General features: G+C 37.4%; 3 protein-coding genes, 1 long non-coding RNA gene and 1 pseudogene across 7 annotated transcripts; 3 read left to right on the top strand and 2 right to left on the bottom strand.

Moving 5' to 3' along the window:
- Positions 1 to 15,732: 15,732 nt before the first annotated feature.
- LOC117431496 (macrophage colony-stimulating factor 1 receptor 1) lies at positions 15,733 to 56,851 on the bottom strand. Of its 4 annotated transcripts, none has more exons than XM_058996076.1 (25): positions 56,766 to 56,851; positions 53,463 to 53,560; positions 50,944 to 51,165; positions 43,177 to 43,431; positions 39,127 to 39,414; positions 33,159 to 33,413; positions 32,293 to 32,580; positions 31,883 to 32,019; positions 30,889 to 31,051; positions 30,215 to 30,395; positions 29,377 to 29,492; positions 29,086 to 29,200; positions 28,748 to 28,941; positions 27,349 to 27,461; positions 26,937 to 27,063; positions 26,058 to 26,162; positions 25,847 to 25,957; positions 25,517 to 25,676; positions 24,865 to 24,944; positions 24,263 to 24,357; positions 23,727 to 23,849; positions 23,245 to 23,356; positions 22,649 to 22,748; positions 21,605 to 21,710; positions 15,733 to 19,518 (listed from the first exon to the last, which is right to left on the bottom strand). In XM_058996076.1, exons 3-25 carry the CDS (start codon positions 50,993 to 50,995, stop codon positions 19,402 to 19,404), a joined length of 3,393 nt encoding a protein of 1,130 aa, XP_058852059.1. In that variant the 5' UTR covers positions 50,996 to 51,165; positions 53,463 to 53,560; positions 56,766 to 56,851; the 3' UTR covers positions 15,733 to 19,401. The 4 variants fall into 4 exon arrangements, with proteins under 4 accessions (XP_058852059.1, XP_058852062.1, XP_058852063.1 ...); XM_058996079.1 differs by having other exon boundaries at positions 33,213 to 33,413; positions 56,766 to 56,839; XM_058996080.1 differs by lacking the exon at positions 43,177 to 43,431 and having other exon boundaries at positions 56,766 to 56,839.
- A 2,900-nt stretch (positions 56,852 to 59,751) lies between these two features.
- On the bottom strand, positions 59,752 to 101,586 carry LOC131696521 (platelet-derived growth factor receptor beta-like). Its single transcript, XM_034051780.3, has 23 exons — positions 100,845 to 101,586; positions 83,198 to 83,264; positions 81,887 to 82,162; positions 81,124 to 81,387; positions 80,646 to 80,776; positions 79,783 to 79,957; positions 78,579 to 78,768; positions 78,191 to 78,306; positions 77,741 to 77,864; positions 76,721 to 76,932; positions 75,693 to 75,787; positions 75,325 to 75,457; positions 74,355 to 74,459; positions 73,438 to 73,548; positions 72,646 to 72,799; positions 72,328 to 72,494; positions 71,562 to 71,680; positions 71,105 to 71,227; positions 70,540 to 70,651; positions 66,836 to 66,935; positions 65,808 to 65,913; positions 64,784 to 64,995; positions 59,752 to 64,401 (listed from the first exon to the last, which is right to left on the bottom strand). The coding sequence occupies exons 2-23, from the start codon at positions 83,247 to 83,249 to the stop codon at positions 64,266 to 64,268; spliced, it is 3,213 nt and encodes a 1,070-aa protein (XP_033907671.3). The 5' UTR covers positions 83,250 to 83,264; positions 100,845 to 101,586; the 3' UTR covers positions 59,752 to 64,265.
- Positions 67,705 to 68,844, top strand: LOC131699434 (uncharacterized; annotated as a pseudogene).
- LOC131699435 (uncharacterized) lies at positions 95,794 to 96,932 on the top strand. Its single transcript, XR_009308144.1, has 3 exons — positions 95,794 to 95,843; positions 95,973 to 96,072; positions 96,585 to 96,932. It is a non-coding gene; the product is annotated as an uncharacterized LOC131699435 (long non-coding RNA).
- Positions 101,587 to 126,192: 24,606 nt separating the features above from the next.
- On the top strand, positions 126,193 to 134,236 carry LOC117431137 (homeobox protein CDX-1-like). The gene is made up of 3 exons (XM_034051781.3): positions 126,193 to 126,738; positions 132,096 to 132,244; positions 132,996 to 134,236. Exons 1-3 carry the CDS (start codon positions 126,315 to 126,317, stop codon positions 133,191 to 133,193), a joined length of 771 nt encoding a protein of 256 aa, XP_033907672.1. The 5' UTR covers positions 126,193 to 126,314; the 3' UTR covers positions 133,194 to 134,236.
- Positions 134,237 to 136,492: the final 2,256 nt, after the last annotated feature.

Here is a 136,492-nt window from a genome sequence, read left to right as displayed (position 1 = left end):
CATGTATACGTACATGTCTATTGCACTGTATATGTGCAGCAGGACTCTTACGCTATGTAGGTATATGCTAGTCTTCGATGGTGCAATATATCTTTAGTTAAAGGATGTGCGATAAACAATCAATGGTGTAACTATAAATGTATTATAAGGATGTAACAATGTAATACAGTTATTATTAATAATAAGACTATATCAATATAATGCCATAAGAGCATGTAACTAAGGCATTTATAAATAACGAATCACTTAACAGGACATGAGGCTTGATATTAGTATAATGTGTCTTACAAATATTACTGTAATAAACTGTTATGTCAGTGCAGCAGGGCAGAGGCCCTCATGAATTAAGAATGCTTTTGTGTATTTTGTTCGTTTTTCTTTTCTTTTTTTTTGTATAAATAATTTGAGAGCCAGACACTCAGCCTGAGACACGGTTCCAGACAAGTTTGTTTACTGGGAATCGCAACTGATGATTGGACGGCTGCGCTTCCTTGACCAGCTGGAGGGCGTGTCCCGGTGGCATCTCAGACACACCTCCATACTGTAGCCAAGGGCAGGATCGTCCACGCTACCCGAACAACAAAACCGTCAAGCAAACATATGATCCAAAGCCTCTGAGGACTGTGTGTGAATCAGGGGGCAGGGTTTTAATTATTATACAGAGCAGGAATTTGTTTAGATATAAAATAAATATAGCGAGGTGTGTCAGCAGGACCTCCTTGAATAGCAAAGCCTTCATGGCAAACTGTGTTTTTGTTTTGCCTGTCTGTATTTTCACCATTGTAATGGTGACCATTGTAGCATCATGCAGTCTTGTTGTCATTGTTCATAAATCTGAATGCCTGCCTGCATGGCATCTTCCACGACAACTTCCGGTGTCTCTACCCACTATCACATAATGTTACTGAACGTCTAACCCAAAAACGACATGTTTATACATTGTTTCAAAAATAGATATTTAAGACGACCTATCCTTTTTCCCAATTCTTTGTATTTTTAAATAATAATAATAATGATAAATCCTTAATTTCCTGCCTACAGGGTAGCAGCAATGCTATCAGCAGGTAATGAAGCATGATATATATCAGTGGTTTTGGCTCTGGATGTATGCAGCTTAACATCACTGATATGCTACAGGTGCCAGCCGGTTTGTGTGAGGAGATCCTCTGGCTAAGGAAGCCCTAACTCATTACCTGTCTAGAGCCAAGCCTGGTCTCCATGGAGATAGAACCCTATACATTGTAAACGATACAGCACAAGCTTAAACTACAAAGCAAGTTATCCAATTAGAGACACTCCAATAAGTATGATTTACTTTGCACTACTTTGTTCTTCTTTAAGAGTAAGATATAGCAGAAAATATTAAACAGTAATATCAGTTTTTTTTAATGTGTTTACTGTTTTTTTTTCCTCTGGAAAGGCAAAAATATATATACATAGTGCATAAAAAACATCTGTGCAGAATAAGCCTTTCAGTGGTATTAAATACAATAACAATAATTTCAAGTTTCCACAATCGCTCGCTTCCAACCAACTCTCAGGACCCACTTGTTCTCTTTTGCTTTTAATGCTCTCTAAGCCTGGTATCTGTTATTAGCTGTTGTCTAAATTGTTATTTCAGGTTTTCACTTCATCTTATTATTTTAATTCTGCTTGACACACACATCCACAATGTTTAGAATTCACATCCTAGCCGTTTATTTAATGTATTATGCCTATATTTAATGTATTTGCATTTTTTTCGCTGCTGTATTTAATGTACTATGCCCTGTATTTAATGTATTATGCATTGTTCCTCACTATCTTGTAAAGCGCTTTGTGATGGTGGTCCACTATATAAAATAAATATTGATTGATTGATTGATTAAAGAGATATATTAAGTGAAAAAATTAAAAAAGGGAAATAATGTTTAAAACTGTAAAGGAAGAACTGTACTAGCTTGTTTTAATAATAGATACAACACAAAAGTATTAAATAAATACACACAGAAAAAAATAAATAAATAAATAAACAAAAAATAAAAAAGGCGTTGCTGAGCCATGAAAAGACTATGGGATAGAGTTCAGTCAGAGGTTATTAACGTAAGAAAGAAAAGGTTGCCATGCTTTGTTAAATTTCTCCTGTATTACCTGTAAATACAATACTCTGTATAAAGTAAATTATCAATATTTCAGCATTATAAAACAAAGGAATCTCACTTGCAAATAATTACATTTTAAATTAGTATATCTTCACTGTGTTATGCCCCTAATCTAATATAAATGGAATAGCTGGTATAACCTAAGTGAGAAGATGAAAACATAACAATAATAGCCCTAATAATAATCCTCAGTGGGCACCACAGATATACAAGACAAAACACATTTGATAGGTTTGTTTCAATCTAAAAAAATAAAGTATCCTTCCGCAATGTTATATATACTAACAAAGGGAAGAGGAGGTCGAGGGAGAAAAAATAAATAAATAAATAATAATAATGATGATGATAATAATGATTATATATATATATATATACACACACACACACACACACACACACATACACACACACATACAAGAGAGTAAATCATTCGTTTCTTGTGCAGCATAGAGGACATGTCAGGGAAAATCCTAATCTTTGAATTACCATACCATAGATCTCCTTTCTTTCGAGCAGCCATAAGAATGCTGACTTTGCTCTCTTCATTCCTATGGGATTGCCTTCGGGAAGGCCAAGAATTGTAGGGAACCATTCCCACCCTCGACCCCTCGGGAATCCCACAAGTATTTTTATGCCTGGCACGGTTCTCAAAGTCGTCCATTTTGTCTTGAAGTTCCAAAATAGCTATGTCCCTGCTCTTCTTACATTAGGCTATTTCCTGGCGCAGGGCCAGCATTGCAGCCTCGTGGTCCCCATGTCTTGACTCCCACTCTGATACCCTCTTATTCGTAGATTGTAATTCATGAATTACCTTCAATTGAATTGAACTGTCAGTTTTATGAAGACGGGTGTAGATGGTATCTGGTATTTTGGAGATGCCATTATCCATTTCAGAAATGAACCCCGAAGGGGGCGAAGGCGAGTCTGTCAGTGCATCTGCGGCTGAGGAAGGTGTCTCTCTGGGAGGGCCGCATCTTTCTTGCTGTCCGGGTTCTTTTTTGAACAATGTAATATATATTGTTGTCTCTATCAGATTATCAGAATATCTATCAGAATCAGATTAAAAAGGATTTAGTTGAGATTCATAAAGAGCTGATGTGGACACTTCCTTTCAGCACGATGCCATCACATCATCCTTACCAGCATTTTTAGACCCAATTTGAAATGCACGATTTGGATGCCGATCAACAACAGACACCTCATGGTACCAAGCTACTGAACCGCCTGCATTCATGGTGCCTGACCAGTAGGGGCCACTGAAGTGCAATGGGGTGAAATATCCCCTGTCGATATTCCTCTCCTTTATGTGACTGCATATGCAATGCACCCAGTGGGCCCCCAGTCAAGATTGGTGCTGAGTTTTAACCAAGCAATATCTTCACTGGATGCTCCATTGGGCACTAATCCATTTGGAACCTTCTTGATGTTACAGCTTGAACAATGTTGATCCCCCTTCAGTATTCAACATACCAATAGAGTAGCATCCTGGATATACCAGTCGCCCTTTTACGGTCCCCTTATTTACAGCAAGACCCTCAACTTGAATCACATTCAAAAATGGATCTGATTGTGGGTTTACCAGAACCGTCTTCAGAGCTGAGAACAGTCGTACAAAGGTCCAGGATCCCTAACCTAATGGCAATATGTACGATTAAGCTTTTTGCTTGTTTTGTTTTGTTTCAGTGCCCAAACAAAGACTGGCTATAGTCTGTGTGGTGAGACTTTTCAATAAGTGGGGGTTCCTATTAACTTCCAAGAGTCCTTTTATAGGTATTCTGCAAAGCAAATCTGAACTTTGAGTTGATCCAGAATGAATTCATTTTCAGCTGCTTCAATTTGCTTTACTACTTTTTAGGCGGTCTTAGCATTTTTATGTTTTATCGAAATATTGACATTTTACCCTTTAAATATGATTGAACATTGACAGCAAGACAAGACATATTGTTTGAGGGCCTAACCGGAACCAGCACTGTTGTACAGTATTTAGAAAAAGGTTGTTATCCATTGCATATAACAAATGTATTGATCTGCACGGAACTTTTCAGCTGAAACTGAAATACTCTATATAAGCAAAGGGCTATCACTGCCCAAGGACTCAGTCAAGGAGCATGGCTGAGGAGAATCCGAGACTGTAGGGCTATAAAGAAAGCCAAGGCTGAGGATGAAACATTTTCACTTTTCAACAGACCTTGTTTTATGATAACCGTATCTGGATTAATGTCATTAAAACAGATGGGGTTTGAGACTCACAGCATGAGCAAGGGGAAATACACAGTTACATCAGTTTTATTTCCAAATAATCCTTGTGTGAATGTGTGAGGTTTGAATGTTGCAAGAGCAGTCGCTCTGTAAGGTACAACACAATTTTCTGTTGACCAGGAGCATTCTTGAGCTGACAGGTCATGCATCGTTGGCCAATAGTCAGACTGTGGTTCTCCCTACGCGATTGAAATAACACATCTCTTTTTGGTGGCTCACACTTGTAAGTGTGTGTCGGCCAACACATGTCTGCTGGTGGTTAGGAGTTCAGTTCTTCAGCCTTTGTCTAACAAAACAACGTGCACAACGGGAGTAGATACAGATGAAGTAAAGTTAGACCAGTTAAGAGCATTGACTAAGCCATTTTATTCATTGTGACAGAATAAGTTTAAAGTATTGCAATATGTCAAAGTCATTATTGCAGGTATATTTAATAAAATACATGGGAATTTTATAACCACAAAATATTTTTTTGGATATAAGGCAATTAAAAAAATTAACAAATTATGCATTTTATAAACCACCCCATTCAAATGTCTAATGGTGTGTACTGGTGGATATTAAACTTGGGATGTTTAAAGATATTCCAGTCCTGCCAGCTCTCAGCCTCTGCCACTTTAGGAAATTGTGTGGTGTAGAATAGCTTTAAATACAACAAGCAAAGTATTCACTGGATTAAGATAGAAGCTAGGAAAGTTCCCAGCATAGTCCTCTGTTGTGTCAGGGCTGAAAACCAGGGTTTCAGAGTTTGCAGCTCTGTTTAGCCTGAAGAGGTAAATCCACGGTCAGAAACAGCAATACTTAAATGAATCTAAACTTGTGTCCAGTGAAAGGGAGTATAATATGCCAGCTGGAACAGTGGTAAGTGCGGTTACACAGAAGACGTGAAGCTGGAATGTTACATCCCGTGTGTGGTAGTGTAGGAGGAAGACAAGCCACTAAATGAAAACACGTCAAGCCTCGTCTTTGAAGGAAGTCGCTGGATATTTGAGTGTGGTTTAATGAGTTTGAATTACAGCATGTACTATAGGAGGATGGCAACCATAACATGCATCCTTCAGTGAGAAATCACAGCATCAAACTCTATGAGACATAACTCTATTGTATCATGGCTGCCTTGGAATGGCTTCAGATATTTTTTATTTATTTATTCATTTATACAGAAGATTTACCCATTTAGACCGAGGCCTTATTTACAAGGGGGTCCTATTAGACAATAAAACAATTACAAATACAAGCAACACAATAAATACGTGTGTGGTTCAAACTGAGTCAGCAGCCTACAAAAAAGAACAACATATATATTCACAAAAATATACAGCTGGCGCTACAAAAGTGTTTGAAAGGCTGTTGCATTATAAGCCCATTCTGGACACACTGCATCAGCTGTGTAGGGTTTTAGAGATGAAGGGTGTGCTAACAAGGGACAAGCCTTGATGGGTTGAACAGGCTTTTTGCAATCCTTATAGTTAGGGAGCCCATTGATGTTTAAAGCTACGTGAGAGGTAGCGATGTAGTCTTTACTAACAAGTAACAGCATTTTTTCTGTTCATTTTCTTTTTTTTGTGGTTATTTAAATAATAAATCAGAAGTTTTACATACAACCTGTATCCAAACTTCACAGCATGAGGCTGTATTTAGGAAATGTGAGACAGAGGTAAAGATGGGAAGTTTGCTATTTTTCAAAAGCTATTAATTAGCAGTTAGTTTTGATGTTTCTGTGTGAAATCAAAGTACCTTTTCAGTAAAATACTATTGCTAAATTGAATCTCCTACACTGTGGTTTCTTATTGAGTGTGTTTTGGGGTCAATCAATGGCTGCACTGGTGTCTAAAAGTCTAAAAAATAGTTTCACTATATTGCAACTGAATGTGAGTGATTGAGTCAATTACAGTGCAGTGTAATCATGTAAAATTACATTGTCTAGCTTAACCCTAATTTGCACCACAATAGCCTTGTTGTTAAAACATCCCCTTCAATCACTGCATGCATAATTTTATCACATTACATTTCATATATATATATATGTATTGAGATTTTGGTGTGTGTCTGTGTCACAAAGACGGCCGGAGTGGGTGGCGTCAGACCAGAAGCAGGAAATAAACAGACAGAGAGGTGTGGTTTGGTGGAGCTGAGCGAATGGTTTCGCTCAGCATTTAATAAACAGCACAGAAAATAAAAGGTTTTAACACAAAACACGGGACACGGCACTATACGCCAAAATAAAAAGACAAACAAAACGTACTACACTTAAACAGACAGACGAACAAACACGGTGAGTGAAAACACTTATATTCACTTTACTTTGTAATATTTTCTCCTTCTCTCTCTCCCGTTCTCCACTCACCGAACACCCAACCCCGAGTGAAAGAAATGTGCATCTATATATACTGTTGTGCTGGGATTCAATTACTAATTAATTATTCACTTGAATCCCAGCACATGAATTAATTCTGTGCAACCCCGTGCTCACATATTACATTTAACCAGCACGTGAAGTGATTTGTGCCCTCCTCGTGCCTAAATACAAATCTACATTTTTAAATACACGTGAAACACAGACCCGTTTATATCCCGTGTACCAATGCCTATACACCAACATTTACACACGCACCATACAACACATAATATGCACACAGGGGCGGGGCACATTGCCACAGTCTGGAAATTACTTGTGTGGCGCCTCTCCAAATTATCTCAATTACCAAATAAATCAATTTACAGTACTGTAAAACAGAAAGTTAAAAAATGAAATGCCTTATAACTATATAAAGCACAGTATTTACTGTACACACCCAAACATGTATTATAGAATAGTGAGACAGAAACACTGTGCAACAATGCAACAAAAACATCTATCCTATGGTCTCCAAAATGACGGATACATCTGAATTACAGTGGTGCTATGATTTGAACAGTGAAGTACCAAAGTACCGCCACCCTAACATTTATAAATCTGATTTATCTTGCTTATTCCAAGTCTGATTCATATGGGCGTTAATAAAAAACATTTCCCAGTGTCATTGTGATCATCCCTAATGATCAATTTCCAAAACTGGTATTGCTGATGTGACTGGTGAATAGATTTTTCCTCTTCTCATTATTGTGTTGAACATGCTCCTTCATTTAAGTTGTCTCAGTTTAAGGGACATGTAATTTAAAAATGTATGTTTTTTAATTAAATAAATCGAATAATTTTAACCCTACTAAAATAAACTCATGGCTTTTCATTACAGCTAAAATAGATCCAGAGTTATTATGACGGTAACCCCCCCCCCCATGAATCATGAATGCAGTGAAATATTGCTCTTGCTATTTTGTGGGATCTGTGTTCTTGAAGGGAAATTTTAACTGACTGCTGCTCATGATCCATAATGACTGTCACTGACCACTCATGACAAGGCTGTCACCAAACGAGACGGAGCACAAGGCTACAAGTACTGCTGTCTGACTGTTGATAAGAAGCGTTTCATGATAAAATGCATGAGTGCACGAGGCGGGGTCCTACAGGAACCATCTGCCCCTGATATTCATGAACTTTTCTCACATTTGACATGGGTAGATATGTAGATTACCACTGGGGAGCTAGAGTGAAGTGTAGAGTGAGAATATCTCGAGCTACTGTAACATTGTTTTGTAGAAACGCATTCCGGATTGCCCACGCTATCTAGACTGCTTTTTGAGTTACCAGTTTCATGCAACATTCATGGATGGGTTACACGTGCAAGGGCAAATTGTCCAGACTAGTTTCTTGATAGTTTTATATAATTTAAATGATTTGATTTTTATTGCACTGCAAAATATGACAAGAATGTTTTCAACAGATATAATTATGTAAAATAATTGTTTCCATATTTACAGTACTGCACATGTGGGTTATAGTAGGGAAAAGTGTAATCAAAACTGATTATAGTATAAATATTATGTTGTACCAGTATACAGTTTGATAGATTGATACTTGTCTTGTATACTTGTTCGTTGTCAGAAGGCAAATATTGCTATATGCCTCATTTCACTTAATGGCTGTGGTGATTTCATCCACCATTTGCCAAAATACCTTATAAATCCCTTTACAATTTGTTAAATTACAGAAAATTTTATTTGCCTACTACATATACAAGGCAATATAATTTCTATGCTATAATCCAAAGGGGACTAAAGTAGAAAAGTGGATTTGTCTCCTTAAATAGTTGCTTCCTTCTCTTCTCCCTTCTCTGGTTTGTTATTTTAACAACACACTTGTTTATATTATAGTTTCCTCTAAAGGCTTCAGGCACAGATCTGAGGGTTTTCTGGTTTTTTTTTGATGTTTTTAAGAAGCAAGGCAGACACACGCACATTTGATGACTGCCAGATTACTCATCCCGGGGGCCCTTGTTTTTGGTCTGGGTTTATCATAAAGCCTCACTCTTTAATTGCATAAGCACATTGCTGTTGACACTATACTCCTCCCTTCATTAAAATCCTCAGAATCTTGCTTACAGTGTGGGGTATACAGCAGGTATTTAAATGAAATAGGAAAACAGAATGTCTTTAAGAAAAACAAAAAAAAAATCAGTGTATTAAAGTGACTCGGCAAGTACTGGTTAATTCAAGTTCTTTCTTAATGGAAATCTGCATTACTAAGATTTCAAAAAGACACAGCACATTGGAAAAGACACAAAACCTTCTATTAAACTTAGATTTAATGTATTTTTACACTATAGAGGAAGTAGGTCTCATATTGCAGGGTTTAAGGGGAACATAGAGGATACACTGTGAATAAGTGGGTTGTTTACGGCCATCCTCATAAATGAAATAAACACAGCACTTCAGAAACGTTCACGGATCATTCTGTTTATACTGTACAATGTACAGAAAAGAAAAGTATGCCTACATCGAAATGAAAGCGCTGAATTAGATCCAGCTTTGCATATACTGTACTTATCAAAGCAGCATCATTTGGACTAGTGCAATTCACCTGGTCACCCTGTCATTTAATATAAAACAAATTCCATATAGATTCCAAAAAGAGAAGATCACTCAGCAGTGTTGATTCAAAGTTATTCAATGCTAGATCTTTCAACACTTTGTGTATAAACTTATGTCACTGTGTTTAAGTTTGTCTTTCAAGTTTGGTTTTCAAGTACAGTACAGCATTTTACAAGATATATCTTCGGGCTCGTAGTTTATGACGTCACAGAAACCCTAGATGGAACTATTTTCCTGTAACTCACTGAAGCCTATCTATTATATATACATATAACATGTTAGTAAGTTGGAAAGTTAATTAAAAAAGTAATGCCCTTTTAAATACAACTTATAAAACACACATATGGGAAACAACATGTTTTAACATTGTTTGTTTTCAACACAAGTTTGAAACATTTTTTTGAAAGCTTTCCATTGGCACCTTCCCACTAGTCCTAAGGCCAACTCCATCGTCAATGTCTCCAAGTGAGCCAGCATACAGTCAGTATCCAAACAGCTATTTCCCATAAAAAGTGACCTCATCAGGAACCAATCATTGAGCTCTTTCACCATTCAGTAGAACTAACCCATATCAGTAATCCTTGTCATGGTGCACACTGCTATCGTGCAATGACACTGAACTAGGAAAATGTTACCACTGTGGACATTATTAAAGTATTGTAGCTGTCCCTGTGCTATCACTGCTATGTAAATAAATTGTTTTGCCACGTAGTTCCACAAACGACAAGCTTTTTTCTTGGGGTTAGTTCTTCTGAATTTTTTTAAAATGAATCTCCATCATATATTGAGATGCATTCATTTATTTTTCAAGTACATTTAATAATATATATATCTGTTCCCCCAACCTCCAAACATGTCGTATTCCCTATGCTAAGAAAAACACATACAAACTGACATTTTGTCAACATGACGATGGGCAATGATTTTCTATAAAAAATGGACAAACCAAAACATAGGTATTATTTATTCTGAAGAATAAATAACACATCTAATATATCTAACAATCAGGAATCATTCTTACTTTTCTGCCATTTATTCCCTTTTCAAGCATTGGAGCTTCCAGAAGCCTCACACTTTGGATCTCTTTCCAAGAACCAAATGCTGACTGACAGGGTTCCAAGTATAATGTTTACATGCACAAGGAAATGATCCTTTTGTAATTGATTCTTTCAAATCTGCAAACAAAGCCAATGCTGTTTGGAGGAATCAATGCTTCTCAGCCTAGTTACTTGAATCCAATTAAAAATGTCAGTGGGTTTCCATGCTGAACAGGGAGCTTGAATCTGATTAGGTTGTGCACAGCAGCAAGGTGAACGTCAAATGCATTCTTTCATGTGTCTTCTTAAATGCAGTTAAACCAGAGCTGTTCGGAAAATGGAAATAATGCATTTTCTTTTTCTTGTTTTCTTGTCTAGAGTAATGCTGTGGTTTAACCCTTTTCCCCCATGACAAGATGTCACATCTAATGGGTTTAACCCAAGAGAAACAGTTTAAAACAGAAAAGGTTTCATGAACAGGGACAAAAGGTAGCCCAGCATATTACACCACTGCCACCTAATGTTTTTCAAGAGTAAAAGGAATGAATGAATATACATGGTTTTGCGTGTAGTCTGTTGATAATAGATTGCAGTCTGTCCATGTCTGTGATGATATCCTTCACTGTTATCCAAATTCCCTGAATCATAGGTATAACACTAGATTTCATGTATTTCTTATGATCATGACCAAGAGAAATAAACTGAGCTAAAGGTAGCATATTGAAAAAGCTAGCTAGGATAACCCCCCCCCACCAAGATACCATATTGCTTACAAATATATAGGTATCCTTAAATAGGTCCCCTCTTTCAAATGTATGCAGAATGCAGTGATACCCTAGATATAGTTAATTTGCTTACAGGATAGTATCAGTGATTGTTTTTCATTCACAAAACAAGACAAGTTGGAGCTAATAGGGTCTGGGAATTTGGGGAGGTCTTTAAACAGAACTTGCAGGTTTTCAGGTCAATTTCGTACTGCTGCTTTATCACACAAAAACCACTAGGGGCCAGGCCACTACAAATGGAAAGTTTAAAGATCTTAAATCATCAAGTCAAAAAATCAGTAGATTACAAAGACCTAAAGGTTAAACGAAAAGTGTGTGTAACTCCAGTGATTCAAAACATGGGCGCTAGATGTTGGTAACTTATAAATTTGAACCTGTGTGCTGCCAAGCTAAATAGCATGATACTTCTGCTGCATGATGTCAGTTTCACATTGTTCTGTTAAAATGTTACAACCGCAAAACATTAAAGAAATAATCAGCTTCAATTTACATTTCTTAGTTTGTACGTTTCTTTGACAATACTGTAGCGTTTGCAGGAAATGAAGACTGACTCACAAAGCTATTTCAGGTTCTCGAATGCAGCGGTTTATTAAGCCGGGACTCTACACTTTACAGTGGTACAACTACAGCTGAGCAGTGTAGTGCTACTCAGACTGTGACAAATAAGAAAAGAAAAGAAAAGAAAAGTCCAAAGCACAATGTTTTGGCTGTGTGCAGTCAGTGCAGTCTCTAGTTTCTTCCTTGGTTCTCTTTAGTCCCGTTTCTCTCTGGCTCTCCTTGGCTGTTTCTCTCCAATCTCTGTGTTCTTCAGCTCTCTTTAGTCTCTGCAGCCCCAGCTCTCTTTTGTCTCACACACTATTCATCTCAGAAGCCTGCTACTTATCCCCCCCTCCCCCCGTTTAGGCCACACCCACGGTGCACCAGCCACCAATCCCAAGAGTGCACGGCTTCCCGCTTTCGATCCCTTGATTGTTGCAACATCTTATCCCCTGATTTGTGATAACAATGTTGCAACCGGTTCCCGCTCGCGTGGCATGCTGCTTCTGATTGGTGCCGATTCTCCCTTCTCTGACGTCCCTGAGCACCTGCTGCAGTTGAACCTTTGACTCTGGGTTACAGAACCTTCCAGGAGCTGATCTTCTATTCTAGTTGCCTGCCAACCACATAATGAAGGCTTTCAAGGCTGGATTAGTAAGCACCAGTACCATCAAGTGCCCAGAAGTGCATGGAAAGCAAAACAGACGAAAATGTTCAAAGCGGCGGAACACTAGATGGTGCTGTTTCTTACTCGTAATAAAGCTCCTTAAAATAAAGCAAGACCAAAAACTGCATTTGAATTTATACAAATGTATGTGTGACAGTGTTTCTACATGACAAACCGCCGTTTCAGTTGGTCCTTAAAACCAAATGCAATAGCCCATTATATATTATTTATTTGTATTATTATTTGTATTTATGTACGGACGGACGAAAGCCGTCCGATATTATTATGTATTATTCGCGAATGGCGAAAAGCCGGTCTTATAAAAGCCTGTGGGAATGTGGCTGGAGCCTTAATAAGGTCATTGTTTAAATGGGTAATTAAGGCTCCAACCACTATATAAAAGACCCACTCCAGGCTGAGAGTGGCGGAGAGAGTTGTGAGGAGAATTAAAAAAATATTACGAATAAATGCTATCGCAGCAAACAAGGTACTCGTTATTCTATAAACTACTTATAGTTTTGTGTTTGTTTCGTTTGCCTTCTTTTGTGTTTTGTTTGTTTGTTTCTTTGGTTTATAATTTGATAAATGTACTGCTTTGGCAGTTTCAGCCCAGTGCCTGTTTGTGTTGCCCTTCTTCCTGGTCCGTGACATCACCACACTCACCACAGCAAGCCCTCACTGTCACATCAGTCACCCTTGTTTCACAACTATAGGGAAAAACAGCCCCTAAAATACATTCAGAGTAGTTTTCCTTTATTTTTGCTAGTCTAGCATTCATATTCTACAGTATAACAATTTGAAAGAGACTTCTTAAAGGGAAAACGATTCCTATTATTAAAATAGTTTTTAATAACATTGTTAGTAAACAAGGGCTGACAGCTTAACTACTTACTGCAAGCAAGCATCTTACTAAAAGAGACAGGCTTGTCTGCATCCATAGTTTTAACCTCACCTCATTTCATCAGGGGTCACAGTCTGTGGCTGCATTGCATCAAACAACTCTGCCTGTAACAACTGCAATGGAAAGCATTGTCTTTTCAAACTAGCTGACAATTAAAATAAATACATGTTTACTATAATGTGTGGTAACACGCCACATAACAGATCCGCACACCGAGGATAAAAAGCGTACCGACGCCAAATTCAATGAAAAACAACAGGCTGTATTATTAATGACAGGCTAAAACACAATGGGCATACTGTGCAAAAAGGACAAAGTGCAGATGTTTCGGTCAAACACTGACCATCATCAGTGCTACCAGAAACAAAGAACAAACACGTTTATAAATAGTTGTTTCAATTAGCTTAATTGATGTGATACTAATTATGTGCAAAACAGTCAATTGAAAACAATTAAAAACAGGTGTTCGAGTGTCGACATATACGGACCATATATACTATGCATGATGTGCATAAACACAAATAAGTAGTAAGCAGTACAAGGATAGACAGCATGTTCACAGCTAGCAGCACAAGTCCATCGCAGATATTCTGTACCTCAAATTCAAAATCTCTGTTTTGAACAGATCGGCTTAAGCCTTAAGAACTAACTGTAGGACGTCCCCGTTTAAGGGGTAAATGAGACCATCAAAGACAGTTATAAGTATTAGTTCAGATTTATTGGAATTATTTTGTTAGCTCTATGTATTTTTGATGGTCCTAATGCACTGTACCACATTTGGCTATTCTGTAAATAGATGGATGGTTTATTTCTCTGTAAAGAAGAGGAATTCTTCTAATAGTTCTTTTGACTAAGATCAGTTCTGTTTCTCCCAAGATTCAGAACTTGCTTTTTCTCAGAATGCATTACAACACTGATACCGCATTGTTTAGGGTGCAATGCTCCAGGTATTCAAGTTATCCATGCAGTCACAGGGAAAAGCCTGCAGGACTTGAATTATTCCTGTTTTTGTGTCAGTGGCATAGCTTGAGCATTGTTGTATGCCGTGCATTGTACATTCATATGGTAATGAGATGACTAACAAGCAGATGCATGGATGACACGACTGATGTTTGTGGTTTCAGGGTGAATTAGAATAGTTTGTTCCTTTAAAGTATTGAGCAACTTCTTCAAACTGTTTCAGAAGAGAAGTGCCCAGAATACCCTGTACGCCATTTCCGTTGCAATGACTTTTACCATGTCACTGGCAAGCTGGTCTTTTTTTCCATTTTTCAACTGCTTTTAGAATTTTAAAAAACTTCAGTCAAATTCCCTGTAACCTTTCTCAAAATCAAACTAATTGATATACAAAGATATAACCCCTATAATTTATTTAGGAGCTCCTATTATTATTATTATTATTATTTATTTCTTAGCTGACGCTCTTATCCAGGGTGACTTACAATTGTTGCAAGATATCACATTATTTTTACATACAATTACCCATTTATACAGTTGGTTTTTACTGGAGCAATCTAGGTAAAGTACCTTGCTCAAGGGTACAGCAGCAGTGTCCCCACTGCGGATCGAACCCACAACCTGCCGGTCAAGAGTCCAGAGCCCTAACCACTACTCCACACTGCTACCCATTGTGCACCATAGTGGTTGCATGGTGGTTCTGTAACTTAAAAAAAAAACAGAAACTTAGTAACAGGGTCAATTCTTTCAATAGCTTTACCAGCAATGGCAACGCAATGGATTTTGCAAACCAACACTACAATGATAAATACTAGTATAGGATTACCAGTATAACTGGTTCATCCCATTGTAATCACTCTCAATCTCTCAACCTAAATCACTCTAAACCTAAATATGACCTAATATTTCTATTAAAATGCTTCTTCGTATGTTGTGCTTTTATTTTATTTTAGAAACCAAAAAAAAAAAAAAAGCATCACGTCGATCTTTTTTACAGATTGAAAGCTCAACACATTGGGCAACATAAAGGACATCTGAAACCTATCTTTCAATGTCTGTCTTTAAATTCAGTTTAAGTCAGTTACAATTGTACAAAAACCACAACTGTATGAAATTACAGGAAACAACTGAAAATAGACTCCAGGAGGAAATTTAAAAACACAGAACAAAAAACTCATGTCTAACATGTTAAAGCAGACATAAAAATCAAGTTAATAAGTTGTATGGTATATTAGGAAGTAAAGCAGCATATTTAGCTCCTTGTATCCCCAAATATAAACTAAACAAGGCTATTTGTGGATGTAGTTGGATTTGCTCTCTTAATACAAAAACACCTTTATTCACATTATTATTATATTCATACTATATTTGTATAATCATTTTAAAGGGACAATTACACACTGGATACGATTCATGCAGAATGCACCAAGATAATAACACAACATGCCAAGATTCAAAAAAAGAAAGAAACAAGCTATTAAATGTGGTTAGTTTATTTTAGTACCAGTGACAAAAATAAAAGAATGGTACATCACCAATAAGTTAGCATTTTACAATATTAAAATATATTTTAGGCAAGTACTAAATACAGTTAAAGAGCAGTACATTCAAAAGGTTTTGAAACATACTACAAATTGTGTTAGATTAATTAGGGAGCTTACTGTATAGGCTGAAGTATAGGCTTGTACAGAATCTGAGCTTCAGAAAGCATCTGAAATTTTGGAAATTGGGATTTGGTTAAAAAAAAAAAAAAGCTTCCACACAGGTTTCAAAGCCACTCCAGGTTTTGGTACTGTACTGCCCACCCAATTTGAAAACTTACAACCCCAGCCTTGACCCTGAATTATTATTACTGCAAATTTGACACATCGTTTGACATTTTCACACAGGGAGCACAAAAAGTGACACCTTATGCATGTGTTAAATGTTGTCTATCGTTCACATGTAGACAGTACGTTTGCTCTTTATTGATGACAGTCGTACAATTCAGAAAAGTCTCAAAATGATTTATTTAAAAAACACAATAACAACAACACAGAAGAACGTTGTGTTACATTTTAACATACTTAATTTTGTTAGCTGTTTAAAAAAATCTTCCCATTCCTTGAGTCTTCAGAAATCTGGGGCCTCTTTCTCACAAATAATCTTTGCTGAAATAAACAAACACAGAGAGACCAAAATGGCAGTGTATATCCCAGGCTGGGGCCTGTTTAAAACAAATGAATCCCAGCCTGTTTAAAAACAGGCCCCGGCCTGGGGTACCAGTCATAATGACTCCACAAGTTTCTTAAGATCAATACTCATCAATATCATATCTCAATGCTCAAATCATCAATAATACTGGCAGTAGATGTGCTGTATGCTACACAGATAATATACCACAGAAAATAAAAAATATATATATTATTGTCACAAAAATGAAGTACCCCGTGCTCACTTATATTAGAATAAAACAGGAAACATCACTGAATAGGGCACTGTGTCATTTTAAAATAATCAAAAGTATTAATGGGTACATAATTACCTTTTTATTGTATTGTGTTACATGTTACCATGTGTTGCTACACATGTTTACGTAAGGTGTGTGTATTGTTTTTTTGGTTTTTTTTTTTTACATTTTGACCGCTTTTTTAAACTTTTAAATTGCATTCCCTGCCTCAAGATGGCTTCCCATGTAGCTGCATGGATCTCTCAGAACATTTAAAGTCATCTTTCACCTGAACCTACCATTGGCAGCAATGTGGAGTAGTGGTGAGGGCTCTGGACTCTTGACTGGAGGGTCGTGGGTTCAATCCCCAGTGGGGAACACTGCTGCTGTACCCTTGGGCAAGGTACTTTACCTAGATTGCTCCAGTTAAAACCCAACTGTATAAATGGGTGATTGTATGTAAAAATAATATGATATCTGTATAATGTGAAATAATGTATAATGTGATATCTTGTAACAATTGTAAGTCGCCCTGGATAAGGGCGTCTGCTAAGAAATAAATAATAATAATAATTGAAACCAGATTATCTGAAAGTTTGTTTGGTCCATGTCTTGTACATGTATTTGAAAACTGAACTGTTTTTATATACAGTAGATACACATGGAAATGACTTGAGCTCACAAACACCCAACAGAAATTGGGAATGCTTAAGTTTAAGTTTCATTAGTAACAATGTAATTACACATGAACAACTACTGATTTCGTATGAACTAAGCAGTAATTAAAAGGATTGCAACCTCGCGTCTCTCCATGATAATGCAAACCCCATTTCTGATATTTAGGCTTGGTTTAAACTGACTACTCCAAGTTTTTTTTAATAAAGCATTGCATTTATTTGGCCTTGAGCTTGTCTGGAGAATTCCATGTACTGGGACTAACAGCATTCCTCATTTCATTCAAATCATGTGGCAGTGTAACCTTTTATCTGTCTAATATATCTGTATGTGGGGCTGAGAAACAGTTTAAGCCAGTGCTATGAATTTAAATAAATAGTCTCTGAACAGCTCAAGAGATTTAATTAATCAAAATAGTCCTTAAAATATTTAATATTCATCTGAACAAATTTTAATTTGGCAAGATCATTAATTTGGAAACAAGCAATCAAAAAGGCTTAAGTAGGTGTTTAAGAACCACTTACATTAAATGCAGCATTTTATCAGATGTTATACAGGTTTTCTTATGATCAATTAAAAAGAGAGAATATCTCTTTAACAGGAATTTATTCTTGTTAGATTGGTCCATTTTTTTGTCAGCTGGAAAGACAAATCCAAACTATGAGGCAATGAGCTGTTACCCACTTATTTTACGGTTAAAACAGTTTGACCATTATATTAAATATTTATATAGTATTTTAAAACAAATTCCAAGTCAGCAATTCCATGATCTGTCATTTAAAAAAAATAAAATAAAAAAAAAGATATGTGTCAGTTTTAAACAATTTTGGGTTGAAACAGGCATGCCCAGTGAGTTTGATATTTCAGCGGACTGAAATGAGGGCTTCGAAAGTAAACCAAGGGCCTTCACCTCAAGATACAAACAGGTCACATTGGGTGTGTTCACACTACAGGAAAGTGACTCAGTAACACTTTAACTACACTGCAATAACAGTCTTTACATATATGGTTGTGCGGTTACAATGCAGCAACATACTTATTACAAAATGAAAATTATTGAGAGCTGCTAGCATATTTTGCAATTATTGAAAGTTGCTAACATATTTTGTAATTATAATTACATTCACTATGTTACTACATTGTAACTACACATGGACTTGAATAACAGAATCAATACCGCTGACTTCTGTTTGAATTAGCGCAGTAACAGAAGGGGTGACAACAGCTAAAGTTGCATCATGTTCAATATTCTCCTGCCAACTTCCCGTTAAAGAAAGGGAAGCGATGGTTATGTCAATACGCATTTCCGTCATCAGATGTTAACATGCAAGACACATTTTTTTGTACTGTTTCACCAAAAAGCTTAACGTATTCCAGTTGTGATTAGTGGCCGTCTTTCCCCCACCCAAGTGTAAACACACCTGTATTCTAAAATGTATTGAGATTCTTGTTGCATGTAAGGAAGTTGCTTTAGCTCTCTGACTTTTAGGTCTATCAAATTTCTTAGAGGCCTATATAAGCCAAAAACCACTTTGTGGATCATTTGGCTTCTGATCTTAAAGTAACCTGAGAAAGTGGTTTGCCAGACCATAGTAAACAATGAAAAATGCAACAATCCGAATTTTCGTTTCCTCTGAAAATTGCTGACTTGGTGTTTTGATTTTGCAGAGAGGGACCCTGTGCTGCTCTGAGGTGAGTTAAAGCACGCTGGCTTACGTGATAGTGCTTGAAAAAAAGAGGATCTCACACTCTGTTTCTGTTAGTTTCAGAATCGTCCACCTGAATAACAAACGTGTGTGATAAAAATAAACACAGTGCCCCATGAGAACAGTTAATGGCTATGTAAAAAAGTTTCATTCTTCGAAAGGGTAGTTTTTTTTTTCTATTAATAATTTATAACATAGAAAGGTGCCTTTAAAAACAGAAGGCTATACTGGAGTAATATCAAGTCAGAGCTTCACTCGTACCACCTCCAAAACACCCCTTTGCCTCTTGAAAAGTGACCCACTGTACAGTAGGTCCATGAAGATGGCGGTGGCTAGTTTAGCAGAACTGATAGTTATTTGTCTTCAGCTGGTCCTCCTCTCCTTGGTCACATGACTTTGGGTCATTGCAGGGTTCAGTTTCTTCAGTGGTGGCACACTGGATGTTTTCATAGTCCTGTCAATAACAGCAAGAAAATATCAATCACACACTACTGTTCTAGAAGCAGAAAACTGGGTGAATGTTTGAACTTTATATAAAGGATTTTAGCATTAATAGAACACCACAAAACGGTTTTAGTTAGAATCTCTAGTGCCCCTTTTTAGACTAGGAGAGTGAATACAGTACAGCAATATTTAAGAAAGAAGTGTTTCTTGAAAGCAGCTGCTTCCTGGTTACACCATTGTTTAAATATACATTCTGGTGTTAGTTTGATATATACAGACGTGCTCAAATTTGTTGGTACCCTTACAGCTCATTGAAATAATGCTTCATTCCTCCTGAAAAGTGATGAAATTAAAAGCTATTTTATCATGTATACTTGCATGCCTTTGGTATGTCATAGAATAAAGCAAAGAAGCTGTGAAAAGAGATGAATTATTGCTTATTCTACAAAGATATTCTAAAATGGCCTGGACACATTTGTTGGTACCCCTTAGAAAAGATAATAAATAATTGGATTATAGTGATATTTCAAACTAATTAGTTTCTTTAATTAGTATCACACATGTCTCCAATCTTGTAATCAGTCATTCAGCCTATTTAAATGGAGAAAAGTAGTCACTGTGCTGTTTGGTATCATTGTGTGCACCACACTGAACATGGACCAGAGAAAGCAAAGGAGAGAGTTGTCTGAGGAGATCAGAAAGAAAATAATAGACAAGCATGGTAAAGGTAAAGGCTACAAGACCATCTCCAAGCAGCTTGATGTTCCTGTGACAACAGTTGCAAATATTATTAAGAAGTTTAAGGTCCATGGAACTGTAGCCAACCTCCCTGGGCGCGGCCGCAAGAGGAAAATCGACCCCAGATTGAACAGAAGGATAGTGCGAATGGCAGAAAAAGAACCAAGGATAACTGCCAAAGAGATACAAGCTGAACTCCAAGGTGAAGGTACATCAGTTTCTGATCGCACCATCCGTCGCTTTTTGAGCGAAAGTGGGCTCCATGGAAGAAGACCCAGGAGGACTCCACTTTTGACAGAAAAACATAAAAAAGCCAGACTAGAATTTGCTAAAATGCATATTGACAAGCCACAATCCTTCTGGGAGAATGTTCTTTGGACAGATGAGTCAAAACTGGAGCTTTTTGGCAAGTCACATCAGCTCTATGTTCACAGACGAAAAAATGAAGCTTTCAAAGAAAAGAACACCATACCTACAGTGAAACATGGAAGCGGCTCGGTTATGTTTTGGGGCTGCTTTGCTGCGCCTGGCACAGGGTGCCTTGAATCTGTGCAGGGCACAATGAAATCTCAAGACTATCAAGGCATTCTGGAGCGAAACGTACTGCCCAGTGTCAGAAAGCTTTGTCTCAGTCTCAGGTCATGGGTCCTCCAACAGGATAATGAGCCAAAACACACAGCTAAAAGCACCCAAGAATGGATAAGAACAAAACATTGGACTATTCTGAAGTGGCCTTCTATGAGTCCTGATCTGAATCCTATCGAACATCTATGGAAAGAGCTGAAACTTGCAGTCTGGAGAAGGCACCCATCAAACCTGAGACAGCTGGAGCAGTTTGCTCAGGAAGTGTGGGCCAAACTACCTGTTAACAGGTGCAGAAGTCTCATTGAGAGCTACAGAAAACGTTTGATTACAGTGATTGCCTCTAAAGGTTGTGCAACAAAATATTAGGTTAGGGGTCCCATCATTTTTGTACATGCCATTTTCATTTGTTTTATTATTTACAATATTATGTTGAATAAAAAATCAAAAGCAAAGTCTGATTTCTATTAAATATGGAATAAACAATGGTGGATGCCAATTACTTTTGTCAGTTTCAAGTTATTTCAGAGAAAATTGTGCATTCTTCGTTTTTTGTGGAGGGGTACCAACAAATTTGAGCACGTCTGTATATATATATATATATACTTCTGCATATCATTTTTATATGTATGTTTAACCAGAAAAACCCACTAAAATGGAAGGTTAATACTAGTATGATTTATGTAGACCACTGAGATATCTGTCAAATGAAACCTTGACTAATCATAGTGAATTTTCAGAACACATTTTATTATTTGTTGTATCTCTTACTATACCTGCTTGGTTTCATCTCCCAGCAGTCTTTCAATGAGCTGCCCGATCTTGTTGAAAGTTGGTCGTTTGGTTGGCTCCAAGTTCCAGCACATTTTCATGATGGTGTATCTAAAGCAATGGAATGCAGGGTACAAGCATGTTTTCATAAATGGCTAGCTAACCCCATACTACACAAATCCTTGCATGCACTATATTTTAAATATATAGGCAAAGTTTATATTATACATATATGGCATATATATATATATATATATATATATATATATATATATATATATATATATATATATATATATTCTTTGTATTAGTGATTTGGCAGTCTGAACTTGTTACTAGTCCATTTGATACATTTCAATGTAATATTATAGGATTTCATTGGAGTGACAGAATCTGTTTTGTAGATATTTTGTAATGACCACAGATTTGTAATTTAAGTGGAACACCATAGAAGTAACAGCTATTCCTTTGGAATGAAAATGCATTTCCAAACATTATTTTAAAGTGTAATGGATTCATTCATTTAAAAAGAAAAACTTGAACTATTAGTTAACTGTGAAGTACAAGTGACAGCATTTTTATTTGCAACTTAAAACATGCAGAAATTCTCAAGTATCTGTAAATGGCTGAGTGTTATATTTGCAGAAATACGGTGCACAGTTATGGGAGATGTCTTTTGTTGTTCTTCACTTGATCATTTCTTCTGGATAATGGATAATGTAGCTATGCAACCACAAAGCCTGACGTTTCCATCCCTGTGTCAAAACACTTAATCAAAATGTATGTTTGAATGTAGGCTTCTCAGGGCTGTATTCAAACAAATGGGGAAGCTCAGCATACTGATCTTCCTATGTAAAATACTTCTTTAAAGCTGTATTATTTTACAGTAAAACATAATTGCTTCATGTCTGTTTCTGTTGACCACATTCCTGTGTATCTTTTTTATAAAATATAAAAGAGGGACATACTGGATCTCTCATGCTTCATGCATGATTAGAAATATTAATTATTTTTTTAACAACTTGTTTAACTCTGTCGATTAGACTTACATTTCAGGAGGCGCATAATCAGGTCTGGACATCTGATATCCATCTTTCACCTTTTTGTAAAACTTGCTGTCTACAAGCATGCTGGGATATGGGCCCTTGCCTGGAAAAGAATACGTTTCTCTTATACAAAATCCATGCAAGTCAGTAATATGTCTGAAGGCCATTTTAGTTGTTAGGGGGTAATAATATTTACAGAATGATACATCACGTGACTATTGTCCCTAACATAATAATCATAATGATATTACTTTCCAATCCCAGTTCCTGATTCCCACTTGCTTTTTAAATATGGTTTCTATGCAACAGCTGTAATATAACCGTCATGCATATTTAGCCCTATGTGTAATCCTGGCTTCAGCTGAATCACTCTATTTCAACATTATGGGTTTCCCCCCCAAACAATCTATCAAATATGTGGAACAGCTTTCATAGCTGAGGAGAAGAGTGTCTCCACTGTTTTTGCCATTCATATTTAAACTCATAAACACAGTTCTAAAAAGAAATGTACATTGCATAATACATGCATCACTTGTAAGCCTTCTAGTAAGCACTACTTTACCCAATGTCTCAGAACATAATACACAGTATGCCATTACCCAATGAGAAGATCTCCCAGAGTAGAATGCCGTAGGACCAGACGTCGCTCTGAGAAGTGTACACGCAGTCAAAGATACTCTCTGGGGCCATCCACTTCACTGGGAGACGTGCCTGCAGAGCCATGGAACCAGCAATAGAGTTAATTACAAACAGCAGTACCTGGTAAACATCCCAACTACATTACAGTCAACCAAATACATTTTATACAGTGCCAGCCCTTCTAGACCTCTTACCCTCAGCTCACCTGTCAAACCTTTTCCCCAACATTTCCACAATCGTAAAACTGCCAAGTAACCTAGGGTAAAGATTATTTCCACAATGTACAGTGCGCCTCATTTCAAAACTGTAAATGACAGTTTGGTATAGCTACTCTCTTTGAAGGAAGTATTGCATTGGTAATTTCGAGATGTACAGGTTCTGCTGTAAATAACCATACTATAGAGGGTTGACTGTGTAAATGCACACGTGTTTTCTCACTCACGTTTCCTTTCACCACATAGCTGGAGTCGTTCATGATGTCTCTCGCCAGCCCGAAGTCACAGATCTTAGCAACTCGTCCTTCAGTTAGCAAGACGTTTCTCGCGGCCACATCCCTGTGAATACACTGAACACAAAACATACAAATTTTAGATCACTACGGCAACCTGGCAAAAGGGTCCCATTTTATAAACATAGCTTGCCCATCACTGGCTGTCGAGGCCTAAGCATTTATGAAAACAGTAAACAAGACTTGATGGAAACGTCAATATTTCAATTACATTCCTGCTGCAAACAGATGTGTACATTATATTTTTTAAAAGACCTATAATACATTAATGCCTGAACTGTACTTATTATTCTAAGAATAGCATTGAAAACGAACACAGGGATCCAGCTGGAGTGAAGATAGTAATCTCCCAGGAAAAGTCCCTGAAATAATCCTTTTCAGACTGGAATTGAAGCTGAAACTGACAACATGGCATACAATACCAGCTTCAGTTTGAATCAGACTAGAACAAAATGAATGCTGATCCTTACATTCTTCTCAGCAAGGAAGTCCAGACCTTGAGCAACTTGATAGGAGAACCTGAGCAGGTCATCCATGTCCAGGGACCAGTCATCCTCCTGTATACCTGTGTGGTCAAGTGGTTAAAGAAAAGGGCTTGTAACCAGAAGGTCCCCAGTTCAAATCCCACCTCTGCCACTGACTCATTGTGTGACCCTGAGCAAGTCACTTAACCTCCTTGTGCTCCGTCTTTCGGGTGAGACGTAATTGTAAGTGACTCTGCAGCTGATGCGTAGTTCACACACCCTAGTCTCTGTAAGTCGCCTTGGATAAAGGCGTCTGCTAAATAAATAAACAAATAATACCATCACACATGGATCCTGAAATCACCCAAGTGCCAAACACTGGTCACACTAAAAGCCAGAGTATTACAGAGTTTTACTAGGGAATACAGGGATCTTTTTAATTTATCTAAACTGTGGGGGAACTAAGTAGGCTGTCATTTAAATAATTAAAATAAGAAAACTAACAGTGAATAGGTTGCACAGTGTTAAACTATTGTAGAAGCCATTGTTACTGAACTCTCACTGTTCAAATGCTGGCGTACATATTTTAACGTGGTTCTGTTATTTACCTTGAGCAGATCTGGAACCATTAAAACTTGACTTCATTTGCAAGTAACCATCCGAAGAGGAGCTTGAAATACCACTGTCGCTGTAATAATATAAAAATGTGGAATCAGTGGCCATTTGAAATGGCTACCCTTTAAAGGTTTGACATGGTGCTTATTTGTTTTTATGCAATTGTCCTCTCAATAAACAAGAAGCAGTGATACCCAAGAGTAGAAAAATATACAATTTTCATCTTCAATGTATACTGAAGTGGTAAAAAGCGTTGCAAATTGACGGCACTCAATAAAAAAAGTGTAATAAAAAAAGCATTAGAAGTAAAAAAATTAAAAAATAAATTCTCACTTTTAAAACCATGGAGTCTATGCAATCGATCTGTACAGCGGTGGATGTATTGGTTTTCAGCTCTTAAACAGCTGCAGAGTTCAAGTTACTTATACAATGTTATAAGCTAACTTGAAATGTGCAACTGTTAACAGCTGAAAAAAATTAAAAAGGTCTAATTAAGCAAATTATCAGTTCAATGAAGGGTCTAGTTAAGTAATCGAGAGCTCAACTGGAATGTAAACCAGCAGACACAATGAGTCCTCAGGACCGGTTTGGGAACCACTGATCTAGACAGATTGTATAGACACCCTTATCTTTTACTAAAAGTACCTTCTTATGTACTTCTTGTCGATGCTCAAGTTTTTGTAGTCACTGGTCTCTTCCAGGATGGGCTCACTCACTGCATTGGCTAGAAAACTCTCTGTCTTTTTCCTGAGGAGATTCAGTAGGTCTCCATAGCTACAGTATTCAGTGATAACAAGGACTGGGCCTAAACAATTGGAAAACATGTTTATTTGTAGGGGGAAAAAATACTTAAAGACTTAAGAGTTATTTAAATACTGAAGTCTGTTTTGATTATTTAACTTATAACAGACCAGCTAACTAATCTCCAATGGGTAACAAGTGCACGCACACACACACACACACACACACCCCTACCTCCATGTGTACAGGCTCCCAACAGATTTACTATGTTCTTATGATGTCCCAGGTGACTCAGGATCTTCAGTTCTGACATCAGGGCTTCCCTCTCATCACAATGGGCACTTGCTATAAATATATAGTAATTAACAGGTCTAATAGTGCTTACACTGGTACCTGGCTCTTGTCCAGTTTTATCTTTCAAGCTACAGTTTGCAAATGCACTTACGTTTAAGCATCTTCACTGCTACTCGAAGTACAGTGTCTTCCTTCCCAAGACCATAGGCTGTTGCTTCAACAACCTTTCCAAATGCACCGGCACCCAGGATCTTTCCTGAAACAAATGAAGCACGGCCACATCTTTCAGTTCCATTCATTTAAACATCTACAATGGCATGGCTGCTCACAATGGACACATGTATGTGAAACATTACACAAATGGATCTTAATGAGTAACTCCCAAGAAATGATTGCTAGTTTATTTGTCCATTTTGTTTTCCTATGACAAGAATTGTAAATTCTACATATTATATATTTTACTGAATATGTGAAAAAGTTCCCATGGAAAAAAATAAAATAAAAAAATAATTGCTAACATGATAAACAACTGAAGCCTGTAATTACTAGACACCTTAGTTGTTGCTAATTTGGTAGACTAGACAGATGCAAATGTTCCACTGGAAAAAAAGAGCTGTTTATACAATCGTTCTCACATGCATTGCTCAACATCATGACTACACTGCCTTTCTGTTTTCATTAAGAACCTCGGGAATACTTTACATAAACTGTCTCTAATTACTGTGCATTTACACAGTAGTTATTTAGTAAATACATGTCTACGTACACATAATTACAATGCTATTATTCATAGTTACAATGTACTTGATGTGTACATTTTTTGCATGATATAACCCTAACCTTAACTCTAAACCTAACCCTAACTCTTTTCTGATACAATTATGTACTTACAAATATTGTGCAAAAAGCACGTTAAGTGCATTGTAACAATGCATAATAGCGTTGTAATTATGTGTAAGTACACATGTATTTACTATGTAAGTACACAGTAACTAGAGACGCTTCATGTAAAGTGTTTTGAAAGCCCTACCTAGGCATAGCTTGTCCCTGGGGAACTCCCATTTGACATTGTAGGGAAGCTGGGTTGGGTCAATGAATGTGTAGTTGTTCCCATCATTTGCTTCAACGATCTTCCAACGGATTTCATACCTGGGTTTCTGAAATCCGAGACATTACAGTACATCCATTAAGGGAACTTTGCTGTGACAGGTTTGAGCAACATTAAAATGAACAACAAATAGCTTTATTTTATTTTTTTGTCATTATTTTTTAATTACATTTTTGGAAATTTTTTAAACTGTTTATGGTGTATGAGACGAGGACATTCCAAGTACAACACCGTGCACCTTTCAAAACAACATATTTCATAAATGTATAGCAAATGGCAGTGCACGACAAGTATTCTTTATGTTGATTTGTTAGCTATAACATAAGGCTCTGACCTGTTTGTACTTGTACAAAAGGATCATGAGAAGAATCAGGAAGAGCGTTGCCACGGCTATGGAAGCTGTGAGAGTTGGCTTGAACAGCTCATCATTGACCAAGTAGGACCTTTCTGTAAAACAGACGGTTATGTACAGTTAAAACAGCACGCCAACAAAACCAAAAAAAAAAACATTGTACAACTCCCTGTAACTGGCTTGGAGCTTGCTTTCAGCTTTACTCCAAATCCAAAGAACCTGCACTGAACAGCTTTAATCATTTCATTCCTAATGTGTAAAACGTATTCACAATGCAGTATATCCACAGCAAGGAAATGTGATGGATAATGCGTGGATCGTTTGGCTATACTGGACCCTAGTCACTATTGTGATTATTCATATGTTTTTCCTCATTCCTCATTGTTCGCTACACTCACTGTAAGTTGTTCTTTAGTCATTTAAGAATTGTGATTGGTGATTTTTTTTTTTTTTTTATTTCATACTAATCACAATTTGACATTCCACAGTCTTTCAATAAAATGTGAGCTAAAAGTTATGAATACTGTGCCTTACTGTACAGTATGTGTGGCCGATACTGTGCACTCCCTTTGGGCTGAAGGATTATATCCTTAAATACTTGTTTTAGAATTCAAGTTATGCCAACTGATGGGAACGTTTTCTGTCTGTGGTTCCCAAGACTTGCTTATTTTGGTACTCTATATTTAACTCTTACGCTAGTATTTTAATAGGATGCAATAAATACTTCACATTTCTCATAAACAATTGTTACTAATGGACACATTTAAAATTGAGCAATAAAAAAGGAAGGTACATGATTTTTTATTTTTATATAACCACACGTTTCTAAAATTACTGGACATAAAAACATGATGTTTTCAATGCACTGTTATTGACCTGCTAAGCAGTGCTGCATTAATACATGCTATCATGTTCATGCTGTAAACCTTTAGAAGCATTTACAAAGCTCTACCACTGCAGTTATAATACAGTGCTGCTGAAATGAAGTTTATTTAGACTACAAACTCTGAAAACAATTGGACCAGAGATGTTGCTAATTTGTTTTAAAGCATCAGTTATCATTCTTTAATGTTGTGTTCTGTAGGATAAATCTAAAACAATTCTTAATTTTCCTTTGCTGGTCATCTTTTACTAAGTTAATTAACCCATTGGAAAATGTACAGGTCTTATGAGATTTATCTAACTCACACATTTTAATGTGTACAGATACAGATTGTGAAGACATGATCTTCAGTTATAAAACTGCAGTAATGGCTAAAATATATATATACAGCATATGTGTGTGTGTGCTATTATTTAGGAATACTGTTAAGATCATTTGAATATATGTTACATTGGTGAGGGACAATCGGAAATTAAGATATCGTCACCTATGACTCACCTATGACTTCTGTCAGAATTGCTGCATGATCTTCTCCTGCAAAGTTTGATGCCAGACATTCCACAGTCATCCTCTCATTGAATGTCCCCACGGTAACAGAGCTCTCAACCTCAATATGTCCATAGGGGGTTGTCTGCAAGATGATAGTATTTCCTCTTAGCTGCTCAATCTTTCCTGAGTCGTTCTCTGTGCAGCTACAGGGCCAAGAATTAAAAAAAAAAAATCAGTATGTCTGGCATAGTAATGTTTTAAATTTCCAGTCCTAAATGTGTATGCTATAAAAGTGCAGCTGCATTTAGATAATCTATTGTGAGGATCAATAAAATACATTTCCATACCGGTCTTGGATTCCAGGACATTGGTACCACTGAATGGTGGGGGCTGGGTAACCAGAAGCTTTGCAGAGCAGCTGGTTTGTGGTATTCTGAAAGCCTACAGAAGCAACAGGCTTCTCTGCCAGAGGGATAGGAACACAAACGCCAAATCAATAACCATCCACATAGTTAGCACACAAACATCAAGTCTGCCAGTTGGATTGTTAGAATGTGATTTTGCATTTTGTCAATTGTCTTAAGCTTGTTTCATGATTTACAATGTAATTAAAATATGAAAAGGGGCTCTAAACTCACGGTGTATTTGAATGTGAAAGGTAACTGACGAGTCTGAGTTTGCATTTCTTGCGTAGAACATGTACTGGCCTCTCTCTGTTGTTTTCATCCTGTTCAGCTTCAGAACAGACTCATACCTGCATGAAACACACAACACTGGGATTACAACCCCTTCCTTACTCTGCAATGACCAAGAAATAACCAAAAGAGGAACATGTCATCTTTTAGGGGCTGATGCCAGGCACTTGTTTTGCCTGATCAGGGGCCAAGTTCTACTGCCTCCAGTTAGTTTAGAGTAGCTGACTAGTGCAAGACACCAGCAGTTTAAGAAGTGGCTATACATTCCCCCATTTCACACAACTGCAGTGTTTTAGATAATAAAGATGTAGTAGGTTCCAGTTGATTGGGTTGATGAAACACTACTGATGTCAACTATTTGCTTCAGCAGTTACCAGAAAAAGCTGCCAGAAAGTTGACCTTTGTTGGATGGGCTTTATTATCACAAAAAGACTCTGGAACAAAAAGCAAAGAACGTTTGTTTAATGATATAAAGGAGGTGGTCAAAACCAGAAGGGACCATACCATTTATTCGCCCTTTCAAATTCAAACATATTATTTTTTTGGCATTACATATGTACTGCGTTTTAATGGACTTAATTTATGACCAACTCTTGACGTCTTGCTGTTAAACAAAAGCAGTCCCTTTTGACCCACATTTTTTAACCAGCTTATTTAAACTCCAGTAATTTGCTCATGGTTTACCACAGAAGGACACAACACAATCCTGAAATATGACAACCAATCTAAACTCAATTTGCAAGCATTCCTTTAAACAAAATCTAAATTTAAAATAAAATACCTGTTATTAAATCTGTGAAACTCTTCTTTATGTCCTGAAACATTCTGCGACCTTGGTGTATCCCATCTTGATTCCAATATTGCAGGATAGGCTTCAATCAGCACCTTGAGCTCCAGATCTTCTCCCTCGGGAACCTCCAGCATGGTGTCCTGCTGGGCTGAGAGCCTCACGTAGCCTTCCTCTGCAAGGAACACATTGATAGACACTTACTGCTGAAATATCTGCACACGAACACACTGATAGACACTTACTGCTGAAACATCTGCACAGGAACACATTGATAGACACTTACTGCTGAAACATCTGCACAGGAACACAATGATAGACACTTAATATTGAAATGTTTGCCTTTGAAGTTTTTTTGGTACAACTTTTCTGTCCCTTAACTGCACTTTAATTGCATTGTGTGGTTGCATAGTAACTGCATTGTAAAAGCATATACAGTGCCATTTAAAAACACGCTAGCAACTGTCTACATTTCTCATTTTGTAATTAAGCATGTTGCCGCATTATACCCACACAACCAGCTGCATAATTACTGTGTTATTCCAGTGTAATTACAGTGCAGTTAGAGAGACGGTGTATGTGAAGTGATACCTTCTTGAGCATCATGGGTAAATAGAGAATGGAGTTACACTGCAGAAACAAGAGAGCACTATTGTCTTTAGTCTTACCTACAACTTGCAAATATGTGGTGGAGCTGTTGACGCCTGCCTCATTCATGCCTATGCAAGTTATATTCCCTGTGTCCGACGTCTTCACAGCAGAGATTTCAAAGATGCTCATTATAGACAGCTGGCTTCCATCGTATTTTACTTCTTCTGACACTTCAAAATTCTGCAAAATAGATGCTCGTATAGTAAACCTCATCTTTGTTTAATGCTTGTATGGGCTTTAATAACATCAGGGGTGCTAAATGACAATTAATTCATATATTGTAGAATATTAGAAGATTTGTTTTACAAATTTGCGTGCATCCTGATGGGGTTATATGTAATTGGGTAAATGTTTAGTGGTATTAAACGATGCAGGACCTAGTTAGGCCATTTGAATGTATTTCTATACAGAATGTTAGTCATGACCTTGTAACTTTCACAAGAGGCTGGGCCACGAGGAATCCAATATCAGTTGGTCATGGCATGTTGCATTTTACAATGCTACCATTATTTAAGCAAGAGGGAAGACAGTTGAGAGAAGGAAGTAGTTTTTAAGGTCTGACTACGTCACGTGAGTGCAGCAGGAAAACAAATACAGGTGTTCAATGATGTTGCCTCACAGTGTGAGCGTTTCAATAATGGAGTGACCCAAAGACTATTTTAACATTTAAATTGGATTGCTTGTAAGTTTTTTAAAGACATGAGTGCCTCTTTGAAACCTCCCAAATATTTTTGACGCTACAATAAAAAATAAAAAAAACGCACACAAAAAACACAATTTGTCTAGTAAAATGTCTACTATTTATGCTACAAAATACAGGTGAATGAAATGTCAGTACCAGTGAATACAAAACAAAGTGAAATGCATATTCAACATAAATTCAATAATATATACTACTAGATCAAGGATTTGCCACGTGTTAGTTATCAGGTGGATCTGAAATACAGTAACACTGAGCACTGCCATGAATCCTACAGTACAGTATATGCAGTATTTACAATAGTCACACACCTTGCCTGCTGAATGTTTCCAGGTTACATTGTAATTAAAGTTTGGGTTACTTGTGGAACAGCTGATTCCAAACTTCTCTCCGACAATGCGCACGTGCTCCTGACGTTCAACCAATACGTACGGTGGGAAACGTAACTCTGGAAACAAGATAACAAGTCGTCAGCATATGAATTCCCTTCTAATGCATACTCTGCACCTGTATATCAGGTAGTCTCACTGATATCCAGCTATAGCTACTGTATATCCACACTGAGAACTGGCCAAGGCCTGTGTTAAATAAAAATAAGGGTAGCATCATAACCATTATCATTGTATCTATTTATTTCAGATCCAAGTTTAGACGAAGTCGAATGACATTGCAGGTATTGCTTTTTAAATTTTACACGAAAAAAGGTAAAAGGAAGACTTACTCTGATAGACATTGAGGGAGAATGACTTTGAGACTTTCTCAACTCCATTCTTCATAGCTACGCAGACATAATCACCACTGAAACGGGGCTCAACATTTTGGATGGTTATTCCTCTCTGCCGATCCCCAGTGTACACCATTCCACTTGGGACTGAACTGCCATTTTTCATCCTGAGGGACAACTCCGTGACTCCCGGATCAGTCAATAGACAAGGCAGGAGAACATCCACTCCTTCAGGCTTCATAATATAATTACTGTACGTCCCTGCTACAAAGAAGATCTTGGGATCTGCAAAAAAGTTAATGAACTATTTATTGTTATTGCATTTTCATTTGCATTTGTCTACTTAGGGAAGTTTCTTCCCCTGTTTTCCATGTCATACTACAGCATTTTACTGACAGATTATAAGGGATTTTAATATCATAGACAGTCATTTTGTGGGATTAGGTCTGCCATCCATCTTGTGATCAATAAGGATTTGCTGTAGACTAAAGCGACAGCTACCGAGCGAGGGTCGTAGAAGCGACAGCTACCGAGTGAGGGTCGTAGGAACATCTCCAGGGGCACCTACACACAAACCCTTCAGTACTTAAAGAGGTATTGGAGTTGATATGAAGTAAGCAGTACATGTAGAAACACTATAGGTGCTCCCGGAGCAGGTGATGTAAAGTTTGTGTGTCCTATAGATGCTCCAGGAGACGTAGAAGTTTCCAGGGTATTTGTCACAGGACGAATCGACAATCTGCTAATGGCAATCTGCTAACCTCAGGTTATGCCTTTGGTTTCGCTACTTATTCAGGACAAGGTATTGAAAGTAAGTCTTTATTAAGGAACCATTAAGATTTATTTCACATTAGTTATGGTACCTTTCACATAAACATGCACAGAGGTAAACAGATCAGTGTGGTTCTGATATGCACATTTGTAGATGCCTGTAAATTCTGCTGTAGCTCTGGTTGTGAAGTTGCTGTATTTTCCATACTTCCTCTCCAGTTTCTGGTGTTTTGCCAGCCTTGTGATCCAGGTCACATCCTCATTCCCCTCACAGTAAAGGCTCAGCTGCTGCCCCACATTCAGGACTAATTCTGAGACATTTGGGTTAATAACTGGCAGGTTCAAACCTATAAAGAAACAAAATACGTTATGTATTTACTGGTTTGCAATGTGTTATGATACTATAGATTATGAAAGCGTTGGAAAACATCTTTATGACATGCAATGCAATCTTAAATAAGATATACAGGGTTGGGGGAAGACTACGACTTTTCTGGATATATTTCAAAATATGGGTTTATAACCTAGAGAGTCCAGCAGTTATACTGTAGTTTGCCTTTACTACAGATATGTGGCATACATTTCTGTGATTGTGGATGGAACATACATTAACAAAAGTATTTAACAACTTTCTTGTCCTGATATAACTGTGTGATTAAATGTAAGTACAATGTAACTACACTGTTTTAAATGTACCTGTATTCTGTATTCTCCCTACTTTATAGTTAAAGTGTAGGAGAAGGGAGGATGGTTAAGTACTGAGGTACAGCAGTTTTTCTCTAAAGGAGCAGGAGAGCTCCCTGAACACAGCAGCGGCCGCAGAAACATTAGGAAACACATTGCAAAGGCGCAGCTCAATTCAGATTTCAATTCCTGTTTACCTCTCGCTTCTGCTTTTACCCTTCATCATGAAAGATTCAAGCACTTGTCAAGGCTCTCTTTTTACTTGGTTAGAGTTATCAAGCCATGCTGTTCTTTTCCATCTACTCGACGGCACATTTACTCCCAGTGTTTTACCTTCTGATAATAATACATATTTTTTATTATACTTTTAATAAAATATGCCAATCTGAAGGTAAGCATCCCAACTGCATATCCTGTACGTTAGGGTGTGGGTATCCCATTGTTTAAAAGATGTGCAGTTTGAGAGAGATGATTTCCAATAGTGGGGTGATAATGGACTGCATTTCCAAGTGAAATATATCATTTGATGTCCATCACAGATGGGCTGAACCACTACCCGAATGTTCTATCTAAGGGCCATTAAAAGTTATCAGTCCAATTTACAACAAAATGTTACTAACAGTACAGGAACAAATCCCTCTTCCCAATGCTGATTACTGACATAATAGTGGTGCACATCAGTCTTCATTCATGTAGTAAATCTGAACACCACATTGTAGCTTTAATGAACAGACTATAGCATGTCTTTAAGAGGGTTAAGAAGATTTCATCTTTATTTTGCAATGTGTGTGACTAAGAAGTGAAGACTAATGCAATCCAGTAGTAGACTAGAGGTCAATAGCTTTACTTTGTCAATTACCCTTCAATCAGAATCTTCTGAAGAAATGCACTCTTTGAGCCCTCAAGTCATCTCATAAATATGTCCTGATTTACTATGCAGTCCAACCCTGCTGACTTTGGACAATACTAATCCCAACAAGATTAACAAATTAGGAACCAATCCCCCATATAGCTCAGAGTCCCAGTTGTTTTGACTTCCAAGTTGTGTTTCATGTTTTCAGGTTACAAAATTGGGTGGAATGAAAAAATAGAAGTGTTAAATTGGGTCTCTGCATATGCACAGAGATCAAGTAAAATCAGGTCTTAAAAACAAAACAAAAACAGCTGCTTTACTTCTTAATGTACTGCCATTTGATACGCTTATTAACAAGGAACTACCTTTATTGTTTTTACACAAATAAACAAATAATTCTAATGTTTTAAGAAAGTGTCCTTGATTTATAATACATGCACAACATTAATGAAAGGATCTGTCAGGTTAATAACAGCATTTCAGGTTCAACCTTAGTTTTAGAAATTCCATTCGGAAGGTTAGAATCCCAGCTTTACTCTAAAATCAGAACCCCTAATCATCAATCTCTTCTAATTACTAATTAGATGTAACTAAACCTCAGTAAATAAAAGGATAGTACAGTACACCACTCAGACATACCACTATAGAAAATAGAAATACACACATGCATTTAAGCATAATATATTGTATAGCAATATTTGAACTTTTTACTTTCATCGACAAATAGGCATTGTAAATGTATTATGAAATATATATTGCACAAATGAGGTCATGCGCTTTTTTTTTAATTGCCTAACTGAATTGTGACACTATCCTAGTGATTGTAATTACCAGTTACAATTCAGGAATTCCACATTTTGTGCAAAACTGACGTTTAAAAAGTTTTGTATGAGTTGTAAAAGATTGGTTGCCGAATGCATAAAACCCAGAAAACGTGGGCAGATTAATGTTCCTGTGTATTGAATTTTCACATTTTACATTTCCTCAAGGGACTCGCAAAACAAAGACGTTTAAACAGCCTGCTGATGCCATCCTCCCTTTGCCTTAAAACACTGCTGATGATTATTACAGTATCCGATTATCCGATCCGGCTATATTAATGTCATGTGTTTCATGATAATGTTGTACCACATCATTCTAGAATAGAACATCCCTTCCTACACTTACAGGTACTGTAGAATATTGCTAATCAGACATCAGGTTGCCATACAAGTTACTGTAAAAACAGCAGTGTTTACAGGGACTGAGAGGCACTGGCATTGATGGACTTTCTAGGATCTAATGGGTTAACAGGGTTCTTTTTATTCAAATTCAGCAACCTTTACTGAGAACAACCCTGATGGTTGTCCTTGCCGATATCCCGTTTGTTCTGGTTAAAAAAGTCAATTTAAAATGTGAGTTGGATGTCATCTGACTTTGACTGCAGGGACCAGAGATAATACACTAATTGTTGGACTGTTAACCCGTTTCTTTTAAAGCCATTATGAAATAACACTGATGTTGCCAGATCTCATGACAGCTTTTAAACTATATGAAAAACAAATGTGTTTCTATCTATCTATCTATCTAGTTTTAAAATAACCTTTATTATCACATTACATTTCACATTTCTATCCCCCACACCTCCTGGGTAAGTTTATATTCAAGCTCCATCTTGAGTCTGGATGCCACGATCACTTTAAATACAGCAATCACATCCCCTGTCAGAACATCAGTTACTTTATTTTTCCTGCTTTTAATGATTGCTAGTTTGTCTCGCCTCACTAAAAAATGTGCCAGGCACTTATTCTTTGCCCTTTTGAAGGACCTCACCCCAAAAATAAACAGTGTTTCACAAAAAAGTACCTCAAGACCCCTAAACATATCTACCAAAAGCCCAAACAGTGGCTGCAGTCTGGGGCAGTACATAAAACAATGAAACACATTCTCTCTCTGCAAACAGTAGGGGCACTTGTCTTCAACTCCTGGCTTAATAATCGCCATAAAGGAGTTTGGCTAAGATAGTGTGTAGCACTCTCCATTGTAAATCCCTGACATTTTTCTTAAGTGGTGACTTATACAGTCCCCTGTACAACAACCACAAGTGCAAAATTCAGCAACTTATGTCATCCAGGGACAGTAGAAGGGAGACATTCTGCTAATTCCGGGGTACAGAAGCTTGTACCTCTGATGTGCACCGACAGTATTTTGGACAGTGCAGACTTCTTTAGGAGATAGAGCTTTTGTGGTTTAGACTACTGACGCTTCATGGTCCCTTGGCTTGAAGAGTGCTCATGAGAAACCAGTATTATTCCTTAGTACAGGGAAAGCTGTACGTAATAACTTATGAATAAAGCTAAGAGTCTCTATAGAGAGACCAAATCTTGTTGTTATTATTTTATTATTATTTGTTTATTTAGCATACGCCTTTATCCAAGGCGACTTACAGAGACTAGGGTGTGTGAACTATGCATCAGCTGCAGAGTCACTTACAATTACGTCTCACCTGAAAGACGGAGCACAAGGAGGTTAAGTGACTTGCTCAGGGTCACACAATGAGTAAGTGGCTGAGGTGGGATTTGAACTGAGGACCTCCTGGTTACAAGCCCTTTTCTTTAACCACTGGACCACTGGACCACCTTGTTACAGGATAGCGCTGTGGCCCAAGATGTTACAGGCAAGAATTAGAGACTCAGACAGAAGCTGCAGTTCAAGGGTTAAAGCACACATTTATAACACAAACTGAAACCAAATAAACAGGCATGGGGGTCAAATTAAAAGGGTTAACAAAAGACGAATCAGGAGGATGGGCATTGGCCTTCACTACCTTCAACAAACCAACAAACCAACAAACCAACACACAACACACAACACACAACACACAACACACAACACACAACACACAACACACAACACACAACACACAACACACAACACACAACAAAGGCTTTCTGGCTCTTTTTATACATGTGGCCACTCCCCAATTATCTCTCAATTATCTAATTGGGGAATGGCCACACCTGTGATTGTTGGCAGGGACAGATTTAACCCCATCCCTGCCAACCTTACATTCCTGCACACACACACTATTTACATTTGTAAGGCTTTCACTCTGCCACACTGATACTTATAAGGTGCTTTGATCTTCTTATACACCACTCCACCCTTATATGTACCAGACTGTAACACCACTGGTTTTTCAGAAAACAACAGCACATTAAGATTCAACGCTGTAATGAGAACTTTCAAAGATCAGTAAACTAAAAAAAGCAGAGAGAGACTAAAGCTGAATAAATCACAGTAGAAGTCTATTGACTTCCCCCTAAAATGGAGCTACTATCAATATAGAAGTACATTTTAAGGGTCAATCAGCACTTTTTTTTACATCCATATATTATAATGCAGAAGTTAGACATGCAATACTGTGCAAAAAAAACATGAATTCCAGTATTTACTATCTTATGTAGCCTTTTCACCTTCAAGACACCAAGGGTTATCTTAACAAATGTGACCCAGCCCAGTGCACTATAATACCTTCTTGGGTCACTTCTGGGTCAGTTGTTTGTCTATGACGCGACCTTCAAGTGTGTACTGTTGTACAGTTATCTTTATACCATAGAATTACTATTTGGTGATTGCCAGACTGACACTGAGCTATGGCATTGAGAATCATTTTGTATATGATGCATATAATGTGCATTAAAAGATAATGTACCACAAAGTACTAAAGTAACCTTTACTCCTTCACTGCTTCTTTGTTTCGAATTCTTTCAGTCAAAGGAATTATTGTTTTTACTTTAACGTCGCATTTTGGATGAAAAAAAAGCATATTAAATGATTTTCCATCAAATGTATCATTGGAGAATCATAAGAGGTATGTCTTTCCTATTCAATCCCCCCTTGTTCTCTCAAGACAATGTTTTGGTGTTGTTTTGTTGTTTTTTGTCCATCACAAGCTGTCAATACTGATACGGCTGCGTGGGACAAATTGTCTGAATGCACCACATTCGGTAGTGTCAGGAATTCTCCTTCATGCACACCCTGTTCTACATAATACATAGCTATTGTATAAAGAATCATTGAAGGCAGGTTAGATTGTGGGTTGCAAAAGTAGATACAGAAGCCACTGTGAAGGTATTATGTTACCACACTGCAACAGCACTTGGAAAATACAGATTTTTTTTCATATTATACAGTTGTCCCACATTCCAAGAGCTCATTTTTTTGTAAATAAAAGTGATACAACCAATACGTACGGTGGGAAACGTAACTGGAAACAAGATAACAAGTCGTCAGCATATGAATTCCCTTCTAATGCATACTCTGCACCTGTATATCAGGTAGTCTCACTGATATCCAGCTATAGCTACTGTATATCCACATTGAGAACTGGCCAAGGCCTGTGTTAAATAAAAATAAGGGTAGCATCATAACCATTATCATTATATTTATTTATTTCAGATCCAAGTTTAGACGAAGTCGAATGACATTGCAGGTATTGCTTTTTAAATTTTACACGAAAAAAAGGTAAAAGGAAGACTTACTCTGATAGACATTGAGGGAGAATGACTTTGAGACTTTCTCAACTCCATTCTTCATAGCTACGCAGACATAATCACCACTGAAACGGGGCTCAACATTTTGGATGGTTATTCCTCTCTGCCGATCCCCAGTGTACACCATTCCACTTGGGACTGAACTGCCATTTTTCATCCTGAGGGACAACTCTGTGACTCCCGGATCAGTCAATAGACAAGGCAGGAGAACATCCACTCCTTCAGGCTTCATAATATAATTACTGTACGTCCCTGCTACAAAGAAGATCTTGGGATCTGCAAAAAAGTTAATGAACTATTTATTGTTATTGCATTTTCATTTGCATTTGTCTACTTAGGGAAGTTTCTTCCCCTGTTTTCCATGTCATACTACAGCATTTTACTGACAGATTATAAGGGATTTTAATATCATAGACAGTCATTTTGTGGGATTAGGTCTGCCATCCATCTTGTGATCAATAAGGATTTGCTGTAGACTAAAGCGACAGCTACCGAGCGAGGGTCGTAGAAGCGACAGCTACCGAGTGAGGGTCGTAGGAACATCTCCAGGGGCACCTACACACAAACCCTTCAGTACTTAAAGAGGTATTGGAGTTGATATGAAGTAAGCAGTACATGTAGAAACACTATAGGTGCTCCCGGAGCAGGTGATGTAAAGTTTGTGTGTCCTTGTCACAAAGACGGCCGGAGTGGGTGGCGTCAGACCAGAAGCAGGAAATAAACAGACAGAGAGGTGTGGTTTGGTGGAGCTGAGCGAAACCATTCGCTCAGCATTTAATAAACAGCACAGAAAATGAAAGGTTTTAACACAAAACACGGGACACGGCACTATTTGCCAAAATAAAAAGACAAACAAAACGTACTACACTTAAACAGACAGACGAACAAACACGGTGAGTAAAAACACTTCTAATTACTTTACTTTGTTTTATTTTCTCCTTCTCTCTCTCCCGTTCTCCACTCACGAACACCCAACCCCGAGTGAACGAAATGTGCATCTATATATACTGTTGTGCTGGGATTCAATTACTAATTAATTATTCACTTGAATCCCAGCACGTGAATTAATTCTGAGCAACCCCGTGCTCACATATTACATTTAACCAGCACGTGAAGTGATTTGTGCCCTCCTCGTGCCTAAATATAAATCTACATTTTTAAATACATGTGAAACACAGACCCGTTTATATCCCGTGTACCAATGACTATACACCAACATTTACACACGCACGCACCATACAACACATAATATGCACACAGGGGCGGGGCACATTGCCACATATACCCCCCCCCTGTGCAAAGCACACATGGCCTCAACGGCCACCTCCCCCCTTAAAAATCCATCAGTCCAGGACAATGTCTCGGGCTGGGAAGGGAGGCTTCAGTGGGCCCATGGCTGGCCATGCTGTCAGCACCCCTGCCGGTAGTGGCACGGCTGACAGCCTGCTGGTCCACGCCTGCAGCAAAATTGCTGCGGGGGATGCTGGTCTCCTGACCTCTCCCCCTTTCTTCGTAGCCGGTAGCTCCCCTTGGTGGGGCTCCGACCACAGTACTTCCGGCAGCGCAAGTGCTGCAGTGGGAGCAGGTCTCCGGACCTCCCCCACGATCTCCGGCAGCGAAACTGCTGCAGTGGGAGCAGGTCTCCGGACCTCCCCCACGATCTCCGGCAGCGAAACTGCTGCAGTGGGAGCAGGTCTCCGGACCTCCCCCACGATCTCCGGCAGCGAAACTGCTGCAGTGGGAGCAGGTCTCCGGACCTCCCCCACGATCTTCGTGGCCGGCAGCTCCCCTTAGTGGGGTTCCGGCCACAGTACTTCCTGCTGCGATTCGGAGCACCTGGCAACCCCAGGCGATGCGGAGCGGCTGGCAACCCCAGGTGATGCGGAGCGGCTGGCAACCCCAGGCGATGCGGGGCGGCTGGCAACCCCAGGCGATGCGGAGCGGCTGGCAACCCCAGGCGATGCCAGACAGGCATCCTTGGGCGAAGCATGGCAAGCATCCTTGGGCGAAGCGTGGCAAGCATCCTTGGGCGAAGCGTCGCAGGCATCCTTGGGCGAAGCGAGCCCGGCATCCTTGGGCGAAGCGAGGCAGGGAATCAGGACAAGCTGGGGTGCGGGTGTTGGCCCTCTTCTCGGCCTCTGCGGCCGGGCGGTTCTTCCCCATGCTTCCCTCAGCAGCCTATGCAAGGGCTGCTGAGGGCCGCCAGCTTCACGTCCTGGTCTTTCTGGTGAAAGGAGAGGCAGCTCCTGCTTCTCTCCCCCTGATGGTGATGGAGGCAGAGGCAGCTCCTGCTGCTCTGCTCCTGGCGGTGGAGGTGGCGGAGGTAGAGGCAGCTCCTGCTGCTCTGCTCCTGCCGGTGTAGGTGGCGGAGGTAGTGGCAGCTCCTGCTGCTCTGCTCCTGCCAGTGAAGGTGGCGGAGGCAGAGGCAGCTCCGACTGCTCTGCTCCTGCCGGTGAAGGTGGGAGCAGCGTGTAGTCTCCTGCCGATGGAGGTGGGAGCAGCGTGTAGTCTCCCCCTTTTTCAGGGGACTGGTGCTGCTCTGCCTCTCTTGCAGGGAACTGGTGTGGCTCCGCCTTTCTTGCAGGGAACTGGTGCGGCTCTGCCTCTGAAAGGGAAACCAGCAGGCATTCTTCCTCTGCTGGTTGTGATGGGGAAACCAGCAGGCATTCTCCCTCTGCTGGTGGAGGTGGAACCAGCAGGCATTCTTCCTCTGCTGGTGGAGGTGGAACCAGCAGGCATTCTCCCTCTGCTGGCAGCTTGGGTTCTAGGGCTGTGGAAGCCCCGACTTCCCTCTCTTCGGGCTGTGGATGCACCGACTCCTCCCTTTCGGGCTGTGGACGCACCGACTCCTCCCCTTTGGGCTGTGGACGCACCGACTCCTCCCTTTTGGGCTGTGGATGCACCGACTCCTCCCTTTTGGGCTGTGGACGCACCGACTCCCCCCTCTTGGGCTGTGGACGTTCGGGCTCCCCCCACTCAGGCGTAGGACATTCGGGCTCCTCCCACTCAGGCGTAGGACGTTCAGGCTCCTCCCACTCAGGCGTAGGACGTTCGGGCTCCTCCCGCTTGGGCTGTGGACACTCAGGCTCCTCCCACTTGGGCTGTGGAGGCAAAACCAACAGGCCTTCTTCCTCTGCTGGTGGAGACGGGGACAGCAGGTACTCCACTGCTGGTGGACCTGCTACCTGGGCTGTTGTTGTGGTTATGACCGCCTCCAGGTAGCTGAGGACCAACTCCACACCTTCCTCCCAGGTGCTTAGGGTGTGTTCCCTCTTGTAAGCCTCCCATCGCTCCCTGTCCATCAACCACAGGAACCGGATGGCTACTGGCATCGCTCAGCATTTAATAAACAGCACAGAAAATGAAAGGTTTTAACACAAAACATGGGACAGGGCACTATACGCCAAAATAAAAAGACAAACAAAACGTACTACACTTAAACAGACAGACGAACAAACACGGTGAGTGAAAACACTTCTAATTACTTTACTTTGTTTTATTTTCTCCTTCTCTCTCTCCCGTTCTCCACTCACCGAACACCCAACCCTGAGTGAAAGAAATGTGCATCTATATATACTGTTGTGCTGGGATTCAATTACTAATTAATTATTCACTTGAATCCCAGCACGTGAATTAATTCTGTGCAACCCTGTGCTCACATATTACATTAAACCAGCACGTGAAGTGATTTGTGCCCTCCTCGTGCCTAAATATAAATCTACATTTTTAAATACACGTGAAACACAGACCCGTTTATATCCCGTGTACCAATGACTATAGACCAACATTTACACACGCACGCACCATACAACACATAATATGCACACAGGGGCGGGGCACATTGCCACAGTCCTATAGATGCACCAGGAGACGTAGAAGTTTCCAGGGTATTTGTCACAGGACGAATCGACAATCTGCTAATGGCAATCTGCTAACCTCAGGTTATGCCTTTGGTTTTGCTACTTATTCAGGACAAGGTATTGAAAGTAAGTCTTTATTAAGGAACCATTAAGATTTATTTCACATTAGTTATGGTACCTTTCACATAAACATGCACAGAGGTAAACAGATCAGTGTGGTTCTGATATGCACACTTGTAGGTGCCTGTAAATTCTGCTGTAGCTCTGGTTGTGAAGTGGCTGTATTTTCCATACTTCCTCTCCAGTTTCTGGTGTTTTGCCAGCCTTGTGATCCAGGTCACATCCTCATTCCCCTCACAGTAAAGGCTCAGCTGCTGCCCCACATTCAGGACTAATTCTGAGACATTTGGGTTAATAACTGGCAGGTTCAAACCTATAAAGAAACAAAATATGTTATGTATTTACTGGTTTACAATGTGTTATGATACTATAGATTATGAAAGCGTTGGAAAACATCTTTATGACATGCAATGCAATCTTAAATAAGAAAAATAGTCAATGAGCTCTTATGTCTAACATACTGCATATCATGTGCTCTTTTCCTCTTTTAGCAACCCCCCTGACACTGTAGGGTTGGGGGAAGACTACCACTTTTCTGGATATATTTAAAAATACGGGTTCATAACCTAGAGTCCAGCAGTTATACTGTAGTTTGCCTTTACTACAGATACGTGGCATACATTTCTGTGATTGTGGATGGAACATACATTAATAAAAGTATTTAACAACGTTCTTGTCCTGATATGTCCTTGTCCTTGTACTTATGTGAAATGTAAGTACAATGTAACTACACAGTTTTAAATGTACCTGTATTCTGTATTCTCCCTACTTCATAGTTAAAGTGTAGGAGAAGGGAGGATGGTTAAGTACTGAGGCACAGCAGTTTTTCTCTAAAGGAGCAGGAGAGCTCCCTGAACACAGCAGCGGCCGCAGAAACATTAGGAAACACATTGCAAAGGCGCAGCTCAATTCAGATTTCAATTCCTGTTTACCTCTCGCTTCTGCTTTTACCCTTCATCATGAAAGATTCAAGCACTCGTCAAAGCTCTCTTTTTACTTGGTTAGAGTTATCAAGACATGCTGTTCTTTTCCATCTACTCGACGGCACATTTACTCCCAGTGTTTTACCTTTTGATAATAATACATATTTTTTATTATACTTTTAATAAAATATGCCAATCTGAAGGTAAGCATCCCAACTGCATATCCTGTACGTTAGGGTGTGGGTATCCCATTGTTTAAAAGATGTGCAGTTTGAGAGAGATGATTTCCAATAGTGGGGTGATAATGGACTGCATTTCCAAGTGAAATATATCATTTGATGTCCATCACAGATGGGCTGAATCACTACCCGAATGTTCTATCTAAGGGCCATTAAAAGTTATCAGTCCAATTTACAACAAAATGTTACTAACAGTACAGGAACAAATCCCTCTTCCCAATGCTGATTACTGACATAATAGTGGTGCTCATCAGTCTTCATTCATGTAGTAAATCTGAACACCACATTGTAGCTTTAATGAACAGACTATAGCATGTCTTTAAGAGGGTTAAGAAGATTTCATCTTTATTTTGCAATGTGTGTGACTAAGAAGTGAAGACTAATGCAATCCAGTAGTAGACTAGAGGTCAATAGCTTTACTTTGTCAATTACCCTTCAATCAGAATCTTCTGAAGAAATGCACTCTTTGAGCCCTCAAGTCATCTCATAAATATGTCCTGAATTACTATGCAGTCCAACCCTGCTGACTTTGGACAATACTAATCCCAACAAGATTAACAAATTAGGAACCAATCCCCCATATAGCTCAGAGTCCCAGTTGTTTTGACTTTCAAGTTGTGTTTCATGTTTTCAGGTTACAAAATTGGGTGGAATGAAAAAATAGAAGTGTTAAATTGGGTCTCTGCATATGCACAGAGATCAAGTAAAATCAGGTCTTAAAAACAAAACAAAAACAGCTGCTTTACTTCTTAATGTACTGCCATTTGATACGCTTATTAACAAGGAACTACCTTTATTGTTTTTACACAAATAAACAAATAATTCTAATGTTTTAAGAAAGTGTCCTTGATTTATAATACATGCACAACATTAATGAAAGGATCTGTCAGGTTAATAACAGCATTTCAGGTTCAACCTTAGTTTTAGAAATTCCATTCGGAAGGTTAGAATCCCAGCTTTACTCTAAAATCAGAACCCCTAATCATCAATCTCTTCTAATTACTAATTAGATGTAACTAAACCTCAGTAAATAAAAGGATAGTACAGTACACCACTCAGACATACCACTATAGAAAATAGAAATACACACATGCATTTAAGCATAATATATTGTATAACATTGTGCTGGCCACATTCTTCATGCGCATGTAAATAAGTTGTGGTGCACTTTGTTATGTTGCTGTGATTCCTGAAGATCCTGTGGATGAATATGGCATGTCTCGCTGCTAATTGTGAGCCTCTGGTCTGAAAGCTCAACAGGGAGCCTTTCTGGGTGAATCTGTGTTTATTAATGTGAAATACAGAGGGGCCAGCTTACTAGGTTTGCGCATCAATGACAAGTTTGTGCCAATATCTATGAGGGAAAATATGTAGTGTGATCCTGTATACACCCTTAATTGACCTTGTATATTCGCAGTTTTACATTTTAAATGTTTTATTTTTTTTAAAAAAAGTTTTGTTTACTATATTTTCTGACTAACCTTGAAGCAATGTAAAGACGAATTAAATTATTAATTAAATCTTTATTTTTGTTGTGGTCAGAAAATAAAAAATGCTGTAAGAAATGGAAACTATAAAAACCTAATTTAAGTTCTACATGCATGTAAACATAATGCAATTAAGATTTTTTTTTTACAATGTTTTAACAAAAAAAACTCCAAAATGAATCAATTCACAAAACCTCTGTACCTCAGGAATTGCTGATTTTTCAATTGCCTAACTGAATTGTGACACTATCCTAGTGATTGTAATTACCAGTTACAATTCAGGAATTCCACATTTTGTGCAAAACTGACGTTTAAAAAGTTTTGTATGAGTTGTAAAAGATTGGTTGCCGAATGCATAAAACCCAGAAAACGTGGGCAGATTAATGCTCCTGTGTATTGAATTTTCACATTTTACATTTCCTCAAGGGACTCGCAAAACAAAGACGTTTAAACAGCTTGCTGATGCCATCCTCCCTTTGCCTTAAAACACTGCTGATGATTATTACAGTATCCGATTTGCAATGTTACAGTGCTGGCATGCACTATTCAGTACAGTTTGGGTTTCTGCTTCAGGCACCCTGGTCTGTTTAAGAGTGGGACGGTGTGACAGCTCTTCCTTAGAGCAGCGATACAGTTACAAAGGGATGACCTTCAAACAAGAGGCAATTCCCACAAACAAGTTCAAAACATCAAGCAACAAAATACACCTCGGCTACAGAAGTGACTGAAGGCTATATTAATGTCATGTTGTTCATGATAATGTTGTACCACATCATTCTATCCCCCACTCCTCCTGGGTAAGTTTATATTCAAGCTCCATCTTGAGTCTGGATGCCACGATCACTTTAAATGCAGCAATCACATCCCCTGTCAGAACATCAGTTACTTTATTTTTCCTGCTTTTAATGATTGCTAGTTTGTCTTGCCTCACTAAAAAATGTGCCAGGCACTTATTCTTTGCCCTTTTGAAGGACCTCACCCCAAAAATAAACAGTGTTTCACAAAAAAGTACCTCAAGACCCCTAAACATATCTACCAAAAGCCCAAACAGTGGCTGCAGTCTGGGGCAGTACATAAAACAATGAAACACATTCTCTCTCTGCAAACAGTAGGGGCACTTGTCTTCAACTCCTGGCTTAATAATCGCCATAAAGGAGTTTGGCTAAGATAGTGTGTAGCACTCTCCATTGTAAATCCCTGACATTTTTCTTAAGTGGTGACTTATACAGTCCCCTGTACAACAACCACAAGTGCAAAATTCAGCAACTTATGTCATCCAGGGACAGTAGAAGGGAGACATTCTGCTAATTCCGGGGTACAGAAGCTTGTACCTCTGATGTGCACCGACAGTATTTTGGACAGTGCAGACTTCTTTAGGAGATAGAGCTTTTGTGGTTTAGACTACTGACGCTTCATGGTCCCTTGGCTTGAAGAGTGCTCATGAGAAACCAGTATTATTCCTTAGTACAGGGAAAGCTGTACGTAATAACTTATGAATAAAGCTAAGAGTCTCTATAGAGAGACCAAATCTTGTTGTTATTATTTTATTATTATTTGTTTATTTAGCATACGCCTTTATCCAAGGCGACTTACAGAGACTAGGGTGTGTGAACTATGCATCAGCTGCAGAGTCACTTACAATTACGTCTCACCCGAAAGACGGAGCACAAGGAGGTTAAGTGACTTGCTCAGGGTCACACAATGAGTAAGTGGCTGAGGTGGGATTTGAACTGAGGACCTCCTGGTTACAAGCCCTTTTCTTTAACCACTGGACCACTGGACCACCTTGTTACAGGATAGCGCTGTGGCCCAAGATGTTACAGGCAAGAATTAGAGACTCAGACAGAAGCTGCAGTTCAAGGGTTAAAGCACACATTTATAACACAAACTGAAACCAAATAAACAGGCATGGGGGTCAAATTAAAAGGGTTAACAAAAGACGAATCAGGAGGATGGGCATTGGCCTTCACTACCTTCAACAAACCAACAAACCAACACACAACACACAACACACAACACACAACACACAACACACAACACACAACACACAACACACAACACACAACAAAGGCTTTCTGGCTCTTTTTATACATGTGGCCACTCCCCAATTATCTCTCAATTATCTAATTGGGGAATGGCCACACCTGTGATTGTTGGCAGGGACAGATTTAACCCCATCCCTGCCAACCTTACATTCCTGCACACACACACTATTTACATTTGTAAGGCTTTCACTCTGCCACACTGATACTTATAAGGTGCTTTGATCTTCTTATACACCACTCCACCCTTATATGTACCAGACTGTAACACCACTGGTTTTTCAGAAAACAACAGCACATTAAGATTCAACGCTGTAATGAGAACTTTCAAAGATCAGTAAACTAAAAAAAGCAGAGAGAGACTAAAGCTGAATAAATCACAGTAAGAAGTCTATTGACTTCCCCCTAAAATGGAGCTACTATCAATATAGAAGTACATTTTAAGGGTCAATCAGCACTTTTTTTTACATCCATATATTATAATGCAGAAGTTAGACATGCAATACTGTGCAAAAAAAACATGAATTCCAGTATTTACTATCTTATGTAGCCTTTTCACCTTCAAGACACCAAGGGTTATCTTAACAAATGTGACCCAGCCCAGTGCACTATAATACCTTCTTGGGTCACTTCTGGGTCAGTTGTTTGTCTATGACGCGACCTTCAAGTGTGTACTGTTGTACAGTTATCTTTATACCATAGAATTACTATTTGGTGATTGCCAGACTGACACTGAGCTATGGCATTGAGAATCATTTTGTATATGATGCATATAATGTGCATTAAAAGATAATGTACCACAAAGTACTAAAGTAACCTTTACTCCTTCACTGCTTCTTTGTTTCGAATTCTTTCAGTCAAAGGAATTATTGTTTTTACTTTAACGTCGCATTTTGGATGAAAAAAAAGCATATTAAATGATTTTCCATCAAATGTATCATTGGAGAATCATAAGAGGTATGTCTTTCCTATTCAATCCCCCCTTGTTCTCTCAAGACAATGTTTTGGTGTTGTTTTGTTGTTTTTTGTCCATCACAAGCTGTCAATACTGATATGGCTGCGTGGGACAAATTGTCTGAATGCACCACATTCGGTAGTGTCAGGAATTCTCCTTCATGCACACCCTGTTCTACATAATACATAGCTATTGTATAAAGAATCATTGAAGGCAGGTTAGATTGTGGGTTGCAAAAGTAGATACAGAAGCCACTGTGAAGGTATTATGTTACCACACTGCAGCAGCACTTGGAAAATACAGATTTTTTTTCATATTGTACAGTTGTCCCACATTCCAAGAGCTCATTTTTTTGTAAATAAAAGTGATACATTACCCTCTAATAGACTGTAACCAGAACTTCCCAAAGGGCAGTAATACACAAAAAACAGTAGCTTAGAGTAACCTGTGCTCTTGTTCTCTGCTTGTTTGTGACTGAGGTTTTTGTTCAACCTCAACCCATTAATTTGGAACCTTAACATACATAGCTGGTTTCACACAACCCCCATTAGCACTAAATAGCAGTCTAAGATTCGTATTGATCAGCATCTTTGAAACCAGCCGACATGCAACTAATTTGAATCTTTTTTCTGGTGTTTCTGTTGAAAAAGGCTAAATTATAATTAGAATTATAATTACAATTGCAATTACAGCTTCATTATGTCTATTTTTACTGTCATGATGGTCGTGTCGTGTTGAGTTGGGGGGGGGGGGGTACGTCTATTATATGATAGAGTGTTTTTTGCGTATGACTCCTCCCATGTGTGTGATGCGTATGACCCCCCACCGAGACGAGCGACCCGCTGAACAGTTTCCAAATGCTGACAAGTATGCAAAAAAGTTACATAAATAGCTATACACATTAACATGTTTACTCTATTTATTATACCAAGCAGTAATCACAGACACAAATACAGAAACATACTATATAAAATGTTTTTCAAACAAACAGGGTCACTAAAAGTGGTTGAAAGTATGAGAAGAATGTTCACTCAATGATTCAGCTTGGCAAGGTGTGTTTATTGAGCTGTAATTGATCAATTACAGTATATGGTCATTACACAATTACAAATACTATTAGGCAGGTGAGGTTCAACTACAATTAGAATTACAATTACATTGTAATTCCAATTACACAATTACAATTGGAATGGGCCCAGGTCTGATCTAGATAGATCCATAAGTGAAACCGTACCGTCGGTCATACAGGAGATTTGGTGTGTTAGCAAGAGGAACAGCCTCTTCTCGTTTCCAGCACTTTCTATATTCTCATGAGAAAATCAATGCTTAGTCTTAGTTAAAGATTCACGCCGTAACTGGACTTTGAAAAATTCACAGCCCTTTTAATCTGCTGTGCTTGCTTACAATGACAATCCTTTTTTTTCAGAGTCACTTTTCTAGTTTACAAAGGAAAAAGACCACATAATCTAATTGAACTTTAGCACTATTCACAATTCAGAAAACTAAATGAACCTTTGTAGTCAGTCCTGTCACGCAACAGGCTGTAAACAGAAGCTTGCAGCTATTTCAAAGCTCGGTGAATAGTGTGGGCTAACTCATGGGCCACTAATTGATTTTACACATTAAAGCATCTGCTTAAACTGCTAATGTGGTTTCACTTGGGGAGTGGGGGGTGCAGGGGGATGTTGACTGATAGACTGGAGATTTTTCTCCTCAAGGTTGAACACCTATCCTTCACAAACTTGAAGAACATTGTTCTGTATGACACTCCCTCCCACCCTCTCCCCACCAGTAGCTACTATCCTCTGCAATGCTAGTTCACCATATCTTAAGCCCTCTGGTGTCAGGATTTTAAACATTGCAATACAATATAGTGCTAACAAGGCAAACAAACAAGCAATACATCCATACTCACAAAATACACTCATCAAACCTAACATTTTTGGGAACAGGGGCTCTTGAAATCACTCTTAAAAATAATGGCTTTAAATTCATGTTGAATATAGCAATGATTTAGCAGGCCATTGGGCCATTGACAGAAGCTGTATCAAACACCAACATTGCCCCATTCTGAAATATCCATGCTGGGGTGCAGTACTCCATTAACTTATTATTTGTATGAAGGGAAAATCAAAAACTGTCACCACTTGCTTTTCAGATCAAATAATGTTTTTCTTACCTTGGGCTGCAGTGCAATGCAGAATCGCTAAGGTTAAAACCCACCGATGCATCCTGTCGCCAAAGCAGAAGTACACTCAGGATCTTTCCAGTCGCAGAATGGACAACTATCTCTTCAGACACTTGATGAAAATGATGACTCTGAGGATTCGGTTCTCAACTCTTAGCCAACTTCTCCTTTTTTTCCACAACGGTTAGGAAATCAGCATCAAAAATAGGATTCCTTAAAAAAAAAAAAAAAAAAAAAAAAAGATTACAAATGCATTATGGATGTGTCTAGTTGAGGCTTCTAGAATGGAATAGAAGCTTTGTTTCCAGTTGATAAAAGTTCAAAAATGTCACTGGGAAATGTTCAGGTTACCCTGAAAACTGTATTAGAACCTGAACCAGACCACATTATTATTAGCAATGGAAACACAGGCATGTCAACCCCTAAGTGTTCATACCAGTGAGACCCCTGTTGAAAAACCTTGGGGGGGTGGGGGTGCTGGTAACAGATCAAGATATTTGCACATGGCTGACAGCTACGCCACTAACATAGACTTAAGGGCTATGCACACTGGGAGTGAAGCAAACGACACAAACACAGCAGGAGTACAAAAAAAACCCCACAACTGTAGCTAGTCATGAAAAGAAAATACTGTACTGTTTGCTTTTGCTCCTTTTGTGGAGACTAAATAAAATAAATAAAACACATAAATAGTCTGGGTGCACCACACACTAAAAAAATGACATTTAACAGTGAATGTTTATATGTGATCTGGTTTAACGTGTAAATGATTAAAAAAAGAATACATCTACACATATTTCTTTGTAAATACTGAGTACAAGTTTAATTTTTTTTTAATTGATTTTCATTTTTAATAAAATCTTCAGTTAGTATGTGAAAGTGATTATTATTATTGGTCAACATTATTAAAACAAAGAAGCATCATTTTACAGAAATACAAAACCAGTGTGTGGCGCTCCCCTTTGACTAAAATTAAGGTGAAATAAAGCGAGATAGACATACCATCAATTTCCAATTGTTCTGTTATTTCTTACCATATGCTGTCTTTCTTTTTATTGTGTTTATAACCACTGACACTGGCACCATAAAGAACATTATATTTTTCGACTTTAATAATTAAATTATCATTGATGTCCATTTCTCTTTTATTTCTGTGGTAATTTCTGCGTGAACAAGACAGTGACAGTCTGACAACCTCTCCTTCGACTCTGTCGAGTAATGATGTGTTGTACAGAAACAGAGAAGGCTTGCGCAGACAAACCATCACTTTGAGAGAAGACAATTCTATCTTTGGAGTAAGGGTGGAGTTTGCGTAGCAGCTACAGGAATATAGAATGGTAATGAAATAATATACTTGGACATACTTGGATTTACCGCTGTATCATGTATAAAGGGTTTCGCAGCCTCGCAAACAATAACAAACTTATACACAAACGTGAGAATCCATTGTCGTGAGACTCTGAAAATTGTCAAAAACCGGGTAAACCTTGAAACTTGACATCCATGGAAACACAATGGATTAGAAACAAATATTGCTCCATGGTTTGGATACGGAGCACACAATTCAATATTATAAGGTTGAAATTATAATTAATACTTTTGTTTAATGAATCTTTTTGACTTCCTGCTAGACCACTTGGCAATCTGTAATTAATGACAATGGCTGTTGTTACTTTATTAATAAAGCAAACCCCGTCACAGTACCTTAAAAAACAATCTTTAGTGGACAATGTGTTCTACCTGTGGCATGGGACTGCTTCACTCTGACCTGACAGAGAGGAACTCAAACTCAAACTCGTTAATTGATTGCCACTTGTATATAAAGGGAATGGTGCATCTCCTAATCACAGTGCTCAAGGGAGGCAGGGGCCTGTGCACTGTGGTATTTTTTGCTGAGAGCTTGAGTGAAAATATCTGGCCCAGCTATAGGACCGATATCTTGTGTTTTTAATGAAAGTGTGCCACCTGATGATGAACAGAATTTCCTGTGTGTGACTTCTGCCTGACCTTCGGCTAACCTGACATGCTGCCAAATTTTTAATTGAAAATGAACTATAGTTAAAAATGAAAAGCTATTGTTGATGCTACCTGTAATTTCTTAGTCAACTTTTGGTAATTAATGAAGTTTGAAAAACATTTTTTAAAGACTTTAGTAAATGGGTTTGAATCCTGCTTGCGCCAAGTTTCTGATCTTCATATCAGTGTTAATTATAGGAACGATGCATATATCTAAAATGTATAGTTTGTGTTCCTGCTTCTAATCATACTTTGAAAGGGTGTGATTTGCCCTTTAGTGGGTTTGAATTGATGCAACATAGATTCCAAAAGGAGATCCTGTAAAACAAAAGTATTCACTCAAGACTGTGGAATATGAAAAACGTATTTGATGCTACATCCCTCAATGCTTGCTGTATAATAGAAAGTAAATTAGTTTAGCACCAAAACAACTGTTATTATTTGTAATGAAAAACTGACAGAATGAAACTGTACAAAATGAAACTGAGACTTACCTTAAAATAGCCAGGTACTTCTTGTTTCAGAGTAGCACGTTTCAGTTGTCTGTGTAATGTAAGATCATAGGGTTCCTGTCTCTTCCTTGCTAAAGATTCTGTTAAAATAGTTGAGGCAGACTGTTGTTCTGTACTATATGGCATACACTTTATAACTGCACAGTGTACAGAACAATTGGAGCGAGTCAAAGAAATTGACACAGCTAAGCTTAACATGTGGTTTGTTGATTGCCTATGACCCATAAAAAGCTCAAGCGTGTTGAGAAAACGAATTAATTTATGTTCTGTTTAGAAAAAAAAAAAACTGTTAAAAAGACCTCATGACATGGTTTGTCAAGATCTTTTTTAAGATTGTGTGGCATATGATATTATTTGTCAGCACAATTGCCTGCACGTTAAAACTGCTTTAGGTATGGTTGTTATCTGAAGACTCTGAATGTGATGCCTAACATCTACGATAATAAATCATTACGGGGTCTATTTTAATAGTCTAAACCACGGGTCTCCAATCCTGGTCCTGGAGGGCCGGTATCCCTAAATTATTAATTGGACCAATTAAGTTTCTAATAAGCACTTAGTTGGTCCAATTAAGTAATTCAGAGTACTGTTGGAACAAAAAACAGGAGGGACCGGCCCTCCAGGACCAAGATTGGAGACCCCTGGTCTAAACAGTGGAAGATCTTAATACTGTCACTCTTTTATATATTAATCTGCTGGTGTTTCTCCTTGGGCTGATATATTGACTCACTAACATTACCACTGTACAGCCATTTATTGTATTGCCAAAAGTTTTGCATCACCCTATAAAATTAACAAATTTTGCTTCATAAAGTCAAATGAAACCTGATAAATAATATTACATTAACACATTGAATTACATACCGCTTTGTGTTCTTCCATATACTTAACAGAAAACTGACAAAAATTGAAAAAATATGACATTTCGAAATCTAACATAAAATACTGTACTACTAGTATGGCTTCCGGTAGACTTTTCCAATATCATTTTGTAGTTTCTTTGATTACATGATGTTAAATAAAATAATTAAATTATGTTCATATGTTTTTTTTTTATTATGTATCAATCCTAAAATTCTAGGCAATGCAAAATATTTGGCCATAGCTGTATATACAATAAGGCCCACAAAACAAAAATCATATTTATAAAATGTAGGATGGCTGTATTTAGTTATACTATGGTTTAGATAATTAAAATAGACCACAACGTCACTTTCAGGGGATTAGATACACATTCCATAATACTCTAGTGTTAGGGGTGTCCAATCACAGTCCTGGAGGGCCATTAAAAGGTACAATGTTAGGGTTGTCTGGGTGGAGGGGTTACTATGACCGATTGAACAATTTCGAAAAGGGCTAGACAAAGACCAGAACTGGAACAGCCCATTTTGGCCACCCTTGTTCCAGTACTTATTTTGCAATGGACAAGAGGACATGATCTACAGAAACCTCATTTTTAAATGAGGAATGCCAGTATTAGTTTACATTAAAACTATACAAATATATCTGACTCTTCCTTGAACCAAAAATAATTCATAACAATTTTAATATGTACAGATTCCCTGATCTTCTGATAAGCAGAAAGTATCTGCATAATTCACACATTGTCGGTTATTCGTGAATACTGTAGACGCAAAGTTTGGCCACCAGTGGGTTGTTCAATAATGTCAACATTTAAGTAGAATGGAAAGCAATGCAAAACAACAATGTTGCATGAATCACCTTGTAAATATTCGTCATTCAGTATCTTCACTTACAGCACATTATTTTTCAATAAACCTGTAAAGCTTCAAGTTCTTTTTTACTTGTTAATTATTTATTAGTTGCTGCATGATTGGTGATGATGTTATTTATTTCCCTGAATGGTTCTTTCATTGCACCATATCAGAAGCATTTCCCTTTGCATTCATGTTCAACCATTTACTGCACAGGAGATTGCAAAATAGCAGTGGTCTCGCTTCTGTTTTGTGGAGCTTTTAATTCGCTCTGTATCCTTCCTATGCCATTTGGTATTTCACAACCACTCATGACATAATGTGAGGTTTCCATTAAATGTACATGTCTATTTTTTCTGTTTACAAAGATGGGCAAAGTAGGCCCTTCCTGACAAGTCTTTGTCCCAGCTGTGTTCTTAATTGTTGACTTGCACCAATTAAACCTTCACCCAGGTCCTAAAGCAATTAACTACACTGGATATATATATAGAGAGCGAGAGAGAGCGAGAGTACACCTTGAACATTCACTGAGTGTTGATTAACACTATAGAACAGGTTGCTTGCTCCAGTTGGGACCCCACAGATTACCTGCTGTGGGTATGGGTTGGATTTCACAATGTGCACTCATTTCACAGTCTTTCACTAATTTGTTCATCTTGACTTGAGTTTCTGGAGATCATGTAACTTCCAAGTAACCTCTAATCCATACAGTAGCAGGAATCCTCTATAGAAACATTTAAAGAGCTTCAGATTTAGTCCTCAATTATTATTTTTTTACTGTCTACCTTTTTCTGATGAAATCATACAGTGCTGGCACTTACTGTACTAATATAAAGCCACTTTCCATTAATTATTATTATTATTATTATTATGATATATGTCTTCTAGTTGTTCTTTCAATTCTCACAGGGTAGTGTGTATAAATATCAGTCTGGCTCTGAATTGTGCAATTATTTTTTGTGTTGACAATAATCATATTTATATACACACAAAAAAAAGCTTGTCTGTTTTTATCTTCTTTTTTAAAGACAGATTAATCTTGACAACAGGTGATTTTTAATTTTCAAGAAAAGGCTCCAAATGCACAAAGGTCAAAAGTGTTTATTTTTGACGTTACTTGACCTTTGCGCTAAAGTCTTGGTCATCTGTATGGAGGATTATAAGGGTCAAAATTATTTAGTTAATGTGTTAATTAATTTGTCAATTCATAATAATTCTTAAATTAATTGGCCAATTCATTGGTTAATTCAAAACCCAATATTTAATGATAATCTTATTCCTATATTGCGTTGACGGTACTCCTCGTTACCTACCTACACATAATCGGCATAATAAGTTTCCCAATCATGCGCACGGTGAACCAAATATATAATAAAGAACTCCATAGTAATTACCTATCAATTTACATTATATATATATATATATATATATATATATATATATATATATATATATATATATATTCAGCTATTAGAATATGTTTGTACTACTAACTTTGCTGCTCTGTTACAGCCTAAGGGTACATATGTGCATGCGGTTGGTTTACAAATTAATATAGGCCTATACTTACCTTATTTTTAATCCAGTTGACGCCACAGGTGCTCTCGACCTTCAGCTGGCTGTACCGTTTCCTGAGCCTCCGCTCTGTAGATACACAGTATTACACAACGACATCACTAAGGCACTAAACAACCTTTGGCAGCACTTTCGATTGTAGACGCCCCCTCGTGTGATTGACAAAGCTCAAACATAGGCTCTAAAAAGTTCAACTGCCAAATTATTATTATTATTATTATTATTATTATTATTATTATTATTATTATTATTATTATTATTATTATTATTTCTTAGCAGGCGCCCTTATCCAGGGCGACTTACAATCGTAAGCAAAAACATTTCAAGCGTTACAATACAAGTAATACAATAAGAGCAAGAAATACAATAACTTTTGTTCAAGTAAAGTACAAGTTTGACAAACCACAATTCAATAATACAGCAGGTAATAGTGATAGTTACATCAGGATATGATTAAATAGTGATAGTTACATCAGGATGTGATTAAATACAAAGTACTACAGGTTAAAAACTTGGCAGATTACAGTATTCTGAAGTACAGGATTAAATGCAGTAAAATAGGGGCTGATAAGAGCAAAATAAAGCACATTTACATGAAGGGTGATAGTGTCCCAGGATACAAACAGAGGAGTTCTACAGGTGCTCTTTGAAGAGGTGAGTCTTAAGGAGTCTTCAAATTAAATTGAACGTTCAATTTCCAAATTAAATTGAAAGTTCAGCTCGTTTACGATTTAATTAAAGAATTTACAAATTAATTTATAAATGTACGAATTAACCTATGAATTGACAAATTACTTTATGAATAAACTTATGAATTGGCAAATTAATGAACGAATTAACTATTTCATTTGGACCCTTACAGTGCTCCATACCATGTGAATGAATGGGTTGTTTGTCCTCCCTCCTCCTCTGATAGTGACCGGACTGCCTCGCTCCATTCTGAAAGCATGTACCCAGAAGGGAAAAGGAACCTAAATAAACATGGAGAGCTCAAAATTAAAACTGAAAAATCCACAATACTTAAAAAACAAACTTTTTCCAATGCCAAGCATTGCAACCGATCTGACTATTCCATAGGTGTGGTGTCTGTTGCATGTATGGTGACCAGACGTCCCGATAAAATCGGGATCATCACAATATTAAGGCGGGAGTGTGGAGTGTGGAGTAGTGGTTAAGGCTCTGGACTCTTGCCCGGAGGATCGTGGGTTCAATCCCAGGTGGGGGACATTGCGGCTGTACCCATGAGCAAGTTACTTTACCTAGATTGCTCTAGTAAAAACCCAACTGTATAAATGGGTAGTTGTATGTAAATAATGTGATATCTTGTAACAATTGTAAGTCGCCCTGGATAAAGTCGTCTGTCTGCTAAGAAATAAATAATAATAATTAGGTTTATTGGCATACACTTAATAAATACTATTTATAAGGTGCATTGTCCCGATCGAGGTTCTGTCGGGACGCCATTTTTCCCGATTTTTAGAGTTAACGTTGAAAACCCAGGCGTAAAATGTGACACTTTTATTTCCTCGTTAACAAATCTCGTATATGTGGCTGCTGTACTGTCTCGCGGTGCAACAGCATACTTGTTAGGGCGTGTTGTTTGAGTGAGTTGTTTGCATTGCATCTATGCGGCTATCCAATCACATTAACCTACAGTTATATAATGCAGGATGCGTAATGTGTTTTTCTTGATGCGTGCGCCTGTGCGTCCGGTTTTACTGGCGAAGTGTCACGATGGCTGGTGTTGTAGACGAACCTGTCATTAAAGTGCAAGTACCGAACAGTGGGGAAAAATGGATTCAATCATATGCCCATGGTCAAGTCATCCAATTAGGATTAGGGTTATAATTTGATTTAACTGACATTTTCCGGACCTGTTTAAACATTAAATACACCTCATATTTCAGAGCACTATAAAAGTACCGAGTTAAAACAAAGAAAACGTGCCTATTTGGGTCTAAAATCCTTACAGCAGGTTGTTTGAACCGAGGAAGCTGTGTTTTATGAAAGCTGTTTGTTTTACGTTCTGTTCAGCAGCTTTTAGCCTTTTGTTTAATGTGTGATTCTGTAGTTATAGCGATCGATCGTATTTTCTTTAAGTCACATTACAAGATCTGCAAAACAATTCCCTCCATCTGCATGTACAGTTTATTTGGGAAATGTCTTTACACGATCCTCAGCCGAAATATACTTTGCTTGTTTTGCTTTGTCGACCATTTTTGGTATTTTACGTCTAATGCTGAAAACTAGATTTTAGCAACCTAAATAAAAACAATGCAGCAATGACTTTGTCCCACCTGCTACGACAGTACAGCTGGTCACAGAAAAGCGAGTACAGACGCACTGGTAGGCTGATTAAAACATCGTAGTCATCTAGGCTGATTAAAACATCGTTTTCATCTGAACCGTAAACAAGGGAGTTAGCCGCTTTGGAGTATTTTTAAAAAAATTATATTTCTCTAAGTTTTTTGTTTTTGCCTAAGTGCAATGCACACAGGAAGGCAAAGGAATAAAAAAGGCTATCTACAAAAGAAAGATACGTAGTTTGCGTCGCTTTCGTTGTGTAGTAGTTCATGAGGTTTCTTTCCTCCCCTCACCAACTGAGTGTGTCCCGATTTTTCACTCTTGCTATCTAATCACCCTAGTTGCATGTAGAGCAGTGGCCCACAAGGTGCATTCGATTTGCACAAATAAAAGTAACATGTAGTTTGACTGCACGTATAATAGCCACGTTCTTACCTCGTATTAGCTTTATTAACATTATTACTGGTCTCTCTTGTATTGTACTGAGAATGATTTGGTTCTCTTTTGGCACTCATTACATCACCTTCCTGTTAAATTTCATAACTGTGGCAGATCTGAATATGCTTTAAATCACAAAATAGTACGCTACAGATGACTTTTCCCTTCATGCATTTTTGTTTTCCTTTGCTTATTCTGCCTTCCGTATAAAAGATTAAATAATAATAATAGTACCGAACCAGGTTTGAAAAAAAACTTTATTTGTAATGTACTTTATGTTATACAGAGCATATACAAAAACGTTATGTTTTACAACATTTTAAAATACATGTTTCCAAATCTTTGGTACCAGAGTGTACAATCATGGTATTCTAGATTATTAGTCTGCACTGTGTGCTGTGTCTGCAGGCTGTCGATTTGTTCTAAAAGGAATATCCACACTGAATAGCATCTGTTGTACAGTTTTTACTGGCAGGCTTTATTTTAATGAGCAAATAGAAGTTTCTGATAGTTAATATACAGTAACCTATTTATGAACTAATTAAAAGACAGCTAAAACTTTTCAGCAAGCATCAGATACTGCTTTATTATCAACTCCAAATCGATCATATCATTGAAATGTTTATTAGTTTATAAATAGGTTCAGAAATATTAACAATTAACGCAACATGAACAACCCGTTAGTAAGTAAGTTGTCAACTAAATAACGAATTTGCAATCTAATGCCAAATCTAGCCTAAAGTTGTGATTGACGGTCAGGATTAGATTTATGTGTAGATGCTGGAAGCTTGGATGATCCCGGAGCATTTGAATGAATCGACAGCTTGTAACCGATTCACAAGCTCTGTAAAATACCCAGAATGATTTATAATACTGTAAAAACAACTTGGATAGAAGTATACATGGAAATATACACAGCAACTGCATGTAACGTTTAACAGAATAGAAAAGGCTAACACTTGTATGCATGTATTGTTTGTCTAGCAATGCAGAGAGAATCTAAGATTCCTGACTGGCAGTATATTTTTCATCCCTGTGGCGACACAGCCACGTGAGTCACTGATGGATGCCACTGCCCTGTCTGAGCAATCAGTTTAGCTTTCAAGCACATACACTGAGCTGTGGTGATCAGTTTTGAATACTGTACAACAGAGTCATTGGCTACCTGCCTTTCAGTCACTAGACATTTTGAGAGAAACTTCCCTTCACATGTATACTGTATGTCTTAACCCTGAACAGCCCAGTACCCTAGCACTAAATTTGCACCCTCTATTTCTAAAATCAAAAGGGCAATATTTACTATGTGCTTACTCCAGTGAATTAACTCCTATTTTTTGGATGGAGAAATACTGACGTTAAAGGTAATAAACTGAAAAACAAAGAAGGTATCTTGAATTATAAAACTTAGTAGTTTGGTTCTTGTAAAACGTAATTGGAGGACTGGAGGATACGTGGTAATGTGAAAGGAGTTTCAAGAAATAAATATCTTGTATGTAGGAATTTAGAGATATACCTTCAGAGTTGTATAACAACTTAAAACAAAGTATAATATTGAATGTTGACTGTTCTGGAGAATGTGCACAGAATGGTCCAGAATGTTTAAATAATGTTGACCTGATAGTTTGCTCTTAACAGTATCCTATCTAAAAAACATATGGAAATACTAAGGAGAGTGCTTTAATATTTTTACTGAGCCATACAGTCTATTAAACATATGACTAAATACAGCCACATACTGTAGTATATATTATAAAAATCAAACAAACAAGCAAAACAATATTCATAATCTAAATTTTTTAAAAAAATGCTTACTTTCCATAGTGCTGGAAAAGAAGAATAACAGTGCAAAATGTAATGTTTTTTTTATAGATATATTTCAGATATACTATACTTTACATAGTTGATAATATGAATGGTATTATGAAGTTGCAAAATGTAGAGTCCAGATTTTGTGATTTTTCTGGTTCATATAAGGCTTGGATTTCATAAAAAAAGGAGCCCCTTCTTATATAAAATAAACTAGTGTATCTAAAAGTAAATGTAATACAGCTTAATAAAATCTCACTCTGGTGTGCTGGCACTGCTCTAGGATATACTCTTATATACTAAATGAACAAGATGAGTGAATCTTGGCAATTCAAGAACATCTGGCAGTGATATAACATTGTACAATGCAAACATTTCCCTTTTAAAAAATCCTACAACACATAACAACATTAGGAAACATTGTAAGTAGTGGAAAGCCCTTTTCTTATGCATAGCTACTCAAGAGGGACAGTTGCAGGATCTACCCACGTCAGAGCACATGTGCAGCTCAGTTTTTGTTGAACAGCCTATAGAATATAACAGTAGGCTAGGTTTTGAAAAAAAAAACAAGCAACTCAAATCTAACTGCCAAATGATAGTTCATAACTGCAATATTGTTTTTGTTCAACTACAGCTATGGCCAAAGGTTTTGCATCACCTACAATTTTAGGATTGAGACATGATAGAGATAGAGATAGAGATAGAGATAGAGATAGAGATAGAGAGAGATAGAGAGACAGAGAGAGAGAGAGAGAGAGAGAGAGAGAGACCGGTATATATGTGTGTGAACATCATTTAGATATTTTATCTAACATCATGTAATCAAAGAAACTACAAAATGATATCACAAAAGTCTACCGGAGGCCATAATAGTGGTACAGTATTTCATGTTAGATTCTGAAAGGTCATATTTTTCAATTTTTGTCAGTTTTTTGTTAAGTATATGGAAACTACAAAGCGGTATGCAACAATATGTTAACGTAACATTATTCAGCAGGTTTCATTCCACTTTATGAAGCTAAATTGGTGATTTCTATAGGATGATGCAAAACATTTCATTTTATTTCCCAATGTGGGGGATGAAGTCTAAATCCAATATCCTTAAATATATATACTTTTTTTTTGTTCATTTAGTACCCTCAAGTTTAGGTTACATATTTCAGGTACCATAAATCATATCTATTTTATACAACATACTGTTGAATCACAATCGTACCATCTAACTATACAATGAAAAGGAATGTATTGAATGTATTGCACAAGATTCATATTTGTTATTAAGAATAATACTTTGGTGTGATTTAAAGTGCAGTTCGTTTGTATTTGAAAAGCTTTGAGAAAAAACACAAACAAACCTGGAAACAAAACCCTCAGCTAGCCGGGCCAGTGATATTGAGTGCTATGAGCATCAGTCTTACTTTAATTAGTGGGAATCCTTTTGAACACACATTACAATAACAAGCCAGCATCACTAACTTCCACAATGTTCAAAACTCAATACAAAATACTGCTGAACAAATGTACAGACACATTTGTCCTGACAAGCAGTATATGTGCATTGTAGAAACTATTTCTGAGGTTGTTTATTTGTGGGAAACTGTGGCAATGTGCCCCACCCCTGTGTGCATTTGTGTGTTTTATGTTGCGTGTGGTGTGTTAATGTTAGTGTATAGATATTGGTGCACGGGATATAAATGGGTCTGTGTAGCACGAGTGATTTAAAATATATAGTTGTATTTAGGAACGGGGATTGCACTTTACGTGCATTTAAAGTATTTAATAGTATGTGAGCACGGGGTTGCACATAATTAATTCACGTGATGGGATTCAAGTGAATAATTAATTAGTAATTGAATCCCGGCACAACAGTATATATAGATGCACGTTTCACTCACTCGGGGTTGTGTGTTCGGTGAGTGGAGAATGGGTGTGGAGAGGAGAGAATTAAAAAAACTAAATGAAGGAAAAAGTAAATATAAGTTGCTTTGATTTACCGTGTTTGTTTGTCTGTTCGTCCACTGTCTGTTTACTGTTTTATCATTTTGTTCGTCTATTTATTTTGGCCCAAAGTGCTGTGTTCTGTTTTGTTCAACCTTTTATTTTTGTTTGTTTAATAAACATACTGAGCGCAGCCATTGAGTCTCAGTTTCAACCCCAGTACTGCCTGCTTGTGTGATTCTTTCTGGCCTGTCACCCTACAGCCAGTCTGTTCACAGGAACATGTCATTGTAAATACATCTAATTGTCCAAAACTTCCCTTTGATTTGGTGTTCACTGCTTAGCTGGTACAAAGGGCACCAGTTCTAATTGCTAATGATAATAAAGTAAGATAATTGATTGTGAAGCCTTGATTATCACTGGGGTCTGTTTACTGATCAGCAGTGGATCATAATACTGTAGCCCTAAAATAAGATAAACCTGATCCTTCCAAACCAGATCTCTCCACAGAGTGGACAGGGTATGGAATGGGCTACCTTGTCATGTTGTTGAGGAAGAATCACTTGACAAAGGTCTGAGATCAATCAAACTACTTGGAACCAGATGAACGGAGTTTCTTATGTACAGCATTTTTGTTGTGTTTAGTGATTAATAAGGCAGTCAATGAGAAGCACCACCAGATTCTACAGTACCAGTAGGCTTTCTCCACAAAACATTGCCACCGTGTAGATTGTAGTGTTTATATAGTAATTACTGGATATAATAGGATATATTTTATGAGGCTACTAAATGAAGTACAGCAGATGTGTCCCTTCTTGTGGTGACCCTGCTTGCTAAAGAATAAAAACATGAGGTAAGAGTTTTGAAACCAGGTTGTCAGCGTCAAGCTCAAGTCCATACTGACTCCGCACTCCCACCTTAAATCACACGGGCTGTGAACCTGTCATAGCCATGTTGACTTTTTTTTGGTCAGGGTTTACTCAAGTGTCCCTGAAGAACCACAGCCAGGTCACAGGAAGCTGTCCTCCTCTTCTGGCTCAGATTGATCTAGCTCTGGGCCTGAACCTGGACCTGATTCCTCTGGCTCTGCATGTGGCATCTCCATGGAATCAGTACCTGAATCCTGTTCTTCAGTTGGTTGCAAGCTTGAGAAAGAAAACAAAGGAAGCCTTTTGTTACAACCGATGAAGCCTAAGTGGTCATAACAGAAAAAAAACACGTTTCTGTCTGCGTTTTTAATTTAACATTTTGGAGAAGCGAGATTCAGTGGTGGAAAAACCCTTGAACCAAACTATTTTGGAACAGATTTTGGCTTTTGTCCAAAACCATTTTATTTTGGAGTGGCATACTTCAATTAGATATCTGTGCTTCAGGAGATTCATGACAAATCAAACAATTAAAGTTTTGATTGGAAAAGATTATTAAGTGGTGAACCGTAAAAGCTGCATGTATAAAAGGCTGGAGGGACAGATTCACTTGGTTGGGCTAGGAATCTCTGCTTTAGGCTAAGAAAATGATGTGTGTTACCTTGTTTTTTTCTCAGTCTTCATATCGTTGACCTCTTCCTCTTCCTCTGGTCTGGGGTCTGGTATGGGGATGATGTATTCATTATGAGGGCTTGGTTCGTTGTCAGTATCCTGCCTCACCTCTGCAGCAATGTTCCCTGACATCCTTGGCTTTGTGCGTACAACTGCAGGGTGGTCACTTTTAAAGAATTCCTCATTCACCTGGTTATATCTCTGCATGATACAAAAAACATTTTGGATTGGATGAACAACTCCAACCAAAGGTAATCAATAGGCAGTTTTAACAGATTCAGACACATTCCCACAATATGGGGCATGAGTTACACAGCTCTTCTTTGGTATGTACACACCTATCCTGGAACTATGACATGGTGCATGTGTCATCAACCACAACCCTCAGCTGGAATGATACATATGTAATACGAATAGGCACGTTATTTCCCCTCAATAGCGTTACACATCTAAAGGTTATGTGCCTCACTTGTCCCTTTGTATGTGTACTGTCTGCATCCATGTTGTAATTCCATATGAAATCTTTATTTTCACAGTTTATACAGCACTTCGTATTGTTATGGTTTGTCAGCCTCTTTTCACTGATTTAATTTAGCCTAAAGCAAGTTGCCAGGGACAAGGGACAAAGCCTCTGCAAATCAGCAACCTCATTCGTTGCTAGGGAACCTTCCTTGGTCACGCCTGCACTCCATGTTTTTCTTTTATAGTGGGAAAATACTGAAGGGCAATGGGAACTTGTAAAGATAAACGCTAAAGGATTCTGTAGACAGGTGGTGGTAAATTTAATTTGATACACAGGACATAATAAACCAGTAGAGCTATCAAATCTTTAGCAAGAGTCACATACTTCTTGTGGCTCATGCCAAAGATCTGACAACCGAAGAGAATCTATAGGGTGTCATTTAATCAAATAATAAACATAGTTGCAATCTAATATATTGATATAATAACTATAACAAGTAGACAATCTAATACTCACTGTACAGAAGGAAAGTCAAGAAAATCCAACTTACCTTTGTGTAGCTGTCAGCAAGCAAGTTTCCAACTGTATGAACCAGCTCACTAAACTCTGGCCTTTTCTCATACTTTTCATTCCAGCATTTCTGCATAATCTCATAACTAAAGAAAAAAAAATGAGCAAGGAGATTAGCTAGCAAGTGCGATACTGTATATGCGTCTCAAATTACAGACACACTGAGCTGAATATGGTTTTACTAGGAAAGGATTTTTCTTTTGTAGATCAATGACCTGAGAACTAACAATCTTGTGCGATAAAAGCTGTTAATCCCTTGTAAGCTGCACAACCCCCATTGTCAGAAGTTAGAAGTAATATTACTATACACAATGAGGAGAACAAAGAAGGACCCCCCCCCCCCCCCCAAAAAAAAACACATAAAAAGCCCTAACGCTCTACACTTCATTACTAATGAAACTGTACAGTCTTCGTCGAGTCTCTGGCACCAACTACATGGATACTTCCCAGAATTCTATGCATGCTACTGCCCTAGGTGTAGGGGAAGCCAAATCTGTTGCGGCACACTGGTGAGCCAATGGGCAGCAAAGCAGGTGTGGCATTGCCTGTAAGGCTCTGCAAACACACTCCTCTCTCACACAATCCCCAGGTTTTCATTTGGGATTTACATCTCCCAACCTGTACTCAAAGTTTGTTTAGGCATCTCCAGTTCAACCAGTGATAGAATCCTCCAAATGCCATCTCTTCCACTGGTAGAATACCTCTGTCACTCCATTCTACTGATCTGTCCCCAAGTTCGTTCAACTCCATCCACCAGAGGCTCTCTCTGGCAGATTTCTCTGAAGTTATTAGTGCTTCTCAGCAGTTTAAATAATTAGCTGCGTGGTTCCTCTTGCTGTGTTTCCGTGACTGATATTAAGAATGCTCTTGGAATCTCTCTCAGAAAGATTTGAGGTAGATGGCGAAGAAACAGACAGAATAAAGGAAATGAAAAAAAGGCAAAGAAGAAAATGAAAAATGTGGAGAGATAAAAAAAGAAAAGAAAGTGAGGTAGAGTGAAAGACTCACATTTCATCAGAGGCGTGGGCAGGCTTTGACATCCTGTACCCTGTCTTGAGAGCGTTGTAGAACAGTTCATTCATGGGGAGGTCTGGGTAAGGAGTCCCACCTGCATTGCAATGTGATCCAATAGTGCTTATCAAGATATTCATATCTTACTACTGTAACAGAGGCTTAAATGCAAAGATCAATTCATGATATTTTAATAATAAATTCATTCACATGGTTTCAAAGTTAGATAAATATTATACAGATATATACACATTATCTATATACAGTTTTAGAACTGAAGACAATTTCATATGTAATATACTACATTGAAGAAAGATGCTCTTCAAATAATCTATCCATAACTTCAAACAGTTAATCATAAATTCAGAGGTAAACTATACAAAACTTAATATAAGTATTGTCTAATGAACAACATAATGTAATTTTCATTCAAAGAAAACCAGAAAAAGAACATTTGGAATAGACAAGACAACAACTTTGAGTCGTCCTTCCAATTGTTAAGGGCCATTTTAGCGCCATGAGTGAAACTATGTTTACAAGAAAGGGGAAAGAAAACTGCAGGAAACCGAAACAAACTGAAATAAAGAAACTTGGGCATTAAACCACAAGTGAGAAAACATGAAGAGATTGCCAAGCACATGTGGTGTACCTGAGATATTCCCCTAGAAGAAAAGAGGGATTACCTGAATGGTGCAGTGTTTAAATTGAGTTTGGCATTTTAGGGTGGTCGGTAAAGCTAGGAGACTCATGTCAAAGAAAACTAAGAAATTCTGCAAAACATCATTGCTCGTATTTAATTCCTCATATGTTGTGAAGGCAATCACCTTATTTACACATTTTATGTCACATTTCAATGATGTCAGGCTATATGTACTTGTAAAACTGTCTAAATTGAAACATCATTCTGATTTCTACAGTGAGCGATATGTAGTGGAATAAATGTGGAATAAATACTTTGAGCAGCATTTGATTTTTTCAGTGTCCCGATGACAATAACAAATTTAGTGAAAGCCTACTTTGGAGATTTGCAATTCAGTTTTTCAACTTCAGAATTCAGCACTACATGGCAATGCCTAGAGGTTGGAATAATGGCAGGATGCACCATTTCTCCACTGGCTTTTACCATGGCAATGGAAGTAATCATTAGGGCATCAAAATGGGTAGTAGGAGGAGAGCGTTTGGCTTCTGGAATGCGACTACCACCAATTCGAGCATACATGGATGACATGACAACCATGACTACAACAGTAGCCTGCACTAATCGATTATTGGGCAAATTAACCAATAACATTGAATGGGCACGAATGCAATTCAAGCCCACTAAATCAAGGAGCATCTCTATAATTAAAAGGCAAAGTAGTAGATAAAACATTCTTCATTAATGGTGAGGCAATACCAACAGTGTCTGAGAAGCCAGTGAAGAGTCTTGGGAGATGGTACGATGGGGATCTAAAGGACACAGTTCGTGTGGGAGAAGTTAGACAACAAGCAGTGGAAGGGTTGAAGAGCATAGACAGCTGCGCTCTACCAGGTAAACTAAAACTCTGGTGCTTTCAGTTTGGTCTACTGCCGAGGTTGCTGTGGCCACTGACTGTGTACGAGGTTTCTTTGACAACAGTAGAGAAGCTGGAAGCTTTAATCAGTTCATACATCAGGAAATGGTTGGGAGTTCCACGCTGCCTCAGCAGAGTGGGACTTTATGGTAAAGGAATCCTGCAGCTACCAGTCTCTGCTCTAACTGAGAAGTTTAAGTGCGCCAAGGTCAGACTGGAAATGACATTAGTAGAGTCACGCGACAAATGCGTAAGGGAGGCAGCACCTGTGTTGAAAACTGGAAGTGGGCGGCAAAGAAAGCTGTGGAAGATGCAAAGGCTGCCCTTCGAATTGGTGATATCATGGGGCAAGTTCAGCATAGAAGAGGGGGTCTTGGTTTCAGTTCAGCTCCTCCTACATGGCACAAGGCAGCCCCAGCTCAAAGGAGGAAGCTGGTAGTCAACGAGGTGCAAAAGCAGGAGGAGAGGATGAGGTGTATAAAGGCCATTTCCCAGGCCAAGCAGGGAGAATGGATGAGATGGGAGAGTGTGGAACAACGCAAGATTGGCTGGCAAGACCTATGGTCAGTGGAACAGAGCAGGATCAGTTTCCTCATCAGGTCAACATATGATGTTCTCCCATCACCACAGAACCTAAACCTCTGGGTAGGAGAGGATCCCTCATGTCCTTTGTGTTCATCACCTGCAACATTAAGGCACATTTTGACAGGATGTAAGGTGGCTCTTAGCCAAGGACGGTTTACTTGGCGCCATGACCAGGTGCTGCGATGTTTGGCCTTAGCATTGGAAGACAAGCGTAACATGACCAATAAGTTGCCACCTGTTCCATCAAAACATTACACACAAAAGACAACATTCCTCCGCCCATGAGAGCAACCACCAAGAAAAGGTGTTAAAACCAATCCTCGTCTAGGACAACTGGAAGCTGCTAGACTGGAAAATGCTGGCAGATGTTGGTCAACGGCTTATTTTTCCACCTGAGATTGCCACCACTAACCTTCGACCAGATATTGTCTTGTGGTCTGGATCAGCACGCCTTGTTCACCTGGTAGAGTTAACAGTGCCATGGGAGGATGCTGTAGATGAGGCGTATGAGAGGAAGAAACTGCGGTATGCTCAACTAGCCACTGAAGCGGAACAGCGAGGATGGAGAGTCCGGGTTTACCCAGTGGAAGTGGGTTGTCGAGGATTTGTGGCACACTCTACAACCCGGTTTCTCAGAGACGTCGGATTCAGTGGCCAAGAGTTGCGTCGCACAGTGAAGAACTTATCTGAAGCAGCAGAGAGGAGCAGCAACTGGCTGTGGTTGAGACGGAAAGATTCTGGCTGGGGATCTCAAGCACAATAGAAAGAAAGAAATGCTGATGTACAGGTAAGTAAGCTGGGCTCAGTTGAGTGGGGGACGGAGGGGGGTGATGCTGGGACGCCAGAATCACCGTCGAGCCCTCTTGAGGTGTGGTGGGCTAGTCGACGAAACACTGAGGATGGAAGGTGCCCACTTGAAAACCCCAGAGATGTACCCTACTTAGCTCAATCCAGACAGTTGTCATGCTGATGCGCTGGGGAGGCCGCACTATGGTTGATCCCCGGAGCCAGCATGGCAGCCGTTGTGTGTGCTGATGCACCAGGGAGGCAAAATAAGCTGATCCCTGGAGCCAGCATTACACTTCAGCCATTAACACCAGACAGAAGGATATCTACATCATCATATGGAAGGAAACGTAAATGGATGGAGACACATATGGATCACATTAGTTTACTGTAAAGCTACGTCTTAGTTGGTGCTTATCTTGGCGAGAGCCAAGTTCAAATCAGCATGAAGTTTTAATATCTACTCTCGTGTAATGGAAATCATGTCTGTCTGAGGACTGAAACAGATGCCACCTAGTGGTGACTAAAACAGGTACAAAGATTTTTGACACAAAGAGGCCCGATCAAGATATTCCTCATTTTGCTGTATATGGTATAAAACACCATTTGAAAAAGGAAAAGAATACAGCCTTCTTAATACTCATAATAGTGTTTCTGGGACGTGTTGGCTGAAAGAACATCTATCAAGGATTAATTGTGTGTCTGGAACAAAGAGCATGACTGGGTCCATGGGGGTAGCCATGTCATTATAGTTCTTGACTAAGACTAGGTACCTACCCATAGTGAAGATCTCCCACAGCAGAATGCCAAAAGACCAGGAGTCACTCAGTGTCGTGTACAGGTTGTGGAAGATACTCTCTGGTGCCATCCATTTCAGGGGCAGGAATGTCTGTGGTGATGTGATATTGAGATAAGTGACCTGCTCTTAAACTAATTGCCATTGACGAAAAAAAGTCATCATAAGCATACATGCAGATGAGCTTACCAACTGCTGGTTTTTTGATATCCCTTTTTTCATATGGATTGTATTGGCATTGCGCTCACTTTAGACCTTTAGAGGTTCTTTATTTAGTGCCAGATGACGGGCGTCAGAAAAGTAAATTAATTGAGGTTCCATCACAATTTATCTGATGATTTTGGGATGGCTTTTTTGCACTTAAAATATGAATACAAAATAGAGTTAAGAAGGTTGAAATGGTCTGTGTCCCTTTGTGTGGAAAACAGGTTATGAATTTGTGTCACAAACCAAACGACCGGTAACATTTCTTAAGGATCTTATGAAACACCATTTGTCTGCCGCCCACCCCCTCCAAGAGCCCAGTTTTTTCAAGTCGTAACTCACGCTGCCTTTGGAGATGTAGTTAGAATCGTGCATGATATCTCGTGCGAGCCCGAAGTCACAGATCTTCACCAGCTTTCCTTCACAAATCAAGACGTTTCTCGCTGCTAGGTCACGATGTACACACTGCAGTTTAAAAAAAAAAAAAAACACAAAAAACGTATTGCTGAGCTCTAAGAGATTACTGTGGAGGTCTGCTAGGAGGTTCTGAATGGGAGTTCACACTTGCAGAATAATACAGCAGATGGAATCCTTGTAACTTTGTCCAGTAATTGTAAATATTAATAATTATGTTTTTATTGGATCAGCAACAAAAAGAAACACGCTTATTACTTATTCTGACAGCTTTAAGTCAATTACTTCTGTTGTGTTTTTGCAGTGGTTTTGTAACTAAGTTTCCTGACTGTGAACAGACAGCAGAACAATACATAATGATGTACATTCCTATGATGGCACTCACGTTTTTGGAAGCCAGGAACTCCATTCCTTTAGCCACCTGGTAACTGAATCCCACCAGGTCTGTGTAGCTCAGAATTGAAGACTCGTTAATCACCAGAGCATTGTCAACTCTCTCTGGAGCTACAACCGGAACAAGCAGGGCCATTATCCACACACTCAAACCAAATTGATATGCACACAGTGCAGTCGTGTCTAGTTATTGCCAGGTGTTCTGGGTAATTCTAACAAACTCGGCAAACACCTGTCTTTCAGTTATAATCTGTACAATTGCAGCCAGAATGCCCTCTAGCATGCAAAAGACCCCAATTCCAACCTGTACTCAGTAATAATAGATTATACCGATTATTATATAGATTATATGGATTATTTTCTACCTCTGAGGCAGAGTGGTGCTGTATATCTCTCCTCTGCAAACTCTTTTGTCTAGTCAAGTTAGAGGAACAATCCCCCTGTGGTCACATTTTGACATACAAGTTGTTTCATAAGGATGAACCAACAAATACTGATAATCCATTGCAGTGCCATGATACCATATCTGCAGTACTGTGCTAAGATATCAGAGCCACTGTGGAATATTTGATTCAAATATGTTGCGATTGATTGTGCTTTGCACTGGTATTATAGCAATATCCCAGTGGTATTTTTCTAACTTTTCTGGAACAGTAGTTGATTATTATATTAGTATATTATTATTTGAGCCTGTGTTAGCAAAGGTTGAGAAGCCTTTAATGTTAAAATGAAATCCTTCCTGTTTTCCAGTCTCTTACCTTGCCCTTGGTAATTGTCCTGTTGGTATGGTGTTTCATACACGGATGGCTCAATATCTGCATACTTGATGTTGTCTGACAGTTCCAGCATGGGAACATATTCAGTGGTGTCATCCTTGCTCATGTCCATGTATCCACCGTCACTCTCACTGAACAGGGTCACGTAACTGGAAAAAAAAGAGAAAAAAACATTGCTTGTTTCTAAAGCAAAAGCTCTGATACATTTCTGTATTTCAAAATAATTCGGTATGGGATGTCATTGTGTGTGTTGTGTTGTGGTGATGTGTGGTGGCTGACAAAACAATTTCTCAAGGGTACCTTTTCCCCTGGCTTTCAGAGGTGTTGTTTCCACACATATCGCTGTCTCTCCTGGTTTTATCAGCGTAGTACTGCAGAAAGGTGTGCTTGTTTCTGTGGAGGTAGTCTACCAGGTCTCCATGGCGACAATACTCCGTTATAAGAAAGATAGGGCCTAAAAGGTAAAAAAAGGTGAAACAATTTACACAATGCAAATAAAAAAGGTGTACGAGCTCTTAATAAATTTACAACAGTAAATTTGCATGGTAATTTGGCAGTCTCTCCATGCTTTTCCCATGGTTATACTATGCATTTACCATGTATTACCATGATTTGCCAGGTTTTTAAAATATGCTTTTGTATATCTCGCTGGGCTTTATAATGCTTACCTATGCTTTACCACTATGCTTTATTACACTTGTTTTTACTGTAGAAAACTTTTATAAGGGAATCACCCAGTGATGAGGTATCTCAATCCTCTTATAGTGACCTTTGGTATTAATCCACTTTTATTAAAAGAAATTCAGTATGGTTTTATCTGGCACATATTAAATACACTTTTATCGGTTAGACATTACGTAAGGGGTGCATCTTGGGTGTATGTGTAAAAGATGCCCTCTTATTCAGTTGAGGGCAAGGGAACTGCAAAACAAGCAACTGGAGATAGTAAGGAGGCAGCAAATATCCTCTTATAAGTGTATTTAAGAAATAAGACAACATGAACATTAGAAAAGATAGGAACAAGAGGAGGCCATTCTGCTTATTGATGCTTCTCCGGAGAAAAACAAAAGTGCTTTGAACCCTGGTTTGTACCTCGTTTAGTGCAGGCTCCCAGCAGGTTAACAATGTTAAGATGAGGTCCCAAATGGCTCATGATCTTCAACTCTGACATCAGAGCCTGAGTCTCGCTCCTCTTAGCTGTGGCTGTGAGTCACAAAGGAGGAAGAAATGGATATGGAGCAGTGTGTCAAAAGGAAAGAGCTGGATCAAATCCAAGGCTTCCAAATGCTATTATATTTCTGTACTTGCTCCTCACATACTGTTTTTATATATCTTCTTGTAGGGATGCTTGGATGTTGCTATATTTGAATATTTGTTTATTTCTATGAAAGCGGGTGACTATTATTGCACAATATTACAGATGCTAGTGTGACAGAAGGGTCAATTATTTTGGCAGTTGGTGTCTAGACATTCTCTGTTTACTTTTTGGAAAGTAAACAGAGTTTAAGAAGGCATCATTGTGACACACTGAAACCTGATTAAGCTTGTTTAAGAGGAATATAGTGTATATAGTGTGTGTGTGTGTGTGTGTAAGATGAAAATGTATTGGCAATATCTTTTGAGTGTAACATTTATTGGTAATGTTAAACCAGTTTACTGGAAGTGATTTGGCATAAGTAGAACAGGTTTAAATTGATTGAAGAGACAAAGCATGTGCAGAAATGTATGGAACGAAATAGGGTAAACAATTAACCAGGGCTAAATTCTATTGATAATAAGTAAGATAACAAAAACAGACTGAAGTTACGTATGTCCTAAGCCCATGTGGTATAAATAATAAACGTTCTAAACAATAACGTTCATAGACTGTAATGTGGGTATTTGGAACTAATAAATGGTAAACATTGTTAATATTTGAAACATGGCCTGGTCTCATCCTTATAGCAAAGTAGTTAATACCATGTTTACCGTAATACATAAACCTTACATATGCATCATAGGAAACCTACATTTGAGCATTTTCACAGCCACTTTAGTGGTTGACTGGGAATGACTGAGGCCATGAGCGGATGCTTCCACAACCCGTCCAAAGGCTCCTGAACCCAAAGTCCGACCTGAAGCAAAAAGAACTCAGAATAAATACAATGGCAAGAAAGAAATAGATACATGTGGGTGATGCTTTATACAGCAAAACCACTGATCACAAGATCATTATCATAATACATTGGACTGCTAACAAGACATACCTGGACTTTATAATAAATTCATTTCAAGGAATGTAGTCTGTAAAGTTCAAATAACAAAAATGTGATCCAAAAAACTTTTTAAAGCAGCCGGCTGAATTCCAGGTTTGGTAGTGTTTGAGATTCAGGCTTCGGCTTCGTGCAAGTGGCTAATTTTTGGTAAGGCTAATTCAGTCACTTTCCTTGAAAATCTTGATGTTTGTGATGCACCTTGCATATGAAGGATGACACCTCTAAGGTTGTGTTTACACTAGGAAACACTGATCACAACTAAAAAGCATTTTTAATGCAAACAACCAATCATAGAAATGTGTGATTACTGGAGACTGACGTCTGACCCCACGTCCCAATGAAGGACAATGCATTGTGAGGCTAGAGTTAGTAAAGCCCTATTGCTGGTAATTAGTTTTTGCAGAAATAACAATAAGTTATAATACAATCTGAATGTATTTCACAGCTGGCACTAAATATGAGATGGTAACCTCTAAACGTATTGTGCTACACAACGGGTTGCTGTAACTGACTCTGTGGCTTGTGCAAATGAACTGGCTAATGCAATATGTGATGTAAATAAACTGCCCAAGGAGTCTGGACTTCTTATTCAGTTAAATATTATTCTGCTCAACGTAACTCTGGCAAGGAATCTCACAATGTCCAATGTGAACTACCTCCCTCAATGGTGGAACTGGTGGTTTTGTAAGCAATTGCCTTGGTAATGACCGTATTCCCTTCTTACCCAACACCAAGCAGTCTCTTGGGAATTCCCAGCTGGAGTCATAAGGCAGGTGCATGGGGTCCACGTAAATGTACTCATGACCGTCGGAGCTGACTGACTCGATCACCTTCCAGCGGATCTCATAGCGAGGTTTCTGAATACAGACAAACACTGGAATTATTAGTGACCAACATAGTAAAGACAAACTGAGCACTCAAGAAACCAACAGCAACAACAATCAAACAAGATATAACACTGCTATATTCAGTCAACACAATTAACACATTCTCTGATCAAGGATTGAGCCCACAGTGTTATCATATATACAGTGTGTCTTGCTTCCCTTGGGATAAAAGGAGGTTAAAATGTTTAGGAATGCCGTATCTTACCTTTCTCCACAGTATGATGAGCACAACAACTGCAATTACAGCAATAACCAGCAAGGCTACGATGGCGGCTGTTATTGCCACCTGGGAGTTTAACACTGCAAGAGAGAAAAATAAAGGACTACATAAGAATTATTGTGTACCGGTATAGCAAAACACTAGAGGAACGATTCCATTACAAGAATAACCCCTATGAAGAGGTTGAATAACCTCTCAAAGCTCTTAGCAGTCATATTCTATCATTATCAGTTGAGTACCACCAATCACTTAACTGGCAGTGTAGCACAGCAAGGATGGGGGTTAAATATCCTCCCTGCTTAAAAAAAGTGTGTATTGCATTATTATTTGTTAATTTAATTATTGTTTAATTATCACCTGCACCTGGCTATTGTTGTAAATTAGAGCCAAGTGCAGGGTATTTAAAAAAGCGTCTCTTCAGGGCTGCTGATGAAGGCAGAGCCTGGTCGTGAACCGTAGAGAGAAAGGTATTCAAAAGGGAATCACGCTTTGCAAACGTAGTGCTGCAAAGTGTTTTTTTGTGTATTGTTTTTTGTGTTTTATGGCAGGTAAACAGCTTAGCTGTCCTGCGAGTCAGTCAGGGACCCGCTGTATGTGTAGTAAGTGCTTGTAAGAGCTAGGCTTTTGTTTGTTCATTTTATGTTTCTCTGTATTAAGTGCGCAGAAGTGCTAAACTTCAAGTTCCTGTGTGGGTCAATTATTAAAGGGGCAACGAACGACCGTGAGTGACGGCGTGTGTTACAGCAGTTAAGCAGGAACAGTGGCTCTCTGCCTTTCGAATCTACTAAGTGCTTTTGTTATAGTATTATTTAAAGCAAACTGGGAACATTGCTGAGTATTCTAGCTTTAAAAACGTATTGGAGTCCATCCAGTTCTTATAAACAGTCTGACACACACACAAAAAGAAAAGAAAAAAAAACTAAAAAAACACAGTTGGAGCCAACAGGAAACAGTTTGGAAATGTATTTAGCGAGCACTTGTGTGCTACTTGTTCCAACAAAAGCAATACCTACAGTGTGAAACCAGTTTGACGTCTTGTGTTTTTCTCCCAAGCTTGTTCCTGGCCTCACAGCGGATGGAAAGCATCGTCTGCACATTCTGAAAGACGATAACGCTCCGTGCCAGATAAACTTTCCGACTCTCATTGAAGCTCACATTGGTCTGAATGCTGATATTATCAGGGTCTGTGGCTAGAGGGTTCCAGAGAACAGTTCTGTTGCTGCATCTGTGGACATTTAGTAAAACAGAAAGTTAGACTGTTGGTCTTTTGTACGTACTGGACAGAAACTTAGAAGCACTTTCCATAACACTGTCAATATGGACGTACGAATTTGCAGTTTTGGATATGGAACCGCCCACCCTCTGAGCCCTACAATCAGCCCTATATTAAAGTCTGTCTCCTCTTGTCTTTAGGGGGCAAGGAGATGCAGTTTTTATGAAGTTAATGAAACAGTATACAGTAGGGCTACTCAACCCTGGTCCTGGAGGGCTGCTGTCCCTCCTGGTTTTTGTTCCAACTGTACCCTAAATTACTTAATTGGATCAATTAAGTGCTTATTAGAAGCTTAGTTGCTCCAATTAATTTAGTGTATAGTTAGAACAAAAACCAGGAGGGACAGTGGCCCACCAGGACCAGGGTTGAGTAGCCCTAGTATACAGTCTTCGTGGTGGACCAAAACAAAGATTCACTTGTTAAATATGTAGTACTTTCTAATCTACGAGGGGTGTGTAAAAATATCTAAATGTTTTAATATACACTAGCACCACCTAGTGAATTAATATTGTAATGATTCTGTAAACAGTAAAGCTCAGAATGAAGCCTCCTAGGCAATTGTCTAGAATTAAATGCACCCACATCTAAATACTGCCTTTTTCCTCTAAGAAAACTATCAAGTGTATGATGGAGTCAGTTCTAAAAACACCTAAAAATGGTGACCCGCTACACTCTGGTGGAGAAAGTGAAGGTTTACAACAAATCTCAAGTCTGGTAAAGCATTCTTTCGAGCTGTGTTAACAGGGCCCGTCAGACTCACTTTTTCATCTGGCTGCAGCTGAACCACTCTATTTCAGGGGAGGGAGCCCCCTCGGCCATACAGACCACAGCCTGGCCCTTGTCGGAGGGGTGGTGGTCTGAAAGCTCCACAATCCTGGGAGGCACTACAAGAGAAAGGGGAAGCACAACTTGAGATTCACAACATGAACTTGTGTTTGTGGTGTGGTTTGTAGTAGTGCAGATACTGTCGTTTATTGAACCTCTGCTTCTGTTTTTATCAGGACTCCTTTGAAAACAAGATGTCGATTCTCAGCCTGCATTGCGGTATACAATTTTTAATTGAATATTATTTATACAAATTGTACTGGTTATATAAAAGTCATATAGATGTATGAGGGACATACAGTGACTGGTGGGTTTGGTAACAATTTATTTATTCACCACTATTAAACCCTGGCATTGTCCCTATTACCAAATGCAGTTCACTTACCATTGACATTAAGATCGAAGGTCAACTCCTGGATCTCATCTTCATTAGAGACTCTGATTGTGTAAAAACCGCTCTGTTCTGTTTTAATTCGAACCAGTGTCAACGTGCTGAGGTACCTTCAAACAAGAAAATAGAGGGAGAAGTTATCATTAGCTGGTACTGTTATTAATAATAAAGAATGCACAGCTTCTAGAAGAATTATCATAGCATGTTTTACAAAGGTCTGGAGGATATATTTTGCCAGTACACCGAAGAAGGCACTGGCCAAAATGTCTATCTACTTTACTCAACTTCTTCTAAGTTTTACCTTACAATTCCAAAGGAGCTATTTGAAGGTATCGAAGGCATATTTTGCCGTTATTCTCAACAGTATCAACTACACTGTTACCTGGTCTCTTCTTCCTCTGTGGTTTCCATGGAAACTTCATCGCTGCTCTCCATTACTATGCTATTGTCCTTCAACCAGTGCACTGAAGGCTTGGGGTAGGCCTCTATCACCACACTGACATCGAAGCTCTCGTGGAGTTTGACAGACAGATTCCTGTTGAGGTCTGAGCTTAGCCTGACAAACCCCTGCTCTGTGAAAGTACATAGAAAGACAGGTAAGTATTTCCATTTAAAAAAATAAATAAAAAATAAATAAAAATCCCTTGCTCAGCAAAAACATACACATTGGTGCTGCTTCAAAACAGAGCCAAAATACACATGGTTTTCCAGCCACCCCCTCTATCTGCACACAGAACAGGGCTTGCCATTTACATTGCTATATATATATATGTGTGTGTGTTTGTACTGAAGTGACTTTTTATGCTCTTTGGCTCGGGATGTTTGACCAGCAGTGTAACATCAGGGCAAACTCTAGAGTCTAGAAGCATAAGGTTTTTATTCACTAAACGTATGTTTATCTCAGGGAGGCTGCAACTCAATTTCCTATTTGTTAAATAACAGACAACCAATTCAGTTTAGTAGAAAAGCAGCAGTCAGCAGAATTTGAAGGCTAACTAGAACAAAACCTGGCAAGGAATTAGACATACCAAAACAGAACTAGTTTATTTTGAAAATAATCATTTATATATTAAAATTAACAGGAACAAGTTTTAAGATATATTAAAACAAATGTGACAAATTTCTCCAGTGTTTTATTATTTAATATATATATATATATATATATATATATATATATATATATATATATATATATATATATATATATAGTGAAGGTGCCACTCAGTATATAGAGGTTTGCTATCTCGATGTGTTGAAATTGGTGATAAGATAGAAGATAGTTACATTGGATTCAAATAAAATGAAGATAAGAGAAAGAACAAAGAATCTAAAGAGAAAGAGGAGGAAGGATTATGGTTAAAGTGGGTAAGATATCGCTCAAATACAACATGGCTACAAGCACTCATTCTTCAGACATGCTTTAGTATAGGAGCCATGTATAAATCACTTAGAAATCAGTTATAGTATGTTTTCATTATTTATAGATGCATTATTCACTATTTATAAGGGATATTTAACCACAGTGTGACAAGGCTTAATATCAAAGCACTCAAAGGGAGGCTCTGTTCCTTGATCAGACAACCTACCAAGAACTGTGATCTTGATATGATCATAAGCCTCCTGCTCCCCGACATTCTCTGTGACGTTGCAGTAATACAGGCCTGAATCTTCCAGAGTGGCGTTGGAAATGTTCAGGATAGACCGCAGGCTCCACTCCAGGCCAGCTGTCACATCTGTTATTGGCTCAATAGTTTTGCCTGCCTAATGGAGGGGATGGAGAAGGTTTGCTTTAAAGAAAAATGACCAAAAGACAGTCCGCCAGATTGACAATCTAGGGTGAATGCAGGGCCAATTTGCACAGCTGAACCCGATTCACAAAGCTTTGACTCAATTGAAGAATGTTTGTTTAAAAGATAAAATACAGTTTGCACTGAAGATGAACCCTATACATGTTATTATATAATGTGTCAAAAATAATGTAATTGTATGTAAAAATAATGTGATATCTTGTAACAATTGTAAGTCGCCCTGGATAAGGGCATCTGCTAAGATATATATATATATATATATATATATATATATATATATATATATATATATATATATATATATATATATAGTGATTTTATATTTATATATTGACAAATATATACATCTCATTACTGTTTGTACAGATTAAACATTCCTTCTTTTGCCACTTCATCAGTTTTTATGTATGGGGAGCTGTATTTACTAAACCTTTCTTTTATGTAGGATGGTGGAAATAAAACACCAACATAAAATTTAACCAAGCTCTCTTAAATAAGAAATCTTGTGAATTTATCAGGGAAACAATGGTGAGGTACAGTAACACCAAACCCTATTTTTACCTTGCTCGTACCAGTTTTCTACCAATTTTTAGGTAGCAGGTAGGTTTTTGTCACCTAAAACAGAATTCATTGCTACTTACAGCTTTGCGTGGGTAATCCCAACTGAAATAAGCAAGCTCTGAGCCATGAATGGAACAGTTAACCATAAGAGGCTCTCCTTGCTTCAGTACCGTCTGTGTGGCGTTGATAATGGCTTCAATCGCCTCTGGAACTAAACGTTGAAAAGAAAAAGAGAAGAAAAACAGCATGAATAAACACTACTGGGGGACTTGTGAAACTGAAAGTGACCTTCTTACCCAAAATAAATAACAAAGCAATTTAATATATAACAAAAGAAAAAAGAAAAAAAAAACACTTTGCAATCACATTTCTTAAGATGACTTCACCTGTCCCAACACATCAATGTGAAGGTCCTGTATGCTTCAACAGAGGCAGCCACAATAGAGCTAAGGGAACACATGCTTGTCCCTGCAACACTGTACTCATGTACACAAAAAACAAGGGAGAGTTCATGTGTATGGAGGTAGCTATCAATAAAAAGTATGAGAAAATAGTTACCTATTATGCTGTAAACATAAAACTGCTCTGACTCTCTCTGGGTTCCATTGAAGGTTGCCCTGCAGTAATAGGATTTGTCTTCGACTTTCCCTGTAAAGCCTTCCTGTGGCTTGTATGATCCAGGAACAGGCAGGTCATGTGACTTATCATGAAGGGTGACATTAAAAGCGGGGTTGGTGACAAAGCAGGGAAAGGTGGCTTTGGCGTTCGTTTTCATCACCACTGATTCGCCATGCTCCAGTGGTAAGAACCACATGTCTGGATCTGAGGAAGGAACATACAGCCTGTACAGTAAACCAAAGCAGAGAAAGTCTCATCTCAGTAGCGCACAGTACCATTGCTCTAAGATGTATGGTTATTCAGGCTCTTACCAAAGTGAGGATAAGGAGATCTACAGTGTAAGACCATATTCAGTGCTACAACCTAAGTGCACATGTATGCATTACATCTTTGAACTATATCACCAATGTCAGATGTTTTTTATATATTATTATTTAATTGAACTGAATGAATTCTATAATTATATTTAACAAATCAAGATCCATATGGGTCATTACACAATATATATCTTGATTTACATATATCTTTTATTATGCATCTGTTAACTATACATTTTCAACTAAAAGTTTACAGGAGTTTGGTAATAAACGTTTTTGGGGACATGATACAGCATATGGTATATCATGGATTTAGTTTGGTGTTTTTATACTTTCAAACCAACACAGTCAAGCTTACATTTGTAAAAATAGACAGTGTCACCAACCTGGCACAAAAATGTATGTGCTTTTCTCTTGTTCTTCTGCACTCTTGTGCTGGCAGGTGTACAGCCCAGTGTGTCTCCCCGATACCCTGTGCAGAGTGAGGTTGCTAGATAACTCGCCCTGCACTTCAGTCACATTGGCGTCCTGCCTGTATTTCCACACCACCTTGTCAGGTCCAGAGCAGGTGAGGGTGAAGGTAGAGGAAAGGTCCAGAACATGCTCAGAATCCTCAGGTGAAATGACTGGTCTACGGGCCCCTGTGCAGAACTGTAGAATCGCTTAAAAAAAGAATTAGGTTTGATAGAAATAACTGAAGTATTTTATATATATATATATATATATATATATATATATATATATATATATATATATAGGCAATTGAAGTCAGTGGGTGGGATCAAGCTTGAAGAAGTCAATAACTACGTAAACTTAGGACAGTTAGTTTCGGCAACGGAGAACCAAATGTGCGAAATCAATAGAAGAGTAAAAATGGGCTGGAGTGCCTTTGGAAGATTAAGCATGGTTCTGAAAGGGAAACTACCCTTATGCCTCAAGAGGAAAGTCTTTGACCTGTGCGTGCTGCCAGTGCTAACTTATAGATGCGAAACCTGGACCCTCAATGCAAAAATCACTAAAGAATTACAAACGACTAAACAGAGTATGGAAAGATGCATGCTGGGAACAACAAGAAGAGACGGGAAAAGGAAGGAATGGATAAGAGCACAAACAAAAGTATGCAATGTTATTATAAGAGCGAAAAAACTGAAATGGCAGTGGGCCAGACACGTAGCAAGAAGAACAGACCATTGCTGGACCAAAGAGATATCAGACTGGATCCCAAGAGATATAAAGCGACCAAGAAGAAGACCTCCAGGAAGATGGCAAGATAAAATTAGGAAACACGCCGGAGGAACGTGGATGTGGAAAGCAGCAGACAGGCCTTTGTGGAAAAATCTTGGGGAGGCCTTCATCCAGCAGTGGACTGAAAAAGGCTGCTGCTGATGATGATAATATATATATATATATATATATATATATATATATATATATATTAGGGGTCGGCAGGGCTAGAACATCTGGAACCTAGTACCCAGGGCATTTTTGTAAATTATCCAATTAATAACAGCTAGCGGTGTAGTAAAAAGAGATTCAGTCAGGCACCTTAAAACTCAGACACCCAGTTGCTACCTCTATGCATACATACAGACATACATACAGTATATAAATAGTTCACACATTCTTTTAGGACTGGAATAAAATCAAATTCATAGATCGAAACGAATCATATTGCAATGGATTTCAGTTGCTCTTACCTGTAAGAAGAATGACAGTAGAGAAGGTGGATTTCTTCCAATCCTTCTTCATTTTTCAGGTATAGCTCTGAAAAGAGAATGATTGTTAAACAAGTAAAGGAAACTATATTAACTTCTTCAAACGTTTGAATTCAATCACATCATTAGCTCACAATTGTGCTTTATCTTACAATTTATTCTGCATATAGAATGATTTATTTAATCTGTAAATTAGAAAATTAATCTAGTTTTGACAATCTCTTTAATCCCAAATCCCACACTCTAAATATGTTTTTCAAATATGAACTAGCATTCGCACGTCTAGGCTGTTGACAACCCCCTTAGGCATGCAGACCCTGGACCATATTTAAACACCTTGGTGTGTGCTATTGCTTTCTTATTTAGCAAAAAATCTAATGACGCCAACTAAAATCTAATGATGGCTGGAGTGCCTTTGGAAGATTAAGCATGGTTCTGAAAGGGAAACTACCCTTATGCCTCAAGAGGAAAGTCTTCGACCAATGCGTGCTGCCAGTGCTAACTTTCAGATGCGAAACCTGGACTCTCAATGCAAAAATGACTCAAAAATTACAAACGACTCAACAGAGTATGGAAAGATGCATGCTGGGAATAACAAGAAGAGACAGGAAAAGGATAAGAGCACAAATAAAAGTATGCAATGTTATTACAAGAGCGATAAAACTGAAAGTGGGCCGGACATGTAGCAAGAAGAACTCAATTCTAATGATGCCATCATCCTTATACAGGGAATAAACATAGGAGAATGTAATAACCATAAAGGACATTGGTGGGAGTAAATGCTGTCTTCATTTACTATGTTTAGCCTCTTCAACAAGGAGAACAAAATTAACAACAGTAACATTTTTTTTTTTTTGGTGGCAATACTCTAGATTTCTACTCTAGAATCCTAGAGTAGAGAATGTCTGCAGAGCCTTGTTACTGCATGAATTGACAACCTGAAAAGGACATACATTGAAGATGTCATTGACCTAATACAGAGACCATCGATAAAGCTGGGTCTCACGGTCAGCCAAGGTATGTAACTTGACACTTTTTCAATGTGACATTTAGTTAGGCCTGTGTGCAGTTACTCGCCAAGATACCTTCCCCCTACAGCTCAAGCTGCGTTCCAGATGTCTGGTGTATCAAAGGCATCCAGACAGAAGTAATTCACTGCTTTATTTAATTCAGGGTTCTTGTACAACAATTATCAGGGCAGGTTTTTGTAACAACTAAAAAATAATATTACATTTACATTGAGCACATGCGTTTTAAGTGTCAAGATTTATGATAGTCTGGGATCAGTTTTCCATGACAAGATTCCATTTTTTTTTTCAATGTGGCTAAAACTGTTATCCATGACAAGATTCCATTTTTTTTTTACAATGAGGCTAAAACTGTTATGTTCCCCTTTATAAATATCAAAAGACATAACATAAGTGCATTTTATAAGACAGGGTTAGATTTCCAAAATGTTTTACCCACAATAGTTGAGATGTTAGTTTATGAGTAAGTAGTATAATGCTTGAAGTTATTACTTATTAGTTTAGAATTGTAATCTGTTTTTTCTTTCAGAAAAAGTAATGATTATAGGTAAAGAGATGAGTTTATGGCATGGACTGAAGTCGACCTAACTGTGTTCTAAACTATATTGTAGAAAGATAAGCTTACCAAAGTATAAACCCAAGTCTACAACTAGCTGTGCGGTTTTACATAGGCTGGCACGTTACTTATCAATTACCTCAACGGGACTCCGGCTGTTTGACTGTGTAAGAGTCAGGAAGTTCTAAGGAGAGGCCTGCAGCAGGGAGGGTATGGTTCGATGACAAAGCTATTTGACATACACCATGTGCCAACACCACTAGAAGCTCTCTTTCATCCCCCCTATTATTTCATTATGTAGTTCTTTATTTTATATGATTTTATCAGTGGTTTTATCTGTGGTTCATGGAAAGTGTGGGTGGGCTTTAGAGACTCTTTTGCGATTAAAATGCGATGTTTGTTTTTTCTTCTCTGAATAATCAAGATTCAAATCTCAGTTTCCTGTCACAGTCTGGGGCCCATGTTTTAATCAGAGTCAGATGTTTCTGTAAAGACTAAATTCAGATACTGACATTATGATTTGCAGATTAAATTCAGAATCTGTGATATGTAGGAGGCTGGGATACACTTCATTCAATTAAAATGTAGTTACTGCCTGTATTGAATCACTGGTTACGAAACTGAATGTGTCTGGCACTCAGCAAATACTTTGCAAATGAGATTTCAAACTCAGTACTGCATGACTAACACTGAACCATTCTTAAAAAATATATTGGCTTTTTGAAAAACTACACAGTCAATGAGATGATACAAAAAAGCACTGTATTCATGAATCCATTCTGACTAGGTATGATGATAGCAAACACATGTTTTTTGAAATGTCAACAAACTGGAAATAGAAAACGTAAAGGTAACTCTTGAGCCCACAATTGGCTTGTAAGCCCATTTGAAAGTCCCAGGGCTGTTGTCAGCACTCATTTTGCTCAGAGTTGGGATCTTGCTATGGTTTTAAACACCTTACAGGTGGGCCCTATGCTTATTCTGCATGAGTAGGCCTCACTCAGCTGTTGTAGTGATTCTGAATCCAGGCCCAGATATTTCCTAATTGAACAAATAGCAACAGCCCTGTTAAATTTGTTTCTGGCAATATAGCGTAAATAATGGGGTTGTATTCTGACCCGTGCAGTTGGGTTGCTATGAAAACCTGGCAGTCTAGTCGGGTTGCTATGGTAACATGTCCATTTAGGGTGATTGCACATTTGTTTCAATTAAAATGTTTTTTTTTTTTTTTTTTTTTTACTGTTAGCACTGTGAAAAAAAATAGTAACTGTATCTTGGACTTCAAAGAATTCTTAACATCGTTACATTTATCACCATGTTCTTTTCAGGGTAATGGTGATAAAACACATTAGCAATCAATTGTGAAGTTTATAGGCACCAGCACTGGGAACTCAGTACTGTCTATGCAGCTGAGATAGACTCAGTTTTGGCCCATGGTTCTAGATGCATGAAGAGTACACAGAGAAACCCAGTCGACAGCAGGCATTTTTGCCATTTCCTGTTTAAACATCTCTATGGCCACAAGTGCTGGGAAAATTGCAAGAGGAGGCTGAGAAAAAAAACAAAAAAAACACATTTAACTGCAATAAAGAGAACGTCTTGTTTTGGGACTTTTCCAGTAAACACTGTAAACAACCCATCATTGTCTTTTTCTTCTGATGTTTTCTCATCGCTTGTACCCCAGGCTGCATGTATTTATTTAGCAGCGCTTTTGTTTGATAGTGTGTCACCAGTGAGCTAAAAAAATGCAAGGGGTGAAAGCTTGGTTGCGTATAGCTTTGCACTGTGGTGGTGTTATGTATACATTCAGCCTACATTCATTGGGCCGTTCCAAAGGGTTCAGTTGAAGAGGAAAGACAATCATTCCTATTGCTCTTCTAAGCACAATCCTGTTATTCAAGCTTTGTGATTTTTAGCCTTTCCTCTTTAATCTTACTACATTTCTGCCCCAATGATCATAATTAATTCTCACTAAAGACAATTTGGAACAGAAAATAATCAAAATTACTGGACTAATACACATGCAACCAAAAATTAGCACACCATGGTTACATTCCTCATGCACTAGGTTAATTACTTTGCAGTTATATACATTCTGATATTGTATCAAGAAAACAGCTTTACTAAAAAAGAATACTGCGTAAATAAAACAGTAACAAACAGAGCTCTTAATGTCGATAAAATAAAATGACACAGGACAAACACAAAATCTCCTTTTCCCTCCACAAGATATACAATCCCACATTGTATTGTATTAGTTTACAAACACTGGAAAGAGCCGGCGGGGGATTCCGTTAGAGAATACATTATTCATTCTATTCTCACAGCCTTCTGCTCTGTTTGTGTTTGCCCGTCTCACTTTGGCTACTTCCCTGCCACACTGTTTGAAAGGCTAAAGGGTCCCATTTGAATGCTGCCTGGCAGGTTCTGAGGTATGCTGAGGCAATAACAGAAGCAACATTGTACGAGTGTGAAACTGGGCGCACTCTGCACGGTGGTTGCTTCACAATTTTTAAATAATTGATTTGAGGAGGATACTGTGTATTAGGTTATATACCGTTCTACAGTATATAAACCATAACTTTCAAGACCCCAAAAGTCTCCTTTACAGGTGTAATTGATCCACTGCCTACAAGGTATAAGTCTCTGATTAACTATTTAACTTTATGTAGTAACTCATGTTTGGTACATGTAGGCTGGGTCCGAACCCGAGCACTGAAACTGGCCTTGGGTAGCATCCAGACGTGATTAGGGATTGGTCTTCACAAAGACAGACTACCAAGATTACAACCCTTATTATACTCACTGGAATAACAGGTAATAACTAATAGACTCCTAAAGTTAAGAATCTTAGAATTACACATTCTTATTCTTTATTGAACTGAACCTAATGTGCTTAATTGGGTCACCTAGTCAAGGCAAACCTTCTCTCAGATTCTGTGCAAGCTGCAAGGTTTTAAACAAAGTCAATAGCCTTTGTTGCCTCCTTTAAAATGATCACACCCACAGTCATGACCAGATACTCTTGGTAGCAATTGTCTTGGGGGTTTCTGGTTAAAGTGTGCATTGTCATGCCTCTCTGTCAGCAGTGACTGCTGGGAAAGAAAAGGATTCTGACTGGAAATGTCTGCGTGACTATAATCTGTGTCATGTGTTGTGGGAACAGATGGAACACTCCAGAACAGAGATGCTGGGGTCTGGAAGCTATTAAAGGCAGAGTTCAAGATTGAAATCCGCACGAGGGTGGGAAAAAGATGGAGGAAGAGAGATGAAATGGGGGAGGAGGAGTGCATTTTGAAAATGAGTGTCTTTAAAATCCTCCCAGGAACTTCTAATCTATTGGCAAATCAATCTAGGCTTTATTTGAACACAGTATTGAGAACAGCTTGTCTATTACAGGGGTAAAAACTAAAGTACAGTAAAAGCCACCAGTCCAATTACATGACAGGTCAAACCTTTCAGAAACCAAAAAAATTCTGAGGGGCAGTAAATATAATAAAAGTTGTACTGACTAGGTACCATAAATACAGATTTTTTTTGTTTGTACTTTGGCAAATAAAATTTAAACAGCTTCTCTACCAGGATACCTTAAAACATCTACTTACAGTATATATAATAATGAACATGGAAAATATTAAAAGAAGTGGATGAACAATTTGCTGGATATCATTATTATTATTTGTTTATTTAGCAGACGCCTTTATCCAAGGCGACTTACAGAGACTAGGGTGTGTGAACTATACATCAGCTGCAGAGTCACTTACAATTACATCTCACCCTAAAGACCTCCTGGTTACAAGCCCTTTTCTTTAACCACTGTACCACACAGCCTCCTTAAGTCTTTATTAAGGATGTGATTACTTCACGGTGGTCACTGCTTTGCCATTTGCACTCAGCTTGAAAATAGGAAGTGAGCAGTAACCGTCATTTGAAATGGCAGCAGTGCACAGTTAAATCAGTTCGCAAACATCAACTAAAGGTGAATACTTACACAGAACTAGAAAAAAGTAAAATGGCGAAATGAAGTTCTTAGCAACTAGCAGAGTAATATCCCAAACAATCTCACGAAAGCAGGGTGAGCTGCTTCACAGGAAAAACAAACTTCTAATTAACCGAAGCCTTTTGTGCAGCAAATATACCTCTGCATACTCTTGATAATGCAAAACCTAAAGGGAGAACGGTTTACAGTTTTGGAAAAGCATGAAACCCCGCTTTGTAGCTCTTGCAGTAGTTGCCCTTTAGTGGTTAACAGTATCTGTAACAGTGTAGCTGCACAACGATCCTTCTAATCTTTCAACAATGTGCTCAGGAATGACAGATGTCGAATCAAAAGTGAACTTTTAATGTACATCTTGAAATACCAAAACCACAGTTATGTTTAAGTAGACATTAACTAAAAGGATATTGTTGTAAGATTCTCAATTTACAACCAGATCATTTATTTTAAAACATTTAATTTTAGTGTTCAGATCATTTTTACATTGGTTGAGGAATACATGTAAAATGAAAAGGCACTGTTAAAAAAAAAAAAAATCTAAGTTTACTTTTGACAAGGTGCATGTGTTAAAAGAAAACACATTAAATACATGTTAAATACATTAAATCGATGTTTATTTAGCAGAAATATAAAAATATTACAATGTATTATATTAAATGTCAATGTTTTAAGTACAAATTTTAGATGTGATCATTCTGTGAAATTGTCTATTTTTAGCCGGGACTATGCCATGATTTTTACATATTTTTACTGTGACAAAATCGTACCCTTAGTCATTATATTCAACAAGAGTCATGTAGTGACATATAACACTTCTGAGCTCATACCACATCTTTAAATTGCTCACAGTAACTGTGTTCACTCAGGTCCATATACATGCATCTGGAAACTGCCTTCCACCCCTCCCCCAGTCCCACTAGAAAAATAAACTAGGACGACATTCCTGGCTGAATAATTAATGTAATGATTTTCTCTGTATACACAATATTTTCTTTCTACTTTGGAGGTGTCTACTGAAGACAGTTTTATAAACACTATCATTCGGTTTCATGAGACATCTGGGTAAAATTTATCTGAGGAATTTCTGTAATACACCTTGTCAGCGGTTTAGTCATCCACAACTTAAAAATGCTGAATCAGAATTCTAGGGTAATGTTATAATAAACTCAAGTAACACAAGTAAACTCAAGTAAGTCAAGTAACAGTCAAGGCTTTAGAAACATGTTCTCATCTCTTATAAGCTAAACTCATTCTAACAATTCCCTTATTGTTTTGCTGTTTTATCATTTTGTTTTCCAGATATTTTCACTTGGACTAAGGTGTAGCCAAATGTGTCATGCCACAACACTATAAGTTCGATGGAAGACTTTGGTCTGCTCTCCCAATTCACTTCCTGTGTTACAGATAATATAACACCGAATTCCTGTAACACAGTAAGTGAATATATGAGTTTGATTGGCACAAACATCTTATATCATTGAAATGTAAATTAGATAACTAGATTAAAGTTTAAGAGACACTGTTAATATTATATTGTAATTATAATTCTTGCTGGAATAGAAATATCTGTTGTCACAATGTCATAATTAATGTTACAGTTATTCAGGAACAACTGAGGTGAAGGTATTGTAAATCAAATACCGTTTATTCATATTTTTCAAAAGAAACGTTTTTTTACACTTACAAATACTGGAGAAAGCTTTGCACTGTAGTAAAAAAAAAATCATTTTAGCAGGCTACAGGTCAGTTTCCTCAGCTATTTAAAACCTGCTCCGCTTAATTCTTTAAAAAGTCTTACTCAATTCACTGGGAAATTACCTCCTTGGCAAAATAAAATACATTTCTTTTCAATGCCAAAGTTGAACTTATGGTAGAAAATATTTTTTTCCATTTCCAGCATCTTCTCTCAATGCTGCAAAAGAACGGTATGGTGTGCTGGTTTAGTAAGGGCCTAATCTATTTAGTAATGTTCTATGGCGGTGACATGATACAGGGATCCTCCCTGCATCTTCTGAGATCTTCATCACTTTCTACATTTACATGCATAAGGAATAAATACGGTTTTACTCTAATTCTCTTGAATTGGTAAACCAATGTGCAGCGATTACAACTGGGGTTCAGAGGAATCAGTGCTTCTGATCCTGACCTCTTGAATCCAGTTAGAACCCCATCCAGATTCCGAAATGGGTTTACATCCAGATATACAGAAGATTTAGGAATCAATCCCTCTAAAAGAGAACTTGAATCCAATTAGATTTTGTGAATATAAACAGGGCAACCGTTATCGTTTCACTAATTAAACTACAGTTCTTTAATCACTGGGTAACATAATCCACTATCTTAATACTTCGTGTAATATGATTTGGTGTAGTAATAAGTACACCAGGGATTAACGTACACTGTGACAATGTCAGTCCAATGTTTGTGAAGCTGCTTATATGATGATAGAAATTGTATGAACTTCTTTTAGTGTTAAATGTTCATGGGGGAATTGTTGAAGTGGAAGTGTGGAGTAGTGATTAAGGCTATGGACTTTTGACCAGAGGGTCGTGGGTTCAATCCCTGGTGGTGGACACTGCTGCAGTACCCTTGAGCAAGGTACTTTACCTAGATTGCTCCAGTAAAAACCCAACTGTATAAATGGGTAATTGTATGTAAAAAATAATGTAGTTGTATGTAAAAATAATGTGATATCTTGTAACAATTGTAAGTCACCCTGGATAAGGGTGTCTGCTAAGATATAAATAATAATAATAAAACACACACACTCTCTATTTCGGTAATGATCTCTAAAACCCCTATCCAACTCCAAATAAAAAAATATTTAATTTGTGTATTCTGGGCAGCTATAATCGGTAACAGTTCAGTCACCCGTTACAAAAAGCACAGGTTCATGGTAAATAAACTAGAACTTCAATTTTGGGAGGTTTTTGTATTTTCTTTACACGATGAAAATGAAAACATCTGCTTGGAGTTTTTTCAAAAATAACATTGCAGGCAGCTTCAAAACCTTGTGAATATTTTTCCTGTTGCCACAGATGAACTAGAGGGAATACTTAACCAATAATGAGTAGGAAAGAAAGATTCATCAGTTTTTGTCCTTTAGCGGCAATTTAGGCACCAGAAAAAAAAACGCTTGGCCTAAAATATTGAAAATGTTCCTTATAATGGCCAAATTGTGTTTCTAGCTGTGTAAGGTTTGCACAGAATATGAGCAGCAAACCAATGAAAAACAACACAGAATACTTTCATAGCCTGGATATTCCTTGCATAAACTGACACAAACAGAACAACGTCCATGTTTTCCTGCTTTGTACCAGTCATTCTTTCAGAAACAATAAACCACCTTTAGACTTTGATTAACTTTCCTTTACAAGATATTAAAAGATCCAATGGCTTAGGGCACTGTCCTTTTGCCTTTTGGTCTAAACATGCATTTCTTTGTCTTGTATGACTTGTTTGATCCTAGTATGTATTTTTTGGAACTTACAAATGCCTGCTTCCACAGTGGCAGTTCTTAATACCACCACCCTAAAATCTACGGACCTGATTTCACTGAATTCGTATTGTGTGTTGTAATGTTACAAAGTGGGCCAATAAAGAACCCCCAGATGGATTAATATAGAGTTGAAAAGCAATGGTATTTAGATGAGCCACTGTTTCGATCATAAAATAAATTATGTGTATTTCGATTGTGGCAGGATGGCTTGCAGTGGTGAGGTGTGGTGACGTCACGGACCAGGAAGTAACTGAACCAAAACCGCGGATGGGCGGGTGAAACTTAATGCAACAGCGTTCAGCTGATTTTATTAAATCAATAAACCAAAATATTTAAACAAACAAAACACAACAAAACAAAAGGGCACGTTGGCCAAACAAATAAAAATAAACAAATAAGCAGATACTTAGCAGTTGTTTCTCTTATTCGCCTCGCTCTCTCCACTCTCCGTACTCTCCTCTGTACACTCAACCCTGCAGCATGGACAGCTGCAGGTTCTTATACTTTGGCCGAGGGGTCTGCACGAGTTTAGTAAGGATGCGTGATTGTCAGCTAGTTAAATAATCAGTAGCTGATCAGCCACGCATCCTCACGAGGTTTTTAAAATATACAAAAACAATAACAAAAGACGCTGCGCTTTTATCCGCGCCGCAAACAAAAATAAAAATAATAATAAATAAATACACTCCGCCACAGATACATATGAAATGTTTGGTAGTTTCAAAACCCTATAATATTAGTCTAGGATACTGTATTATATTGCAGGAATGTCTAGGTTCAGGGCTTTTAAAATAATATGTATTGTAAAAGTAGAAGGTAAATGCATTGACTGTAATATGCTCTGAAATAGATGAGCATAGCTATTTACTCCAAATCATTTGCACATTCCTGAAGAAATGAACACCAATTATAATTCTAAAAAAAACAAAATAAAAACTGATGAGTACTTGCAAGCTCCATGTCTGTTGTTAATGTCTGGCTTGGTAACTTTATTTAAATTTCCTTTCTGATAAATAGCTTTGATAATATATCTAGTGGTCCAGTTTGCAAAGATGCAGCTTGAGAAGTTGAGTTGGTTGAATTTTGTATTTGAAACGCATCCGTTCTAGTTGAAGAAAAAAATATATTGTTTTTCTGTGGTGTAGTATGCAAGAAACCCCAGCAGAAAACTACAGTTTCCGCATAGAGTGGGGTAGGGTTACAGATTGTTCACACCTGTTAGGGAGTCCATTTCTTTTCCCTGCTAGGGACATGCCTTTGCCCCCTGTGTGGGAGGACTAAAATGGACATTGAGATATGTAGCAAGACAGCCAGCATGCAGGACTGTGGGGTGGTCGAACAGCTGATAATGTCCCAAAGAACAAAAGACAAGTTTATAACAGAAGAGAAAATGCTAATACAATGGTGTTGGGATATGGTAATGCGCTTGTGGGAAATGGATTATATAAAAATTTATATTGCACCAATTTGTTTATAATTTAAGCTAATAATGGTCAGCCGGAAATAAAGGTTACTGTTGCAATAACCTGAGAGCAAAAATAAAATAAACCATCTGTTTGAATATACACCAGTGTATACCATGTATAAATAACCCTCTTTCAACCATTAGTATTCCCATTGTGCACTCTCCAGGCCTGCACCATTTACAGATACTGACAGAATTGGTCTTGGAAACACTTTTTGGTATGTAAGGGGTTTGGGTTGGTCTGTGGGAAAGCTGAGTTAATGTGTTTCAGTAAAAACAAACTTTAAGTGGCTTTTATCTTTGCAGAAGGATTTATCTCTCTTTAAAAAAAAAAAAAATCCTGTTGCTTACAGTTCCTAATGCAGTTCTTCCAACAATACCTCTACATTCTCTTTAAAATATTGTAAAAATAACCATTAACATAAAACAAGCTGATATTGGAAGGAAATACATGTTCAGTATTGTTTACATTTTAAATCCACGTCTTCATGATACATGAGGTTACCACGCATATTTAAATGGTATGTTAGACAGATGTTATAATGACTGTAACATATTGTATTAATTTCCTCCAGTGGGAATGTATACAAATAAATTCAGCTGAGGAGTAGGTGAACTCAAATGTTTGCACTTCTCTGGTTTACATGCTACATGCTGCATTGTGGACGTTTACCTGTGTGCCTGTCTAGAGGTACTATGATAGGATTTCCAGTATTAAGAGCAGAACTTGGCTCATCTTCGAGACATCAAACACAGACAGTGGGCCCTATTCATAAAACAACTAAACAAACTATTGGACTGACAAGGCACTGTGTATACAAGCTTTGCAAGTCAAAATGGTAAGTCTATTTTTGATCGTGTGCCAGGCTTTTCTATGCTCTCACATCTTGGCCTCTAAAGATGTAAACCAACACCCATGTAGATCTACAGTAAATGCTTATTATATCAGTCTGATGGAGCGTCTGAGGAGTGAGACCTCCTAAAACTTAATAAGATCACATGATTTCCTAAACACTGTACTTTGACACTGCACAGATTGCTAAAACAGGCCATTACAACAAACCTCTGTGTTTAACAGCAAGGACGACCAGCGCTGAGCAGTAAAACAAACAGTTCTGTGTATTTAGAGAGAACTTAATGGGCGGAAGGCTGTATTTACCTGAACAGTCAACATTTTAATTGAATACAATTTTACGTGAAACTCACTTTAGAAAGAAAAAGAAAGACCTTTGTTCCTGTTGAATGGTAATATAGCGGCCCCTAATCGCAAGTGTTATTCATTTGATATTCCCAACCATATCACCAAGACTGTTCAAACCAACTTTATTGGGAAGCTGACCAGTTGTGGATATATTCACAACCTTTCCTTGAACTGTGAATCCTATCAATAATTGTGAAAATCAATACAATATCACATATGCATGAATAATTAAGCTTTATATTGGCAACATTATCACTGTTCAAACCAACTTTATTGAGAAGCAGACCAGTTAAAAATACAGGGAATGCCAAATTAGACAGCTGACAATAAATTGTATTATTTGGTATCCCGTGTTTCTCACTGTAAATACACCCAATATCAATCAAACCCTTTGTGTGTGACAATGGGGCACAGGCAGACACACTGTAAATTTGACATTTCCAGGAGCTCCACTGGCTGAAATGCACAGGGGATACCAAATAATACAGCCGTAGACCATGCTATTGTCAGCTGTCTAATTTGGTATATAAAAAAAATAGGCTATTTTGAAATCGGCATAGTCGTTTATAAACAGGTAGGTCGCACTGTTAATAGATTAAGCATTAATAATTTAAAGATTGTTTTACCATAACTGATTACACACAGCACAAAAATATCATGCCGTCCTGTTGAAAAAGTTAGTAAATGATTGCAAAATGCATCTGACAGCTATTGCGCGTGCACGTCATTCGTATTTTACCTCAGACACGAGCAAAAGGAAAATCAGACGTGATTGTGGGACGATCTCATTTTACGCATGCGTAATGCACCAGGGATACTGATTTCTTTGAGGGGGGGGGGGGTTACTGAATTGGTAACACCTGTTCACAGAGCATGCAGCAAGTAAGTGAAAATACCAGCTTCTCGATTTCTTAGCTGTGATATTCTGGTTATAAATTGAGCATAAGTGGTTAAAACTTACATTTAAATAACATATTGAATGTGTGCATGTAATTACTTATTTTCCTTTAGCTAGGGACGCTGCGAGTCCACTGAGCCTGCGCACCCGCTCTGTGAACTCCGTTACCCGTCTACCTGGGCTCAGACCCCAAACAACAATGAAATCACACAGGTAAGTACATTTTGTTTCATTAATCACGGGTTTCATGCTTACAATATACTCTGCACAAGATATATTACATACACAATAAAATACAAATAAAATAGTCCATATTTTAAATGTAGGTTGCAAATGTCAGAAACGGTGTGGATTTCACTCCGTTACAGGGATATTGTATGGATTTTCACAAATTATTTATAGGATTCACAGTTGAAGGAAAGGTTATGAATATATTCACAACTGATCAGCTTCACAATAAAGTAAGTTGAACAGTCTAGGTGATATGGTTGTGAATATCAAATGAATATCGAATTTCAAACCCACTTTACCACGTGAGCAATGGTGCCTGCTAAGCAAACGTGTGTTACACATGCAAATCCTACTGATCTCTAGGCTCTACACCGAGCTTGCTATTTAAAGTTTATTTAAATGGACAGAGTTCTTTTATGATGTGGTGTTTATCTAACTGTTCAGACTTCAGACAAAATAACATGAAGCCACAAACATGTTTTTTCTTTCCTCAGTGTTTATGAAAAATCGGCACAGACTAAATCCTGGAAATTCCTCACAGCTCATAAAAATGTTCCAGTCTGGACCGATACATTACTTAACTTCTCTGCACAGCAGCGTCAATTGCAACATTTTTACAAGATGGAATGTACCCACATTAAGAATATTTAATCTAGCCCAGGTTATTCAATAAACGAACCAATTAATAAACCAAATTATTTCAAAAGGGAAAACTAATAGTATTTTCAGGGTCTTTATTTTCTTTAAAATGAAAAAGATGACTTTGTGTACCATGTTTATGAAGATGAAAATCTTTGAGCATCTATAAACTTAACCTTGTGCAATACAATGTAATTAAGATGCAATTAGTACTTCTGAATAAAATAATACTGTAATTTAGTATACTGTAGTTCTGCTATATGGGTACAATGTGATTTATTGACTAAGTTGTGCAGTATATTGTAATGTGTAGTTTTATAACAAAAATCTCCATTTGCTGATTTCAGTTAAGTGTGATTATAAAACCTAAATCCTGATCTTTCTAGAAAGTTACAATAAGATCAATGCTTCCTTTATATATGCTGCAGAGGCTTAAATCAGCTGTCTGCGAAGGAAATGCTGTCATTTAACAAGATATTACAACTCTCACGATCTTAAAGGAGCAGTGACCGAGGTGCTGGCTGCCCTTTTAAACTATCCCCATCTGGAGTAATGAAACACTGTCTGGCCCTTTAAAATCTGCATGGCATATTATCTCTTGCTGGTAGAGACAGTGCAGCCCCACAGCTGAATATAATTATTGCCAAATGCGATCCTAAACTCCTCTCCCAAACCCTAGACAGACTTTACTCATGTTGTCATCTTTAAAAAATATAAAAAATCTCAATGACAATTATCCAAAGTTAAACTTACAGACATGTAGTTACCTTAACTACTAAAAATGTAAGCATTTTTTAAACAAAGATTTTGCAGAATTCAAGCAATTTTATAACATAATACATATTTATTATTTATTTCTTAGCAGACACCCTTATCCAGGGTGACTTACAGTTGTTAAGATATCACATTATTTTTACATACAATTACATTATTTTTTTACATACAATGACCCATTTATACAGTTGAGTTTTTACTGCAGCAATCTAAGTAAAGTACCTTGCTCAAGGGTACAGCAGCAGTGTCCCCCACCTGGGATTGAACCCACGACCCTCCGGTCAAGAGTCCAGAGCCCTAACCACTACTCCACACTGCTGCCATTTACCGTATTGAATTTTATTTTTTTTGCATTCTTATTTTATTTCAGGTTTCTTGCGACCGTTTGGGACCAAATTCAAAGATGCTGAGAGTACCTTAAGGCTGATCTAATCTTTATAATCAACCTGCTTGGAATAAATAATTTATATTGTGGCTTTCACCAAATCTGAATAATTTTACAAAGGGTCTTTACATCTCTCTGTCCTTCTCTCTTGCCAATATGTGCTGTACAATATGTGGTTTTCAATCTGTAATCTGCCTGGAGAGCATAACCACAGTTCAGTGTACAGAGCAGCTGCAAAACTTGAAACGTTCATAAAATATAATAAAAGGGAGCTCTTTCTCTCCAATCTGCTGCCCAGACGGCAGTTCAAGCCTGGCAGGTTCACGCTGGAGTTCTGTAATTGCGTTTGCTTTTCTAATAAAAGCAGCTGTTGGTATGTTTGCTGTGAATGTACAGCTGCAGAATGCATTAACTGATGGAGCAGTGTTACCTCTCCATTCTGCTATTCTGTTTGTTGTATTTTCTGAGAGCTGGCGGGGGTGTTCTAGCAGCAGGCTTTCATAGCTGTTCATGTCATACGATAATTTGATACGTACCATATTTTTGGGGAAATTTTCCTTGGCATTTAGAATGAACCTGATTTTTGCTGAAAATTAATTTTTTAAAGTGTATATTAAATATTATGCACTCAAATGTCACCCATCTGCTAGGGATGTCTGTGCAAGAAGATTACTTTGCTGGTACACAAATCATATATGAAATATCAGTAAGACTGCTGGTAAATTCCTTTGCCTGTGGAATAACAGGTTGTAAAGACAGCATTTACAGATTAGATTAGTAGTTTAAATACTCGGTGTACTGTACAGTAAATATAGGGTTGCTAAATTGCAGTGGAGCTAAACTACAGTTGCATTGCAGTTGGACTGAAATCTGTCTACACCCTCCTGATGAGCTGCACTTTCACTATGTATCTTTCGGCAGTCTCCTGCTTGAGTTACTGTAAGCTCTGTAGGAAAAGAAGACCCGACGAGACTGTGGGCCCCTTGCAGTAAATGCCTGCTTCTAATTAACTGACAGTAATGCAATTGGTAGCAAAGTAACTACTCAAAGTGCCCAGCCCCTTATAGTCGGGGCATTTACCCATACCGAACCTCCTCATTTACTGAAGCAGGAAGAACAACAATCAAATGCACTATTGTCAATCCAATAGCACTGCACTGTAATCGTAATCCTTGTGTATTGTATTAACCAGCCAGGCATGCACTGACAATATCCCACTGCTGTACTCTTGAAACGCTCACTAACTGCTGCTTCATTTCTTTCATTTTCATTTTTGCTCAGGAAAAGTGAGGGACAATGGCACTAGCTATGGTCAGGCATGGTGCTAGCATTTCATGAGCAGCATACAAGCCCCGCACTCACAACATAACCCCTGTCTTCACTCCTGGGTCTCACTCAAACAGATTTCCAAATGTATTTCCAAACTGTGTATTATTTGGATTCATGAATGTATTCTGGCGGCTAAGTTGAGACACCAAGCTAATTTTACTTGTGACTTGTGCTGAATTGAAAACCAGACCAGGTAAAATACATGCTGGCAATTTAGCCCATTATTACACCTGGCCCTCCTTATTACAAGGATGCCAAGTATATCCTGTATAAAATATATTATCATTATACTAAAGCAGGCATTAGATGCCAGATAACTGTTCTATGTTATAGGTGAATGTATTTAAACAGTCTTAATACCATTTTAAAAACTGATTTTCTGAGGTCCTCATTTCACTGTATATGTATTGTATGTAGTAAAGAACTCCGGAGAGACATTGACACACACTTCACAGATTTGACAGACAGGTGGCCACATTGTCAAACATGGTCTAAATGCGTGAAAGTAAACAGTACAAGACTTACACAGGCTCTACTGAATACAGACAAACAGGGAAGATTCTCCAAGTCAATCCCAAATACAACATCATGGAGGACCTTACAACTTTGGAGGGAAACTTATTTTTTTTCCCATATGTGATTCATATACCAGCGCTAATACAACAAAATGTAACTGTTATTTTGTAAATAAATAAATACATTCTAATTCAAAGGCTCCTATCTAGAATGGTTAAACTGGATTATAAAAGCAATTTGCCTAAATATGTGATAATGTGTTTTTTTTTTTTTTATCATACACTACTGATAAGAACAAACTTTAGCGTTAGCCAAACAGATGTGACCTGTCAGCAGCACACTGTCAAACCTTAACAGGAATATGATAAGCAAAGCATCAATTCTATCTGGCTGATTTTGGAAAGGTTTATGCTTGAGTCTGCGCATGATTTGGCTAATTTGTTACAAAATTATGTTATGTTCGGTGCTCTCCCATCAGCATTTTACAAATATATAGCATGACACCTTACTTACCTTCATTTTGGATCTCTTCTTGAATAATTGCTGATAGTTTCTAAAGCACTATATAAAAATGAATAATAATAACAAGCTGTCTTGCAAACAAAAGCAACACATTTATTTTGAGTCTAACACTATTGTGTGGGATCCTGTAAGTGATTGGTGATATTAATTAATACAAATAAAGTTCAATAAAACTGCTATTCTAAAATACAAACCCCAAAGTATATGAACAGCTAAACACATGATAAAAATGTAATGTTAGATACGTAACTACCACTGATCATATCATTCCCAGTAATGTATGTAAAATGCAGCCACACCAGCATACCAATGATGCATGCATTTGTACAGTGTCCATAACACAACTCCTTTCCCTAACGTTATTGTATCAATGTTATTCTATAACAAGTTCAAGTGTATAGAAAAGAGAAAACTTGGCTGTACTGTTCACAGAAAACCTTGGCAAAAACATCAGTCCAGAACAGAAATCACGAAATGTGGTTTTGTTACCAGCAGTTTCCATGATCCCAAACTTATTAAAACTATAAAGACAAACTTGCACGCTAAGGGAGAGAAAAAAAGAAATAGTATATAATGAAAATATTCTTACCTTCAAAACAAAAACTTTTCACTTTCCACTAAAGTCCAGCACCGATTGGCCAATTTAGAAGGATTTCTTTGTGTTATCCTTTAAAGCATTGTAGAAGTGTAGTTTCTGACTCCCAGCCCAACACTCCCTCTGAGCAGCCGTATGGACTGAGTAACAGTTTCCAATTAAATTCTCTAGTACTTGGGTAGATTCCTTCAGTCTGTGTGGATGGCTGTCCTAATCAGTTTTAACCCTTAGAGCACCCTCACAGAGGACTGATACCTTGTTTGTTTACTCAACTGAAAGGACAGGGGGAGACACTGATACAGGAATGCCCAATAGTCTTTGTAATTGTATATATATCAAACTACTTTTAACAAATTAAAAAAAAAATCTATATACAATATGTGTATGCTTTTAATCTTTATTAGTTAACTGATGCAAGACTAGAAATGTTTTGCTGTCCTTTCCCACCTTTTATGATGTTCTCACTCTAAATTTTATAAATTTCTTTCACTTCTTGTTTCTTTCACGGTTTACATCAATCAGAAAGGTACGAAAAAAAATCCCCAAAACCTGTTTTGGTATGCTTCACTGATTGCAACCAAAAACCCCTTTTGAAAACTGCGCATTTTAAAAGGAGTTTTTTTGTGACTGGTAATGAATCAGAGGAGGGATCGGAACAAAAGAACTGAACATTAAAAAAACAACTGTAACAGCTCTTGAATAAATTTAAAAAGAGTGCGAAATAATACTTTTTCCTCTCGGGTCCCAATGTGAGACTGTGTCTGTTTTCAATCTTGGCTTTTTCCCTTGCTTTTCCTTTTTTCTCTTTTCTCAGGATATGAGTGGATGGCTAGAAAATTCATAACCCATGCCAGCAGCTGACCTAAGTTTTTTTTTTTTTCGTTTTGTTAAGAAGGGTTTTTTTGGGCTAAATTAGACTCTGCAGACAATATTGTTACAGTAAATTGAAACGCCTTGTGTAACTAATTAAAAAGCTGCTGTGTATAAAGCTATTGGATTGAAGCGGACAGTGTACTGTTTGTCTGAAGACAAGTTGTGGTACACAACTGTTAGATCTCTTTACACAGTTATTTAGAAGACCTTAATATAGATTTAATCAAGTTCCATCTACATTTATATTTGCTTCACAGTGATTAACTAACTGGAATTGAAATAGAGGACCAGTCTGTGGACTAAATGTCCTTTACCTAAAAAAAATGCACTTTATTTCAAAGAAGTTTTTTTGTATTAGTTTGCATATATTTCCATTTGTATCCCTATGGAGCTGTTATCTGTAAATTAAAAACATGCTGGACAAATCCCTTTTTTAACCCTTATAAAAGTATAATAAATCACAGTGGAAGTATAGGTAAGGATTGTAAATAACAACGAGATATGGTAAAGCAGATTAATAAACATGGCAAACCAGTGTAAACTATGGTAAATACACAGTATATCCATGGGAAAAGCATGGGAAAACTTAAAAAAATACAGTGCAAAAATACTGTGGTAAACTTTTATAAGTGCAGTTCTTGTTTTAATTTAAGTGGCCTAACAAAACTTGATGACTTGAAGGAGAACGTCTATTTGCTGTACTATAAATTTAATTTTATTGAGGTAGAAGCTTAACATTTTATTAGAGATTTATTCTTTTACTTTGGAGATGTAATTGTCAGCAGGACTCCATGCAAGGGTGCTGCCCCGTGTTTGTGTTTTTTAGCTTTGTTTTGTTTGAACTAAGCCCACTGTAACTATATGTGTGGCTATCTATTACTGGTGCTACTTCTTATCCTCCTGCATTAATTGTATAATCTAACTAATCACTTCATCAAGGTATTTCTCCAAGTCAGTGTTGGTGGCTAGCTTGGTTATTAGCAGAATGTCTTCAGTCTCCAAAGGCAGTAGATTTTAATCCTCTGTGATCTGTTCCAACTGCTCCTTTTGGTGTTTGTGTGAATATCTTACTTATACAATACCTTCCTTGTGAATGAGTGAAAATATTTAATCCTACTCAGTTTGGCAAGCCCTACTGCTATAATCTTGATCCATTATTCTCTATAGCCACATGTGAAACGTAGGAAACCAGTAGGAACCTTCAATTAGGGGATTCCAGGTCAGATAGACAGAAACTCTTGTCTTTAAGCACAGTCACAGAATGCTGTTGAAGTGTCTTGGGGGACAAGCGTAAAATGTTTCCTCAGTTCAATGGCCAGCAGTGTCAAGCTTCTGAGTGGGACACATATCCTGTACATTTGAAGCTGACCCAGAATGAGTTACAAGGAAGGAATGTCTCCATCTCTCCAGTTTTTAACATTTAAAGCCAAACAACTAATATACTGCTTGTACTGATAAGGCCCTCTGAAGAAAAAATGATGTTGCTTGATGACAACACTGCACTATGCAGATATGTTGACAGATATAATCAGGCCCGTCGAGAGAAATTTAGGGCCATGGTACATAATGTTGGCTGAAGGCCCACACCACCTCACATCCCTTCTGTCGTATTTATAGATTTAAACAGCAAAAATCTAAATGGATTTCATTAATCAGTTTTAACCCAACTTAAAGATATCTGGAACAAAAACTTAAAAAAAGAGGCAGGGAGGGGGGGTGAAACCATTAAAAATGCCTTTTTAATGCACAAAAATCAACTCATTATTTAACTTGAAGTCCATCTTGGATTCTTGGATTTACTGGTGATGATATTAAAATAACACCACGATTCAAATAGAAAAAGTGAATGGGTGCATCTTAAATCTCTGAGTCACATCTGCCAATCTAAGATTTGAACTTGAGATGAGTTTCTGAAACTGTAGTGGATAGCTTATTGAGAGTTTATGAGTTCAGTTTCCACAATGACAGGGTTAACAGTACAGCAAGGGGGACAGGAAATGAATGCATTCCTTTTGACAACAGCTATCTGGATTTTGTTTTGATAAGCAGGGCCAATGGCATTTACCAGTGGGAAACCAGCAGGTTGTAAAACAGTTCTTACAAGGGATTTCTGTTGTTTAATTCAACAATGTTCTCATAAAGACAGGAATGTGAAATCATAAACTATGAAAAATGTAATTGCTCTACCTGTATGTTAAAGTGGTATAAACTAAAGCCTAGCATAGTATTAGCAATCGGCTTTCTGAAACAATATGGAAAATACAATCATTTTATAATTGTGCCTTTATTTACTAAGTTCTGTTGTCCAAAAAAGTAACACAAATAGTTTCTGTAAAAATTCTCCCCATAGGAACAATACAAGTGTGTCTTCGTTCTCAGTTCTAACCATACATCTGTTGACCTGTAAAAGGCCTCCTGTGAATATAAGCCTAGCTAGTACTGTACTGTATTCTTTAGCTATCTACAGCTCTCTGGATGAATAACTAATAATTTGTGTGTGGATTTTTTTGGTCACGTCAGATGTTGATACATCTGTTTCTGTTTTGCAACATCCTGTGGGTCGACTCCTGGTGTGTTTTCTAACATGTGGATGCTCACAGCCTCTCTCAAGATAAAGAGAGATTAGAGAGAAACACTACAAACGTGATTATTATTTTTATAATGGGATTATATGCACTTACCTCCCCCGCATAAAATGGCCAGTCCAACCCATAGGGCACATCTTGTAAGACATCTTGTAGACTTGCTACTATTGATGACCAAATTTGTCTTTTATTTGAATTGGACACTGTAGAATTTATAACACTGTCATAAAGAGTACATGACACTGTATACATATGTGCATAATCCTTCATTATCAATAGAAAAAAAGACACAACATAAGTATTTATAACACATTGTCATAGTATTTGCTACAAAAATGCTGAAAAAATCATATTATTTAATAGATTTCAGTAATAGCAATAATGCCTAAAAGTAACAGAAATTAACCTGAAAAGCCGATTTTTAGTTTACAGTATTTTGAAACAAATGTTATGACACATGTTAGTTATGTTTAGCCCAATTCTAATAAAGTGTTACCATCTACTTTAATTATTCAATTAATTTATGAAAGTCTTTCGATTTCTTTGCAAAGGTGGGAATCACTCATGTTTCCTAACAAACTATAACTTAAGAGGCCTTTTACAAACACTATCAAATATCTGGATGCATGATTCAAAGCCATGTTTAATCATACCACCTTGGTTACACTGGCGCTCTCATAATGAGTTATCTCAATTTCACTGATATGCTTGTCTAAGAGTTTAGAATGATTCATTATATGTGGTTAGGTGCTGGATTGAAGTATGGGTTTGACTAATAAAACCAAGGTGCACGTAGTGGAGCTTTGGATGACAATTGCATCATAGAGCACTTCCTCTTTAATTAAAGTGTGTGTGAAAGGTTTTGTGAACATTTTTTGCACTCATATTACACCTCAAACATGTTTTTTTACAATCATTTAAAGGAAAGATTAATTTAGAAAAACAGAGTGAGTGACAACAGGAAAATAAAAAAAACAAAGCGAGTCTATTTGAAACTATTCTGTGGCTTTGGTTGTGTCCACAAGTGTTTGGCTGCCTACTGCAGTTATTTTCATGCATCTCAATAGCAACCGTTGGCTGGTGTCATAAACACAGTCTGGTTAACCCCGCCGCACACAGCCCGACTGAAACTGTCCCGACTCATCTCATCTCAACTGACCGTACAGAGTCTGGATGAATCGTAGCAGTGTGCATGCCCTTAAAACCAAGGTTATGCAGAATTCAGTCAGAATGTCTTCAGATTTGAAGATTGAACATGTTGAATCTTTTTCAGACGCAGTTTTGTTCAGATGTGCCGACCAAGACTGACTGAGCCCGATTAGTCATAAGGGTGTCAACCAATGGTGAAGCAGGTTTAAGTGACGTAGCTTGTCATGTAACTTGTCATACAAGATGGCGGAATATTGACAGCTTTAGTTCCACAGGTAAAAATACATTAGTCTCGAATTGCACTGAGTGTCCCGAATTGAAAAATACCAGATATGTGCACATTTGAATATTTTTTTGGGGTGTTTACTAATCAAAGGTAAATTTATCAATTTACCTTTTTATTACCAATCTACTGGCAGCCTATATTTTATTACTGCACTAAAACAGAAGTAACAGGTGCGTCCAATAGGTCACAAATCACAAGCCCCTAGATCCACACGCTGAGAAAAAAACGCCAAAGTCAAATAAAAATCAACAGGTTGGATTTTATTTACCACAGGCTGAAGTGTAGTAGACAAACTATACAAAAAGTCAAACATTGCCTGAAACGTTTGCACGGTGTAAATGGTCAATAGCTAAATTAATAGGCTAAGCGCTTCTTTTGGCGGCACTCTGTCTGCCGTCTAATCAACATACGAAGTCATGCATAATATGAGGGTCGCTATGTTGGGCTAAGTTAATACAAAAACATGTACAGGGCAGTATTAATTAAATTTGCATACATAGTAATCCCCAGTATCTAGTTGTGGTCAGTAATTCAGTCTTAGCAGTCTGCGACACCCAGTCAGGGAAAACTCAATTGTTACATCAAACCAAAACTAAACACAACGGATCGCAGAATCTGTGCATAAGATGAGATGAGTTGGGGCGGCTTGAGTCTGGCTGTGTCCGGCAGGCTTTACAGTGACTGATTCCCACGTTCTTATCTGGGTAAGATAGGAGTTGTCTTCCCTATACTACTACAGCAGTCTGCAGTTTTGAGTTGTTACGTTTCCTAGATTTACATAAAATTCTGCAGTGTTGAAAGGCAGTAAAAACTTCAATACAAAGGAAGGTTCCAAAGCTCTGAAAGTGATACTGTAGAGAATACATTCACCAGCTGTGTGAACAAGCCCTGTTTTATTTTTATCTGTGGTCAAGCTCTTTGACTGCGGGTTATAATGTTTTGGCAATCACTGTAAAATACCATGTTCCTCGCCCCCACATAGATTTGTACAGTACATTGCACAAGGCAACAAAAAAAAACAGAAAGAAAAAGGCAATCATTCACTTCCGGAAGACATTTGGAAAGAATTTTAAGAAGGCTACATAGGAATATGAAACCAGGCTTTTAGTAGGAACACCAGCAGGAGCTCATTTAAGATTTGCACCATATGGGGGCAAAAGTATGTTTCTTTATCATGAGAACTAGTTTCAGTTGCAACCCAGGTAGTCCTTAACTAGCTGCAGAATACTGTTAAATGATCTTGAGATAAGATAGAAGGGTTTATGTTAATGCTTCCCAGCATCATTTCAGTTCTGTCGTTTTTTACCTCTTATAAACTTCACCATTAGAAACGTTTTCTGTGGCCTACCATAAAAGATTAGTAAAGTATGGTGGCACAGTGAAAGCAAAGTAAGGTAAGTATGGAAAAGCATAATAAAAACAGCATCAAAATGTATGCAGCAGTGTGGAGTAGTGGTTAGGGCTCTGGACTCTTGACCGGAGGGTCGTGGGTTCAATCCCAGGTGGGGGACACTACTGCTGTATCCTTGAGCAAGGTACTTTACCTAGATTGCTCCAGTAAAAACCCAACTGTATATATGGGTAATTGTATGTAAAAATAATGTGATATCTTGTAACAATTGTAAGTTGTCCTGGGTAAGGGCGTCTGCTAAGAAATAAATAAAAATATACTGTAGATAATAGGCTGTAGGGATTTTTTTATTGTGTGTGTGTGTGTGTATATATATATATATATATATATATATATATATATATATATATATATATATATATATATATATATAAAAATAGGGCTGTCAATTAATTGCAGTTAACATCTGCGATTAACACATTAATTTTTTGGGAGATTCATTTTTTTAAGGCACGTTAATCTCACTTCTCTTTATGGTCCCTCTTGCATTACAGTAATTCATTTCCTGCAGCACCATTTTAATACACTCTAGTGCATGCCAGGATTGAATGAGTGTAGTCATCGTTTGAATATAAAATTAGTCATGGAACCATATTATGTAGCAAAGCACTGAAATGGAAGGACTTGTGAATGGACTTCTGACAGTTTCTCGGATAGAAAGAGAGTTACTTGTATGTATTGTCTGAGTGAGTTCCAGTATCACAGAAGCCCATCTAGTCAGCTGCAGCACCTGCGTAATAAAGATGCTTACACGTCTCAAAATACACTTTCTAGTAGTTTTTCTGCTACAGACAACAACGATACAACAGCAAATGAAATCTGTCACTTTCGACAGCGTACTCTTAGAAATTTAGGATCACTGCAAACCCATGAATCAAGCTAAGTACGATACTATAACCAGTGCTGCTGCAAACTCGATAGCTACCGACTGCAGACCTGGTAACATTGTAGCTTTGTTTTATTTCAATAATCACATTTCTTTTCAAACTATATTATTTACAATTATGGAGGATATAACTGTTACTCAGTGAATGTTTTGTTTTATTTAGGCAATTTCAAGTTATTTATAAAAGGGAATTTAAAATTAGTATTATTATTATTTATTATTATTATTATTATTATTATTATTTAAATGACAATGAAAAGGAAACTGTAAAGGAAACTGATAATTGTAAATGCAGTAATAAACTGACTTCATTGTGAGTTAGCAGTTGGTTCAAGCAATTTAACAACAAATGCTGGATTGTTTTGATGATGATGATAATAGTAATAATAATAATAGTGGTAGTAGTAGCATCAGTAATAAAACAAACTTAAATGAGATGGATGCAGTAAATATGCGATTAAAACCAAGATTAACTGAGAAATTTTTCTAATCTCAAGATTAATCGTGATTGATATTTTTAATCGCTTGACAGCCCTAATTATATATACACACACACACACACACACACTATAATACATGGATTATATCATGTAAAATAAAAAAGACACATGTTGAGGTATTGTTTTCAGAATGCATGATGAACATTTAATCTATTACATAAATATATACATAAATTATGTAATAATTTAATGTGGTAGTAATGTTTTTCTTTGTTATAAGCATAATCTATAACTATAAATAGCATAATTATTCTGCTAATAACATGTTATATCACTATTTATAATATAGCACATCCCTAAACGAAAGTGTTTTATTTTAGGTTATCAACTGAATTAATTTAAATAATGATTTGCTGTCAGAACTAGTATTAAAACAATTTTTTTATACGTGGGTAAGGCTGCAATTACAGCCACTATCCATGCATTATAACGTGATCATTTATGACATTAACGGTATGTGAACATACACCATGATACACCTTTATACAGTTAAGAGTATCTAAAGGGTTTATTCAGTGTAGAGTAGAAAAATAATGCATTTAATGGACTCAGGCTTGGCTATTCCATTAAGGGAATCTCAGAGTAAGAGGAGGCTCATTTAGAATGGAAATGGTGATGCAAACCCCAGAGGAAGAGAACACCCGTCATTGAGGTTGCTTTCTCACCATAAATCAAATGAATTGAAAATAGCCCAGTGACACTATAAACTTTACATGCACTGTTCATGACTTTATTACTACAGTAGTTGGAAATTCAACATCCCTTGTCTATCTTCTGTGCTGCAGATGAATAACTTATCATTTTCCCCCCTTGCCACTTTACGTCTGTTTCAGTTTAGCCACATCCTGTTGGTTAACTCCTGATTTCAGTGTTCTTTGCACAATAAAACCATAATATGGTTCAGACTATTAACTAATTTTAGTGTTTATTTGAATTATTTTAGACTACACATGTACTTTACTAATATAAGTGTTACCAAAATAGACATTATAGTGCAAAATACTGTATATAAACACTTGATTTACAGTGTTCATTTTAGGTCTAATGCTGATAGGGCCTACTGTCATTTTACATATGTATATGCGCTGCACATTTTTGATTAATGATTTTTATGGTGACCATGCTTTTAAAAAAGGTGTTCATCTTCTAAATATACTATATTCCTATATCACATACCAATACAATAAAAACACACCAATTTCCTTTCAAATTGGTATTTGTGTGTTTTGCGCCAGCCCAAGCATCTGAACCACAATGTCATATCAATCCAACAAGCTGTTCAAAAGTTGTAAGCTTACATTGAAACATCCAAACAACCAAAAAGCTTGCACGCTAAAAATATTACTTAAAAAAAAAAAAAAAAGTATACCACAGCCTTACCAGCAATGGCAACACAATGAATTTTGTGCATTGTAATGACATAGTATGGTGCATTTATTTATTTTTGTTTCATTGGATTTTTAAAATATATGTGTAATATTGCCACTCGTGGTACCATTTTACCAGTGTTTAATAACATTGTAACTTACATGCACTTAATGGACATACAGAACTGTTGCATTGTTTGTGGCACCATTGTATTGGCATTCCATATCAATTCACAGGACAGGAGCAAGGGCTGCGTGGAGGAAGAGAAGTGCTTTGTGACTTAGGAAGTACAGGGTTTCCCCTTGGCTCACAGAGAGCCGCCCTCGCAGAGGTGAGACCAAACCGATCAGTCTCCAAGGCTGGTGAAGCAAGGATTACTTCCCCCAAGGGGAAATTATGAGAAGGATAGATCAGAGAAGTCTAGGAGTCTCCCGGCTTACAAGGGTCGTCTACGCTTAGGGAGGTCGGCGCGACTAGACTTCAGAGGCTGAGCCACACGGGGAGACAGGAACGCTGAAAGAGAGAAAGAGATACACATGCAAAGGTGTCTATAGAGAAGGATACTGGCACAGAAGAAAGCAGACAGTAAAGAGTACAGGGTTTCCCCTTGGCTCATGGAGAGCCGCCCTTGCAGAGGTGAAACCGAACCGATCTGCCGTCAAGGCTGGGAAGCAGCCGTTACTTCCCCCAAGGGGAATCTAGAAGGTAGAGAATGGGAAAATTGAACATTTAGGATAGATTTGGCCGGGGGTCCCCCCTGGCTCACAGGAGAGGACAGGCCAGCGTGACTGGGCCTCTAAGGTTTGGGAAGTGAGCTTCACTTGCCCCCAGAGGGAGACTGTTGTAGAGGTGGAGCAGGAAGGAAGGATGGAGGAAATGAAAAACGCAAGACAGAATAAGGGTATGACTCTGGGGTTTAAATACGAAGATTGGCAGATATTGGCGGGACAGAACAGGGGAGGAACCCTAGCTCCTGCCCCCCGAACCACACTAAGGTTACAAATCAAGTGCATATGTCAACCTTTGTTTAGACTTCGAGATTTTTATATTTTTTTGGTAACTTTACTATTTGGATGAAAACTATACAAAATGTTTTCTTTTTGCAGACATCTGTTCTTAATTGCTGAGGTTGGTTTTAAAAATAGTTCTGTACTGAAATCAGCAGAAATGAAAATTCAATGCACATAAGAATTGGTTTTCCTTTAAAATAGATTACAGTATTCCTTTTTGTATTTTCTCACTTGAGTATTCCTCACTTGAGTAATTTGTTAACAAATAAGAATTAGGTTCGGTTTATATCATTTTGAAAATCTGAAAAGGAAATTATATTAGCTGACAACATGTCTGCAGTATTTAGCTAATGAGGCTAATTACTTCAGTTACTCTTAAAGAAAACATATATATATATATTTTTTACATATTTCACATTTGTTTATATCAAAAATAATTACATTTTTAGACATGTAGGTGTACAAGAAGTTGCCCTGACAAGACTTTGAAGAAAAACATGCATTACAAAGTACAACATAGATAGCAAACTTAATATAGTACAGCTATACATGTAGGGAGGAGATATATAAAAGAAAGGAAACTTTACACTGTACTCCCATGATATATGATCCTGCTTAGCACTTGGAACAGGCAGAGGGGTGAATTAGGTCACGATTACTTAAGTAATCACTGCCAGTTAAGTGATTGGTGGTACTCAACTGATAATGATAGAATATGACTGCATAGGAGGCTGTGTGGTCCAGTGGTTAAAGAAATGGGCTTGTAACCAGGAGGTCCCTGGTTCAAATCCCACCTCAGCCACTGACTCATTGTGTGACCCTGAGCAAGTCACTTGTCCTCCTTGTGCTCTGTCTTTCGGGTGAGATGTAATTGTAAGTGACTGCAGCTGATGCATAGTTCACACACCCTAGTCTATGTAAGTCGCCTTGGATAAAAGCATCTACTAAATAAATAAATAAATTGTAATATGTATATATAGTATGGTTCAGTAAACCGAATGACAGCAATCTGGAGGCTATAATGACAGCAGCACACTTTAGGTGCCAGAATTACACAAGTTATTTTTGTATTTTTTATTACCTTGATATATTATTTCAATCCCACTGGAAAAATGCCAAGATTGCACACCACATGATCTGGTTAGAATTGGGTATATGTAAACACAGAGGAAGATGTGGTATCATTATTATTATTATTATTATTATTATTATTATTATTATTATTATTATTATTTATTTCTTAGCAGACACCCTTATCCAGGGCGACTTACAATTGTTACAAGATATCACTTTTTTACACATTATTTTTTACATACAATTACCCGTTTTATACAGTTGGGTTCTTACTGGAGCAATCTAGGTAAAGTACCTTGCTCAAGGGTACAGCAGCAGTGTCCCCCACCTGGGATTGAACCAGCGACCCTCCGGTCAAGAGTCCAGAGCCCTAACCACTACTCCACACTGCTGTACTTTCTAGAGCTTAGTTATTGTGGGAAAAGCATTCCTACAGTAAATGAGAATTCTAGGAACATTTCCCTAGGCATTATCTAAGTAGACTTCTGTTGTATACTTGGTAGCTATTTGGAGCCTAAGGGTCCCTTAAAAAGCATTCAGCTTGGCAGTGGTATTGAAGCCTCAGATTAAGGGAATGTTCATTGGCCTGTTAATAATTATCTTGACACCAGGGATGTAATAATGGACAGGCTCTATCACAATGTAAAGTAGTTATACATACTGTAGGAAATGCTGTAAATTCCTGCACGGGCTTCTATGTAAATCATATCTAGAGCCAAAAAATAATGTGGGAGACTGAGGAAGTTTAGAAAAGTAATAAAACCGACCAAAAATGGATTTCAAGCACATGGAACTGAAGCAGAGAAACTAAGAAAGACCCCTTTCAGAGGAGTTGAGTTGGGTTTCTTGAAAAATTGCAAAGTGTACGTAAAGCATATATATATATATATATATATATATATATATATATATATATATATATATAAAAATTTGCTCTACGATCTCTGAAATATACCATTAGAAAATGTTCAGTCTGTTTAAATTCTTTGTTTCTATCCAAGTGACTTTCTCTTGTGCCCAGTTTGCAACTAAAATAGCAGTACTTAATTACAAAAAAGCATCCATAATTTTGTGATGTTTTGATTTTTTTTTTATTTTGTTTAGTGTGAAGGATACATTTAACAAAATGCATCTATATCCAAGTTGTAAAAGTACTGAAATATGATATATGGCTATAAGGAATAAGAGACAACTAGCCAAAGTATATTTAAATGCCTGTTAGGAATTAAGCATGTTAGGCTTATCTTTTGAGAAGGCCTGAAAGCCTTCCCATCATGCATCAGTAGAGTATAAATACAGCTGTGCTCAAACTGCATCTCAGTTTGATTGTGAAAGGATTAGGGAGAATAAGGTGAGGCTTTTATGGGGTAGTTGCAAGACAATGTTGTAGAGATGCAGTAGCAGTGTTAAACTACTGATATTTGGCACCTGTAGTTGTATAAATTCGGAGATGCTCACTGTGTATTTTTAAAAAAGTGCTAAATGTTTCCTGAAAATAAATGTTACATGCAGCTCAGTATGTCTGAACAAATACTTCTCTTTAATCCCAGGCTTTGTGGTGCTGACATTTTGTATGAAAGCATTTTGTATGTATCCAATTAATGATGGCGTGAGGAGCCAGAGAGGAAATCTCAAGAATTTGAAGTACCCTTCCACAGAGCAAACTAAAAAAAGGCAACGTATGTGATCCGTTTTCTTATTAACTGCATGCCTTGAAAATGTAGTCAGCTGTAAGGTGGAAATGTTGATTTAATATTTTCCATTTATCTGAGGAAAGAAAATAAATAAATAAATAAATATGTGCTTTTAAGGGAACATGAATCTGAGATCTACACTTTTTTTTTTATCTTTTAACTGAATTCATCCCTGGTAATTAAAAGCTGTTTAGCTACCGGTATAGGTTTTAAACCTTTAATGATTCAAATAAGCTGTGTCTATATTGTACAAAAGCTAATTTCTGGTTTTATTTTAAAATCTACACATGCTAATTAGAGGCAATGTGCAGGAGTAGATTGACGGGTTTGCTTGTTAGGAGGTCCCTTAGTTGAAAGGAACATTAACATGGAATCTGTCATCTAGGACTAAGCGTGTATGTGTTGTGTATTTAAAGATCTGAAAGAAGGAAGTGGAGGGGTGATTAGAGAGGGGCTGCAACAGGCCCATAGGGATCCAATAAAACAGCACGTGGGCAATTCAGGAACACTCAGATAACATCCCATTCCTGGCCAGACTGGATCCTTAGATTAAGGGAAATTATGGAATGAAACCGAGTCAATTGGATAGATATAATTCCCCCGAAATAAGCATTTCTAGAAGTAAATGTTATATAGAGCAGATTGGGGTAAACCTATTGGTTTTGCTCTCCTTCTTCATGGAGGCCAGCATATCAAACATGTTGTTTTTGGAGAAACAATTTTGATATAAGCACTACTTTATTCGCATTTAAAATTGGGTCCCAATTGCATCTTGTTTAAAGCTATACTCCCTATAATAGGTTGCATCTTTAATATTGTAAAAATGTACCTTTAGTTTCAATGTGCCATTTGACTTTATCTATATCAATACACTTATTGTCAAGCAGATTGTTAACATTTATTTTCATACTTCTTTTACACAATGACGTCGTTGTCGACAGCTATGTGGGGTTTGGAATGCAATGGTTGCGACATTGCAATGTGTGAGGGATTGATTTGATCAACCTACAATCCTACAGAAATGATCTAATAAGTGACATCACATTCGATCAACATTCTATGACGAAACCAATTCCACAAGTATCATACCTAATAGTCTGGATTCAGCTTTCCTATTTATATATGTAAATTCATTTAGTTTGGTTTATTTTGTAAAACGCGAGTATGATTAACTGTAACCTAGCAATCGCAAAGGTTTCCAAGATGGTGAAAGAAAGTTTGAAACATCTGATAAAACAATTTTAACAATTTCTGTCAAATTTCAGCAATTCTGCGTCATTTGATTAAATCTGTACATTCTTTATGAAACAGTGCCAAGCCATCAATGAGAAACTGTAGCGCTGTCTGCGTACCGATATAGTAAATTATTCACTGGATGCCAGTTTTGTGGTTCACGTTTTTGTACTTAAAACAAGGTTTCCTAGTTACTCTCCTATTTCTCTGTATGCTACTTTGTGAGTGCTTTTAGAGTAATTGGTTTTAATCTACAGGCTGCTGCTTTTCAGATGGTACTGTGCTTACCAGATGTTCAGGCTAAAGTGAAACCGGAACAAAGCCCATGTCATTAGACTGGCTCAGTTGCTAACAAACCCATTAGATAGTATTAGGACTTCGCAGTCAGTAGCTGAGTACACTTCAAATACTTTCACATTAGAGTTCTACTATAGGAACAACACCAGCATCAGTCCATTACCGTCCCCAACTCAACAAGAAATGGCACCTCTGAGATGTTGAGGTGGAAAGCCCCGTAGAGCTTGTTTTATTTTGTTTCTATTTTTCTTTAACACTTTTAAAACACGGAAGTCTTGTATGTGCAATGGGCAGTATTGTATGGTGCTCTGCAGTTACAGATGCGGACCCTTGTCAATGCGATGGGGCTAAACAAGCTGTAAGGAATGGCCTGGTTCTTTTACACGGTGGTTCAGAAGCTCATTTGAAGAACATAAAGTTTACAAACGAGAGGAGGCCATTTGGCCCATCTTGCTCGTTTTGGTTGTTAGTAGCTTATTGATCCCAGAATCTCATCAAGCAGCTTCTTTAAGGATCCCAGGGTGTCAGCTTCAACAACATTACTGGGGAGTTGGTTCCAGACTCTTTGTGCGTGGTTTTCAGAAATATACCATTAGAAAATGTTCACTGTCTGTGTAAATCCTTTGTTTCTATCCAAGTGACTTTCTCTTGTGCCTAGTTTGCAACTAAAATGGCAGTACTTAATTACAAAAAAAGAATCCATAATTATTTTGTGTGAAATGCATGGTTGCTGTCAATGTTATATGTTATAGCATATGCTATTATGATTTCAATGTTATATTGAAAACAGGGCTTTAAAATTTAGGCAATTAAATTAAATTACATAGTTAAGACATTGTTTGGTTATATATTGCTGTTTAGAAAAAAAAAAAAGAAAAAAAACTGGTATTGTAATATTATGGATAATATTCTGTCTCTTATATTGTGTTTACTCAATGGCTTTTGTGATTGGGAAGCAAATTATTTTAAACTCCTTTATTTTAAAATAGATCTATATCTATAAAATATAGAGGTAAGTATATTAATGTGTCCAAGTTACCTGCACAATTAAATGCAATTAATTTTACCAGAGACACTTTGTCTCCCTCTTCTGGATGCTGTTATTAAATACATTTTATCAAATAGGACATGTGGGGCTACTGGCGTTAACATACTACTTTTACACACATTGTCACACAACTGGTCTGTTTGTCCTGTGCTCAGCTTTCTGTCAAATAGAAGCAGCCATTATCTCACGCTGTGGCTCCCCTGAGCTGCAGTGTACAGTACCTGATCGCTGACGCAAACATATTTGTTAATGCTTTGAGTCGTTTCTTATCTAACTTTTACTTATTATTGAGTAAATGTCAACAATAAACAGATAACACAATCAATCAAAACATCTAGCTTTAAAACAATAATAGAAAAGAAAAAAGGGGTGGAGTGAGGGGATAATGGAATCTATAATGTGTTTGAAGCTGTGGATGACTGTATCCCTCATGCTCACAATGTTCATTCAATGAAGAAAGAGCCCAACCCATCCTTTAGCCATGAAGATTAGAGAAGCAGCCTTGGCTCTGTAGCAGCCCTGCAGTAACAGCAGGAACACAAGCACAGCTGTGCCTCCTTGCTAATTCAGCCCCTGCCCCGAGGTCTTTTCCATCCCCTTTCTTTACCAGCATCTGGGTTTCAAACTACCTTGAACTGCACTCTAATACTCTCAATTACTTGTACTATAGAATGTGCAAACCAAGTTGCATTATTCTTGTTAAAAATAAATAAAAAATAATCAGTGAAACATTGTAGTGTATTGACATATCTGTCGACTTCTCCACTATCCATTTAGTTAAATATATGCATACCAGCAGGGGAAATTATTATATGGTATATAAACCTGCCTTGTACTCTATATGAAAGGAATGGTAATATATAAACATAAATAGTTTCAGTAAATGGCATTTGAAAATCTGACCATTATATCTAAACAGCAGTCTGTGAAATTAAGTTGAATGGGCATACACTGTAAATTTTTTCTTTTCTTTTCTTTTTGTAGAAACATGTACCATGATGACAATCTTTGATTCAAACCTCAATATTAGCTCTCGAAAGAAGAGCTAATATTGAGGTTACTGGTAACAGTTTAGACCCTGTTGCTTTTCAGCTGTCCTACCAATGACATCTGACATTTTACTTTTATTCACGATTGTAAATCCAGTGATCCCGCGCTAACGGGACACAGTACAGTTTGGATAAACAAACATCCCAAAGGCTCCCCTTCACTGCAATGCACAGCCTAACATTGAATTATTGATCTCATTGAAGTCCGAGCTGAAGCATAAGATAACTGACTTTTTAAAATAAATTAAAATCCCTGATTTGATTTGCCTTTATTAATCGCTTAAGTCAACTATATATAATTCTTCTCACATTGTTAATTTGTCAGCTCAACTTGTACTTGTATATATTGGTCTGTATTTTGTTTTAAATGTTCTTAAAGGGGCTAGTCAGCAGGGTGAGAGAGAAATTCAATAAATCATTGTTTTTCTTTTTCTTGTTTTTTTTAAAAAAATGTATAACGCAGTTCTGGTTCAATAAGGGATGAAGCATCTCCCCCATTAAAGCTGACTTGGCCCTCTTGCTAGCAGAAGCGCTTTATAGGAATCTTAAGTAAACTTTCTAGCGCCCTCCCCCAGAACTCTTTGCAGTCCAGCTGGGTGTATACAGCGAGGAGAGCTCTGGTAGATACGAGTCATGACATGCTTGAACACTGAGGTTCCTCCTATAAATTAAAAGGTGAGGGGGAAGCAACAGGAAATAAAGAATTCTTGTTATTACGTAAGTCCTCCACCAGAGGGAAGCACTTCATCATCTCTTAAGGGAGTTGCCACTCTTGGCTGAAGTTCAGGCTAGGACACACTTTTCTTTGTCAACAGGCACCCTTTTCATACGTTCAGTCAGATCTGATCATAAATGGTCTGGACAGGTTCATTTGAGTTATTTCTGCAAAACAACTTGTAAAACAAGTTATATTAGGCTACCTGGGCCACAATACTCCTGATTTTCATGACTTACTGCACTGTATTTGTAGAATTAAAGTAAACATAAATGTGTTGCTTTAATAAGTATACATACAACACCTTATTTTTAACAAATGAGTCCTAGTTTAAACTGATTATAATTTTATTGAAACATATTTGATGTAATGAATACAACACGCACTTATACAATATAAAGTTTATGAATGCTACTTAAAGCAATACAATATATTTTATCTGTTTAAAGATACTTTTTTGTGTAAGACGCTCACAGCACAATATACATGACCTACCGAGAAGTTATATGGACTGTATACTGAGCAACAATGGGCCCCATTGATACAGCTTTCACTCATGAGTTGGAAGTCTGTTATTGTCCATGCAAATACTACACTTTTACATGTAGATCTTCAGCATGTCATACTGGATTGGAGGCCTGTTTATTTGTGTTGTTTGTTTTTAATTACAGGTAATTGCTTCTTTATCAAACTCTCCAACATGTGGGCATGCTATGTATTGTTTCATATAAACAGTACAATTATACAATATTTTTGACAATATACACTATAGCTTTGTATATGAACACAACCCGGATTTTTCTTCATCCATAACTTCAAAAAGACAAGTAGAAACTGTCTTGTGCCACAATTTGTCAGCAAAAAGCCAAATGCAAAAATGCATTTTTAAAAAAAAGGGGGGGGGGGGGGGGGTAGGTATTTTCAGAAAACATAACTAAATATAGAGAATGAGGCACAATGTTGATTGTTAGTTGATTCAAACATTATTGCTTTAGTCGTGGGCTAGTCGACGAAACACTGAGGATGGAAGGTGCCCACTTGAAAACCCCAGAGATGTACCCTACTTAGCTCAATCCAGACGGTTGTCATGCTGATGCGCTGGGGAGGCCGCACTTTGGTTGATCCCCGGAGCCAGCATCGCAGCCGTTGTGTGTGCTGATGCGCCAGGGAGGCAAAATAAGCTGATCCCTGGAGCCAGCATTACACTTCAGCCATTAACACCAGACAGAAGGATATCTACATCATCATATGGAAGGAAACGTAAATGGATGGAGACGCATATGGATCACATTAGTTTACTGTAAAGCTACGTCTTAGTTGGTGCTTATCTTGGCGAGAGCCGAGTTCAAATCAGCATGAAGTTTTAACATCTACTCTCGTGTAATGGAAATCTTTTTTTAAAATATCTATTTTCACTCTTTATTCTGTGTCCTCAATGGAGTTGAATACATTACCTATACCCTGTGGGGATATTTACAGCACTAGGGAATCATCCTGACTGCATTAATAAAATCAACCCCGATGCGCCACCGCACATCATTGAAAATTAATCCAAATTTATACAAATTCATGGATTTATTGCATGGATTTGAATTTCCCCAAAACCCCCTTTTTAATTGAATTGAAATGAACTTCTTTTAAGCTTTACACTCCATCCTTCCACATATTGCATTGCATATTCCTCTGTAAGTGTGGACCTCAGGAGCAGAGGAAGGGGAGGGCTGCTATTTATGACCCTGGTGCTGTTTCAGAGGACAGAAAAGTCTAGTTGACAGGGAGGCTCGCACCGACCTGTAACTGGCCATCCTTTCCTCTGCAGGACATTCCCTGGGGTGGGGGGCAGGGGCAGGAATTATCAGAAGATCTTTATTGGTCCATTGTACTCCTCTGTAATTTTGTACCTCAGTGAACTCATAACAAAGAGAGGACAGCGAAAGGGCTGACGATAGACACAATGAGGTTGACTTCCTATAGATCTGAGCCGTGTGTTAACAGAGACCTGTGAAAAGCGTCAGCCTCACTGAGACTGGAAACAGGTGACTGCTGGGGAGGGGGGGGGGGGGTGCTATACCAAGGGATTCTACTACTGTTAATGTTAAGCTAATCGGTACACTCCAACAACCTTCAAAACTCACGTACTTACATTCTCTTTGGGCTAATGCTTACGACTGTTTCCTACATTCCTGAATACAATTTTACACCGTCTGAAAATGTAATTATGATAGCAACGCCATTAGGGGTGCCTTTCCAATCACTGATTTTAACACCTACTACTTTTCTCTGTCTACTTGTATTCTGAGGGCTTTTTACTGCAATATAACATCATTCTGGCGTGGCGGGGCGGGGCGGGGGGTGGGGGTGCATGGTATAAAAACAATTGCAGGGGTAACTAACAATATACCGGTATTGATCCTACTCATCAATGGATCAAACTGGTAGTTGACAAAACATTGTGCAATATGTAAATGATGCCTTTACTGTCTTCATTTTGGAAACCCATTGCTGATAGTGCTACGCCCAGTTCATCAGCCCACTATCATATTTTCTATTTACTAATCATGAAGAATGATACTGGGTCAGTCTAGCTCTTTAGAATCAATATACAGTAAAGAAAAATAGCAATGCATTAACAATACACATGCATGTTGAGCTTTACACAAGGCTAAAGGTTGCTCAGAGCTTTATTAGCTCACCATCTATGTATCCCGCTGCATGGGTCTACTTATATCTTTATTATTATTATTATTTATTATTATTATTTATTTCTTAGCAGACGCCCTTATCCAGGGCGACTTACAATTGTTACAAGATATCACATTATACATTATTTCACATTATACAGATATCACATTATTTTACATACAATTACCCATATATACAGTTGGGTTTTTACTGGAGCAATCTAGGTAAAGTACCTTGCTCAAGGGTACAACAGCAGTGTCCCCCACTGGGGATTGAACCCACAACCCTCCGGTCCAGAGTCCAGAGCCCTAACCACTACTCCACACTGCTTAAGAGCTGGATGTGGCTTGCAGTATGTGTACAGTATATGAGCTGGCCTCTTTCTGTATGGTTTTCAACCGCTTCTGATAATCAGCGTTTTAACACTTGCCTTTTGTTTGTACCTGATCTGGGGGCTGCTTGTCAAAAGCTTCTTTAAACAACTTCATAAAAGCATCACGAGGGCTGCCTTGTTTCTCTAAACTCCCAGAGCACACTTCAGGTGTGCTGATTTTTCCAAATAAAACCTGCAAATGACTGTTGAAAACCAAAGAATTATAAATGTAATCTCACAGGGATTTTGAGAATTATGCTTTATGATTAAGATCCAGTAAAGGCACTACCGCACTGCAGTGCAGGGTGAGTCATACAATCAGCAGCGTGCTGCTTTGAATCCTGGTCGTGCAGAGTTGCCGATGGTGCTTTTTGTGTTTATTTGAAACTTCATAGGCTTCAGAGTTCAGTGTTTTGACAGTAGAAACAAAAGTCACTTGTTGAACTTCAGTCCTCTCTTGGCTGGTAACAGGGTTGCAGCAGTGAGAGGACTTTTGAATGGGGATTTTAATTGTGAATATAACAGGGGTAAATCTGGAGAATATACTGGAAAGAGTGATCTTTAAGGCATTGTTATTGTCAGGAATTTGACCCTTGCTTCTCTTCGCTCTGCAGGTCTCATAAAATAAAGAAATGCATAAAATGACAAATTTGTTGGCCAAGATTTAGCTCTGGTGCAATATTATTCAAAGATTGTTCTGTCAATGGTAAACCACGACTTAACTTAATGACCATGAAATGTATACTCCCTAATAAACTTCAGTGATCACAAACCGAAACATGCAGAATTAAACATAAATGTTGAGAATATCGCATTTTAAAAAGGTCCGCTGTCAAATAGTGCTGGTGAGTTTTTAAAACTGAAACTGTGCAGGTTAAAAAAAAAAAAAAAAGAAAAAAGCATGCCCTGTGGCTTCAGGCTTACAACCCTCCGTCTATCACTTTTTTATGTTTATATATCTCCAAACATTGTCTTTATCTTTCTCTTCTCTGAATTAGTTAATAATCAACCTGGCCTCCCCTGTGTTGTACACCTTCACAGGGTAACACTTTCCAGTTTCCTCATAGTCCTGCTACCCCACATAAAGTCAACTTGTGTTCTTTATTTATTTTATGACAGCAAATGTTACCTCACAACAGCCATTTTTATGAGTTCTGGAGTATGGTTCTGCAGCCTTTCTCACCTGGGCCTGTTCAATATGTTGCTTTGTGTGGTCCTACAGGAGGTTTAGAATGTCGATACAAATATAATGTGTTAAAATATAATAAAGAAATTGGTTATTATGGTAGATATTATAATGTTTCACTGTAGGTCTTCCAATATGGAGATTTTCCCAACTGTTTACAAGATGTTGTTATATAATATGCCATATGTCTAGTTTTACAGGAGGCTTGAAATCTGAATACACACTTTCAGCTCATTTTTCTGTATAAGCTTATGGTGTCACACATGTTGGATAAAGACAAATCAGTCTAACTTCCAGTGAAACTGTCCAAAACTAAATATTCTATGTAATGTAAATGTATTCCCTTTACATTGCACAAATACACAATCAATCAATCAATAAATTAAGTTGCGATTGTTTCATATTTTTCATTTTGGAAGTTGTGTATTTTGGGTTTGTGAATTCACACTTTTGGTGCTTCAGAGGTTAACTGTAAAAACAAATGTTTAAAAGGTAAGCATAAATCTTGTGGAACATTTTAGTGTCCTGGTCATTATACTTTACACACACAAACAAGTCTTACTAATATACACATTCAAGTGTAAAGCATGTCAATATTTTACATATTATTTACAATCGGTTGATTTATATTTGTTTAATTCCTAAACACCTGATTAACACAGTTGTGTGCTTTACAGCTGGCTAATTTGACAGATAACTGAAGGCATAATTTAGGCTACCACTGACACCCGCATGTTGCCGATGTCAGCTGCCAGCAGAAAGTTGTTCTCAAACCAGCCCGAATATACTGTGTTTGGAAACTCAAAGAAATAAATACATTTATACAATGTAAGGAAGTAAATAAACAAACGAATGCATTTTACATATCTCTAATTTCATATTTTTAGACGTACTGTTTTGTTAATATATACATTAAAGAATATATCCCAATATGAAAATTAAACAGACTTCTTGGGTATTATTTTAATATGCTACTGCCACAATAATTTAACACAATCAGTATGTTAAGTCAGCGACTTTTAGGTTAAGTTCCATCTTTTAAACTGATCTTACAGTCCCGTGGATAGTTTAGGAGATCTTTGGTTGGGCACTTACCATAAGCTAATAAATTCAAACAAAGGTATTCTCAGATTTTATTGTTTAATGATGTTATTTCATCATCAATGCAGCTGTATGAATGACATTTATATACAGTTTAGTTTGACACCGATATACCAGCGGTGCCAAACTAGAGACTCGAGGTCAGACTCGAGCTAGTGTATTTATTATTTACCTTATTCTGTTACAGTAATAGAAATGCATTGCTCATTATATATATATATATATATATATATATATATATATATATATATATATATATATATATATATATATATATATATATATATATAAACAGATCACATAAGCAAATACCAATTATAGGCAAGCCACATGTATTTATAAAGTAAAATAAATAAATAAATACACAATGAGAACTTTGCAAAATTAAACGCAGTTAACAAAAATACAGATAAAGTTTCCTCTTTTTCTTCTCTGAACCAATACTAACTCCATGAAAACGTTTAAAAAACCCCCATATTTTTCGGTTTCGGTTTATTTATAATAAATGTATTAATAGCAATTTAAAGACAAGTCCACGCACATATGTTCATATTTTAGAATTTTTGGGACATATACCCCGAACAATATCCCGAAACCAATCAAACAAGATAGAAAAATTAAGGAAAGTCCAGAAATATTTAGAAAACTTTTTTTTTTTTTTTTTAAATCTGTAAACTGCTGAAGTAGTTGCTTTTTAAAACGAACATTTATATACTGGAGAGACTCTTTTGACATACATTTCGTCAGTTATTCTTCAACATAAATAAAAAAGCTGGAAAAGGAATTTTAAAGTTAGCCGCTCCTGTAATTGCCAGAAAGAAAGAAGAAAAGTAGCCTGGAAGTGGCATCTTGTTCCACGGGCTTTAAATATATGTAAGGGCATGGAAAGGGCATTGGCTCTTTGTTAAAATGTATAATTTTTTAAAGTTGTTTCCTCTTTGTTTTGGTTGAATTCGTTCCTCCCCCGTCCATTTTTTACACAATAGCTGACGGGCTAACTTTTAGAAAGAGGTGTGAGGAGCTGGGTCGAGATGAAAGGTATCTCCGACGGGAATCTGTTTGAAATGACCCTCAGTAGTTTCGTCAAAATAGGGATGGAGACACCGAGTCTCCTTGCTCTAATTTAGTTTATTTATTTATTTTTGCTGCAGGTATTTAAAATCTTTTTCGTTTAAATATTTTTTTTCCCCTGAAGATAATCATAATACCAAAAGATGAATTTGGGTTATTCTAAACCATAATTAAGTACAGAAAATATCCCGAATTACTTGAATTCTTGTATAATCAACTTTCGTATTATATTTTCATTGATACCACACGTTTGTTATTATTATTATTATTATTATTATTATTATTATTATTATTATTATTATTATTATTAATATTATTATTATTATTGCTTTGTTTAGAATGGGTTATACCAGTGGATCTTCTTAAATATGTATAGTTTAATTAACAATATATAGTTTAATTAAAATATTTCGCACACCACCTGAAAACAATCGAATTCAAATCATTTTTTTAAAATGTTGGTTTGCTATGTCTTTTTTATAAGTGTACTATACAATCCAACAATTGTATACTTTACAGTGGACATCTATTTCATTTTGCATTTCGAAAACAAATATTTCTCAAACCTTATCAGTCTAATTCTGTCCAAACATGTATTATTATTACAATCTATATTATTATTATTATTATTATTATTATTATTATTATTATTATTATTATTATTTTACCTACACATCACATAACTGAAAAGACCTGCATTAAAACATCTAAAGCGTATTAGACACATTTGCTATAGCTGTATTAAAACACGCTCTGTTCAAAACAAAAGAGCCTCTGTAATACTTTAAGCACTGTGTGGGTATCTCTGCTATTTTTTCTTCATGATGACTTATATTTTCGTTTTAATGATGTAGATATGAACAGCATACATAATGATATCCTGTACCACCTGTTGCAACGATTTGGTTTGGAGTGACATGACCGATAGTAGTGTGGTATAGAAAAGAAAACGAGTATCTCACTTTTGGTATAAAGTAAAAATGAAATACAGAAGGAGCGAGTTGAACCTCATACTAAAACATGAACTGACAACAAACTTTTTAATTGATTAATTTAAAAACAAACTCTTGGGAGTGTGGGGGTGTGCGAGAGAGCTGTTTAATAATAAGTACATGAATTAATGTATTTACATGTATCTCAAACAAATAACACTACTTGTGAGCACAACTTATATTTGAATTTTATGTTATTATTATAACTAAATAAAACATTTGAAAATAATACAAAAAACAACCCTCAGACAACTAAATTGCATAGGATATTTATGGTGCGTAATTATGACCGTTATAGGACTATAAATACATATCTAAATAACCCAGTGTTCAGTAACTGTTCCCGTTTGAAAACAAAGGAAACAAGCATGCGTGTATTGTCATAATGCTTTTAAAACGTGTATACTGTGTATGACTATTGCTTTAACTGTTGTTTTAATACGCATGTATTTAAATTGGAGTCACCCAGATCGAAAACTTCTTCTGCTTTTCCCATGAGCAATGTCTTAGACATACCCCTGACCGCTTCAGCATCCACAACATCAGCATAAACTTTGACTTAGGTATCACCTTCATTTGTAACATTTGTATTCAAACATTAGACTCTGCTTTGATGCCGGTACGTGGTACTCTTTGAAGTGGGTGTCTCTCTTTCAATGCAAATGATTCTGACGCGGGAGAGAGATAGATGTGGGGTTATAAACGAGTGACGTCACGGTGGTGTCTTTTAAACTGGCAGCAAGTCTGGCAAACAAGAAGTTAAAGTGAACAGGTAGGTAATCAGGAAGGAGAGTAGGTTTGGTTAAAGAAAAGCCAGGGACAGCTTGGGAGAGAGGAATTCGTTTGACACACATTATGCGCAAAAGGACACCTTTGCAAAGATGTACGTGAGCTATCTTTTGGATAAGGACACCAGCATGTACTCGAACACTGTAAGACACCCAGGCTTGAATTTGAATCACCAGAATTTTGTTCCTGCGCCGCCTCAGTATTCGGATTTTGCCGGTTATCACCATGTACCAGGAATAAACGGTGACCCTCACCACAACCAGCCAGGTGGCACATGGAATCCAGCTTATGCACCTGCCAGGGAAGACTGGCACTCTTATGGACCAGGGGCAGCAACCTCCAGCTCTAACCCGGGGCAGATTAGCTTTAGCCCCTCTGACTTTAACTCAGTGCAGCCCCCGGGCCCTGGGCTCCTTCCCCCTGCTATCAACTCTTCAGTGGCTCCGCTCTCCCCGAATGCACAAAGGAGGAACCCGTACGAATGGATGAGGCGCAATGCTCCGCCAGTATCTGCAGGTGAGTGTGATTTGTTTAAATATATAAACAAATTAATAAATAGGCTTAAATAAATAAATAAACAAGTGTCAATTATTCCAGCAACCTAGTTAAATATGACATTTTTTTGTGTTCAAAACGAGATAGTTTTGATTTTGGAGCATAACATGAGTGCATATAGGAGATATTACTTAGTAGAATTAATTTAAATGTTCTCTAAAGTTTCACTGGCTGAAGCAAACAGATCCATGTTACCATCATAAAATAGTTATGACATATGTTGGTATCTTTAAAAAGTGTTCATGTTCTTAATTTAACCACCAAACATTGCTTTGAAACATTTACAGACCAACTACTGTTTGTCGCAATACATCTTGTGGTAAGGTTCCCTCATTAATATTATTATTATGTGTTGTTAACTCATAGACAAGATGGTTCCTATGGTTCTTCTGGCCTCGATGATTCTTATACCGAACAACAGAGCGTTCTGTACAATGTGTTTTACATGACATCAAATTGGTTCCAAGTACCGTACAACATAAAGCTTTGATATTTGCATGTTCCACATTTGGTAACTTAAGGGTTCCAAATAACTATGGCAATAGGTTCTAGTGGTTCTAATTTAGAAACCTTTGTTTTTTATATATGTTAAATTACAGTAGGGGTTTCAAGAAACCGGTTCAATAAAACAAACTTTATTTCCCCCTGTAAATATCTATTAGAAATGTGCTGTTTTAAGGATTGATTTCGATGTGAAATATAACAGAATTGTGCAAGTATTTGGGATCACACTGATGCTTTCTAGTACAAAGTAATGAGCTTATTTAATTTTCTGAAGACTGTCTTTTCAAACAGGACTTGTAAAGTGCTGCATTGCCATCGTTATTTGTGATTCAGTCTGACCTGGTTATAAGGATGTAAAAGTTATCTGACAGTTACCATCTCACACCAAGAATCCACATGTTAAAACAGATTTATGACGAAATAAAATGAAATAAATAAACAGGCGTACATTTCAAATTATTGTAGTAAATATGGAGGGAGGAATTTCAATTGTATTGCTTAATAAATAAATAAATAAATAAATAAATAAATAAATAAGAGAGATCATGTCAATCTAATAGCGTTTTTTTAAACGACCCTCTTTAGTCCCAATACTAATTTAAATGGAAGTTGATTTAATTTATAAGGGCTGATGTAAATACTTTTATTTCCACACAGCTACAAACACAGCATTTCACATGCAATCCGACTTGGTATTTTATCGAGCGAGTTGTCTGTTTTTTACATGGCCTCAATATCTTGTCTATTTAGTTATAGACTTGCAGTTAAATCATTAGAAGTCTTGTTTAACAACCCAGAGCTGTGAATCTATACACCTTCAATCCCAAATAAACCATGACATTAACTGCACCAACTCATCAGTTTTATGGGGATAATCTCTGTAATGGATTTACAAGGTGAAATCAGTTTATAGCCGAAATACCCATTTCATATACTGCTTCTAACAATTACCGGGCTATTTATGTCAATGAGTTTTGTAGAACCGTTATATGGATTTTATTAATGGTTACTACCTACGATTATTATTATTATTATTATTATTATTATTATTATTATTATTATTATTATTATTATTATTATTATTATTTGACTCTAGCGTCGGTCTGACTGCATGACGACGGGATATGTTACAGCAGGATGCATTACAAAAGAAGGTGGAAGCATCTCCCCATGGAAACACAAATGAACATCGGTTTTTAAAAGTTCAAAGAAGACGTAAACGAGAAAAAAGAGGTATTCAAAAAAAGTGGAAGTGGACCCCGGGATCAACCCAAATCTACAAGTTTGAAGGCTTTGTCGTGTAAATCAGGCGCATTTGTAGTTCTCGGGTAGCCCGGGACCTCAAGCGGAGTTAATTGTTTGCATTGTCCCGATCTATTGTTTTGGTCATGTAGTAAGGAGGGGAACACTTAAAATGACTAGATCTTTGATGTCACATGCCTTCCCCCAAAATGCAGTGCTTTAGCATTTTCCAAATTACCAGCACTAGCAACTCTCAGCTCCTCTCATTAAGACCGAGTCTGGTTTGGGGTATAACGAACCCAGGGATTCAGAAATACGGGGTAAAGACTAAAGTCAAAATGTACTCTGTTGTGATAATATATAACATATATGGTTTTAAAACGAAAACGACATTCACAATTTACTTAAATTCGTTTTATTCAACATCACGTGATTGCGGTTACTTTTAAATACTCATATTTTGTTCTCTACATTTTCTTTTTCGGAAGCACGTATCGGACGCCGAGACGTGTTTGCATAAACGAATATGAAAGCGACATTAACACTGTCAGAGGAGCGATGGAAATGAGTGGCGCGTGCCAATGAATACAAAAAATACCTCGGCTTCTTTTCCAAAGTGTTGATTGAAGCGCAAGAAAACCCCCTGTATTGCTGCTATACCCACTCCCAGATAACCAATGAACCCGTCCAGTTGTTCCCGTATCTTCAACAGAAGAGTTTGCTTTTTTTATCACGGATAGTAGCTAACAAGTAACAACTGCACACTAACCGAGTTGCAAGCGGAATTGAATGCAGATAAACTTGTGGGTTAGAGACAGTAGATCTTTGGAGTCCAAAAAAATATTGAATAGGCCTATACAGAATACCAGCCTGTGTTTTACTGGTAAACTTTCAGTAATGTATTCCGTAAGTTTACAGATATTTACCACAATATAATTAACAACTTTTCAACAGTTGATTACGTGAAATAATTCTATTTCACTTTAGATTTAAATAAATAAATAAAGACAATTTCTGCGCTGGTGGATGCCTTCTAAAAATGGCTTACATTTTCATTTCGTACATTTTGTAAGTAAATAATCACGTTTTTGAAATCAGATTCATTAACGTTCAGCAGTATGAAGTTAATGGTATTACTATATCCTATGAATTCAGTAAAAGCATTTGAAACAAAATGACAACATTTACATTTAATAATAATAATAATAATAATAATAATAATAATAATAATAATAATAATAATAATAATAATAATAATAATAAACCAACAATAAACAACAACCTTACCCTACACAAAGTTTAGAAAGCAGTTTGAAAATCAAGACCAAAAGAACTCATAAATATTTATAGAAAGTGGAAAAGGTCTAAGTCATATTTAGCATTTTATTACTTGGGTATAGCCACGAATTACAATTTATTTGCAGAATAATGCCACAGCTGATACTATGACAGTTTTGTGGTATAATAACCAATAACAAAATAAAAACATGTGTAACAATGCATAACATAATTACTTAATAACTGATTTAAAACTTTGTTTGTTATTACCCTACTTTTATGTTGCCAGGATTATTACTATTGTTATTTATTACCACACTATAATAATTTAGCCTTCTTGAATCTTTGCATCTACACCGTTCATTTTGCCCTTCATCATTTCTATAGTGTACTCCTTATGTAAATATATTTCTATTTCTGGGCACTGCAACCTTAGTCTGTATAAAGCATTACCTATTATGAGGACAAATAAACCAAGGTTCACAGGATGTATGGGTTATTTATGTAATACATGCACTATATTATTTAACCCTTTCAGGAGTTTAAGTAAAAAAAAAAAAGCCTATTCAATTGGAATGGCTGATTTGAGGCAGCACTTGTTTGGATCCCTGTGGAATTCAATGTAATGCTTGCTTGTCTTTAGTGCACTGGTGAAAGTATCTATAACATGCTCAAATAAACCCAGCATTGTTGATGTGTAATATTATCACACTAATTTTGTTTACTTTTAACTGTCATTTTTAACTATGTCCAAATATAGTTTAAATCTGTGAACCCAGATGAAAGGCTGGGGAGAATTAGATACAGCTATGTTTTATATTCAGGTGGTTCAGTTCCTATGATTACATTCAAGAGTTGAGAAAACCTGTCAAAACAATTAGGTACTTTTCCAGTATCAACTGAATATATTCAGATGAGTAACATTTCTAAACCTAAAACTTTTAGATTCAGACAGTGATGGCAGTACAATTGTAATGAAGTTATGGATGAGGCGGATATCGCCATGTCCGAGACAGGTTATGTGACGGTCTGTGTTACACATTAACTACAGAGAGACAGTTTCATCATACTGGAACTGCACCTCTTTATTGTGTTGACACAACAACTCATTCTTTCTCATGAACTTCCCATTAGTGGTAACCACCAACTAATTTATCTGGGGTTTCTTCTAGCATTACAGATAGTTATTGGGGTTCTATCAGCTTTATTTATAATCAGCTTCTTAGACCCCAGAATAGAACACATTCAAACTGTACTATTTAAATACACCTTAGCTGAGTAATACATAAAATACATCCCCTAAACAAATATTTGCTTGAACCATAGTCCTCTTTTTTTAATTTACCACTGGATACTCCTTGTTAGTTGTCATAGAAATTAGGACAGATATTTTATACAGGCTTACATTTTGTTGCAATATATTTCCCCCATTTTTTTTTTCTGAAAGTAATCAAACCATTTTAACTGGCAATACTTGTGTGGGGTTGTAGAGGGATACACTTTAAAAAAATAGTTTCACTATATTCGTCATACAGACCCTTCTTAAGAAGAATGCCATTCTTATCTCTTTAAATACTGGTTTTGCTTAAATAAATACAGTATCTTTATCAAGACCAAGCTGGTTCAGACAATTATTATTATTATTATTATTTATTTCTTAGCAGACGCCCTTATCCAGGGCGACTTACAATTGTTACAAGATATCACATTATTTTTACATACAATTCCCCATTTATACAGTTCGGTTTTTACTGGAGCAATCTAGGTAAAGTACCTTGCTCAAGGGTACAACAGCAGTGTCCCCACCTGGGATTGAACCCACGACCCTCCGGTCAAGAGTCCAGAGCCCTGACCGCTACTCCACACTGCTGGGGTTGTAGACAATACCGCTCTGACTTAATTATTCCAGCAGCCTGTTGATGTGCAGCAAGTTTCTTGGTTAAATATGTAGTCTTGATAAGGGGTCACACAATACCGCACTTTGCAGCATTAATTATGAAACACATTCTTTGATAGAATGAATCATTGTTTTTAGTGCTTGTGGTTGGATAAACTTGAAAATACTGCCATCTTCAAAAAACAATTTGTTACATACACTGATCATGCCAGTATGATTATAAAGATTCTTCTCGCCGAATCACAAAAACTTTTGCATTTATGTGTCCAAATGTATTTTTCAGTAGCAATTCCGTTATAAATGTAGAGTTTGTAGTTGGCACTACACAGTCAGCAGACAAATTCCTTGTGGCGTTTCAAGCTAAAGGAATATAATTATGAATTCTAATTTGTTTTAGGAGGAAAAACCAGAACGAAAGATAAATACAGAGTGGTTTACACAGATCACCAGCGACTGGAGCTAGAGAAGGAATTCCACTTCAGCCGATACATCACCATCAGGAGGAAGGCAGAGCTGGCTGCTACACTTGGGCTCTCTGAACGACAGGTCAGTCAATGTGTGTTTCTTTTCCTGTTGTAAATCAAGACATGGGGGTCTATTTTAATAATCCAATCACTGCTGATCTTTAATTAAATAAAAATACAGTGGAAGGATTTTAGTAAGGATATTAAGATCTTCAAACAGGTTGGAACTTTAAACCTTGTGCAGGCACTGAATAGACTTCCTCATTCAAATCATGTGACAATGCGGCATTTCAGCTCTGCTGGCTCCTCCCACTCTACATATTGCGGGAGAGCGGAGGTGCCAGCAAGCATGTTGTAAATGTAATTCCAAGTAGCAAAAATAATGATAAAACAAAAGAGCTTGTGTGTTTGGTGTAAACAGATTAACCCTTGTACTGCCTCACTCAGGATAAGGTTAACAAACGTCTCAACAAGATGTCTTAGACAAACAGAAACGTATTCTATCTTAACTTAGTTTATTTACGTATTACTAAAGGTCTTTGAAGTCACTGGATGGCATTCAATTGAAATAAACCGTGTTGGATTTTAATACAGCAACCAATGAAATGTGAAATTGAAAAGTGAGTGCAGGCACTTTAGACTTTAATCACGTTAAGTCTGGTTTGTTACCTGTTTTGTAAGATCAATAGTTTTATGTTTTTTTAAAAAAATGCCTTAAGAAATCAGAACCCTTTGTGTGTTAGATGGTTTTTGAGTAAAAATCTACAACAAAATAAGATTGCTGTCATGTTGTTCAATGCTTTCAATAAATACTTTTATGGACTTCTTTACAGGTAAAAATTTGGTTCCAAAACAGACGAGCAAAGGAAAGGAAAGTGACTAAGAAGAAGATGCAGCAGTCAGGGCAACAGGCCACCCCCACCCCGCCCGGAGTGGGATCCACAGGGACAGTGGGCATGGTCAGCAGCAGCAGCAGTGGTCTTGTCTCCCCCTCCATACCAATGACTATCAAAGAAGAATTCTTGTCCTAACAGCAAGCATGAACCAGAAACCGATATCCACAGCGCAATGACACCATTCACAAGAAACCACCCTAGCGACTGTCATATGAGTTAACAAAAGAAATCTTACTGCTACTGCTTGCTGCGCTTCCGTACACAAATTATATATATTACTATAGAACTCGCCAAGGCAGCCTGCTTTTACCACATTGATGATCCCATTGCTTCGCTTTTAAATGTCATACCGTTTTTATACTGGCATCCTAGGAAAGAATCGGACACTGCATTTGATTAGATACTCGTTGTTATTTTTTTTGTTTTGTTTTGTTCTATGTTTAAATAATTTGTATTAAAAGCTTTATGTTATGTTGCATACTAATGTTATTACTTGTGAAAAGGGGGTTTAGAGGCGGGGGTATCATGGAAAGATTTTTTAAATAAAGCGCAAGGACTTTATCCTCAATATCTTGTTTGTGCTGCATTCTCAACAAAAATAATTATTTAATTTAATGTTATCATCACTTAGTGTAAATAAGTTTAAGTGGTGTACAATCTACAGTGAAACATCTGTTCAATAAACAGTAGATAACAGCATTCACTGCATTGTGTTAAGAAAAAACTATGGACTTATAGTATTATAATTACAGTAACTTACTTTAGTCCATTTATAGGGTCTATTTATAGTCTGTAAATATGTTATTTAATGTTTGAACTGTTGATTAATAACAAGGATTAATAGTTTATTAAATGAGCATTTAAACAGAACATTACCACTATACAGTTGCATGACATGGAAGAGATGATAAAGTTTCTTTATAAATGCATTAGTTACATGTTTTCTTTACACTGTAATTAATAACAGTCTAATATTGTTTAGAAATCCTGGTAACACTTTACATTAAGTGTCTCTAATTGCTATGTATTTACATAGTAGTTAGTAAATACATGTGTATTTAATCAACTAAATAATTTTTTTTTTTTTTTACAATTTAATCGTGCAGAATTTAACTTTTTTATATGAAATAAAATCAACCAATTAAAGATCTGCATTTTCTCCGTGGCAGTCCAATCATAAGTGAGCAGAGGCGGGACATAAACAGTCAAAGGTATTCTCATTAGTTAGCAGAGGTGGGACATAAATATGCTAGGTTATATTGCTTATTATATTGTTATTATTTATTTCTTAGCAGACACCCTTATCCAGGGCGACTTATAATTGTTACAAGATATCACATTATTTTTACATACAATTACCCATTTATACAGTAAGGTAAAGTACCTTACTTAAGGGTACAGCAGTAGTGTTCTCCACATGGGATTGAACCCACAACCCTCCGGTCAAGAGTCCAAAGCCCTAACCACTACTCCACACTGCTGTTATAGAGGGTTATTGAGAATTATATTGAGAACATTGAAGTAATATTTTGAATGACTACAAAAAAAAAAGTGAGAACTCAGGCATCGTAGTCGATTTGGGGGTAGGTGTACTAAAGTGTTGTGCCTGTCGCTATAGTCGCAAACCAGTTGCAAACGACTCATAAGTCTTGGGTGAAATGTACTAAACAAGCACAATGCTATTTAGGGAATGCTTTGTGGCAGAAGTTTCTGTTTGAGGTTCAAGCATAGATGAATATGTAATTATGGGCGTCCCTGCATAAATTTGCAAAAATGGGGCGGAGATAGTGCAAATAAGGGTTCTCAAATATTATAATGAGATGTACGAAAGATGTAGGTAATTGCGACACAATTGCCTCAATTTAAGAACTTTTGAAATCATGTTTTAAACCATCGCAATTGTTGCTGGCAATTCCCAGTCTGCGTTTTGTCGTGCGTTGTCAGTTGTGCTCAATGCATTTTTGAGACGAACAGCCAGATACCTATTTTTCTCTAAAAGCAGGGTGTACTTACAAGCCTTGAAAACAAATTTCAATGCCATTTCTGGTTTCCCCAACATGTTGGGAGCAATAGACTGCACACATGTGCCGCTAACTCCTCCCGCTCATTCTGAGCATCTGTATAGGAATAGGAAATACACCTATTCTATTTATGTGAAGGTGGTTTGTAATTGTGAACAATTTAGCACTGCACCCCTGACTAACTTAAATAAAAAGTTACGTACATTTGGATTATAGTCTACTAATGATTACTACGAAATAGTGGTATTATGCAAAATTTGTTGCTGGTCCTTTGAAATTAGTATCAACGAGAATTGACTGTCTGCCTGTTAGTTTCATGTCAGTGTGGGATCATTATCTATTTTGTGTTAATTGTCTAGGCTGCCAAGTTGTTAATAATAATAATAATAATAATAATAATAATAATAATAATAATAATAATAATAATAGTAATAAAAAGCTCAAATTGTTTAGTCTCAATTTAAAATAATATTTTATTTGCATTGTACACCACTGTGTACAGTGCAGCAGCATGATGTATTTTGTATTACCATACCGGTAGCCTAGTAAAAAGAAGGTTCATTTGATTTTACTACTGTGCTGTATACTGTATAGGTGTACTGTACAGATTTACATTTTTGTTCATAATGTAATGAAATCACATTTGTGTTGTTTCCGCGCAATTATTTATATATTTAAAATACATTGAGCACTGTAAATGTCTGTGTGATTTTATTATATTTTTTTAAAACTGAAACCTCCTAATGTCAGACAAACATATAGCGAGGGGCTACTGTATGATTATGAAAAGCTTGAAGGATGAAGGTGGGGGCCCCACTTTAGAATCTGATAGGATTAAACTGCCTTTCATTTATTTATATATATATATATATATATATATATATATATATATATATATATATATATATATATATATAGATATATATATAAGATAACATTGTTTTTTTATATATATAAATAAGATCACATTGTTTTTGTTAAATATAAATGTCATCTGCGCAATGCATTACATCTTCATTTGACCTATTTTAATACTGTCTGAGCAGCTGGCTCATATATATTTATCTGCTATTTATTTGTACAATGTCACACAACTCTCGCAATAGAGATCTTGCTAAGGAAGCAACAAATATTTAAATTAATAAATTGCGACTCTTTTCATTAACATATTTTCTCTTGGGGATTGCTAAAAAAGGGAGGTATATACCACAAGTACCCGAACCGACACATGAAGGGAAGGGATATACTCGCCACTTCCAAAACTGTAATTACATCACAATGAGCAAGCAAGAACTGGCTTTCAGAGGGCACCAATTCCTCAAATAGAGGTCATTATGTGGAATTACTTTCTCTGATACTTTCTATGACAGCATGTTAAGCAATCACTTGTCAATAGCCACAGTATTCTCGGCT

The sequence above is a fragment of the Acipenser ruthenus genome, chromosome 22 (assembly GCF_902713425.1).
Source record: "Acipenser ruthenus chromosome 22, fAciRut3.2 maternal haplotype, whole genome shotgun sequence".
Classification (NCBI taxonomy): domain Eukaryota; kingdom Metazoa; phylum Chordata; class Actinopteri; order Acipenseriformes; family Acipenseridae; genus Acipenser; species Acipenser ruthenus.
The sequence above is the reverse complement of the archived record's forward strand: the minus strand, read 5'-3'. Positions and strand labels throughout refer to the sequence as shown.

Bases quoted from the DNA above. Each gene is read 5' to 3' on its own strand.
- LOC117431137 (XM_034051781.3), top strand. From the start codon at position 126,315: ATGTACGTGAGCTATCTTTTGGATAAGGACACCAGCATGTACTCGAAC. The intron at 126,739-132,095 runs GTGAGTGTGATT...AATTTGTTTTAG, and splicing joins TGCTCCGCCAGTATCTGCAG to GAGGAAAAACCAGAACGAAA. The intron at 132,245-132,995 runs GTCAGTCAATGT...ACTTCTTTACAG, and splicing joins TTGGGCTCTCTGAACGACAG to GTAAAAATTTGGTTCCAAAA.
- LOC131696521 (XM_034051780.3), bottom strand. From the start codon at position 83,249: ATGAAGAAGGATTGGAAGAAATCCACCTTCTCTACTGTCATTCTTCTT. The intron at 75,788-76,720 runs GTAGGTATTGCT...TCTCTCTTGCAG, and splicing joins CGTCAAACTGGTTTCACACT to TGTTAAACTCCCAGGTGGCA. The intron at 70,652-71,104 runs GTGAGTTACGAC...ACATCACCACAG, and splicing joins ACTACATCTCCAAAGGCAGC to ACATTCCTGCCCCTGAAATG.
- LOC117431496 (XM_058996076.1), bottom strand. From the start codon at position 50,995: ATGCATCGGTGGGTTTTAACCTTAGCGATTCTGCATTGCACTGCAGCC. The intron at 32,581-33,158 runs GTACCATAACTA...ACTTTTTTGCAG, and splicing joins TGTGCATGTTTATGTGAAAG to ATCCCAAGATCTTCTTTGTA. The intron at 19,519-21,604 runs GTATAGTAAGAG...TGTTATTGACAG, and splicing joins TGGGAGATGAAACCAAGCAG to GACTATGAAAACATCCAGTG.